The 144179-nt window shown below is 35.0% G+C and overlaps 1 protein-coding gene across 1 annotated transcript; it reads right to left on the reverse strand.

Annotated features, from left to right (window-relative positions):
• Positions 1-51385: 51385 nt before the first annotated feature.
• LOC149963447 (cerebellar degeneration-related protein 2-like) lies at positions 51386-112280 on the reverse strand. Its single transcript, XM_090180489.1, has 5 exons — positions 111919-112280; positions 73785-73897; positions 55179-55327; positions 54113-54508; positions 51386-52924 (listed from the first exon to the last, which is right to left on the reverse strand). The coding sequence occupies exons 1-5, from the start codon at positions 111983-111985 to the stop codon at positions 52057-52059; spliced, it is 1593 nt and encodes a 530-aa protein (XP_090036615.1). The 5' UTR covers positions 111986-112280; the 3' UTR covers positions 51386-52056.
• Between the last annotated feature and the right edge of the window lie 31899 nt (positions 112281-144179).

Below are 144179 nucleotides of genomic sequence, written 5' to 3' on the forward strand. Positions count from 1 at the left end.
TTAGTTTTGTATTTCAAAATTAGTTATAGATAATCCAAATTTTCGGGTTTAAAAGGAAGGTCTCGTGAGTTTTGCTTGTCTCAAATTGTGGGAAATTTCCCATATTGTGGGATTTTTTGGATCGATATCGGCTCTGTGGGAAACGTTGAATTTGTGGGAATTTTCATGTCTGCGGGTATTTATCATTTGTTTGTTTTTTTAAATTTGACTATCAATAGAAAGCTCAAAATTATCTACTAGAGCAGTGTATTTTCGTGAATCTTGGGATTTTAGAAATAATATAAACACAACAATCACACAATGTATAGGCGTAGCAACCAAAATGTTTAAAAATTTCAATAAATTTTAGTTTTAAGAAGTTCATTTTCCAAAATATTTTAAAATTATGGCATGTTTTCCGATGAGTTTTCGTTGGGGGCAAATTAGGGGTGTGGTAAACTGGTAATTCGTAAGATATTTAATATCCAGGTATCTGAGCTATGGGAATTTGGTCTCTCGAATTGTGGCAACACTGTGCTTGTAAGTTGTCAGATTCGAAGAAGTAATCGTTCTTTTAAAACGTTTTTTTTTCTCTCGTTCTTGTAACGCTCTTTTTGAGTAGTATTCTGTTTTAAACAATTTAAAGGAGATTTTCCGCAGGCGTACATGATCGAGTTTTCGGATATTTTCAAGCAACGCAATGGCTACGGTCAGGATGTTATTGCTGTAAAAGGTGATGCGGTTTTCGGCTTCTCTGAACTAAAGGATCTTGGAGCTATCCTACGCTGGTTTTTCAAAGTTCGATTCAATCGAGAAGTTTATCGCTCCGTACCTTTAAACTATGGCCGCCATTTTGTGTGCAGTTTTTTATTTATAGGAAAAAGTATGGTTGACGTGGACAAACGTCACGCCGATATTACTCTATTACCGAGCATATTTTCGTGCGAAATTTAAGCCACCGGATACCTCTCGTTTCGCATTCGATGCTTTTAAATTTGAGAGAATTTCACCTAATAGCACTTCAAAATACCGTGGTTCTGATCTGGCCAACTGGTCTAGGGAAAACGAGATATGCCCTAGCGCATTTCAGGTCCTCCAACCTGGTAACGACGCGGAATGATTTACACAAATACAGACCAGGTGTTACCGATGGTGTTCTCATTGACTATTACGATTTCGAAAACATGGAAATGGTGGGGTTTTTGAACCTCTTGAATATGGACCCACGTTATAATACGCTATAATTGTTTTGGCAAATGCTAAAAAGTTATTTTGGCAAAAAAGCATTAACAATTCAACGAAAACGGATATTAAAAAGCACCTCAAGATTGGGTTCGAGCCGGCGCTAATGTCGAAGATTGCAAGCAGATGTCGGAACTAAAGTTGGTACTTGAGCCAAAAACCCTTAATGAGTTTTTCTCCAACCGATGCGGCTTTGAAGAAAAAGAGAAAAATAATTGTTTAAATTTATAATAAGTTTCTTTGATTTCTTATGTACTTGCTTTGTGCATTTATGGTTAATTACACTTGAGCTGCTTTGATATGAGTTTTTTTGTTTTCAACTTTAAAAATAGCGTTTGCAAAGAGGTAGGTTTTGGGTTGACAAACCGGAAAAAGTGGGTACGATAAGTAATCGATTTTAAATATTTTTTATTTAAGCGAGTGACAACGGACGAAGAAAGGTTGTAGATGTTCGATTAAGTCGGGAAATTTGTAAAGGACACATTTTAACATAGAATTGGGCAAAAAAAACCATGTATAAAATCAACGCTCCCTGGCGGAGAAAAAGGGCCAATCCTTCCAAGCCACGTCACCCCCACCACCTATACTACCTCTTCCAATCTACCAAGCATGCATAGGATAATTTGTGCATATGGTTCAGTTTTTCACCAGTAGGTGTATTCATGTAGCCAGTTTGGCCAGTCATTAGTCCAACGTTAAAATCCCATTCGATTTAAACTTAGGGAGGCCATGATAGTCTTATGATTTTATGTATACAGGGTTTTTCAAAAGGTAATGCAAAAATTTGAAAAAGTTGTAGGGGGTGAGTTGAGAAGTATGCATATTTTTCCCCATTTTCCTAAGATGAGTTAAAAGAGCGCCAAAGAGCTTCAAAGTGTGGCCTACTAGTTACTGGAAGTAGGCTGCTACAAGCAGAAAACCAACTGAACATTGTGGGCAACCCGTGGTCGACCTTCTTCGTTCCTGTTCTGTAAAACGAACAATACGTTTGTAACGAACCAGTCGCAAATAAGTTCGAGTAAAAAATTAAGTTACGTACCCAGAATGTGCCTGTCTCACGTAATCGACGATGGACATTGGTTAAAGTCCGGGAGACGGGGCGGCGCCGGTTCGGGTACCTTTCCTGGTAGAGACGTTGAGCAGCCAAAGCATTGCTATCCGCTAGTCCATACACGAAATGAATATCCGCCAGCTCTTTCGAAGTGAACTCCATTGTTGCAGTTTGAAAGTGATGAGAAATCGTGATCCATCACGAATTTAAATACTGTTGAAGTTTACTTTTTTCCGCTGGTTACCTCGATTTGTTTACAAAGTACTTTTTTCGCTATCACACGAACCCAAACCTTAATGTTCGAATTTCCTTGCTGCTTGGTTTTGCGCTTGTTGCAGCCTACTTCCAGGGGCTATTAGGCCACATTTTGAAGCTATCTGGCGCTCTTTTCACTCATCTTAGGAAAATGGGGAAAAAACAGGCATACTTCTCAACTCACCCCCTACAACTCCTTAACATTTTTGCATAACCTTTTGAAACACCCTGTAAAATAATATTTAATATGACTACATGATATGAAAGACTTATTACAATCTTGTTGACTTTTTTATGCTAAAGGCTCATTATAACTCACCGAAAATAATCGAACTCAATCATTCAATAAGTGTACGACGTTCGAGAACTGTTCGCTTCTAGGATCGAAAGCTCAATGAAAATGGCAAATGGTGTGGTAGCCCAACGGTCGCCGGCCCCATACCTGCCAGCGGTGACCTATATAAGCTCTGTAAAAGAACCCTTTGGCCTGCTATAGTTAGCTGGTTTTTCGGCTGACCTCATGAGTTAAGTGAAAAATTGTTCCTTTGTGTTCGAACAAACGTTATTTGTAGGTTTTCAAGTATGATCTACAACTTTCTCGTTGAAAATCGTTCCCTAGCACCCATCGGCCAAAAAATTAAAAAAAACTTGAAAACGTATTCGAGTTTTCTGCAAATTACAATTTTAAGCGTTCCCTGAAAATTTCCAAATTATATCTGAAATAGGTTTTGTGAAAAAAACCTGGTCAGAAGAATCAAGCCACTTTTTATAGTTTCACGTGGATGGTCATTTTGTACTTTGTGTTATGCTTTTTCTGTCATATGCTGAGAATTATTTTCAATTATAGCTCAGCAAAGTTAGCTGTGGCAAGCCAAAAGATTGAAGACCACATCATATATCGGACACTTTGAGAGGGAACTTCAATTACCACCGTCCAGTTCGTTCGATTGATACTATTTAGGTCAGAGAATGTCGCCTAATGGACGCGACAATCTCCGCTGTTGAACCGACAAAACTTGGAACAAGCACATTCGATTTCTACCCGTGAATTTTGAAAACGGTTTTAGGATTATTTACGGTAAACGACATATTAAAAAAATTTTGGAAAGATTGAGAGAAAATATAAATTTTCGTTACCAAAAGTAAATGATTTTTTATAAGACGCCTGTTGATTAAAAGCTTCTAGTCCATTTCTTTAATTAATTAAGGTTTGCACTTCAATGTAACTTCATAGTGGAAAATAATGGTGCGTCAGTGCGGCACTAGCCCACGAACCTTGACACTAGTCCACCCAAACCGTATAATTTGGGTTTAATTAAACCTAATATGTAATAAAACTGAAATTGAACCGTAGGTCATGTGCATAAACAAAAAACATTGTTTATCCTTAGTTAGGGGCGCAAAATCCAACCCCACCCACTCGAGGCAGCAATCTTAAATACATTTTAAATATGTCATTCGGGATATCAAACAAAAGCGTATATTGCGTAGAGCATCGATATATCGATAAATATGCAAAATATTGTTGATGAGATATGAATCATATTAGAAGTGTATAATATATACTCTCATGAAGTATTAATCTACATATACTAGTGTTTTTTAAAAACGCATTTTAGAAGAAAGAATAGTGCTATAGATAGATATATATATATAGATAGATATATATATATATATATATATATATATATATATATATAGTAAATAAAAAAAATTGCATGCGAAGTATTAAATCAACGCGTATCTTTCATTAAATACGCAAAAACATTTTTGTGAGGTATGACCATGAATCTATTTAAAAAGATTTAAAGTATGACTTATATTAAAACAGAAGTAACAATAATATAAGTATTGACGTTCTGAAAATTCAGTTAAAGTACAGCATTCTCCCTTGGTCAAAAAGGGGGGAAATTGTAAATAAAATAGGTAGCTAATATTCTAGTCAGTTTACTTGATGCTGAAGAAAATAAACGTTATGATATTTTGGTCGACGAAAATTAATTTAAGAGAAAACCGAATGTTAAGTTAATTTCCGATTTAATATTTCCTTTTAAATTATAAATAAAATGTTTTCTTCTTAAATATATTGTCGTGAAATCGTGTTAAAAAATATTTATTGTCAAAGGCCTAATTTACAACGTTCGTGACATGCTCGAAAGACACCATCTTTAGAAAAATCTTTTTCCATTTGACGCTTTTTAGCGAGTTCTCACGGGAAGGAAATTATAACGAAGAACTCTTCCCATGAGAAAAGTTCCTACTTAGAATTTTGACGCACCCCGGGTGTAGTTTATCACGTCAACTACATTTTAAACCACGTCCGTCTATGAGAATCATCAAGGCCACCATAGTGCATCCGTATATTATTTCCTGGTTGCCTAGGGTCGTGCCTTGGGTATTATTATTAATACGTTTGGCGACGGAATCGATCGTCACAAGTATGTAACGTCTCTTGTAAGGATCGTCCCTTGTTTGGAACCTCCCCTGTAAGGAAAGTCCCTTGTAAAGAACGTCATTTGTAAGGAGCGTCCCTCGTAAGGGACATCCTTTGTAAAGAACATCCCTTGTAAGGAACGTCCCTTGTTTGGAACCTCCCTTGTAAGGAACGTCCCTTGTAAAGAACGTCCCTTGTTAGAAACATCACCTGTAAGGAACGTCCCTTGTAAAGAACGTCTCTTGTAAGGGACCTCCCTTGTAAGGAACGTCCCTTGTAAAGAACGTCTCTTGTAAGGGACCTCCCTTGTAAGGAACGACCCTTGTAAAGAACGTCCCTTGTAAAGAACGTCCCTTGAAAGGAACCTCCCTTGAAAGGAACGACCGTTGTAAAGAACGTCCCTTGTTAGGAACGTCCCTTGTAAGGAACGTCCCTTGTAAAGAACGTCCCTTGTAAGGAACGTCCCTTGTAAAGACCGTCCCTTATTAGGAACGTTCCTTGTAAAGAACGTCTCTTGTAAGGGACGTCCTTTGTAAAGAACGTCCCTTGTTAGGAACCTCCCTTGTTAGGAACCTCCCTTGTAAGGAACGTCCCTTGTTAGGAACATTACTTGTAAGGATCGTTCAAATTAATAGTATTACGTAATAAAAATGTAATCAAGCTTGAAAACAAAAGACAATTTTAACTTTAAGTCATTAACCTTATAATTTATATTGCTGTGGAACTCAAGCGCTGAAGAAATGCGCTCTAGACGTTTTAACGACCAGGTTGGGAAAACCTAAATGTTCACGGAAAATTATAATTTCATTTTAACCTTTTATTAAATAACTCGTGTTTATTTAACTATGAATAAACCAGAATTGTATCTGATGACAGTCAAGTGATCAGAAAACTATTGGGGAAAGAGTCCTTGACTCATAGCGGATGCTCATGAAGCAACGGCATTGCAAATAACTGTATTATCCATTTTGATCATCATTATCCATTAAGTGGACAATCTGCTTCTGAAATGGGAGCGGATGGCTGTGATACTTCTTGTACCACAGTCTTAACTCGTCTCACAATGACAGTCTTGAAAAAATAAAATATTAATGAAAGCAATACTGATGGCAAGTTAACGGAATTAAAATTCATTTTCGTTTGTGCTTTGTCATCCTGACGCTAATAGCTTTCATCAATGTCCCGTCAATTACACTGAACAACAAAGAAAATGTTTCGGGCTCAAAGTTAGCTGATATTAATGTATTTTTGTCTGCTGAACACGAATATGACAATAAAAAAGTTGGTTAGCTCTAGTGTTTGAGATACAGTCATAGTGACTGTTCAAGTCATTATTTCCCTTTGCGTGCGGCTGCTTCGTTTCATACCGATTATCATTTTACTTCGAAACATTAGAAACAGCCCGTAATATATTAATGTCTATGTATTATGTATCTTGGAAACGGTAGTTAATAAAAAATATTCATTGCCATAGTCGTTTTTCTTGATCCAAAAATAGTCAGAAATAGTTCAATTGGGTTAGGAAACATTCCAAAGCATTTTATTTGTTGTTCAGTGTTATTAATTTTATGTTGCCTGATTTTCAATTGAGTTTTTTATTATTAAAAAATATGTACATTTAGTTTTAGTGTGACCTAATAATCTGGTAAAATCGCTACCCTCACGGAAAACCAACGGGATTTCAATTCGAACTTAGAATATGTACTAAAGATTTATTAAGGTTTTAGTCCAATTGAAAACCAATTGGAATAAATTCGGTTGTCTAATTGGGAAGTTATACTAGCCTATTGAAAACCAATACATCTTCTATAAGAAACCATTAGGCAATACCGATAGGATATTAATGGGTATCGTTTACCAATAGAAAATTCATAGCTTCCATAGAAGACCAATTGAAAATCGAAATTATAAATGAATCGATACTTTTAACCAATTGATTACACAAAGACCCTATAAGAAATTCGAATAATATAACTAATTATATTATTTATATTTAATTTACATTTAAATATAAATATTTAACAGCAATTTTTGAGGCATAGACACGTACGAAAATCAATGCAATTCACAGCAGAATTGATCATCATGAGGTGTTCCAAGCCTTTCAAAGTGATATAAATTAGAAATCTTTTTATATAAGGCGCACATTTGAAATGAGGTAGATTTCACTTAAACACATAATAATTATATTCATTGTAAATAAATAATTTGTGTTGAAATTATTCCCCGGGTTGCACCACTGGTTTTTATTCCCTAATAAATTATTAACTTTACCAGGAATTCCTATAAGACTGTAGCACGGATTTAATTCTTTCTCCAGCTGCTGTTATCGGCAGAGTATCTGTTGATTTTACATGGCAGACATTCACGCTTCCTTTAAATAATAATAAAATACGGCGCAAATAATAATGATTTAATTTTATTTAATAAAATACAGAATTTTCAAACAATAATAATAATAATAATAATCAGCTAGGCTAATACCCAAGGTACCATTAAGCGACTTTTAATATAATTAAATTAAATACTTTAAGATTAAAAATACATTTCTTTTAAATGTCGACCACGTTTATGGGGCTTTAAATAAGATACGAGCTATTAGTAAGTTTTTAAATTTCTTCAAATTTGTTTAGGGTTTAGCTTTATTATCCCTTTTCATAACGGACTAATCCACTTATTCGCTAATTATATTATCCTTTACAATGCAGTCCATAGGTGGTTCCTTCTAACTTAACTTATCGTATATTCTAATCTCCATCACTCTCCCCCTATTCGGCGTTCCGTTGCTATGCAACTCGTTTTGAAGTTTTTAATATTTATTCTTAGTTTCTCTATTCGGTGTTACAGTCGCAAGCCAGATTTCCCGCACGGTACTGACGAGTCCCAAATAGGACGAAACCGGTCTACCGTTGGAATTTCTGGCTATTTAATTTCATTTAGTTTTCCACTCGAAGATCTATTTAGTCCGAGTTTCGGATAAGGAGTGAGGGCTGGAAAGTTCCGAGAATATAATTGGCGGGATCAGCTATCACGAGGTTCAATTTACACTCTTATTTCTTAAACGTTGTTAAATATAATGTTACTAGCTTAACTATGCGGAACTTTTTAAGTAATCCAGAAATTCCAATAATGGACCGGTTTCCCCAGTAGTGTCTAGGAATTCTGGATATCCTCGGAAACTGTCGATATAGCAGCAGTGCTCTGGTTCGTGAACGTTTTCCTCGTATCGTTCTGGTTCGTAAATTCGTTCAGATTATTTTTTATGGCACAGCTCCCGTTTTTCAGAATAATCCGAAGCGTTCAAAGGAAACACTTTCCGTATCGTGAATAGGTCCATTTCAAGCACTATATCTGAGCATTCCAATGCAATGTTTAGTGAAATTATTTACCACTATTACGTGGCTGTTTGTACCGCCATAACCGAGGGGTCGGACATTTACCAAAATCCCGTACACTTTGTCTAAAATCGCAAAATCTTTTAACTCTCTCTATGGTAAATTAACATTGAAATCCCAAAATCACTTCAAAAAGTAATGATAAAATCGCCAAAATCTCTACGAAATCCCAAAATCCCGTACAAAATATTGGCAAGTGTCCAACCCCTCGGCCATAACATAGTGGTAAAGAAGCCGCCTTGGAATTCACACATATTGTGCGATTCAGTTGTATATTTTGTCGATTCAATCGTATTTAATAAAAACATGATTTTTTTTATAAATATATATGGCGAAAAATACTACCTTCAAGAACAGAAAAAGGTTCGGTAACAAAATGAAGTCTATTCAAATATGGCAGAAGTTTTTAGGTAACTGAAATTCCTGAATCTATTATCTGTAGTTACGTTCATAGGTAGCTGAATGTATTATTTACAGTTAGATTCATATATAGTTACCCGAATCTATTATCTACAGTTAAATTCATAGGGATCTGAATTTATTTTCCGCAGTCATATTCATAGGTTTCAGAATGCATTCTTTATAGATGAAGTTATAATATTCATTGGTTTCTGAATGCATTGTTTATAAATGAAGTGATAATATTCATAGGTTTCCAAATGCATTCTATATAAATGAAGTTTTAATATTCATAGGTTGTCGAATGCATTTTATATAAATGAAGTGATAATATTCAAAGGTTGTCGAATGCATTTTATATAAATGAAGTGATAATATTCATAGGTTGTCGAATGCATTTTATATAAATAAAGTGATAATATTCATAGGTTTTCGAATGTATTCTTTATGCAATTTTTACTCAGTTCACTCCTCGGGGAATCTTCGGGGTCCCCTAACCAGGGAGTTTAGTTTGTTCCTGCAGAAATGTCTCTTCTTTCTGTTGGAATGCTGTCTGATTTCTTGGCCGATGGCCACGATGGAGAATGTCATCCCGAAGAACCACAGCCAAAAGATGGGCCCCAAAAACTCCATGTTCATTGATTTCGGCAGAATCCTCGACTCAGTCTTATTCATCCTAAAAAATTTAAATTCGAAGTAGATATCATATGGCCGTCCCTGTTGGGTGTCCACGAATCTCAAAACGCTGAAATCAAAATTAATCAAAACTTTAATTTGATTTCACAATCAAAATTACCTTCAATTGGCCTCTCTTTAAGTTTCATCGTAGTTCAACGATACAAGCGCGGTAATTTAAGGAGAAGTGCTATAGTATGCTTAAGTTTTTTAGTCCACTATCCTGAAGTGAATTCTCTAGTGATTGCCTAGAAAAAACGATGACACACGTTTTAAACATAGGTTCAAACAATAAAAGGTTAGTATTTGCATTTTGTCTAATTACACAACCGCAGGCGATAGATCATGGACGCTACCTTGGAATAGTGTGGCTCTCAGTGCCACCTAGACTCATTTCGGGGATGTCTACCTTCACCTTCAAAATGGGGATGTCTACCTTCACCTTCAAAATGGGGATGTCGACTTTCACCTTCGAAATGGGAATGTCGACCTTCGCATTCAAAATGGGGATGTCGACTTTCACCTTCGAAATGGGAATGTCGACCTTCACCTTCAAAATGGGGATGTCGACTTTCACCTTCAAAATGGGGATGTCGACTTTCACCTTCGAAATGGGAATGTCGACCTTCGCATTCAAAATGGGAATGTCAACCTTCGCATTCAAAATGGGAATGTCGACCTTCACCTTCAAAATGGGGATGTCGACTTTCACCTTCGAAATGGGAATGTCGACCTTCGCATTCAAAATGGGAATGTCGACCTTCGCATTCAAAATGGGAATGTCGACCTTCACCTTCAAAATGGGGATGTCGACTTTCACCTTCAAAATGGGGATGTCGACTTTCACCTTCGAAATGGGAATGTCGACCTTCGCATTCAAAATGGGAATGTCGACCTTCGCATTCAAAATGGGAATGCCGACCTTCACCTTCAAAATGGGGATGTCGACTTTCACCTTCAAAATGGGGATGTCGACCTTCACCTTCAAAATGGGGATGTCGACCTTCGCCTTCAAAATGGGGATGTCGACCTTCGCCTTCAAAATGGGGATGTCGACCTTCACCTTCAAAATGGGGATGTCGACCTTCGCCTTCAAATTGGGGATGTCGACTTTCACTTTAAAATTGAGATGTCGACTTTTACCTTCAAAATGGGAATGTCAACCTTCACCTTCAAAATGGGGATGTCGACTTTCACCTTCGAAATGGGAATGTCGACCTTCGCATTCAAAATGGGAATGTCGACCTTCGCATTCAAAATGGGAATGTCGACCTTCACCTTCAAAATGGGGATGTCGACTTTCACCTTCAAAATGGGGATGTCGACTTTCACCTTCGAAATGGGAATGTCGACCTTCGCATTCAAAATGGGAATGTCGACCTTCGCATTCAAAATGGGAATGCCGACCTTCACCTTCAAAATGGGGATGTCGACTTTCACCTTCAAAATGGGGATGTCGACCTTCACCTTCAAAATGGGGATGTCGACCTTCGCCTTCAAAATGGGGATGTCGACCTTCGCCTTCAAAATGGGGATGTCGACCTTCACCTTCAAAATGGGGATGTCGACCTTCGCCTTCAAATTGGGGATGTCGACTTTCACTTTAAAATTGAGATGTCGACTTTTACCTTCAAAATGGGAATGTCAACCTTCACCTTCAAAATGGGAATGTCGACCTCCACCTTCAAAATGGGAATGTCGACCTTCACCTTCAAAATGGGGATGTCGACCTTCGCCTTCAAAATGGGGATGTCGACCTCCACCTTCAAAATGGGAATGTCGACCTTCACCTTCAAAATGGGGATGTCGACTTCCGCCTTCAAAATGGGGATGTCGACCTTCACCTTCAAAATGGGGATGTCAACCTTCGCATTCAAAATGGGGATGTCGACCTTCGCCTTCAAATTGGGGATGTCAACCTTCGCATTCAAAATGGGGATGTCGACCTCCACCTTCAAAATGGGAATGTCGACCTTCACCTTCAAAATGGGGATGTCGACCTTCGCCTTCAAAATGGGGATGTCGACCTTCACCTTCAAAATGGGGATGTCGACCTTCGCCTTCAAATTGGGGATGTCGAATTTTACCTTCAAAATGGGGATGTCGACTTTCACCTTCGAAATGGGAATGTCGACCTTCGCATTCAAAATGGGGATGTCGACTTTCACCTTCGAAATGGGAATGTCGACCTTCACCTTCAAAATGGGGATGTCGACTTTCACCTTCAAAATGGGGATGTCGACTTTCACCTTCGAAATGGGAATGTCAACCTTCGCATTCAAAATGGGGATGTCGACCTTCGCCTTCAAAATGGGGATGTCGACCTTCGCTTTCAAAATGGGGATGTCGACCTTCACCTTCAAAATGGGGATGTCGACCTTCGCCTTCAAATTGGGGATGTCGACTTTCACTTTAAAATTGAGATGTCGACTTTTACCTTCAAAATGGGAATGTCAACCTTCACCTTCAAAATGGGGATGTCGACTTTCACCTTCAAAATGGGGATGTCGACCTTCGCATTCAAAATGGGAATGTCGACCTTCGCATTCAAAGTGGGAATGTCGACCTTCGCATTCAAAATGGGAATGTCGACCTTCACCTTCAAAATGGGGATGTCGACTTTCACCTTCAAAATGGGGATGTCGACCTTCACCTTCAAAATGGAGATGTCGACCTTCGCCTTCAAAATGGGGATGTCGACCTTCGCCTTCAAAATGGGGATGTTGACCTTCACCTTCAAAATGGGGATGTCGACTTTCACCTTCAAAATGGCGATGTCGACTTTCACCTTCGAAATGGGAATGTCGACCTTCGCATTCAAAATGGGGATGTCGACTTTCACCTTCGAAATGGGAATGTCGACCTTCACCTTCAAAATGGGGATGTCGACTTTCACCTTCAAAATGGGGATGTCGACTTTCACCTTCGAAATGGGAATGTCGACCTCCACCTTCAAAATGGGAATGTCGACCTTCACCTTCAAAATGGGGATGTCGACCTTCGCCTTCAAAATGGGGATGTCGACTTTCACCTTCAAAATGGGGATGTCGACTTTCACCTTCAAAATGGGGATGTCGACCTTCGCATTCAAAATGGGAATGTCGACCTTCACCTTCAAAATGTGGATGTCGACTTTCACCTTCAAAATGGGGATGTCGACTTTCACCTTCAAAATGGGGATGTCGACCTTCGCATTCAAAATGGGAATGTCGACCTTCGCATTCAAAATGGGAATGTCGACCTTCGCATTCAAAATGGGAATGTCGACCTTCACCTTCAAAATGGGGATGTCGACTTTCACCTTCAAAATGGGGATGTCGACCTTCACCTTCAAAATGGGGATGTCGACCTTCGCCTTCAAAATGGGGATGTCGACCTTCGCCTTCAAAATGGGGATGTTGACCTTCACCTTCAAAATGGGGATGTCGACTTTCACCTTCAAAATGGGGATGTCGACTTTCACCTTCGAAATGGGAATGTCGACCTTCGCATTCAAAATGGGAATGTCGACCTTCGCATTCAAAATGGGAATGTCGACCTTCACCTTCAAAATGGGGATGTCGACTTTCACCTTCAAAATGGGGATGTCGACCTTCACCTTCAAAATGGGGATGTCGACCTTCGCCTTCAAAATGGGGATGTCGACCTTCGCCTTCAAAATGGGGATGTCGACCTTCACCTTCAAAATGGGAATGTCGACTTTCACCTTCAAAATGGGGATTTCGACCTTCGCCTTCAAATTGGGGATGTCGACCTCCACCTTCAAAATGGGGATGTCGACTTTCACCTTCGAAATGGGAATGTCGACCTTCGCATTCAAAATGGGAATGTCGAACTTCTCCTTCAAAATGGGGATGTCGACTTTCACCTTCAAAATGGGGATTTCGACCTTCACCTTCAAAATGGGGATGTCATTCTTCACCTTCAAAATGGGAATGTCGACCTTCACCTTCAAATTGGGGATGTCGACCTCCACCTTCAAAATGGGGATGTCGACTTTCACCTTCGAAATGGGAATGTCGACCTTCGCATTCAAAATGGGAATGTCGACCTTCACCTTCAAAATGGGGATGTCGACTTTCACCTTCAAAATGGGGATGTCGACTTTCACCTTCGAAATGGGAATGTCGACCTTCGCATTCAAAATGGGAATGTCGACCTTCACCTTCAAAATGGGGATGTCGACTTTCACCTTCAAAATGGGGATGTCGACTTTCACCTTCGAAATGGGAATGTCGACCTTCGCATTCAAAATGGGAATGTCGACCTTCGCATTCAAAATGGGAATGTCGACCTTCACCTTCAAAATGGGGATGTCGACTTTCACCTTAAAATGGGGATGTCGACCTTCACCTTCAAAATGGGGATGTCGACCTTCGCCTTCAAAATGGGGATGTCGACTTTCACCTTAAAATGGGGATGTCGACCTTTACCTTCAAAATGGGGATGTCGACCTTCGCCTTCAAAATGGGGATGTCGACCTTCGCCTTCAAAATGGGGATGTTGACCTTCACCTTCAAAATGGGGATGTCGACTTTCACCTTCAAAATGGGGATTTCGACCTTCACCTTCAAAATAAGGATGTCATTCTTCACCTTCAAAATGGGAATGTCGACCTTCGCATTCAAAATGGGAATGTCGACCTTCACCTTCAAAATGGGGATGTCGACTTTCACCTTCAAAATGGGGATGTCGACTTTCACCTTCGAAATGGGAATGTCGACCTTCGCATTCAAAATGGGAATGTCGACCTTCACCTTCAAAATGGGGATGTCGACTTTCACCTTCAAAATGGGGATGTCGACTTTCACCTTCGAAATGGGAATGTCGACCTTCGCATTCAAAATGGGAATGTCGACCTTCGCATTCAAAATGGGAATGTCGACCTTCACCTTCAAAATGGGGATGTCGACTTTCACCTTAAAATGGGGATGTCGACTTTCACCTTCGAAATGGGAATGTCGACCTTCGCATTCAAAATGGGAATTTCGACCTTCACCTTCAAAATGGGGATGTCGACTTTCACCTTCAAAATGGGGATGTCGACCTTCACCTTCAAAATGGGGATGTCGACCTTCGCCTTCAAAATGGGGATGTCGACCTTCGCCTTCAAAATGGGGATGTTGACCTTCACCTTCAAAATGGGGATGTCGACTTTCACCTTCAAAATGGGGATGTCGACTTTCACCTTCGAAATGGGAATGTCGACCTTCGCATTCAAAATGGGGATGTCGACTTTCACCTTCGAAATGGGAATGTCGACCTTCACCTTCAAAATGGGGATGTCGACTTTCACCTTCAAAATGGGGATGTCGACTTTCACCTTCGAAATGGGAATGTCGACCTCCACCTTCAAAATGGGAATGTCGACCTTCACCTTCAAAATGGGGATGTCGACCTTCGCCTTCAAAATGGGGATGTCGACTTTCACCTTCAAAATGGGGATGTCGACTTTCACCTTCAAAATGGGGATGTCGACCTTCGCATTCAAAATGGGAATGTCGACCTTCACCTTCAAAATGGGGATGTCGACTTTCACCTTCAAAATGGGGATGTCGACTTTCACCTTCAAAATGGGGATGTCGACCTTCGCATTCAAAATGGGAATGTCGACCTTCGCATTCAAAATGGGAATGTCGACCTTCGCATTCAAAATGGGAATGTCGACCTTCACCTTCAAAATGGGGATGTCGACTTTCACCTTCAAAATGGGGATGTCGACCTTCACCTTCAAAATGGGGATGTCGACCTTCGCCTTCAAAATGGGGATGTCGACCTTCGCCTTCAAAATGGGGATGTTGACCTTCACCTTCAAAATGGGGATGTCGACTTTCACCTTCAAAATGGGGATGTCGACTTTCACCTTCGAAATGGGAATGTCGACCTTCGCATTCAAAATGGGAATGTCGACCTTCGCATTCAAAATGGGAATGTCGACCTTCACCTTCAAAATGGGGATGTCGACTTTCACCTTCAAAATGGGGATGTCGACCTTCACCTTCAAAATGGGGATGTCGACCTTCGCCTTCAAAATGGGGATGTCGACCTTCGCCTTCAAAATGGGGATGTCGACCTTCACCTTCAAAATGGGAATGTCGACTTTCACCTTTAAAATGGGGATTTCGACCTTCGCCTTCAAATTGGGGATGTCGACCTCCACCTTCAAAATGGGGATGTCGACTTTCACCTTCGAAATGGGAATGTCGACCTTCGCATTAAAAATGGGAATGTCGACCTTCTCCTTCAAAATGGGGATGTCGACTTTCACCTTCAAAATGGGGATTTCGACCTTCACCTTCAAAATGGGGATGTCATTCTTCACCTTCAAAATGGGAATGTCGACCTTCACCTTCAAATTGGGGATGTCGACCTCCACCTTCAAAATGGGGATGTCGACTTTCACCTTCGAAATGGGAATGTCGACCTTCACCTTCAAAATGGGAATGTCGACCTTCACCTTCAAATTGGGGATGTCGACCTCCACCTTCAAAATGGGGATGTCGACTTTCACCTTCGAAATGGGAATGTCGACCTTCGCATTCAAAATGGGAATGTCGACCTTCACCTTCAAAATGGGGATGTCGACTTTCACCTTCAAAATGGGGATGTCGACTTTCACCTTCGAAATGGGAATGTCGACCTTCGCATTCAAAATGGGAATGTCGACCTTCACCTTCAAAATGGGGATGTCGACCTTCGCCTTCAAAATGGGGATGTCGACTTTCACCTTAAAATGGGGATGTCGACCTTTACCTTCAAAATGGGGATGTCGACCTTCGCCTTCAAAATGGGGATGTCGACCTTCGCCTTCAAAATGGGGATGTTGACCTTCACCTTCAAAATGGGGATGTCGACTTTCACCTTCAAAATGGGGATTTCGACCTTCACCTTCAAAATAAGGATGTCATTCTTCACCTTCAAAATGGGAATGTCGACCTTCGCATTCAAAATGGGAATGTCGACCTTCACCTTCAAAATGGGGATGTCGACTTTCACCTTCAAAATGGGGATGTCGACTTTCACCTTCGAAATGGGAATGTCGACCTTCGCATTCAAAATGGGAATGTCGACCTTCACCTTCAAAATGGGGATGTCGACTTTCACCTTCAAAATGGGGATGTCGACTTTCACCTTCGAAATGGGAATGTCGACCTTCGCATTCAAAATGGGAATGTCGACCTTCGCATTCAAAATGGGAATGTCGACCTTCACCTTCAAAATGGGGATGTCGACTTTCACCTTAAAATGGGGATGTCGACTTTCACCTTCGAAATGGGAATGTCGACCTTCGCATTCAAAATGGGAATTTCGACCTTCACCTTCAAAATGGGGATGTCGACTTTCACCTTCAAAATGGGGATGTCGACCTTCACCTTCAAAATGGGGATGTCGACCTTCGCCTTCAAAATGGGGATGTCGACCTTCGCCTTCAAAATGGGGATGTTGACCTTCACCTTCAAAATGGGGATGTCGACTTTCACCTTCAAAATGGGGATGTCGACTTTCACCTTCGAAATGGGAATGTCGACCTTCGCATTCAAAATGGGGATGTCGACTTTCACCTTCGAAATGGGAATGTCGACCTTCACCTTCAAAATGGGGATGTCGACTTTCACCTTCAAAATGGGGATGTCGACTTTCACCTTCGAAATGGGAATGTCGACCTCCACCTTCAAAATGGGAATGTCGACCTTCACCTTCAAAATGGGGATGTCGACCTTCGCCTTCAAAATGGGGATGTCGACTTTCACCTTCAAAATGGGGATGTCGACTTTCACCTTCAAAATGGGGATGTCGACCTTCGCATTCAAAATGGGAATGTCGACCTTCACCTTCAAAATGGGGATGTCGACTTTCACCTTCAAAATGGGGATGTCGACTTTCACCTTCAAAATGGGGATGTCGACCTTCGCATTCAAAATGGGAATGTCGACCTTCGCATTCAAAATGGGAATGTCGACCTTCGCATTCAAAATGGGAATGTCGACCTTCACCTTCAAAATGGGGATGTCGACTTTCACCTTCAAAATGGGGATGTCGACCTTCACCTTCAAAATGGGGATGTCGACCTTCGCCTTCAAAATGGGGATGTCGACCTTCGCCTTCAAAATGGGGATGTTGACCTTCACCTTCAAAATGGGGATGTCGACTTTCACCTTCAAAATGGGGATGTCGACTTTCACCTTCGAAATGGGAATGTCGACCTTCGCATTCAAAATGGGAATGTCGACCTTCGCATTCAAAATGGGAATGTCGACCTTCACCTTCAAAATGGGGATGTCGACTTTCACCTTCAAAATGGGGATGTCGACCTTCACCTTCAAAATGGGGATGTCGACCTTCGCCTTCAAAATGGGGATGTCGACCTTCGCCTTCAAAATGGGGATGTCGACCTTCACCTTCAAAATGGGAATGTCGACTTTCACCTTCAAAATGGGGATTTCGACCTTCGCCTTCAAATTGGGGATGTCGACCTCCACCTTCAAAATGGGGATGTCGACTTTCACCTTCGAAATGGGAATGTCGACCTTCGCATTAAAAATGGGAATGTCGACCTTCTCCTTCAAAATGGGGATGTCGACTTTCACCTTCAAAATGGGGATTTCGACCTTCACCTTCAAAATGGGGATGTCATTCTTCACCTTCAAAATGGGAATGTCGACCTTCACCTTCAAATTGGGGATGTCGACCTCCACCTTCAAAATGGGGATGTCGACTTTAACCTTCGAAATGGGAATGTCGACCTTCGCATTCAAAATGGGAATGTCGACCTTCACCTTCAAAATGGGGATGTCGACTTTCACCTTCAAAATGGGGATGTCGACTTTCACCTTCGAAATGGGAATGTCGACCTTCGCATTCAAAATGGGAATGTCGACCTTCACCTTCAAAATGGGGATGTCGACTTTCACCTTCAAAATGGGGATGTCGACTTTCACCTTCGAAATGGGAATGTCGACCTTCGCATTCAAAATGGGAATGTCGACCTTCGCATTCAAAATGGGAATGTCGACCTTCACCTTCAAAATGGGGATGTCGACTTTCACCTTAAAATGGGGATGTCGACCTTCACCTTCAAAATGGGGATGTCGACCTTTGCCTTCAAAATGGGGATGTCGACCTTCGCCTTCAAATTGGGGATGTCGACCTCCACCTTCAAAATGGGGATGTCGACTTTCACCTTCGAAATGGGAATGTCGACCTTCGCATTCAAAATGGGAATTTCGACCTTCACCTTCAAAATGGGGATGTCGACTTTCACCTTCAAAATGGGGATGTCGACTTTCACCTTCGAAATGGGAATGTCGACCTTCGCATTCAAAATGGGAATGTCGACCTTCACCTTCAAAATGGGGATGTCGACTTTCACCTTCAAAATGGGGATGTCGACTTTCACCTTCGAAATGGGAATGTCGACCTTCGCATTCAAAATGGGAATGTCGACCTTCACCTTCAAAATGGGGATGTCGACTTTCACCTTCAAAATGGGGATTTCGACCTTCACCTTCAAAATGGGGATGTCATTCTTCACCTTCAAAATGGGAATGTCGACCTTCGCCTTCAAATTGGGGATGTCGACCTCCACCTTCAAAATGGGGATGTCGACCTTCGCCTTCAAAATGGGGATGTCGACCTTCGCCTTCAAAATGGGGATGTCGACTTTCACCTTCGAAATGGGAATGTCGACCTTCGCATTAAAAATGGGAATGTCGACCTTCGCATTCAAAATGGGAATGTCGACCTTCACCTTCAAAATGGGGATGTCGACTTTCACCTTCAAAATGGGGATGTCGACTTTCACCTTCGAAATGGGAATGTCGACCTTCGCATTCAAAATGGGAATGTCGACCTTCACCTTCAAAATGGGGATGTCGACTTTCACCTTCAAAATGGGGATGTCGACCTTCACCTTCAAAATGGGAATGTCGACCTTCGCATTCAAAATGGGAATGTAGACCTTCACCTTCAAAATGGGGATGTCGACTTTCACCTTCAAAATGGGGATTTCGACCTTCACCTTCAAAATGGGGATGTCATTCTTCACCTTCAAAATGGGAATGTCGACCTTCGCCTTCAAATTGGGGATGTCGACCTCCACCTTCAAAATGGGGATGTCGACCTTCGCCTTCAAAATGGGGATGTCGACCTTCGCCTTCAAAATGGGGATGTTGACCTTCACCTTCAAAATGGGGATGTCGACTTTCACCTTCAAAATGGGGATGTCGACTTTCACCTTCGAAATGGGAATGTCGACCTTCGCATTCAAAATGGGGATGTCGACCTTCACCTTCAAAATGGGGATGTCGACCTTCGCCTTCAAAATGGGGATGTCGACCTTCACCTTCAAAATGGGGATGTCGACCTTCGCATTCAAAATGGGAATGTCGACCTTCGCATTCAAAATGGGAATGTCGACCTTCACCTTCAAAATGGGGATGTCGACTTTCACCTTCAAAATGTGGATGTCGACCTTCACCTTCAAAATGGGGATGTCGACCTTCGCCTTCAAAATGGGGATGTCGACCTTCGCCTTCAAAATGGGGATGTCGACCTTCACCTTCAAAATGGGAATGTCGACTTTCACCTTCAAAATGGGGATTTCGACCTTCGCCTTCAAATTGGGGATGTCGACCTCCACCTTCAAAATGGGGATGTCGACTTTCACCTTCGAAATGGGAATGTCGACCTTCGCATTCAAAATGGGAATGTCGACCTTCTCCTTCAAAATGGGGATGTCGACTTTCACCTTCAAAATGGGGATTTCGACCTTCACCTTCAAAATGGGGATGTCATTCTTCACCTTCAAAATGGGAATGTCGACCTTCACCTTCAAATTGGGGATGTCGACCTCCACCTTCAAAATGGGGATGTCGACTTTCACCTTCGAAATGGGAATGTCGACCTTCGCATTCAAAATGGGAATGTCGACCTTCGCATTCAAAATGGGAATGTCGACCTTCACCTTCAAAATGGGGATGTCGACTTTCACCTTCAAAATGGGGATGTCGACTTTCACCTTCGAAATGGGAATGTCGACCTTCGCATTCAAAATGGGAATGTCGACCTTCACCTTCAAAATGGGGATGTCGACTTTCACCTTCAAAATGGGGATGTCGACTTTCACCTTCGAAATGGGAATGTCGACCTTCGCATTCAAAATGGGAATGTCGACCTTCGCATTCAAAATGGGAATGTCGACCTTCACCTTCAAAATGGGGTTGTCGACTTTCACCTTAAAATGGGGATGTCGACCTTCACCTTCAAAATGGGGATGTCGACCTTCGCCTTCAAAATGGGGATGTCGACTTTCACCTTAAAATGGGGATGTCGACCTTTACCTTCAAAATGGGGATGTCGACCTTCGCCTTCAAAATGGGGATGTCGACCTTCGCCTTCAAAATGGGGATGTTGACCTTCACCTTCAAAATGGGGATTTCGACTTTCACCTTCAAAATGGGGATTTCGACCTTCACCTTCAAAATGGGGATGTCATTCTTCACCTTCAAAATGGGAATGTCGACCTTCGCCTTCAAATTGGGGATGTCGACCTCCACCTTCAAAATGGGGATGTCGACTTTCACCTTCGAAATGGGAATGTCGACCTTCGCATTCAAAATGGGAATTTCGACCTTCACCTTCAAAATGGGGATGTCGACTTTCACCTTCAAAATGGGGATGTCGACTTTCACCTTCGAAATGGGAATGTCGACCTTCGCATTCAAAATGGGAATGTCGACCTTCGCATTCAAAATGGGAATGTCGACCTTCACCTTCAAAATGGGGATGTCGACTTTCACCTTCAAAATGGGGATGTCGACTTTCACCTTCGAAATGGGAATGTCGACCTTCGCATTCAAAATGGGAATGTCGACCTTCACCTTCAAAATGGGGATGTCGACTTTCACCTTCAAAATGGGGATTTCGACCTTCACCTTCAAAATGGGGATGTCATTCTTCACCTTCAAAATGGGAATGTCGACCTTCGCCTTCAAATTGGGGATGTCGACCTCCACCTTCAAAATGGGGATGTCGACCTTCGCCTTCAAAATGGGGATGTCGACCTTCGCCTTCAAAATGGGGATGTCGACTTTCACCTTCGAAATGGGAATGTCGACCTTCGCATTAAAAATGGGAATGTCGACCTTCGCATTCAAAATGGGAATGTCGACCTTCACCTTCAAAATGGGGATGTCGACTTTCACCTTCAAAATGGGGATGTCGACTTTCACCTTCGAAATGGGAATGTCGACCTTCGCATTCAAAATGGGAATGTCGACCTTCGCATTCAAAATGGGAATGTCGACCTTCACCTTCAAAATGGGGATGTCGACTTTCACCTTCAAAATGGGGATGTCGACCTTCACCTTCAAAATGGGAATGTCGACCTTCGCATTCAAAATGGGAATGTAGACCTTCACCTTCAAAATGGGGATGTCGACTTTCACCTTCAAAATGGGGATTTCGACCTTCACCTTCAAAATGGGGATGTCATTCTTCACCTTCAAAATGGGAATGTCGACCTTCGCCTTCAAATTGGGGATGTCGACCTCCACCTTCAAAATGGGGATGTCGACCTTCGCCTTCAAAATGGGGATGTCGACCTTCGCCTTCAAAATGGGGATGTTGACCTTCACCTTCAAAATGGGGATGTCGACTTTCACCTTCAAAATGGGGATGTCGACTTTCACCTTCGAAATGGGAATGTCGACCTTCGCATTCAAAATGGGGATGTCGACCTTCACCTTCAAAATGGGGATGTCGACCTTCGCCTTCAAAATGGGGATGTCGACCTTCACCTTCAAAATGGGGATGTCGACCTTCGCCTTCAAATTGGGGATGTCGACTTTCACTTTAAAATTGAGATGTCGACTTTTACCTTCAAAATGGGAATGTCAACCTTCACCTTCAAAATGGGAATGTCGACCTCCACCTTCAAAATGGGAATGTCGACCTTCACCTTCAAAATGGGGATGTCGGCCTTCGCCTTCAAAATGGGGATGTCGACCTCCACCTTCAAAATGGGAATGTCGACCTTCACCTTCAAAATGGGGATGTCGACTTTCGCCTTCAAAATGGGGATGTCGACCTTCACCTTCAAAATGGGGATGTCAACCTTCGCATTCAAAATGGGGATGTCGACCTTCACCTTCAAAATGGGGATGTCGACTTTCGCCTTCAAAATGGGGATGTCGACCTTCACCTTCAAAATGGGGATGTCGACCTCCACCTTCAAAATGGGAATGTCGACCTCCACCTTCAAAATGGGAATGTCGACCTTCACCTTCAATATGGGGATGTCGACTTTCACCTTCAAAATGGGGATTTCGACCTTCACCTTCAAAATGGGGATGTCAACCTTCACCTTCAAAATGGGAATGTCGACCTTCACCTTCAAAATGGGGATGTCAACCTTCACCTTCAAAATGGGAATGTCGACCTTCGCCTTCAAATTGGGGATGTCGACCTCCACCTTCAAAATGGGGATGTCGACTTTCACCTTCGAAATGGGAATGTCGACCTTCGCATTCAAAATGGGAATGTCGACCTTCACCTTCAAAATGGGGATGTCGACTTTCACCTTCAAAATGGGGATGTCGACTTTCACCTTCAAAATGGGGATTTCGACCTTCACCTTCAAAATGGGGATGTCATTCTTCACCTTCAAAATGGGAATGTCGACTTTTACCTTCGAAATGGGAATGTCGACTTTCACCTTCAAAATGGGGATGTCGACTTTCACCTTCGAAATGGGAATGTCGACCTTCGCATTCAAAATGGGAATGTCGACCTTCGCATTCAAAATGGGAATGTCGACCTTCACCTTCAAAATGGGGATGTCGACTTTCACCTTCAAAATGGGGATGTCGACCTTCACCTTCAAAATGGGGATGTCGACTTTCACTTTAAAATTGAGATGTCGACTTTTACCTTCAAAATGGGAATGTCAACCTTCACCTTCAAAATGGGAATGTCGACCTCCACCTTCAAAATGGGAATGTCGACCTTCACCTTCAAAATGGGGATGTCGACCTTCGCCTTCAAAATGGGGATGTCGACCTCCACCTTCAAAATGGGAATGTCGACCTTCACCTTCAAAATGGGGATGTCGACTTTCGCCTTCAAAATGGGGATGTCGACCTTCACCTTCAAAATGGGGATGTCAAACTTCGCATTCAAAATGGGGATGTCGACCTTCGCCTTCAAATTGGGGATGTCAACCTTCGCATTCAAAATGGGGATGTCGACCTCCACCTTCAAAATGGGAATGTCGACCTTCACCTTCAAAATGGGGATGTCGACCTTCGCCTTCAAAATGGGGATGTCGACCTTCACCTTCAAAATGGGGATGTCGACCTTCGCCTTCAAATTGGGGATGTCGACTTTCACTTTAAAATTGAGATGTCGAATTTTACCTTCAAAATGGGAATGTCAACCTTCACCTTCAAAATGGGAATGTAGATGTCCATTGCTCAAGCCGTTCGCGAAGAAATATCACAGAGTGACGCAAACGGTATTTGTATCCAAACCGACTCTCGTCACGCGCAGAGGAAGAACTCATTTTTCGCCGACATTGTCGCCCTAGGACTTCACACCCATAAAGTACTAAATTTACAAATAGTGACGAAAGACGACGAAAACTGTAGTCAAAAACATGAAGTTCTAGGGACCAATCGTTTATACGAACATTTTTCTAAAAATAATGTAAAAATATCCGAGCACGTTCACGACAGAAACTTATCAGTAAACAAATTAGTACGTGAAAAGGGAAACATAAAAAATTCAAATGACAGATGGCACGTTGCTAAAGCGGTAATGAGAGATATAAAAAAACTAACAAAAGGCTATAAAAAAAAATATAGGAGTGTCATGGCACCCTCAGTTACGAGATAAGGGTGCCCCAACACGAAATCATTTTTACTGGGCCATGGACAATTGCGAGGGCGACCCCGAAAAATTAAAAATTTATTTATTGAACATAGTTTACCATTTTCAAAACGATCATGCCAAGTGTCACGAAAAATCTAAATGTCGAGAAGAAGGCTATGCCTTACAAGTAGATATAATTACCGACTCATCCGCAGCAAAATTATTGGAAAATTTCACAAAACACACTGTAGTGTACAAATGTCCCCTAGATTATGTATTTTCAAGAGATACGTTTTACGTGGAATCCTTCAATAATACAAGCCTCATATATTTAGATAAAAGAATAAGGTATCGAACAGAAACGTACAAATTGAGAAGCGGGCTCGCGCTTCTTGATTGGAACCACAATGTGGGTCGCCTTCGCAAAAATATTCAGTTGGAAGAAAATAATACTTCATATGCAAATAAGTCCTTCGACCACATTGAAAGAATGTTCCATAATATCGTCAGCTCAGCTTCAAGCGAATAATATAAAAATTTAATTTTGTTATAAGCTAAACATATAAATATAATGTAATCCAAATAAATAAATAAATAAGAGAAATATAATAATATTTATATTATTTATTTATTTATTCGGTTTATATTAGATTTATTTATTCGGTTTATATTATTCTTATTTATTATTATTATAATGATATCCACCGCCACTCTTATAAAATAACAACATCCTAGCGCCCACTTGTATATAACGACGTTTCAATATAAATAACAACATTCTAGTGTCCAATTGTATATAACGACGTTTCAATGTAAATAACAACATCCTAGTGTCCAATTGTATATAACGACGTTTCAATGTAAATAACAACATCCTAGTGTCCAATTGTATATAACGAAGTTTCAATGTAAATAACAACATCCTAGTGTCCAATTGTATATAACGACGTTTCAATGTAACTAACCATGTTGTGTTTATTGACTCTATATAATTATCATTAATAAAAAATTGTCAGCCCATACATAATGCGAAACTGTGAATAAAGCATAAATATGATTTTCGTGGTTTTATTTTCTGGAATAGTTCAGGCATTTTGTTATATTTCATAACAATATTATATTGACAATCGAAATTAGCTGAGGTTGATATATACTTCGGGTACAAACTAAGATAATACTCTGACTTACTCATAAATATATAGGGTCATTCCATGACAAAACGACCTAGTTTTTTTTAATTTTAACACCCGACCCCTTTCGATTTTGCCCAAATTTTGTATACAAGGTTTTTTGGGCCTAGGAAAACGATTTTGACAGTTTCATAACGATCGGTTCAGCCGTTTACGAGATACAGCATACGCGGTTTTTCAAAAGTTCGCCTTGACCCCCTAAATGTTTTCTAGTATATCTGATGACATAATTATCGCAAAATCACATGTAATACCTCATTTTAAAGACAATGCGCACCCTAATATGAATATTTAATCAGAGTTGTCATTTGACGTAAATGTCATTAAAATCTGGGCCTTTAAATAATTTGACCTTTGACCTTGCCCAGACACCTCAGTCGTAGGTCAACGATTTTAGCATTTTTAAAATTCCCACTATCGAATACATAATAATCACTCAAAATCTCAAAGTAATATATGTAGTTTTCGAGATATTAATTTTTGAAATTTACCCCACCACACACAAAATGAAATACCAAAACCATTTATTTTTATAGTTTACACACCAATTAATTTTTTATTTACACAAAACAGCTTAAACTTCTTTATACATGGAAAAGGCTTTGGTAATTTTATTTTTATCGTGTTCTTTGATTTGATAGCCTTTCGAATTTGGTAAACCTACAAGAATTTCAATTGCACATAGAACATTTTCACTTGACACCCAACTGCTATCGATCCTTCTGGGCCATGTGTATTTGTCCGAAATACCAGGGGGACGCAAAAAGTTTACAAAGAAGTCTCCAAACTCTTCTGATACTTCCTCAATTAATCCAACGTAAAGTTGGCCTTTGTAGACGCTGGCTACCAAATTTCCCACTTTAAAGTTTTCAGCCTCTTGATTTCGAGTATCTGACAATTCTAAAGTCGAAACCTTAACTGTGGTTAGCGAATCGTCATTAGATAACGGAGAAACCATGATTTCATTTAACGATTTCGGAACGAATTTATGAAACCCTCGAGTTCCTTTTACTGTTATGGCTTTAGAAAACCTTTCTTTTAAAAGTTCCTTTTGTCGCTCAATTTCTTCGTTTTTAACATAGATGAACTTGATATTTTCGAAGTTTGATAGGCAGAAATTAAACATATCTGTTGGAGTCAAAATCTGTCCAGTCACTGGTCGCTGAAGACTGACTATTGCTGTTTTACGCTTCACTGTTCCGCCAATTCCGTCACAAGGTCCCTTGCCATGAGATGTGGCAAAAAAATGCCATTCAGCGTCCAAACCAAAATCTTGTTTGTGGCAACAGAGATTAGAAAAGTTGTATTTGTTTTTATACTGTCCAGCACATCCATCCGTAAAATAAATTAGCTTTCTAACATTAGGAACATGTGTTTTTATATTTGGAATTAGATAAGTTAAAAAACTGTGAACAGTATTGGTTGTATGTGTTCTGGTATCACTGATAATACAAAAATTTAAGTGGTTAAGTTCTCCGTTTTCGACTACCCTGAAGTAGATTACGAAGGGATGCACTGTCGCTTGAGAATTGTCCCAATGGAACCCTTGTGCTTCGTCTTGAATTACGAAGGAATAGTTATCCGCAAAATCACCGAGAACAATTACGTCACCAGGTTTTAGAGTTTTTTTGAGGTTTTTAAGATAATTAGATTGCGACTTAGATGTGTAATGATGACGCGTTAGTTCAAGTAGTTTAATGGCCAAAGAGTCGAAAAAGTTTTCAACACTCTCGCTCAAGGTCATGAGCTTTGTGCTGTCAGTTGTCACCCATTGCATGAACTTTATATTTTCAAAATCTTCTAAAAGGTTCGTTAAATATTCATTTTCAAGTAGACCATTTTTCCCAGGACAGTCCTTGCACACCCTCATCATACAATTCATGTTTTGAGTGTCACACACGGTGAGCGCCATGAAATCGATATCACATTTTAAAGGACAAGGAGACGGTAGAGCTGATATCATTAGCTTGACATTTTGGTGATAGGTGCAGACACACACTGAATGTGTACCTGACGAACCTGCTAATACACACCAAGGTGGTCGTTGATAACAAAATGACGAAAATCCTAACGTCAAATCATGCTCTTCCTTGAATTTGTTATAGAGCTCTCTCAGGTTCAGCAGTACAAGCCTCTTTTGATGATGTTCTTTTTGACCTGTCTCGTGGTTTCTAACTGACACAAACTCCTTTTGTCCAGGTGTCATACGACTGTTATCGTCATTTTCGTAAAATTCAACGACCTTTGATTTAACGTCTTCGGTCAATATTAATCCCTTCGATTGTTTCTCTGGTAGCGAAAGAATTCCTTGACTAGATTTAAGATTCCTGCTTCGTTTGACCATGTATTCTGGTGCTCCAAATTCCTCCATTGTGCGTTGTATTCCAAATGGTGACAAGGTCAGGATCTGAAGCTTTTCGCCGTATGATGTCTTGGAGTTATTGAATTTCTCTCTCAGTTCGTTCAAAATATTCTCATATAATCGATGTTCTTCGAGCTTTCTAAAAACATCGTCCGTAACCATATTATCGTCTGTTTCATCAAGAGAAATTTCCATTGACTCTTCTAATTTGCGTTTCAATGAATTGTTCACAGCGTTTAACTTAGTCCTGCTTAGAATTGTTTTTTGGCGAGATGACAAACCTTCTGTACAAAAGTTAAAAAATATATGTATTTATATATGTATACATATATAAATTCTTTCAAATTGAATATATTTCTTACTTCTTTTAACAGGAGATTCTCCCAAGTTTATTAGAGTTTCGTTAACTGCCACTAAAGCTATAGCTTTGTCGTCTTGCGTCGCATCTCCCGATGAACAAGGTTGACTAAATGAAAAAGAATCGCTTTCTTGTGATTCTTGTGCAGTGTGAACTTCTGAAACGTCCAACTGTATTTGGAGTTCATCCTTTACTTTTTTTCCAGCAGACATAAAACACTGGATGCACAACTTATTTCCAGCGATAACTTCAATTCCTCGTAACTTTAATTTTTTGAACAAATCCAATGAAATAGTTTTTAGTCCACTCTTTCTTTCAGCGTCGTGAGTCCCAAAAGGATTCATACACTTCTTTTGTCTCGTTGAATACCTTTTCATAAAAAGTTCTTCATGGTGACGACATATGTTTCTTATTTTGGACATAGGTATAGCTGTTCGGCTGCTAAGAACTAATTTGTCATCCTCGGACAGATGGTTGTTGATACCAACTGTTTTCGAAAGTGTTTGCAAATGACATTTACTACTGTCTCTCCAAAACGAACAATTTCGATCCATTTCAGGGCTTTGTTCGAGAATATGCAGTTAAATAAATTCTATTTCGCTACTCAATTATCGCTGTTAATATATTTAACTACTCAATTATAACTATTATATATTAAAAAGATATTAAAACATTTTTACGTTATTAAAAACGTAATCGATATGACTAAGAGCAATATTGGGTTTTCTTGAGATATCTAGCACATTTCCATTTTAGGGTGCAGTAAGATACGCTACAATAATATTGAACGCCAGACTATACTAAGGACAAGCAATTTAGTGATGTCTTCTGTCTACAGATAACATGCAAAACTAAAAATAATATGTAAATAACTCAACTTAATTTAAGAATTAGTGTATTTGATATTCTAAACTCAAAATTACCAAAATAATAATATTTTTAATTTATTTAGTAGGTCAACTAGTTTCGTGTATAAAATAGCATTTTCATTAATTTGAGGGGTAAATTTCAAAAATTAATATCTCGAAAACTACAAATATTACTTTGCGATTTTGAGTGATTATTATAAATTCGATAGTGGGAATTTTAAAAATGCTAAAATCGTTGACCTACGACTGAGGTGTCTGGGCAAGGTCAAAGGTCAAATTATTTAAAGGCCCAGATTTTAATGACATTTACGTCAAATGACAACTCTGATTAAATATTCATATTAGGGTGCGCATTGTCTTTAAAATGAGGTATTACATGTGATTTTGCGATAATTATGTCATAAGATATAGTAGAAAACATTTAGGGGGTCAAGGCGTACTTTTGAAAAAACGCGTATGCTGTATCTCGTAAACGGCTGAACCGATCGTTATGAAACTGTCAAAATCGTTTTCCTAGGCCCAAAAACCCCTGTATACAAAATTTGGGCAAAATCGAAAGGGGTCGGGTGTTCTGTGGCAGGCGTTTTGTCATGGAATGACCCTATAGGATTATGATTAATTTATGAAACCCGAAAATACTTTTCATACAAATACACCCGAGAGAGCGTATAAACAGAACTCGTCTGATGGCCCAAATAGAGACAACTCCGACGTGAAGTAACAATGCATCTATGAGCAATATGTTCGGGACCAGACAATTTATAAATTTTGTTTCCACTGTAAGCCTTTCAATACTAGTCACTCGCAACCATATCTAATCACCATAAAAAAATAATACATAGCTGTATAAAAAATATACAACAAATGTTTGTTATTAAATTATCTTCTGGGTTGCTTCTAAATAACACAAATGGCCAACCCTTTCGCTGGCGACAATGGGACACCGGCCGAAATTGGGAGGTTTCGAGACGGTACCGAGAACGCCATAGAGAGCGCTGAAAAGATAAGCTGAAACGGGTGGCTTGTTCACGTATTAAACAGTATAAAAGCGAGTCAGCGACGAAATGTTAAACGCGGAGGCGAGGAGTTTTGATTGACAAGCGAGTCTAATCGCGGTCCGGCGAAGAAGGGGTTTCAGAGGGGAAAGGAAAAAAAGCGGTGTGAAGATCCTACACTGCTCACGGGCCTTTAATGACGACGGTATCATTTGGCTATTGTAAACTTTAGCTTCCTTTGCCATAATTAGATTCATGGCTATCTCTAATAATAGGGGCATTTTCATAATATAGAGCCGACAGTTGCTTTAAAGAAACTGAATTGGTACTTGTGCAATTGTTAAGCAGTAAATGAGAGTAAAAGAAGAAGCAGCTCTTGGCGAAGGAAGTGATCCTGCTGCCTGTCCGACTCCTCTGAGAGATTCTTCTGAAGAGGAAGGTTGTGATTGTGGAAATTGAGAAGAAGCAGAGTAGCAATAAATTCCAATTGGCCCGATCCAAGGCTTGATGGGGCAGTAGAACCTTTTCGAATCCTCGTATTACATCCAAGCAAGTGAATATGTGACAGGAGACCGAACTGAATGCGGCACTGGCACGAATTCCGGGCTCTTTTAAATAGTGCTCCAAGTAATCGCTCGTTGCAATACTGTTTTGGACATCTGTAATCTGCAATATTTGTAGTTGGTAAGAAATACGATAAATAATAATAAACTTAATAGCCTTAAGTATGTCAAACAAAATGGGAGCATAATAGCATTAGCGAAAACTATCACCGAACTGATTTTCAGTATTACTACGCAATCTTAGCACAGAGCCCTCTAGTGTTTAAATATGCACAGGCTAAATATACGACTACCAAGGACCGTAAAGTGCTACTCAGTTCGAGTGCGAGTCCAAGTCAGAGCTTGGCTAGGGTATCAGTGTAGAAAAAAAGTTCCGTCAGTAAATTGGCATTAAAACAATTGGAAGTTTCAGACTTATTGACATTATGTCACTTATGATGGTAGTAATTGTAAAGTTGTTTGGACAAGGATCGGATATTAGTTTCAAAATGTTGGCTATTATGTTGCTAATAGATAAATTATTTCAATTAATTTCAATTTTGGTCAGAGGTGCGGAATGTGTTGGAAGTTTGTTTCCGAACCAAAATTGCATCTGTACAAGAGCTACAAATATTAAAATCCCAACGCCATATACTTTTGTCCGAAACAATTAGTTGACGGTTATTAAACCAGATAAGTTCAAAGCCTATTAGGATTAACATTTTTTAAAACACTGTATGCACCAGTACTTACACCTTCGATGAGGTTGTCGGGAAATGAATCTTTCTTCCTTATGTAGACTAATCTGAAATGCACATGGAAATATTGTGTTTAATAGACCGATTGATAAAATTTGTACTAGGAAACCAGCTTTAAGGGGTTCGAACTTATTGTTTGCGGCGATTTCATCTTTTTAACGAGAAAATATTTAAAGAAAGTGTCCGCTCGACATGAAATAACTCTTATTTCAACAGATGTCGCTAGCGTCGAAATGAATCAAAATAGTATATCCTTAGTTGATTTAATCGTAAGAAATGTTTACAAAAATTTAAATACAGAAGAAAAAATAAAAACACTTAAAGTTTGTATAAATTATCCTCGAGAGAGGAGCTAGGCGGGAAAGTGTTCATTACCGCGGCCACGTTACCCCGTTGCAATTTTGACATTTTGTGTTGTATTGTATTTTGAAATAATTGGTTGTATTTTTGGGGGTTTTCTAGTGTGCACGAGGAAATTCTTAGTTAGGATAGTTAAGAAGATGCCGCAGAGATTTGAGATGCCAGTGCCATCCTGCCTAAATGCCATCGAAGATGTCTGTCAATAGCAAAGTTTTGTGTTGTGCGCGTTTACCGGTGGTTTTAAATTTCATACCCCTTTTGACCAATAGGTCACGTGGTCTATTGGTACAAAACCATGGAGCGCGCCCCGAGATATCATCTTTTTCAAAAACTTCGTCTCTGAGGTTTGTCAGAACAACCTTTCGGTTGTCTACTGAACCACCGAGCTCGAATATGCTCTAAGGCATTTCATCGGTCGGAAAATCTTTATTCGGGTATTAACTTAGTCGTTTTCGTCGACAAGAATAACCGTCACATAGTCATAAACATCCAGATGGCTTCGCTCCACGAATCTTCGACGTTTCTCGCTGGACGAAAAACCAGGCCCGTAGCCAGCGAGGGGGCCTGAGGGGGCCTGGCCCCCTCAAAAATATCTGTGAGTGCCCCATCGTGCCCCCTCAAAATGTTTCTGTGCCCCCTTACAATATCGTTGTGCCCCGATTAATATCGGAAAAGATTAGGAGAAGCCGATGTAAATGCTTCTAAATCCACTAAATTGATCATGTTTAAATCCTTTCTATTTCAATATAATTAAAGAAGTGTTACGGTGCCTAGTGGATATTTGTTCCTAATTTACTTTAGTTATGACATATAACCGGCCGCCACAAACTCTCTGTAAGGCACTGAACGTGCCCCCTTAGGAATTTGCTGGGCCCCCTCAACTGAAAAATCCTGGCTACGGGCCTGCGAAAAACTCACAACTCTCCGAGCGTCGCCTAAGAGGTCTACATTCCGAACCCAACGTAGTCCCTTCACCGTAATGGGTTTGGCTACCCCTTCGATGGACTTCGTATCATAGTGAAAAGATAAGTAATAAGTTTAAACCGAAGATCTAATATCAAGGCAGAAGGCACACAATTAGGTCAGGTGAAAATGGCATCTAAATGGGGTTTAGCTTAGGAGGTTTATTAGTAGTTTTTAGTTCATTTTTCATTTAAGAGTGTGCATGTTTTAAACCATTTTTATGTCGTGGAAGTGTTTCAAGTTATTTGTCAAGTAGTAATTAAATTTGGTCTTTTGGTATGGCAAAATATATTTCCTTATTTCATCCCTACCCACAAATTCGAATAGTAGCGTAATCCGAGTGGTCAGTTATAGAAGATTCGCAGTAGTAGTAAAATAATAGTAACAATTGGCAACTGGTAGGCCTACCCAGATCTAATAGAACGGTCAAGGGATAAAAATTGTTATATTGCAGTTAGTTACATTTTGACCCAAAAAGGCGGGACATAAAAGTACCCCTCGTTTGTAAATTTGCAACAACAACAATATATTTTATATCGGATATATAATTAAAGTTCAAGTCCACTAAGTAGGGTATAAGTTGTCTAATTATAATAATTATAAATCGTTATCTGACGACGTTATTGTTTCGCTATTTTGAATTTTAGTTTCCTTTGCCATTAAAAGATGGCACCACGCTCTGCGGTAAAGACCTTTTTCCGAAGAATCGGAGCGCTTGGTAGGCTGGTCGTTCGCAAGGTTGGTAAAATACTGCGGTTTCATCTTCCTAGATCAGACCAGGATTTCCACGTATCGTCTAAACGCAGCCTATGTAAGCAATGTAGCGTTAATTTAACGTGCAAAGTGATTTCTGAGATCACTCGATAGATGGCGGTAGTGTTATGAGAACTGGATTAGTATTGACCCATTTTAGAACTTCGCGCATTCGCTTCAAACGAACAATGCCTGAGAAAAGTTGTCTTCGCCTTTGATTATAAGCATTACAATATTGATTGAAGACTTCTTCCTTCATAGTTCAACCTCTACGAAAATTAAATCTTTCGAAAAATAAAAATTTATCTCTACATAAAATTGACTATTATAAATACGCGTTTCGATTCTAAATGTGCTGATCGACCTAACTTAATTGTAAATCTGGTAAAAACATTATAGTTTGTTCTTAGTAGCTGATGTGTAGATTTTTGAATACAAGGTTTGAAGGTAGTATCAATTGTCTGGATTTAGACCTAAGGTGGTGCCTTGGGTATTAGCAAAGTTGATTAATATTATTGTAGCGCGTGAGTATGGGACTTAATATATCACGTCGTAAGCTATGTCAATTAGATATAGCTGACGTTTGTCTAATCTTGAATATCCGACTACACGCTACAACTACAATAAACTCCGGGTTTCGCCAGGCTTTCACTATTGGGGCCTGCGATAGTATAATTATTAAAGTAAATATAAAATGGTGTCTAGGGGTATAAAATAAAAAAAGGAGTACGAAGGTTGCCATGAAATATTTAATTTTAAAGATAATTCTTAAAATATTTCAACGGTCTAATGAAATAAAATCCTACTCTATGGTGCACCAATTTCCCTATCATCTAACTTAAAAACTAAAACTACACATATTAAACAATATCCATACGTTAACTATAACTGGAAACTATTAACAATTTGTGAACGAACCGATGGTGATACGTTTATAAACTTCGAAGATCTAGCGTCTTTCCTTGACCGGAGTACGATGTCTCTCCATTTAAAGGGCAACGCAAGTTCTGTGTCAAAATATAGAAAAAACAACGTGCTTTTTAACCCCCTACACCCCCACTCGGTACTGGCCACACCACGCAGAGTTTACCGTAAGTGTTTGACTGGATTCAACGCGATCGATTCAAGCGCAGAAGTTGAAGATATCGAAGGTAACGTCCGTAAGGTTTCCGCAGAGTTGACGATGAAGGTTTATCACTGGGATTGTTGGTGAAAGCAACATGTAACATAATTACTCCTAAGTATGCCACTGTACCTTTATTAAATTCAAAAATCTTCACTAACGGTTTGTTTCACCACGAACCAGTAAAAAGGTGGATTACGTTAGATTTTAACCTTTTTATTCATCCTAGTAATTTTGGGAGTCACACTATTGGCTACTTATTTGTTTGACATCTACAAAGACCACGAAGCCACAACAGGCTTATGTGCGGTCTGAAAATGGTTAAATACAAAATTAAAAAAAGAAGATAAAAGTGAATATACATTGATAAATTGAGCTTAAAGATTGAATATGAATAATAATAATAAACTAAGAATTTTGAGAATAAATGGGGGTAAATTGGGGTTGGAGAGCCACATTGTGATTGGCTTTCTGAAAGTAATTTTGGAAGAAGAGCGCAGAAAGTACGACGGCATTGCATTCCACTCATTTATGACACGGCTTGACAAATGACGATAGCGCGCAGAACGTTTAATTAAAGGTTTGACTAATTTGGCCTGATGACCCCTTGTACTAGAAGATAAAACAAATAGGTCGAGGAAGGTAGTGCTATCCGGAGTCTTTAAGTAACGCTGGTAGAGATCAAACACGTAAACAAGGTCGTTAACACGCGTTGTCGCATTATTGGGTCCACAAGTCCTAACGCGCAGTTTCGACGAATCGGTGGAATGTTGTTCAGGCCGCGCGTGAGTTTCGTAAATCGATTCTGGGATTTGGTCAATACTGTTTTGTCAGCCACTAGAGTGGGAGTCTAAACCACAGATTCAAGTTAATATTTGGTACGATTAAAGAATTATAAATAGTTCTTATAAATGTTTTTGAACGAAAGTAGAAATTTCGACGAGTCAAACCAGTAATTGAATTAATGAGTTTGCTAATAGTATGTCACACGAAGAATACTATCTTAGTCGTAGAACTACTGACGGGAGATCATTTATGAATACCGAAAACAAAAGTGGTCCAAGTACTGTTCCCTGTGGTACTAACATATGTATTTAAGCCAAAGGAAAACCTCTTACTTGAGAAGGAATTTTTACTGTCGAAATTTTAGTCAGCCTAATGTAGCTTTATTTGAAATTTATAAACTCGCTCGGTTTTTGCGGATGAAATTAAATAATGAGTAGTTTAGAAAAAGAAAAGTTTGGGGAAATTGACCAATACGGTTCGGTTCAGAGATCACTTTCCGAAAATAGAACAAGTCGTCTAAGTGGGATATTCCACCAGCGTTATTATTATTCCAAGCCTAGAAGAATCTGTAGATGCCCCAGAAAAGCTCACCCTGAATTTCAACTATTTTTCCCTGTAAACCTGCTTCTTTTATTTCACAATGCAAATTTATATTAGAACCTGAGACTCCAAAAACTTCATTAATTTGCATATTAATTGCATTAACAGCACTTGACAGTATATTGTAGTTCATTTTAGCTCCTAAGCCTTGGTTGTTCAAACCGGTTTGTCTACTAAAATAATGGCCGTCGTTTTATCAGACGGCATAATCGGGATTTGAGATTCGATGACGTAAAATATTAGGTATGGTACGGATAACGCAATATCTGTGAAACAAACCGTTAGTGAAGAAATAGAGCTAGTGGCATACTTATGAGTAATTATGTTACAACTTACATATGGCTATAGGAATAGTTGGTCATACAGTTCTTATCAGGGTTTTTCAAAATATTTTTTTTTTCAAAATGCAAAATACAAAATACATTTTGAAAATTGGTTTTTGTAAAATGCCAAACGTTAAATGGTTTTTGCAATACGAAATGCATTTTGAAAATTAGTTACCACAGTTAGTTTTTAATTATTAATTAATTATTAAAATTATTTAGTAATGAATAATAATTACATTTCAAAAACATCCTCGCAGCCAGCGTGGGAAGTAAAGCAGTGGCATTGTACGAATGGTCGTCTGCTTCTGAGTAAATGAGTATCGCCATCTATGATTACTTGGGAGTAAATAGCAGACGAACATTATCTAGCTGCTATCAGGGTTGGACATACGGATATTATTTTTAGTAGTCAGCCTGACTAGTGGACTAGTGAGCCTCCTATCTTAATTTAATTTAGTATTCACTGATTAGGGGAAGGGGGATAAAAAGGGGGTATAAAAACCAGAAGGACTGGCAACATTATGTTTTACCCGTCAGAATTAAAATAGGAGTTTCTTATCACTTGAGTTACATGATGTGATTTTATTTTTATAAAATGGATTGATGAATGATAAATTTATGATAAACCATATTCGCCATTATTTATAAATATTTAGGTGAATATTTCATTAGTCAATTTGACTAGTGAGCCCCCAGATTTCGATTAATTTTAGTAGTCAAATGCCGTGACTAGTGCCTTAAGTCCAACCCTGGCTGCTATGATGGTAGCAGAGTAAAAAAAAATTAAGAAGCATTATGAAAATGTTTTTCCACATATCAAACCCAAAAAATGCAAAATGTTAAACGCAAAATACTTTTTCTAACTAAAATGCATTTTGAACAACCCTGGTTTTTATCGCCCTTAGAAAAACAACCAACAGCGCTTCTAGTAGTAAAAACATTTAATTAATTGATCAGTCATCGAACTACCTTTAAATCTCTTTTAAAGGCATAAGTAACAATTAAGCTTTCATAGGAACTGGAGCTGTTATTGATTAGGTATTTTTATATTTATTAAAGATCATATTACGTAACGTTGGTTAAATGTAGAAAAACGAAAGGCATGATGGTGATTTCCGGGCGCCCTTTCATTTCGACACCGTGAACTCCTTTCTTCATTTCAATTGAGACATATGCAAATAACAATATCGGAAACAATGATTATGTGTTCTTACAATTTTACCAAAACGGATTGATGCAACAATCTGAGAACAAAAATGGCTACTGGCTAGTGTCATAGCTATGGACAGAGTATATATCCCCGAGAGGAATAGGTTGCTTTTCGGGTCCGTGTTAAAAAAATATACACTCCAGAACATTGTTTGTTCCTAGTCTCGAAAGACTTATTTCCTGTTCATCTGGAAGTTCTTCAATGAGCTAATTGCCAAAGTCAGTAAGACCCTACTTTCTATACCTGGAGGGCATTCATTGACGGGCTACATCAGTTATTGAAATATGAATGAAATATTCCAGAATATCATTATTAAGATCTTCTATCACGAGTCAGTATGTGTTTTTTCGACCCCCACCACATGCAGTAGCTTTGTGGATATCTCCCTAGTAGGGGCGTAGGAACCGGGAGGGGCAGGGGGGGCAATGCCCCTCCCTAGAATTTTGCTGGGAGGGGCAACTAATGCTATTGCCCCCTCCAACCTTTGGTCAGTTGAAATCTTTAAAAGGCTCAATTTATCATTTTAAAAGCATATACAGTTTAAAGAACCTCAACTGTGTTTAAATTTCAGTCTTTTCCCGCCAATTTAAATAGTAGTAACAAGGACACATGCATTCGGAGAAGCTACACTCCATTAAAAATTAAAAACCATTCTCCAGACCCCTTTTCGTTTATCTTTGCCCCCTCCAACTTCTAGAACGTTCCTACGCCCCTGCTCCCTACAGTTATATGGACGGCTGTACTTAAAAAACGCCAGATCTGAAGGTGATTCGAAGTACTTGGATGATCACAACCGTTTCATTGCTTATCAATCAATTCAGAGATACAGAAATGTAATGGAAGTGGGGCAATTGCTCTTCTATACACTGCCTATGCTTTCACAATTTGAAAGTAGGTCCGTTTATATTGTGTGGCCATTAACGCTACCGACCACAAGCCTACTGATTTTTATTAAAATAATATTGAATGCTACGAAAATTTATTGCGCTTCAATAAAATCATCCCCGACATGCTACCAGAACTTTCAAAAGAAAAACGTACAACTTTGCCAGTATGGTCTGCGTTCAACAACAAAAATCGTAAAATAAGTTTGCTTATCGTGACGTAAAATTGTCGCTGAACATGAAAACGATCAACAGCTGATTAAAAATAATCAATCAAAATGGCGACTTAACTCTTTCGTGCACGTTCAGCAACCATACGTTTATTAAACCTATCAGGTTAATTTTCTAGATTGTGATGACACAAGCGAGAAATGTAAATATTGTTCAACATCATTCTGTTATTGTTGTTTTAATACATAATTGGGTATGAATTCACAAGTTGTTGAACAAACCAAATTTGTTCAACAACTGGTTGTGTGTCCATTCACAAACGCTATTATTGACTTTGAACTAAATTTATCGTGCTTAGAATAAAATAGCCTTACCTTATAAATTTTATATAACCATTTGTAATTGTGTCTAATTTTAATATTTTTCGTCACATTCATATCTCGAAGGCGTCAGTCAGAGCTTGTAGTTCGCCGAAACACTAGAAGCCAATAACGGCACTCTAAATCATTTTTAGAACCTCAACAATACGTATTTATTTAGAAGTGAAACTCCATAACATTAATGGACTTAAAAAAACATTTTTAAAGTACATTTTGATGGGTTTCGTTCTAAGTTTACAGTCCGGCAAAAATGTACTGGAATAATAATGGTTACAAAATATATGTACCTATAGCTTAATAAACATTTACTGTTGATTTTGATATGAGAAATAAGTACAACGACCATATGCGAAACACTTGTTTTAAGGAAGATATAATCGATTCCGACATTAAAAAATAAAACCACATACACAACAGTTTTATGATTTAAATAACATATATATTTAATGTTTAATGAACTGGAGTTTTGGTCCCATTTTCCTACGACGAGTTAAAAGAGCGCCAGAGAGCTTCAAAGTGTGGCCTACTAGCCCCTGGAAGTAGGCTGCAACTAGCGCAAAACCAAGCAACAGGGAAATGCGAACATTAAGGTTTGGGTTCGTGTGATTGGTAAAAAAATACTTTGTAAACAAATCGAGGTAAAAGTAAAATTAAACAGCATTTAAAATCCCTGCTGCTTGGTTTTGCACTTGTTGCAGCCTACTTCCAGGGGCTAGTAGGCCACACTTTGAAGCTCTCTGGCGATAACTCATCGTAGTAAAATGGGGAAAAACAGGCATACTTCTCAACTCACCCCCTACAACTCCTTAAATTTTTTGCATAACCTTTTGAAACAGCCTGTACAGTTTAAAAAAAACATTAGACTCCGGATTATCTATTGACTGGGATTGTTCTAGTTTTATTTCATCAAATGGCATGGCTCATTCCACTTGCATTTAATTTATTGACTTGTCTCTTGCCGGTTTCTTTATATCCTCTAACTTGGAATCTTTTGGTTTAGGCTCTTGATTTCACGGGATCCTTTCATTTCAATCGCAATTTAAAGTTAAATATTCGTTGGGCGTTCTCTATTTCATTTGTCCCTTTGATTTGGTTACATACGATTTCGTTATCTCTTTGAACTTAGTTTCGTTTGTTTCATTTCATCTATTGATTATCGTTTTTTTTTGCCTTTTAATTAACACTTTTTAGTTTAAATTAAAAATTGTTTCTTGCCCTTCCGATTTCTTTACAACCTTTGCCTTGTTTTCATTCGATTTAATTTCATTACTTGACTTGGTTTCATTCCGTTTCATTTCATGCTTTGTTTTGGTTTCATTCCGTTTTATTTCATGGTTTGTTTTGGTTTCATTCCGTTTTATTTCATGCTTTGTTTTGGTTCGTTCCATTTCATTTCATGCTTTGGTTTGGTTCGTTCCATTTAATTTCATCCTTTGTTTTGGTTTCATTCCGTTATATTTAATGCTTTGGTTTGGTATGTTCCATTTGATTTCATGCTTTGGTTTGGTTCGTTCCATTTAATTTCATGCTTTGGTTTGGTTCGTTCCATTTAATTTCATGCTTTGTTTTGGTTCGTTCCATTTAATTTCATCCCTTGGTTGGCTTCCATTCTAATTACTTTCATCCTTTGATTTGCTTTAATTCTAATTACTTTTATCCTTTGATTTGCTTTCATTCAAAATTCCTTTCTTTCCTTATTTGCTCCCATTTTGATTCTTTCATTAATTGATTTGTTTCATTCGATTTAATTTCATTACTCGATTTGGTTTTATTCGAAAAATCGTTTATCAAGACATATAGAGGCGTAAAATGTAACAAAGAACGCATTTTCCTCTGCTCGCTCTATTCACTTTCGAAACCTTCATAAGCGAACCACTCTAGCAATTTTTGAAACCAATACGCAGAGTCAAGCAGCCGAATTCAAGAGTTCAAACTTCGATTTTGTAATTGTAAATAGTACTATGTTGTGTACTATTAAGTAATTAAAAAATTTCTTGATCATTTTAATTCAGATAATTAACGTCTTAAAATAAAAATATCGGAATTTTCCTATTTTACATTTTTAATTTTACTATTTCCTTAAAATACATGTACATGCAAGTTTTATTTGAAAATATCGCTTTTTATCATGTTACCAACATGGATCTCCGTGGTTACCAATTTCACGTGTTTACTTTATTTTCTGTTGTCTATATTCACAATCGAAACGAGTTTAGATGGCACTACGGTGCACGATCTAGCGTCTGCTATTGTAAAATTTGAAATAAATGCCTAAATCTGGGAGTAGTTATTGCTCTGTATTACCATGGAGGAAACACAAAATAGTCTTAAAATGATATTAAATTTTAAATATGAACCATTTTTAGTTTCTATTTCATCCATCATAACCCTCTAAGACGCTCATAGCGTTTGATAATTTGCTAGTTTTCTACGGCCATCAAAAGAGGGCGTAACGATAGCTTTCAGTCGCAGATTCGCGAAAAAGTATGAATATAAATGAAAGGCTTGATGATTTAGGCCTAAGGTGGTGCCTTTGGTATTAGCCTAGCTGATTATTATTATTATTATTTTTATAGCATAGAGGTTCCAGTAACAAAAGCAAAGGGACCCGAGGACCTCAGGTTGGGCTAGTGGACCTACTAATTCGTGTACATTGAGAACAATAATTGTTATCAATGTACACGAATTAGTACGTACAGTATCTAAGATAAAGGTGGGTTTACCTATAACGAAACAGACAAACAAAGCCATTCCACCATAACTTTTGCATAAACCTACATCGTAAGATAATTACACACCTATATACACACCTCCTATATTTTATTAATTTTTCGTGCTTTACCTGCTGCAATTATGTCTTGTGATATCAAAATTTACAAATTTAGAGATAATTTCGGACCAAATTATGTCAGTTATAGCCAAAGTTCAATCCAAAGAATTTTCCATCGTCAACCAATTATTAAAAAAAAAGTTCTTTAAAAGCAAGGATTTGCACTTAATAAGTATTTGAAATCTATATTTTCCTTTAATTTTAATGCAGTTTCATAAAAGCATAATCAGCTTAAATTTTCCGTTCATTTCTTTTACATCCATATCCGAAAATTATCCAAATAAAAACCTTTTTGTTGCATATAAAATCGTATAATAGTCGCGAATAATATCCATCAATAAACAGATAATCGAATTTTTTATGATGAATTGAAATTTTGGCGGTTAATTTATCTGTTTCCCCGAACTCTAGTTCAACTTTTGATTTATGACAATTAAAAACTCGAGTCATTTTGTTGGGTAGTTGAGTTCCAATAGATATTTCACTTCTAATTTAAATTTGGTCCCTTATTTTCAAAACATTTCTTTAAATTCTATAAATCGACTACAAATTTACTATTTTTCCTAAAAGATATATTGTTAATTTTCTGTGGTCACCCGTTATTATTTACTTCTGGTAACATTAAAATCTGAAAATCAATTTCGTAAATATAAACTGAATAGAACACGTAAATACTCGTTACAATGACTTCCTGAAATCGTCTGTTCAGAAAATGATCGCTACTTAAAATACAACTAAATTGTTGATAAAGAAATTAGAGTGTATAGGTAAACCACGTTTGTCGTGACCGCATCCACCTACAGCGCAGAAACCGGCCGCCTCCTAAACGATTTCTCTGGGAAATTACCAATTTTAATGGCCCAAAAATACACTGATATACAAACATATAAATAGAAATGTTCCAGTGGATACATACGCTATTATCGTTGACATCCTCCTTAAAAAAATTTAACGGAGGGAAAAGATTCATAAATTTAAAAAAGTCCTAAAAACGCTAAATAATTCTCAAACATTAGGCTTAATATACAGTCCACTATTTCCACTTCAAAGGTCAGAATTTTAAAGGTCGGAATCACAGAGTAACCCACTCACACAGAGTGGAATACCTAATGGAAGCGCTTGAAACATTAATCCTAACGAGGCAACTTGTTTTCGAGGCGTGAATAAATTTCGAAGAGCGATGGTTTTGTTTTAAAAAAAAATTGAGAATAAACTTACTTTTTTATCCAGATATTGTACATTAACTTTAGGCCAACTTGTTTATTTCACGCTAGGAAATCAAGACGTTGCGTACGAAAAGTATTCTAAAGTTTGCTGATAGCCTTCCACTCTATCTGAGTGGGTTAATCTTTGATCGGAATAAACCTAATAGTTTGGAAAGGAAATGGAATTTTGGGCGATACAAGTCGGGTAAATCAAGAATCTAATTTTTAAAATAGGAATTACCAACTAGGGAACAATTTTAAACGAAGTTAAATCTCTATTTGAATTCAACTACCCAAAACTGATTCTAGTTTTGAAGTGTCGAAAATCAAAAGTTGATTTAATTTTTATGCTATCTTAAAAACTGACTTGCGCACTTAGTTGAAACTACCATGTCTGAACGCCGTAGCTTCGATGACTTTGTCCACTACCTTTGAACAGAAAGTTATAAGCTGATGATGCTTTTAGTGAAGCTACTTATTTAATCGTTGTTAAAACTATAAGAAACTTTAGTAAAAATCTTGAATTTGGGATGTTTAGGAACCTTTGAAGTATTCTAATTAACGGTAATGGTGAGTGTAGAGACCTATTGGCTCACGACGCATGAAGGGCTTGCCACCACCCTCTTACTTACGCGTTGTAACCAGCCCTCATGATATAAGGCATTAAAAGTCTCTCGATGACTTGAGTATTTTCCAAGCTCATTATTATTAAAAAAGAACGGATTCTTGTAAATTATTCTCTAGGTTTTTCAAAAACTCTTTACAAAGGCCAAAGAGTTAGTTTGTTGTGATGAGAGATTACACTGTGTATTTTTCCGCCAAGGCAAAGTGCAACTGGAAGGAACGAAGAATGTTTGTTAGGGGAAATTACTAACAATTGTAAGCTGCTCCCAATCCCCTGATGCTCGAAGAGTAAGCTCCGCCCCTAAACAAAATCAAATCTGCTCGGTATCTCATTGGTTGAATTCAACTGACTTCGTCTGACGCGATGGTTCCATATTATCAAAAACCTTACTTGATAAATGGCGTTTCTTTAAAACCATGTGGTCTTCTTGTTTTAACGTAGCTCTGACGTAACTACCTCTTACTTTTACGAGCGCGAGCTATGTTCCCAACTAGGAGCAACAAACACAGCACCCCACACAAGGAGAACGCAACCCGTCAAAAGTCGTGCATTTTCTTGCGTTCATTTTTCATTGGTTAGACTCTTTAGCGCCTGTTGCCGTCGGAATGTTTTTCAGGACCAACTTGTTTTACGTTATCTTCATCTCTGCTTATCTCGAATATTTAAAAAGTACACTTATATGGTACTTGAACTTTCGCCTTGTTTCTCTTTATCTCGCGTATTAAATATCGTATGGAATAAGTTGAAATTATGTAAGTTGTATGATACTTGATAACCTAGGTGGGATATGGTGTTCGCGCGCGTGCGTGGATTACCTGGGGCGCGGTTAATTTTAATTTAAATGAAAATATGGATTGAAGTGATTTAAAAGTGGATAAATCAACATACACGTATTCGCGCCTATCGCGGTAGCGAGGGTTCCCTCTCCGAAATACTTCATGTACCCAAAATTGGACCGCAAGTTTTTTTTCTTTTAGGTGAATCTCTATGGGAGTTTAACATTACAATAAAGCTAATAGGCCTAGTTTAGGGTATTTATGGTCCGAAATAGAGTACATAGGGCCGGTAATGGTGACTTTGGTCGCTTTTACGGTACTTTTGGGCCATTTTAGTTACTCAGGACCGGATTGTTTTGCGTTATCTTTACATCTGCGTATCTTTTTCTCAAGTGTTTCAAAACTTTAAAGATATAAACTGTTATACAGGGTGTCCACTAAAAAATGAACCAGGGCGAATATCTCAAAATCTGTTTTAGGTACGAATTTGAAATTTCCAAGTCGTATACAAGATGTAGGGAGAAACGTACTGCGAAAATGTCGATGACCTTGAACCATGTCTTCAAGGTCATCCAAAAACTAACCCGAGAACCGTAAGTGTTACAAAGTTGGTTCCAATTAGAAAAGTGTTTCACGTGACTTTCTAAGTACCAATAGCTTAGGAAATTTGCTAATCATCACTTTCTCGTCAAAGTAGTTTTGAACCATGTTTTCAAAGACATTCAAAAATGACCCTGAGAAATAACTTCACGTCTTCAAGGTCATCCAATTTTACAAACTTGAAAAACTCTCACCATAATGAGTTTGTCTAGCAAATTTCGATGTAACACGAATTGGTTTCGAGTTATGTGCGTTTTCTTTCAATTTTCATTTTAACGACCTTTGTGATTTTGAAAAACAGTTCATCGACTTCCTATTGGTCAAATTCGATCGAATCAAAGCTACTTAGACCTACAATGTGACGTGGAACACTTTTCTAATTGGAACCAACTTTCTAACACTTACAGTTATCGCGTTAGTTTTTGGATGACCGTGAATACATGATTCAAGGTCATTGAAATTTTTAAACTAAAGAATCTTAATCTTGATGAGGATGTGTAGCAAATTTCAGTACTCTAACACGAGTATTGTTAGAGTTATCAGCTCCCGAACCTCGCTTTCGACACGTTATCAACTTAACTACCTTCTACTACTTTGACGAGAAAGTGGTGAATAGAAAATTTCCTATTGAAACCTAGTTTCTAAACCCAATGGTTCGCGATATAATATTTTCACACCTTAAACCACGTCTTCAAGGTCATCCAATTTTACAAATTTGAAAAACTCCCACCATAATGAGTTTGTTTAGCAAATTTCCATGTAACACGAATTGTTTCGAGTTATGTGCGTTTTCTTTCAATTTTCATTTTAACGACCTTTGTGATTTTGAAAAACAGTTTCTCGACTTCCTATTGGTCAAATTATATCGAATAAAAGCTAATTAGGCCTACAATGTGACATGTAACACTTTTTTAATTGAAACCAACTTTGTAACACTTACGGTTCTCACGTTAGTTTTTGGATGACCGCGAAGACATGATTCAAGGTCATTGAAATTTTTAAACTAAAGACCCTCAATCTTGATGAGGATGTGTAGCAAATTTCAGTACTCTACCACGAGTATCTTTAGAGTTATCAGCTCCCGAACCTAGCTTTCGACACGTTATCAACTTAACGACCTTCTTGTTTTTCATCTAGCATTTCTCGGCTTCCTATTGGTCAAATCCGATCAGGTCAAACCTACTTGTACTTAAAAAGTCACGTGTAACACTTTTCTACTTGGAACCAACTTTCTAACACTTACGGTTCTCGAGTTAGTTTTTGGATGACCTTGAAGACATAGTTCAAGGTCATCGACATTTTCGTATTAGGTTTCCCCCTACATCTTGTATACGACTTGAAAATTTCAAAATCGTACCTAAAACAGATTTTGAGATATTCGCCCTGGTTCATTTTTAGTGGACACCCTGTATAAGACGTGTGAGGGGTTAATTAAAATAAAAAAGCTCTCGACTAGCTCATTTCAAATGGGTATACGAATACGTTAAATTACATTCCGATATAAAAATATATATATACTTGACGTTCAATACGTTTAAATAGCTTTCCAAAATGCAAATATAGGTAGTAAAATACTACCAAAACCTTCAATACGTTAAAATACTTTTCCGATGCGCAAATATAGGTAGAAAGATACTATTTAAAAATCTTAACTCTACTTTAAATCGGATAAAATATATTTCAGATATGCAAATACATAGAAAAATACGACAAAAACATCTAAACTCTACTTTTAATGCAACAAAATCCAATTCCGATATTCAAATATTTAAAAATACTTAATTAATGTACTAACAAGGAGACATCCCGAAGTATAACCCACCGATTTTGTTCAAACTCGGGGGATTGGTATACTTTCATGTAACTTGAAAAATTATAAAGGGAATTTATTCAATGGGCAACCGTTTTCACTGCAAATAAATCATTCACCTTAAGATCGCTATTGTACACATTGGTAGCACATACATGTGATCTGTATATGTTCTACAAAGTGATCCCATGTGTGCTTTTACGATCTCTGAGTGTTCACTCTTTTGAAAATATCGCTTATAAGTGATCTCGTTTCACCTATCAGTGATCTTAAAGTGATCAGGGTGCCCTTAAAGAACGCATAACACATTTAGAACACTAGTATCAATGGTTTGCTACACTAAATTATCACTTTGAGGACACCACGTTGTAAAATTTGGTACACCACATAATCTCTTTTCGAACACTTTAAATTTATAGTGCCAATTGGTACACTAAGCGTAACATCTCATTGTTTATATATATCCTCTTAGCAGACGCTAAAGCTTGAGCGTCGCTGCGCCACCTAGTCTAATTTCGGTAGCGAATTGAAATTTCATACTTTTGTTTTATCCCCATTAGCTACTGAAAACTTTCGTTATGCCCCCTTTCGGCGGCCATCCACGACATGTAGAGGATACAAATACGTAATGAAGTCAAAGCTACGAGAACAGGGGGCTTAACAGACGTTTGATACACGGTGATCCCACTTAGCAGAAGCTAAGCAAAAGCTTCTGCGTCGCTGGGGCCACCTAGATTCTTTTCAGTATGGCTAACACACTTGTTTTCAAACACGGACAGTAGGCGCCGTCTCTTATTCCTGTTTTTCTACGCACGGCGTCAATAGGCCCCGTGCATGAAAAGAGAAGATACAAGTAAATTCAAAATCGTCTGCTTAACTTTTAATTTATCCAAGGACTATAGTGTAAACTTAATAAAGCAGACGATAATGGGAGCCACATGTGGTATTTTTCCTCATTGCGGATAGCTTTAATGCTGCCAGATATCTAATCTACGCCAGGGGCCTATTGCCTTACATATTTATTTCCTACCCATATCGGTAAAACCAAGATTTTTAACGCACGGGGTCTAAACTATTTTTTTAGATATATCTGTAGTAGCAGAAAAAGATACTTATATCATTCACGTTAATAAATTGCAAACAAAAATAATGCCGTTCAATATTAGATCACTAAATGATCACCTGTGCAACAAAATTGGCTCACCTGTTCACTTAAAGAAATAAGGGAACACTACTGTTTAAGTTTTCTACTGTGTTTCCGGTGTGTTCTTTTATTGAACAAGTGAGCCAATTTTGTTGCGCAGGTGATCTTTTAGTGCTCTATTTTGAACTGTTTTTGAAACACTTTCAGAATGCCAAAAAAACACTACAAGATCACTCAGGAACACTAAAAACACACCAAAAAACACTTAAACAGTATAGTGTTCTCTTATGTGTTTCCTAAGTGTGCTTTAAGTGAGCAAGTGAGCCAATTTTGTTGCGCTGGTGATCTTTGAGTGATCCACCTGTACACACTTTTGAATTGCTTAAACAACGTATTATTCACGCTTGTAGATAACTATAGTACACTAGTTACACACACACGAAGTACTATGTTCCAAATGTGATCTCTTGGTGTATAGTGATCCGATTTTGTTGCGCACTTTTAGCGTGCTTTTAGTGATTTACTAGTGAACCTTTTTTTGCAGTGTTGCCATGGCAACGAAAAATGTTTGTGCAAATATAGGTAGAAAAATACTAATTAAATCCTTTTTTAAATTTGATAAAATACATTTCCGATATGTAAATAGGTAGAATAACACTATAAAAATTCCCTTTTCTACTTTTTATATGGCAAAACACAACTCTGATACACAGAAAATCCAAAAAACTCTTGGAAATGTATTTTAACGAATTAAAAGCAGAATTCATCTTTCTGACAAGAGTCTTAACCATCATACATACATCGGAATGTAATTTAACGTATTCGTATACCCATTTGAAATGAGCTAGTTGAGACCTTTTTTATTTTAATTAACCCCTCACACGTCTTATATAACAGTTTATATCTTTAAAGTATTGAAACACTTGAGAAAAAGATACGCAGAGGTAAAGATATTGTAAAACAAGCCGGTCCTGAGTAGCCAAAAATGGACCAAAATATGGACCAAAAGTACCATAAACTGGACCTATTAGCTTTATTGTAATGTTAAACTCCCATAGAGATTCATCTAAAAGAAAAAAAACTTGCGGTCCAATTTTGGGTATGAAGTATTTCGGAGAGGGAACCCTCGCTACCGCGATGGGCGCGAATACGTGTATGTTGATTTAGCCACTTTTAAAACACTTAAATCCATATTTTTATTTAAATTCCAATTAACCGCGCCCCGGGTAATCCACGCACGCGAAAACCGCGCCCCAGGTAATCCGCGCACGCGCGCGAACACTATATCCCACCTAGGTTATCAAGTATCATACAACTTACATAATTCCAACTTATTCCATACGATATTTAATACGCGAGATAAAGAGAAACAAGGCGAAAGTTCAAGTACCATATAAGTGTACTCTTTAAATATTCGAGATAAGCAGAGATAAAGATAACGTAAAACAAGTTGCTCCTGAAAAACATATGTTGATATGAGAAAAAAACATATCGTCGCGAGAAATATCATAAATACATTAACTTTTCAGCGATTTTACCCATATTTCACCCCTTAAATCCCGATCTCGAACCTGAACCTGAACCTGGGACTGATGCCTCGACCTTACTTTTCTTCTACTTTTTATATTTTTAATCATGTTATTTTATAGAATATTATATAGATTTGGTCACAGAGAAACATGGGGTTAATCAGTTCAGCATTACCTGTAACATCGATTGCCGACAGAAATCTAAAATAACTGACTTTGCCCTGAATTTTTTAGCTTGTTCTTAAAATTCCGTGACATTGTAACTTGTTCTGAAAATACCATGACATTGTAACTTCTTCTGAAAATACCGTGACTTTTTTAATTGTTCTTAAAATTCCGTGACCTTTTACTTGTTCTTAATATTCCGTGATTTTTACTTGTTCTTAATATTCCGTGATTTTTACTTGTTATTAATATTCCGTGATTTTTACTTGTTCTTAATATTGCGTGATTTTTACTTGTTCTTAATATTCCGTGATTTTTACTTGTTCTTAATATTCCGTGATTTTTACTTGTTCTTAATATTCCGTGATTTTTACTTGTTCTTAATATTCCGTGATTTTTACTTGTTCTTAATATCCCGTGATTTTTACTTGTTCTAAATATTCCGTGATTTTTACTTGTTCTTAATATTCCGTGATTTTTACTTGTTCTTAATATTCCGTGATTTTTACTTGTTCTTAATATTCCGTGATTTTTACTTGTTCTTAATATCCCGTGATTTTTACTTGTTCTTAATATCCCGTGATTTTTACTTGTTCTTAATATTCCGTGATTTTTACTTGTTCTTAATATTCCGTGATTTTTACTTGTTCTTAATATTCCGTGATTTTTACTTGTTCTTAATATTCCGGGATTTTTACTTTTTCTAAACATTCCGTGGATTTTTTATTTTTTCTTAAAATTCTTGAATACAGCCTAAATAATACAGAGTTACTTAAGACTGATTACATAATGATTATGAAAGGAGTGATAACAGAGGGTTTATTGTAATCATTTTAGGCAAAGTGTACACCGATTACGCCAGTGGTCAGTCGCAACACCCGCCTTAAGTAAATAAATCTCAAAGAATTAACTACAGTAAACTTTATTCATCAAAGAAATCTATGTACAAAACTATTATCCGAGCAATTAGAAAACCCCAACCTGTACAAATTTAATAATAATCAAGAAATATGTATTCAAAACCTTGAATTAGGAAATTTGGCATGAAAGGAACGTAATGTATTTTTTCCCTACGCAACCTATGCTCTTTGCATAATTCACCTACTTTGAGAGTAAATTTCGAGAACTTTTATATTAAAAAAAGTAAAAAAATTAAACTTCAAAAGTCATCCTGTCATTTTCAATGCTTTCAGGTTCAAAAAATAGTAACATTGTTATTGCAAAATTAAAGTTATGGCTATTTTTCGGTTCGTGAAATTAGTGGTTTGTAGAGTTTAAGGAATTAATTTATAGATATTTTCAAACAAGTTTCGTTTAACTTGTGTATAATGCTATAGTTAAATTTATATTCCATCGTGAATTTGAATTATTCCAAGCGTTTAAAAAGAAGTCTATTTAGTGCTGGTTTGAAGGGAAATTTTACCAGATTCAGCAAATAACAGAGGTTTAGCTAACACAAGAAAGCGTGTAGGAAGACCGTGTTGCTTCACTGGTTGGAGATGGCAGTTGCTTTATACAAGAAAGGTTATCGTAGACATCTGGAAGGGTTTAATAGAGTGGTAACGTTGTAAGGGGCAAGAAGGTAGTGGTGTTCAGCTGCGTAAACCACTCTAATAAGTTTTAAGTAGCCCGAAGTGGAAAATTTTAATTTGGCTCTTTCACGATAAATTGTCTTGGTAAGACGTCAATTTAAAATTCAGTAGAAACCTGGCACGAGTAAATCAGAAGTAGAGAGCCACCTTTGATATGATCGAGGAAGATCGTTGCACCTATCTCTCACTATTTCGCTCAAATCCTACTGCTCAAAAAGGCAATAGTCGCCACAGTACCACTACTATTGTTCTGTTCGTCTTTTTGAATACTTCGCGTTAAGAGTCAGCGATAAAATGGTCCTCGTAAGGTCATTTGACTCCGATGGTAACCCAGCTCTTCAAGCGGCGGGTTGCGGGTATTTTCTAACGTCAGGATCAGTTGTTTGCCAAATGTAAACTGGGCGTATGGATCAGGTTATCGGGATGGTGGCGGATTCCATCTTTGATGTCCGTGTGGTTAAATCCCCGACTATCTATCAATGGCAATAGCTTTAAAACATTTCTGCTCTCCCTGGTGACGCTCTGCTTCCGAGGACAATTCAGAGTACTTGTAATCTGTTGGTCTCAGGACAAATTTTCGTAATTTTGGCCTTGAAGGAACCAACTACCATTGGTCTTTGTTTTATTCTAACGATTCCACCTCTAAATTCGAATTGTGACAGGCTTGGCCTCGATGATTTTGTTAGAAATAAAAAACCAACTTAATAACGCTAAGCGGTCAACGAAATTTTTTAAAAATTGTAATAATTTGACGTAAAGTTTGATTGAACCCAGTCGCTCAATGGCGATAGTTACTCGAGTAAGTTTAGAGCTTAAATGCTTCGATCGTAGATTTGGGAAACAATTGAAAAATCATGGCTTGCGTTTGTACATCAGAGGTTTCCCATATTTGGATCCTTTCTCCAAGACCTCGGCGTAAGTCATGGCACCTGGAAGTTTGAAAACGGGATAGCCAATCACAGATTGCGGAGAGACGATGAAGAACGGCTTGGAAGACTGTCGCGCGAATAGCGAAGAATCGTCGTGTTTGGTGGGCGAATATTTCGGGTGCCTGTGTTTCTTGGCTGGTTTGCTCTTCGGCTCTTTAGGCTCGGGTGCATTTGGCGTCATTTGGGCCGGCCTCTTCAGGATGTCGAAGATTTCCTGGAAGAGCTTCTTGTACTCCGGGGACCCTTTGAAATGCGTGGACACGGGGTTTTCGTCCTGGTCCGCTGCCGGGGACGATTGGTCATCGTTGGAGTCCGTTTGGACTTCTTGGTCTACGTAGCTCTTCTCCGAGGAATCAGAGAAACCGGAAGAAAGGTCGCTCGCTTCGGAGAACTCTTCGGACAGTGACCTGGCCACCGCGCTGGATTGGGTGGACGTTTCCGAGTTGATGGAGGTCATCGAGAGGTCTTCGTAGTATTCTCCGACTTGTTGTCGTCGCGTGTGCAGCAGATCTTCGTATTTCTCGATGACGGCTCTGTACTGGGCGTCCAACTCACTGAGGAGAGAGATGCAGTTGCGCTGACTCATTTTGGATTGCAAACTGTCCTTGTCCTCGACGACGACGCCGACCGAAGCCAGAGATTCTTGGCTGCCGTAAGCCACGGCGCCGTTCTTCAGTTGCACGAGCGTGCACGGTCCCACTTTGGGCTCTTCCCCGGATTCCACTTCCGTTACGATTGGAGACTCACCGTCCGTCTGAGAACCTTTGCATTTGTGGCACGCTAGATACAGCCTGAAAGTAGAAATTATACACATTAAAGAATGTATCTATTTATACTTGGGGTACGATTATTAACATTGGTCCAAATACCCTCATTCCTCCTTGAAACAATTTATTCTACTGGGTATCTCATTCGTTCCCTAAAGCATGGATTAAACCAGTAGATGATGTTCCACGAGCGAAAAAACGCAAAAATACCCTCTAACGTAGCCACCTGGCGGTGCCTGATTGCTAAAGTTAATTATTGGAAGTTAATATTTTTATAGTTCTGTTCGGGGGCAAACAAACCGACGTGCTTGTGATATTGCCAAAAATAGCAGACGAATACGACCAATAAAAATAGGTGTCGCTACAAACAAATATCCGGTTGCCCCTGGCTAGAGAAGGGGTCGAGGCAGTGGGGGAATGAAAAATAAATTACATCAACCCAACGCGAGCTTTGCACTGGGATGTTAGCTTGTGGAACATCCTTTAGCGAAGCTATACCGGTGACGTATTTTAACCCCTCACGTGTCAGGGGAAAATTCGACCGCCATGACCACGGACCGTCTCCACAGTGTCATTCTCCCTAAAGCCTTGGTTGTACGTGAACAATTAATTCGCGATTAGATAAGTATTAGATTATTATAAGTACAGTTTTTGAATTTTAATAATTTTTATTTAAAAGATATCTTTAACATTACTCGTTTTGCAAATGAAGGCGCTATTTCGGATGTTTTTAGGCCCCTTTATAATCTGTAGTAACACCAGAGGGTTTTAACTTATTATCCGCTACTAGTTAGCATTTAAATTGAGTTAAAACGTAAAAATTGGTCGTATAATAATAATAAGCTATGTGTAAAACCTGCATTGCAACACGCCTGAGGCCTTTTTAACGGGGTTACAGAATAATTTACACCGCGTGGGAGGATTGTGGCTAGCCTTGCAACAGATAACCACTAACTATTGCTATTTAACCCCCTGCAAGTTTTTATGGAAAGACCGAAAGAGTACTCGGAGGAAAACCACCTTTAACAGAGAACTTGCCAACTCAACGCCGAAGGAGTTGTTCCGCGTTTTCACCCAGTGCCACAAGCTGGGATCGAACCCGGGCTCCTCTTGCTGCGAGGGGAAAGTGCTCACCACTTCGCTACCCTGCCTTTTTCAATATTTGCTAGACTTCAAGAGAAAAATCGGTCTATGGTACGTAAAGAATATTACCTTTCGGCTTGATGAAAGAAAACCAGTCTTTCCTGTTGTTCTTGTAAAAGGGACACTTGTTCTCGCAGATTGGTATTCTCTTCGGCCATCAGGGTAACTTGAGCCTGCAGCTCCTCGGACTTCCTTTGTTCCTTCGACAGTTGGCTGGTCAGTTTGGAGACGGAAGAGCGTATCTTGGCCACTTCCAATTCGTCGGAGCAGGCGTCGGAAGAGATGGAGCCGTTCTCGATGCTGAACCTCCTCCTCAACTCGGCAGAGGGCTTGATCTCGTCGCACACGGGCACCACGGTCCTGTTGCGTTCTCGCTTCCTCAATCGGTCGTTCGTTTTCAACTCGTCGACGATTTTCTGCAACTCTTCGCATTTCGTTTCCAAGATGTCCACGCTGTCGCATAATCTGAGAGTTAAACCAAACAATATTAAACGGAAGTTTCAACCACGTTGAGGACAAGTTGAGCTTCCCTAAGCAATCTGGTTGACTGAGGTCTATCATTTTTATTGGGTGCCATCATAAGTCTATAATAATGTCCCATGCAGGCATGTCAGTTTGTCCAAATTTCAACTCTAAATCGCTAGCTGGCTAAGAGCTCTTGGTGGTGCCTGGGGTATTAGTCCAGCTGATCGTTATTATTGTCTATAATTATATTCCATAAATCTAAATAATGACGCGAGAAATGACGTAGAATAGACGTTATACTAGGACTCTGCGGTCTGCACGACTCCATGCACGCTCACTTTGACGGCGAGGCAAAGAGCGCGTATTAAGCCTAATTAATTAGTCTGAAATCCATCAAAAAATGAGCGGTTGTTGTAGAAATGGCTCTCATTAAAATTTTACATGTGGAATAATTATAAACTTATGGGGTCAGCTGAATTAATGTTTCTTGATGACTTGGGCCTATATGGTGGTGCCTTGGGTATAAGCTTTGCTGATTACTGTTATTTATTATTTGCTCATCAAAGTAGTTTACTGATATTGAATGACAATATAAATTTAACTGTGGGACTTGGACTAAAACGTCGGGGGTTCGTCTACGACCCTTTCAACCATCGTCATGACAACGTACCGGCGTATTCTCTTTTTATCCGAGCTCGATTCGCACTGCAGTTTCTGATTGGTCTTTTCCAGCTCAGTGACGCTGACTTCCAGCTGTTCGTAAATCCGGAGGCGAGAGTCGTTGACTTCTTTCAGAGCCGCCGATTGACGAGACAGAAACTGAAATCACCAAAACGAACAAATCATTAATTTCAGCGGGAGGTTATGGTGGATCCACGAATTTCATAATTCCGCCACCAGGTTTAACAGAAGCTAGGGATGATTGGCGCTAGTTACGTGAAAGTGTCAGAAATTTCACGCAGCAGGCTGGTATAGAGAAGTATCCATATTTACTGTAATTAGTAACATAACGAAATTGTTTTAATTCTAATTTGTTGACTGAACCTTTTTTTGACACTAGCTCTTGTTCATCTCTAACTTGAACTTGCAATTAAAATGAATAATATATTATCGGCTTTGGTAGTAGTATATTGGGCATATTTAGAAACTAAGGGGCGCTGTGCTAAATTAAACTTTGATTACGCAAAAAAAATTTAAAGGGGAACGGTCAAGCTTTAACCAGTTAGATAGCCCTATAGCCCATTAAAAACTAAAATTTATGTCGAAAACGGCATAAAAAAATATTGAGTGGTTAATTTTTAATAAAATAAAGAAATTTCGGGAAGACTCAAAAAATTTGTTTTGCACGCGCGGCGCGTTCCAGTTATAAGAGACCTAAGCCTAAATTGCGCGATTTTAAAAGTTAGGATAGTTCGCAAATCGCTCATACGGGGTTAGGGGCGCTGGCGGCAGCCTATAAGGTGGCGGCGAAAATTCAAACCCAAACACCTGGCGTTATTTTTCGTTTCCACTTTTTGAGCCAAAAGCTATTTTTTCAAGACAAAAAAGGTACGTGTTAGTATATTGAACGTCTTGTTAATCTTTTGATACGGAAATAAGGCCATATTTGGAAAAGCTTGGCCGTTCCCCTTTAAGTGACTATTTTTGGTAAATGTCATGCATATCCTTATTAGTTACTTTTGATATAACTGATGTTATTTGCTTGAAACAAGTACCTTTCAAAATAAATACGAACATTAATGAGTGGCGAAATACGTCATATTGGATCTTACTGAAATTATGATTATTATAATATCTCTACGCAGTGTAATTTTAACTTCTTCAAGCAGGCAGTAAATTTTGAGCCATGATACGTATCTACATTTTAGGGCAAGTATTTTCGGTGACGGGCCAAAAACATTTTTGGAGCTGGAGTAGGACTCGAGGAAAACGAACCGTAAAACAATGAAATCAATAAATTTTTGTTCAGCCAAGGACAATTACTACCGTTAAATAACTATCTCAACGCGGTCAAATAAAATTATCAGAAACTGACCATCATATATAGTGTTGTTAATTTTCCGGAAAAATAAAATGCCGTAAAATTTCCAGAAAATAATTCGCAAATCGGAAAAATAACAAGTTGGCAAGCCAAAATATACCTCTCCTCGGAAGAGTTTTTAATTTTCAGTGTAGTGTAATTGTATCCGTGGTTTTGTGGTAGAACGCTCACCTGTCGTGCAAGAGGGTTCGTGTTCGAATGCCGGCCGATTAAAGAATTATATTACACCCAATGACAAAAAGAGGGCGCTTTTGGAAAAACCTTTTCCCTGATTCTAAGAAACTGGGTACGCAGTAATTACCCTTTGCCCCGAAAATGCGAACGCGTTCGCAAGCCTGACAGACAGACAGACCCACCCACAGACAGACAGACACGGTGGTTGTATAACCCCTCCTAGGGTACAAAGTCCCCTCGGAGAGGTAAAAATATGAAACATAAATTACTTTTTAAGGGTTTTGAAAGTTTTTAACTTTTTAACGATATAAAATGTCTAATATCAGTAAACATACTACCAAACATGAATAGTGTTACATTGTTAATCAGTTTAAACTAGTCTAGATGTGTAGTTTTACTTTCCGATTCGAAAAAAAATGAGGCGAAAACGCCGCTTTATTTAAATTTGCAAACAATATATTAGACTAATCGTGGAATGAAAACTTTTTATAATTTTTTTCGGAAAAATACGGAATATTTTCCGACTTACAACACTAAAGAACTATATTATAAACTTCTGATACAAACAATACCAGTACAAATTTAAGAACGTACAAAAAAAATTTAAAGATAAATGACAAGATAATCATATTTGGCGTTTAAAATAAATCTTCGTTAGGCGAAAGAGAACGAAAACTTCCATCTGTCAAGTTCTGGAATATCATACCAGTTTGAGTAGAATTTCTATTTCAGTGAAGGTCCGTTTAAGAATAAACGAACGTTATAAGATTTCCTCTTGTTTTAATCGTGGAAATTGAATCTATTTTTAGGGTTTCTCACGAAATAAAGAGAAGAGTTGGCAGGTGCAATCACGACGCCGGACTCCACCTTGATTCGCTTTCCCTAACCTCTTTTTCAAGGGCTTCCTAAACTCGTCCAGCTGATGGCTTCCATCGCTCATTATAGCCTCGAGAAGGCTCCGTTATCGGCCGTCTGCATCGCTCGATGGGCCGATACTCTTTATTGAGGAGCCGACGGATTCCGCGATCTGGTTGCCTTGAATGGGGACGCGTGCTACAAATAACGGTTTTAATCGTTCGGCCGCTCCTGTCTTTCTCTCTCATTCCCCTTTTCATTATTTTCCATTTAAAGCGAAAATGGCATAAGTCCAATGAAAGCCTTTCGTTGACATTAATTTAAATATAATTTTTTTATTGATTTAAATTGATTTTTTTATTGAAATCGATTTTTTAATTAATCGATTTTTGTATTGAAATCAATTTTTGAGTGCAGAGGTAAACAAAAATTTAAATTTATTTATGAATTAAAAATTATATTAAACTGAGTTTGCTCTGAAGACTGAATTGACATTGTCAGAGAGGTACATGTAACGTGTGTGTCAGACGTAAATCAACATACGAGTATTTAAAATCCGCTAGTCGAAGCAAGAAGGAGAGGCGACTCTGTCTTTTGAGGTATGAAAGGCGGTTTTAGAAGCATGATTCTATCGCCACCTGGCATTCAGCGCGGGAAATTTGAAATTTCATATTTAATTTAGGTATATTTATATATTTACTGACTCTGGTTATCTTAAGGGCAGTTGAAAAAAAGATATCCCTTCATTTAATTTCCCTTGAGCATTACAACAATTTAAAAAGGAACAGCTCGAACCACCGAAGAAACGACGATTTTATTTATTTTGGTCTTCGGCCATACTTCAGTCATCACGCGGTAACAGCCTACACCTATTTCACGAAAAAAACATGCGCGCTGCCATATTTGTTACCGTACGACAGCTAGGGCTACCAGGCACTTATCAATAAACAGGCCGGAATCGACTCTCCTTATCTTTAATTCATAGTCGAAGTACAAATCGTCCTCTTTCTCGTGAAGAAAAACCGCCATTTTGGAAAATGGCAGCCAAATTCAAAATTTCTCCGAAGAAACGTTTAAGATAGTAACGAAAATTTTCAGCTGTAAGACGTATTTGGACTACCGGTTTACGAGCTGTATCTCAAAGTATTTCTTACTTAAACGACTGATTAAAAAAAAACTACAGGTATAAAACCAAAAATTATTTATTTATACTTAAAAATTACTATATTGAGAAAACGTCAACGGCGTGCGCTATTTTCGGGTCGAAAGACGTTAGTTTTGGGTAACCAATGAGATGAATTTTATTTGGGGGAAGGATCTCATTGTTGAAGCGTGAGAGGGAATTGGAGAAACGCTAAAAATTATCTCAACATAATATTTATTTATACCCAGAGAAAATTAAACCTATCTAGAACAAAAAACGTTTAAGTTGGCAGTTTCGTGAAAACGTGGTTTTTGTACTTGAACAGTTTTCGCTTTAGAGCCGCGGCGTATTTACAATATAGGTTCACTTTTACCCACGTTTTGGAACATTTATCCAAACCGGTTATCCCCGCTGCGTGATTTGCATAAGGCACATTATCGCCAAAATATGTAAATGTTCACTTTAGAGGAAAAATTAGATTTTTTTTTGGCAGTTTTTCACTACTTTCCTTGATATCTTTATTTATCACTCGCAATAATCTGCCACTATTCTCATAAATTAATACGTTTTAGTTTAAAACCCGATTGCGCAAATACATATTTTTAATTATACGTCGAGTAGGAAATTGCCAGGTTTTTGTAATTAAAATGTAATCAACCGTTGTCGGATTTTTAAAGTTTCCTTCATTTGTTCACGTTTCTTAAATTTATATTTAATGAAAAAATTTACGAAATGTCCGTTTTGAAAAAAGGATGACTTATATTTGGGCTAATGATTGTTATTAGTATTGAGGGAGAGCTTTGCTTTGCCTTCTGGGAAACAGTTCACCGTCAATGAGTTTCGTGTTTACTATTAACATATTTTAATTAGTTTAGAAAATTATAAATACTCTATTATGGTAATTAAATCCGGTTTAGTTCGTCGTGTTGTTTAATTAAGAAAAACACCCAAAAAGAAACTGAAATTTTATTTTTTATAAAGTAAATCATCTTTGTGTGTTTTGTCGCGATAACTAAGGATAGATTTCTTCAAAAAGGCTGAAATATTTTGCGAAGGATTTACCGATATACCTTTTGTTGTCGTAAACTTTTTGGTGTAATTCTGTATTAGAAAAATTAAATAAGACGTTTCAGTGAAGATACGCAATTCTAAAACATATTTTTGGACCAAATTGAAATTTTATAAGCTTCTTTGAAGTTTTGCTAAGTCTATCGAAATACCCTTATAACGTAATAATCCACATTAATTTTTTAATTATTCTAATAATAATTATTATAACAATCATTAACTAATAATTATAATAATAATAATAAACAGTTAGGCTATTACCTAATTGATGCTTTTAGGTGGCCGAGTTACAATGCGTTGGAGAGTATTATTATTATTATTATTATTATTTTATTTCGAAATTCTTATGAAAGTTGTACATTGTAATTAAGGGCTGAGTCAGCTTGCGACTTGTAAGCCCTATCCTATTCAAAAATTTCTACTTTATATAAATATAGCAAATACATAAACAAACAAAAAACAAAATTAAAAATACATTTGAGAACAATTAAAAATAATACTGTTTTTTTTTGTTTTTTTTTGGGAAATTCAAGGGAGATAATAGTTTTTACATTAGCATCCTTCTTCAAAATTAGAAAACAAAATATCTTTTTAACTAGTGCTTTAAATTTTTGTAAAGTTGGAGCAGTTTGAATATTTCTATTTAAGTTATTAAAACATTTAACACCTCTGTAAAAAAGATAGTTACTTTTTTTGCTAGTTTTGCAAAGTGGTTCTTTTAGAAGTTTATTATTTCTAGTTATCTTTATTTTGGTAGCTTTTTCAGTTACTCTACACTCCGATTTTATATCACCGTATAAAAAGGTTAGAGTGGCAAAATTAATGAGTTGAAATACATTTAGTGGTGGAAAACTCTTCATTCCAAGTGAACCAACAGCTCCCTACACTCACTATTACCGCTAACCTCAACAATTGTTACTTAAACTTCGTAAAAGGTAAAAGTAATCTTTAATAGAAAAAGGTACTTATAAAAAGTCACTAAACCCCACAAATATTATTTAATATGATTAAAAATTCCTATACTTGAAAATAGGTGTTTCTATGAAATAAAACCAAAAAATGAGAACCATAAAATGTTTTTATACGTGTCACGAGCGCCTGTTATTTAAGTGCATTACTTGCACGCGGGTTTCAGATTCCGAAGGGTCTCGCGACTGCAGCGCGTGCTCGCTACCTTCAAGAGCTACAGCTATGTGACGTAGACAAAACATTATCACATGACCTACCGTATTTTATAGAAACACCTATAAACATTGTTTGAATTAATTCTGAAATGACCAAAGTATTTTGATTCTATGACCTAGATGTGTTTCTTTACATTACCAAAACATAATCAACTCGAAAAAATTCAAGTTAAATAAATAAATAATGTTTCATTTACGATACAAGTATCCCAATTAAAACGGAAATCGAGTACAAGGAATATTTGTCTACAATAACCCCAAAATAAAATATTACATTTTTAAAAATCATCAAGAAACCACCAAAACCGGATTCGATTGAAGAAAAAGTCGTTTTGTTTTGGCAATTAATTTAGCGATAGAGGCGCAAATCACGACAGCAACGCTATTATAGGAAAAAAGAACGGCGCGCTAAATTGCTCCATAAAAGACGGTGAAAGATTAGAAGTCGTAAATCAAGTTTTCGATGTGTTGGTACTCCGTCAGTCTACCCACAATTATAGCCTGACACGTTCGCGAAGAAAATAGGTTCCAATCTCAGCATCACTTTCTTTATTATCACTCTATCTCTCCGCGAAAGGTGGCGTTGCCGCCGTTGATAATGATGATGATGTGAGTGGCCGTTAACAAAAGAAATAAATGGTATAGCACGATTTAGGAGTTTGTTTTAGAACTTCCATTTTAAATCACTCTTTTAACTCGGCATTCTTTGACCCAAAAAGTGAAATTGAGTGAAAGCCCGTCTGGACAATAAAACGCGCGACAAAGAAGGTCAGCGGCACGAGCTTATCGGGCAGCTGATCAGATGGAGACAATGAAGCTTTTAGTTCGCGCCCCTGAGAGTTCGCAACAACCACTGTTTACCGCTTTAACGACACCTAACAAGAAAGGACTTAGGGGAAAGTATCGTTTCGGACAATATCGGGTGAAGAAACTTTCCGCCGCCAGTGGTGTGACCGTGTTAGAGCTCATCTAAGCAGACGATGTTGGTTTTTAGTTTCAAAAATTCGTCGTCAAGACTACCTATTGGGACGAATACCTCTTCTCAAGATTATTTAAAGAAACAGATTTTTGTTGTCCAGATTATTTAAAGAAACAAATTTTTGTTGTCCAGATAATTTAAATAAACACATTTTTGTTGTCAAGATTATTTAAAGAAACAGATTTTTGTTGTCAAGATTATTTAAAGAAACAGATTTTTGTTGTCAAGATTATTTAAAGAAACAGATTTTTTTTGTCAAGACACTTTGAGGGAATAAATACTTGTTATTTTTTATTATTATGGTAATTAAATTTAAAAAAGAAACACAGAATTACCAAATATAAATTTTTATTTTAAATAAATTATTCTTCGAATATTCAGTATATTTACTTCTGGTTCCAATTCTAGGTAAATTTCAAAACTGAACTGAAATCGCAGCTGAAATGCATTTAGAAATAGATACTTTTTTATTGAAGTTAAGTAGCTGACGTTATAATAGTAATAATAATTATAATCAGCTAGGATAATATCCAAGGCACCACCTTAGGCCTAAGTCATCGAGCGACTTTTAACTTAATCCCCTTGATTAATGTGACCGGTTGCAATGCGTAGGAGGGTGGTGGCAAGCCCTTCATGCCACGCGAGCCATCAGCTCCCTACACTCACTATCACATCAACGCCACTTTACAGACGATTCGTCAAGCTAACATGACAATAATATACAACTCACGTTAAAAATGTAACGACTTCGCTTAAGTTCAATATTATCGTTATTTCAGTCAAATCTAACGCAGTCTTACTAAGCACACCTTAATAATAACCTTTAAGCCAACTCATTTGCATAACATTTTCGTTTAGCGGTATGGTAGTCGTCTAGACCAAAATAAATACAGCTTGTCATAAATAATATTTCATCTTAATACCACGCAATGCCCTCCTCATAAATTCCTACCGTGAAAAGCAAAAATTCCACTTAGAGTCGCTTGGGTTGCCAGTTATCCGGTTTTCCCCCCTATTTGGGCTACTTTTTAAATATTATTGGAAATTAACAATCATAATAACATCGTTATATTATTATATTTTTATTCCACGGTAACACATTATTGTAACTATTTTTATTAGTATAAATGTTTTAATCTTCAACAATATTTGTTATTATTAATAATAATTGTAAAATTATTTAGGCGATTATTAATCTTTTCAGTTTTCATATGGCCATAGCTGCTGGATTTCCAACTGCTAATTTATTTCAAAGCGTCTTCTTAGCAGACGAAAATCATGCAGTGTATGAACTTCTAGTGTTGGCCGCTACGTGGCTCTATGAAAACTGAAAAGGTCAATTGGTTATAAATTTTCTACTCCATTTATGAACTATTGGAAATTAACACCCAAAATGGTAGCCTTTTTTTAAAAAAAGGCGGTAACGGATTCTGTGACATCACATAAAGCTTTAGTAGGTTAGTTTTCACACGCGCGTCATTTGCACGAGCGCTTAAAAAAACGAAATTTCTTAAACACGTTTAAACCTAGGAGAACGCAGCTAGCCTTTAAACACGCTAACGAAGGGTTGTGTACGAATTTCATTGGACGAGCGTCACGAGCCTTTACGATGCACGTTTTACGGGCGGGGGTGGGGGGGGGGAGACAATTTCGGAATTTACCCTTTCCGACGGCAGCAGGCGCTAAAGCGTCTAGCCAATTAAAAACGTGCACAAGAAAATGCACGACTTTTGACGGGTTGCGTTCTCCTTGTGTGGGGTGTTGTGTTTGTTGCTCCTAGTTTAAACTGAGCAGTTTTAGTATAGTATATACTTTAACACGCGCTAAGTGCACGCGCGTAGGCTATATTATACTATTCCGCATAACAACCAGTATTTGCACTCGCGCTGAAATATCCTAAATTCTTGTGGAAACTCCATTAAAAAAATATGTCCGAGACAGTAGCGTAAAAACCAGAACGTTGCTTAAAAGAACGATCTAATTATGACTATTTTTGAAAATACAATTTTAAAAGGTGTGATACATTTTGGGCTAGTTTTATTTGACTTTCGGGACCGGGATCTCACTGACACCAGGCAGCCCTGCTCGGTCGGGCCAAGTCGTCTGCGAATTAGGATTCCGGTCACGATTGGTCGCTTCACGTCAGTTAGCGAGAAGCTGATCGAATCAGAAATGATATTCGGAAAATTTAATATAAGATTGTCTGCGAGAAAAAGTTAAGACGCCACACACTACGAATGATTCATTAAAATTTTACTTTCAAAAAGCACTTAGAAGTATTTATTTATATTTGGGGAGAATTGCGACTTTGATAGAACACACGGGCACCATAGTGTCCCCCCCCCCCCCCTCCGTCACGTGAGCTGGGGAAAACATCACCCGCGCGCGTTTCAGTCGCGTCCGAAGCTTTAGGGAACCAATCAGATACCGGGACGAATTGATTGATATATAATGGGAGAGGATAAACGCTAAAAAACGTCTCGACTTACAAGGAGAGTGCCCGAGGTGTTTATTGCCGATTATATTCAAAGTCGGGCGTAATGTGGAACCTATATGAAATATCCCAAAAGGATACGTTGCACTACCCATTCAATTTGCCATGGCAACCGAAAATGTTTGTGACCACTTAAAACCAAAAAATCCCCATTTAAAAAAAACATGGGATTTTCTCGGTTTCACAGGGTACTTGAATACTAAATTTTTTTAAATTTGAAAATCACGAAATGGGTAATTTGGACCACATTTAGATAACTTTCATCAAGTTTGGGTAAATGGGAACATTTTTGGGGTAAAATTGCAACAGTTTTTGGGTAAAATAAGTAAAAAATCTAATTATTGTTTTAAGTGGTCAAAAACATTTTCGGTTGCCATGGCAAATCGAATGGGTAGTGCAACGTCTCGTTTTGGGAAATTGATAACTCATATAGGTCTACATTACGCCCGACTTTGAACAAAATCGGCAATAAACACCTCGGGTTGTCTTATTGTGAGTGAGCCACACTCTTGAAAACTTGTAGGAGTTTTTTACAATCTACAAGTAATAATCAGCTATAGAAAAATTCGTCCAATGAAGTTTGTACACAATTCTGCGTTAAATAGCGTGTTTAAAGGCTATCCGCGTTCTCCTTGTGCTTGTTGCTCCTAGGGGCAACAAGGATGGATCTAATCATTTAGTTCAGAATAATGTAGAGCCCCAGAGCGGACATTAATGCTCTGTCAAAGGCTGTTTAATATTGTCAACAGAAGGCGCCAGGCGTACTTTGATAAAGTTCCTTGATTTTCATTCCCGTTACCACTAATGGTAAGCTTAAAGCCTGTGGAGAAAATCCGGTCTGGGGCTCTATATTATTCTCAACTCAATAGATCTAACCCGGCTCTTCGTGCTGCGAGGCGAAACTGCTAATAATAATAATAATAATCAGCTAGGCTAATACCCAATTCACCACCTTAATCCCAAGTCATCAAGCGACTTTTGAAGCCATTAATTCAGGTGGCCGGGTTACAATGCGTAGGAGGGTGGTGGAAAGCCCGTCATGCCACGCGAGCTCCCCACCCTAACTATTAACGTTAACCTCTTTAAGTTTTTGTGGAAAGAGAAACCGAAAAACTTTGGGGAAAACACCTTTAACCAGTGGGGAGAGATCTTGCCAACTCAACGCGGAAGAAGTAGTTCCGAGCTGGGATCGAACCCGGCTCCTCTTGCTGCGAGGCGAAAGTGCTAACCACTCCGCCACCTATAGATTAGCTTCGTCTGTCCATTCTCCCTGAATATGAATATATTCTTGTTCTCAATTACGTAACTGTGACTAAAATGTCGCGTGGTCTGCCTTCCTCGTTCGGTTTCCCTTTTTCATCTCACTTTCAATCGGCACTTCATCCACGCTACATTGATTGCTAAGTTTTTGTTCAAACAGAAAGCGAACGCTCACCTCGAATATTAATGATCCCACAAATGAGAGAAGGTTTATTCGACGTATTGGAACGTAAGGCATGACGAATTAACGTTTCATAATTTGACTTATTCGTTACCGGTTGGTGAATTAGTTTTACGCATGACGGATTTCCGAAATTTTAAACTATTATAGGAACTATTTTACACACGGAATTTATTAACGTACGGAAGGAACGGAGTGACATCACGGGCAAATATTACCCGTTGGTATTACCATAAGTCTATAATTTTGTTCCATAAGTTTGTCACTTTCGCGAATATTTTACTGAGAGCTAGTAAATTTCCCCCTGGCGAAGCGCTGTCAAAGGCTACGTGGGACGCGTTAGCAAGCGGACGCAAAACGGCGACGAAGCCCGTAATGCGGTTTGTCTTGTGAATAGCTCTCAGTAAAACTTTTGCGTGTGAAGAATTGGAAGTGTCACACTTATGGTATTACCATAAGTAAAATAACTATAAGTATGGCACTTCCAATTGTTTTAATGCTAACTTCTTGACCGAGCCTTTTTTCGACACTGACATTCTCACCAAGCTCCGACTTGGACTTACATTCGAATTGAGTAGCGTGTTATCGTCCTTGGTTATAATATATTTCGCCTTGTTAATACACTAGGGGCTAAACCTTAATTGCCCAAAAGCTCTAAAAATCAGTTCGGTGATAAATTTTCCTTACTGACATCCTTATTGTTGTTATTTTACTTATGGTATTTCATGGATATGAAACAATAACTCATAACTATGCTTTAGAGCCATTTTCTTTAATGAAACCTTGTTCACGGTATATGACGTAAATTATGTCACAAAAAATGCGTCCAAGTTTTGAAACGTTTATGGTTTTGACAATCTGTAGTTGAGCTCGTAGCTGGCGATCACGAGATTCTGTATCCATGGTAACCTTTCAATTTCAATTTGTTGGTCCACTTATGGTAAGTTCCATCTTAAACACGGTCACATTTAAGTTTTTCTACAGAAATGGTATACAGGCAATACCAATGTCTTTACTTGGGTAATCAGCTGCTATGTGGGGTGGCGTTGGGTTTGCAAGTTCTCACCCCACTGGTTTAAGGCGTTTTTCCCCGAGCTCTTCGGTTTCCCCTTCCACAAAAATTTGTTGGGGTTAATGGTAATAGTTAGTGTAGAGATCTGTTAGCTCGCGTGGCATGCAGGGCTTGCCACCACCATCCTACGCATTGTAACCCGACCACCTGAATTAATGTCTTTAAAAGTCGCTTGATGACTTAGGCCTAAGGTTGTGCCTTGGGTATAAGCCTAGCTGATTATTACTATTATTAAATCAAAGGTAATCAGGACAAAATGTTTGAAGGTGACTACCACCTTAGTGTGAAAAGATTCTGCCCAACACAGTAGCGTAGCCAGGTTTTTGGTTACGGGGGGGAACCACAATTGAAAAAATACAAATCATTGTATACAGTGAAACATCGGCATGCCACTAATTATATAAATCTACCAAATTATAATATCACTATAATTTGGATAACAGTATTTTGGATACCACCAAACAGAAAGACACTATATACAAAAGTGGAATTTTTAAAAACAAATAATTATCACAGGTACAAATCCTATCGAAGTAGAGCTATTTAGTCTTTGTTAAAAGCTTAGTTAGGAATGAGGAGAAGAGTTAAAAGGAACCACCTACGGACTGCATTGTAAAGGATGATAAAATTAGCGAATAAGTAGATTAATCATTATGAAAAGGGATAATAAAGCTAAACCATAAACAAATTTGAAGAAATTTAAAAACTTACTAATAGCTTGTACCGATAGGTCTTCGATCAAACAAAAAGACGCGAAACTCAAAACGAGTTGCATAGCAACGGAAAGCCGCATTATGCAACTCGTTTTGAAATTTTTAATATTTAGGCTTAGTTTCTTTATTCGGTGTTATAGTCGCGAGCCAGATTTCCCGCACGGTACTGACGAGTCTCAAATAGGACGAAACCGGTCTACCGTTGGAATTTCTGGCTATTTAATTTAATTTAATTTTTCACTCGAAGATCTATTTGGTCCGAGTTTCGCGTCTTTTTGTTCGCTCGAAGACCTATCGGTACGAGCTATTAGTAAGTTTTTAAATTTCTTCAAATTTGTTTAGGGTTTAGCTTTATTATCCCTTTTTATAATGGACTTATTCGCTAATTTTATCATCCTTTATGAAGAGAAGAACCTATTGAAGTTCGGGCAGATTGTAAATCTTATACAAATGCTGGTGATTATTTATAGTATTTTTAATATTTTTAATATAATTATAAATTAACTTAATTGTTAAGGAAAATAGTGTGTGTGTGTAAACTGGCTTGGCAAGTTGAAATAGCAAAAACGATAATTGTAATCGCAAGTTTACTTCGATTTTATTTCAATCTTTCCTGGTTCAGAAAGAGTATGGTACGTATTTTAAAAATACCAGCCACTTCTATTTTCTCACCAAATACCTTTTAGATTTCATAATACGTGACCAAGATAAAGGTTCTTTGTAAATTTCGCCCCTATAGTTTACCCCGAAATTCCTTAAAAAATGGAACACTGCATTCCTTCGCTGAACATATAAATTCATTTTCGCCAGATAAACACCTTTTTTTTACATTCGAAAAATAAGGATAAATTATTCCAATTCGCTGATTATTTGTCGAATACCAATTTTCAAATGAAATAAAAATTAGCGTATAATTGTGGGATAAAAAACAATGGAAAGAGTTTGAAGTTCGGACTTTTAACGGAGGCAAAACATTGCAACGAAATGGTCATGGAAGAACGACCGCGACGTATTCAGATCAGAGGCAATGAAGCGGCGACGGTTCACAAATTAAAAGCGAGAAGGATTGATAATGCTAATGAACTCTTAAAAGCGCGATTCGCGACCAGGAAACGATCGATGAAAAAGAGCCGCTCACACCACCAAACAATATTTACGCTTAAAGCTCAGCATTTAAAATTTATTCCCAACAAATGTTAAAATTATTATATGCTAAATGTGAATAAAAAAATTATTCCTACAAAAAACCTTTTTTTTTTCATTCTCATATTTGAAGAACGATTTTTTGCTGGGAATAATTTTTACATGATGAACTTTAAGCGTTACATTTTTTACTACTACTAAACTGCTTCTAAAAATATTTTTAGTTTTGTTCATTTAAACCCTGAGAAATCCTTAACTATTCCATATTTCCACTAGTACATTATTTCGAAGATTCTCACAAAACTTGGTTTTGGTAGAATAAATTGTTTTCGGAATATTTTGCTACGTAAAAAGTGTAACTTTGGTTACGCTAAATGCTTCCCTTTTAAAGTTTATTTCCAGCAAATGTTAAAATTCATACATGCTAAATGGGAATGAAAAAAATTAAAAAGGTTTTAGAAGTAGTTCTGTTAAACTGAACCCTGAGAAACTTCAAACTATTGAGAAGATGCTATTAAAACTGGATTTAGTAGAATAAATGGTTTTCGGTAAATAGTTCGGTGTAAGAAGAGTTATTTTGGTTACGCTTAAAGTCCACCATTTACAATTTCAGATCAGCAAAATTCGTTGTTAAAGTCGTTATTGCAGAATTTAAATGATTTTGTTTAATACATTCCCCTCCTACGCATTGTAACCCGGCCACCTGAAATAATGGCTTCAAAAGTCACTTGATGACTTAGGCCTAAGGTGGTGCCTTGGGTATTAGCCTAGCTGATTATTATTATTATTAAATTAAACCCCGATAAACCTTTGAATTTCCCTTTTCGGCCTTGTAAAAAAGTGGTTTAGTAAAATAAAAATTATTCAGTAGAGAAAGTTTAACGGGTTTATAAGTATCGCCTGAAAAGGATATTACTTTGTATATTTGGAATAATTCTGAAAAAATTTATTATTTCGCAATTTTTATACGATCATGCAATCTTATTTTTATTAGATTGGCTAGAGGTCGGTGACGGTTAATTATTATCCATAATTAAATTGATTTTTTCTGGGGGGAAAATGTAAACAAAGAAATTTACAGGTTAATATTTCGGAATATTATTAAAAAACATGTATTATTCGTAAAATTTGAGCTTTTTATCGAAAAAAACGTCGTTTTTCCGATTAATTTTACAAATTTATCAAAAAATTATTCGGATAATACAGAAATATAAATTACTTGATCAAAACGTTTTACGAATAATTTTGAGAGCTTTATCTATTGAATAAAAGTTAACCATCCCCGATCTCTAAGATTGGCTTTGAATTGAAAGTTTTATCTAATTTCATAACCACTCCAATCCATTAAAGTACCATTATATGATTTAAGTTACATTTTAACCCAATCAGACCACTTGATACGCTAAATTTTAAATTAAGTTTTAATATAACGTTCAAAGATTTATTAAAATAATGAGAAATAACATTGTTTTTTTTTACAAAAGTTCAAGTCCTAAATACTTCATCATATTCTTGTAGTCAAACATTGCCTTTTATTAAAATTGAAATAAGTGAAATAATTAATCATGGTATCCTTTAAAATAATATAAAGGTTAATACACCTCGAAAACGTGTACGGCTAACTTCTAAGAGTACACATTGTAAAGAATAAATCAACGTCTACACTCGTACAAATTTCTCCCTACACGTTTTGGATGGTTGGCTCTAATGTAGGTTCTCAAATGCTTCTTCGCCGACAAACCGACCGTAGTTATCCGTTCAAATAATGCAGGTTCTCAAATAGTTATCTTACAAGCTGTTATCAATGGGTAGATTGAGAGAGTCATTAAACGATTCTCACGTTGGGCCACGATATCATTTTTGGATGCTTCTTTCTGTTTCCCAAAAATTGGGTCGAATTCGACAAACGTTTTCAAAAAGGTTGTCCTCGATCAGGTACGTTTTTTTTTAAATAAAGTTCCTTCGATTTGTTTTTTGTCCTTTGTTACCGAGAGCGAAAGAATCGCAGATTGTGATCTTTTGTTTGAACTAAGACACTTCGCCAGAAGACGCTCGTTTTGGTTTCAATCGGGGAGAATGGGTTCACTGAATACGGGACGATTCTTCTATTGATACTCTCCCGACGAAATTTCATTTCAATCGCAATTTTTGGTTTTGTTTCATTTATAATTAAAGAACTATTTCTAGAGGAGCGTGCGTTTCACGCTCCGAGAACTATCTCTTTTTGAATCGCGTATTTGCATTTTTTAGTTCCTATATCGTCTATGCAAAACGAAAATATTTCCACCCCTTTAAGGACAAAACGCATTCGTGGTGAAACCGAGGTTTACTCATTGTTCGAACGAAATTAGATGACATTTATTACGTATACCCAAGAGGGCATCATGGTGTGCGTTGGAAGATTGTTATGGAATTATTCCCCCTAAGGATAAATAAATACATACTGGATGCGCTTTTTTTTCGTAAAGCTCTGTAAGCAATAATATGGTGTTCCTCTACTTATCCATCTGTTTGTTTGTCATCTGCCAGAAACAAAAATTTAAGCCTTGACATTTTGTCATTTGACAGCACAATGGAATTACGTTCCACTTTGTTTTGGGTACATCGTTATACCTCATATTTATATTTATTTTGTATTTATACACAGCTGTTTATATTTAGAACGACTTTGCATCTGAATTGGAATATCCAAAATAAAAGATTGAATCGTTTCAAAAGGCTAAAGAACTTTATTTCCAAAGCGGGGGTTGATTCAATTTGCAGACTTATGAAGTGAAAGGGTCTAATCAAGGTTTCTTAAATAATGAGCGGTGGACTTTATTTACCCTCATCGAGATCACTGGAGCGAGTACAATGACAATTTTCAACGCGTCAAATTTAAAATTCAGTAAATATCCATGGATGTTTTGGTACAAATCGTAGCCCTTCTCGCAATTGAGTATACAAATTCTGACCAATCTTACAAGAAACCCCAAGACATTTCTACCTCATAAGTTCGTACTGATCATAATTGAAAAACTGTTCGGTGAAACTTCGCCGCCTCCTCGTAAATGTTTGGCCTCCCACCAGAGATAGAGAAAATCATGATATATTGATCAATATTATGATAATTTTGATATTTTTATAATGGCCTAAATCATGATTTTTTTTATATTTTTATATAAATCATGACATTTTTGATATTTTGATATACATCATGACATTTTTGATATTTTGATATTAATCATGATATTTTTAATATTTTTTATCACTCGATATATATCGAATATATATCAAGTGCCATCTCTGCTTTATATTTTTCTATAATTCTGAAATGGTCCTATATGTATAATATAATTTCATTTTAAATCCTATATTGCCATAAATATTTCTTTAAATCTTGGAAACTCCAATAAAGAAAGTTCTAACACACTAAAAGTAAAATATTGAATTTCGTGTTTTTCTCAAAAGGCCTTCTTTGAGAATTGAGTCCATGGCTAAGCAGGATCAAATTAATCCTTCTATAAAACATTTTATAGAACTAGTATTTCTCAATATTTCCACTCTATAAAATTCCAATAACTAGGCAGTTTAAGATCGATAAATTTCTTATAATTTTGATATTTTAATCCTACAATTTATATTAGTGAATAATCAGATGTTATTGTACCCTCTATCTTGAGCAAAAATAAATTAAAATTAAGACATTTGTATGAAAATTCTTAAAAGAACTCCCCTCAACATTTAAGAAAAGCAATCAACTTTGAAAGAAGCGCATTTAAATTTTATTGTTCATCGAAAACGTAAGAAATGACGTTTAAATTTTAGAATAATTACATTTAAATTGCGATTCTCTGAAACTTGACTTCTTGCTATGTCTAACGATATTTCCAAACTCACTTTAAACTTCTCAATTAAAATTAGTATTAAGTATTATTTGTAGCTACTTGCATCTATAATAATTAAATAATTTAAAAACAACAGATTCAATTTTTGGCCCAATATTAAAATAAGTCGAAATTAATATCTGCATTTTTTTAATTTATTTAAACTATTTAAATAATTTCAATTATTATTTACAATAACCAAGTAATTTGTGTGCATATAATAAAATAATTTAAAAACCATGGTATTTATTTTTATACAATATTATTTATTTTTATACAATATTATTTATTTTATACAATATTATTTATTTTATACAATATTATTTATTTTTAAATTAATCAAAATTATAGTCGGTTATTTTTAATATTTTAAAAATTATGCGAAATTAATTCCGTTGATTTTAGCAACATTTAGTTTTTACACAACATTAAAAAATATTTAAAAAAAAGCCCAAATTCTATTTTATTTTTAACTGTGCGAATTAAATACATTTCTTTATAAATTGTTTAAAAAAACGGTATTTATATTCGCCCAAAAATATTTTTCATTTAATTATAGTCGGTAATTTTAAATATTTCAAAAATCCTTTGAAAACCAATACCGTTATTTTTTGTTTTTAAATTATTTGAATAATTTTAATTAGTATTTTAAATGAAGGTAAGCGGCACTAAACGGCCGAAACTGTGAAAAAATCAATCCGTTAAATTAAAAATTAAAAAAACGCGGTTAAATAACAAACATCGCTAAAATCAAAAGGGGTTGGAAATAAGACAAAAAAATTGTGTCGGAGATATCGTCTGCTAGCAACAACGTCGTTTCGTGTCCTTGAACGACAACGCGCTGCCACGGGACGAATAAAGGAAATATTTCTCTCCAATCGATTGTTGATAAACATTACCCGTTTGAAAAATTATTCACGCGTGGTGGAGCGAAAAACGGAAATTTCAACGTAACACTTTTGTGTGAGAATGACAAACGGGGACCAATTTCGGAGATTTGACTTAAGCGCGTAAACAATTCCTGGCAAATTATCTCGACCCCACTATGTATGGTTCACGACGCCGCGGAATTGTAATAATTTCTTAATTTAATTGGGCATACCTGAATCTCTTGGGCTTGCTCTTCAATGACGGCTTGCTGCTGTTTCAGGTTAATCTCCAGGTCTTGGTTCCTTTCCAATAACGTTTTCCCCAATTCCGCGGCCAGTTGCAAATCTATTTCAAAAAGATATACGCCATTAATAAAAAGGTAAATGGAAATGTATGCTAATTCTGAAACGATATGCTTGAGGAAAAACGGAAAAGTAGTTTCTAATGCGCATATTTTTTTAAATTTTAAACAGTTTTATTCTAAAAGTAAATGTCAGTTATTGGATCAAAATATATTATTATTTAGTTATATGTCAATGCAAGGGTGATAATTTGCCAAATAAATTAATATTTAGTTATATGTCAATGCAAGGGTGATAATTTGCCAAATAAATTAATATTTAGTTATATGTCAATGCAAGGGTGATAATTGTAAAAATATATTATTATTTAGTTATATGTGAATGAAAGGGTGATAATTGGAAAAATATATTATTATTTAGTTATATGTCAATGACAATTTTATAAATAGATAATTAAAGCACTAAAAATCAGCTACGGTCACACCTAAGCGGTAAAAAACTCCATCGAAACGATTTTAATCGATTTGCATCGATATCATGACAAAGTGTGAATTTGGAACTTGAACTAATTGAAATCGTTAAAACGGTTATAAAAATACCAAGTCTTTTAAAATGGTGAAAAACAATTTAATAGCAAAATAAACGAAATGATTGAAAACAAGATTTTAAACTCTTCAGAAATTCGGGAAAGTTTGACTAATTTCAGGGTTATATCTTTTAACGGTATATTTTATCTGAAAAATTAAACTCATACTATGGTTATTTTTTTAAAAGAGAAATTTAGTTCTCAGTTCAGGTAATATATTTTGTCAGGAAATTAAAAAGTTTCAAAAATTTTTAAATTGAAATCAACGAAAAGCTTTGCTTTGATGCGAAATTTGTTAATTTACACCAATTTACGACTACGAATACAGTCGTTGCTATCTATCATTTTAATGAAGGTTAATTAGTGATCACGTCATTAGGCAATACCAAAATTAAATGAACCGAAGTTATGAGACTGCTATACTCCCCATGTTGGAGGCGTTTTCCTTAGGAAGTTACATTTTGACCTCGAATTTAAAATTTTGCAAGCTCCTAGGCCGAAAAAAAAACCTTTTTTGATTTTATGAAACCGTTTTTTATGCATAGAAATAGCTATACTAACAATTCCCAAGTGCAATTTATCGCGTCAAAAGATGGGACGAAAATTAGCTTTTATTTGATTCGATTTTCTCATCATTTTCATAAGGAAAACGCCCTCCGATTCTGATCGCTTTTTCGATAACTTCGGTTCATTTACTTCTGGCAATACTAGAAGTGTATATTATGCGAGACAATGATTCATCTATGCCTTTCCAGTCTTTCCGCAGATTTCGTTGGGCTCAAAATGTACCGAGTCTATTACTTCTCTTAAAGGTGTAAAATTGCATTTCGTAGGGATATTAACTTATTGATAAACCATATTTAAGGGATGAAATAGTATTAGAGAGTACCTATTTTTGCTTCCAAAACGGGTTTTTCGAACAATCAATCGAAACCTTTTATTAATATAATAAATTATTATAATAATCAGCTATCCAACCTTAGGTCCAAGTCATCTATAGCGATTTTTAATGCCATTAATTCAGGTGGCCGGGTTACAAGGCGTAGGAGGGTAATCATAATAATAGTTAGCTAGGCTATTACCCAAGGCACCACCTTAGGCCTAAGTCATCAAGCGACTTGTAATGCCTTTAATCAGGTGGCCGGGTTACAATGCGTAGGAGGGTGGTGGCAAGCCCTTCATGCCACGCGAGCCAACAGCTCCCTACACTCACTATTACCGTTAACCCCAAGAATCATCCTAGTTCAAACAAGAACTTTAAACAAAAATTTCAACAAAACTTATTTAAACCGAGTTAGCTTTTTTAAATAACCGGTCAGACATACCAAGTCGAATTTTAATGACTTTAGAAAAAACTTTTAAACTAAACGTTTAAGTTTTCAAGACAAGATAAAAGTTCACCGAGTTAATTCGCAAATCACAACAACTTAATCCCTGGGAATATATAACAGGCCATTAACGTTTTGTAATTTTGATCTGATAAATACCGATTAAAAAGAAGTATGATATATGAAACAACTTCAAAGATATAAAAGGTCATCTGAACGACATAAACCTTTAAATACAACCGTAAACCGAAACGAAAACACGCAGAAATAATTTACTGTGTTTGATACGAGTACGAAATAATTTCGGAACCAGTCAGACCACAAATTAAAAAAAAAAAGTGTTATTTTTTTTCAAAAAGGAAAAAGTCTCGCTACTGAACGAGTTTCGACTGTTTTGAATCTTTTCTTTAAAAAAGCTCGCTCCATTGAGAGGCCATTAACTCGAATAGGAAATCACCGAAAAAAACAGAGACCGAGAGAAAGGTTTTTAGGAAGGGGAAATATTGTGTGGCAGTCAGGTGTTTTACCACATTACGCCGAGCGTCAAGGACATTGTTTTCTCAGACATTATTCCCCGCGATGGCCTCAAAGCGAAACCGTATTAACTCACAATTTCGAACAAATATATCATTCTTTCAGGTTTTTATTAGCAGAAACTGAGTGCTTCAACGCGGGGTTTCAGTAATTTAGTCTATTTTAATCATTTAAAATTATAATTTACTTATTTTAATCATTTCAAATAATCATTTACTTATTTTCATTATTTAAAATAATCATTTACTTATTTTAATCATTTAAAATAATCATTTACTTATTTTCATGATTTAAAATAATCATTTACTTATTTTAATCATTTAATATAATAATTTACTTATTTTAATCATTTAAAATAATAATTTACTTATTTTAATCATTTAAAATAATCATTTACTTATTTTAATCATTTGAAATCATAATTTACTTATTTTAATCATTTGAAATCAAAGTTTACTTATTTTAATCATTTGAAATCATAATTTACTTATTTTAATCATTTGAAATCATAATTTACTTCTTTTAATCATTTGAAATCATAATTTACTTCTTTTAATCATTTGAAATCATAATTTACTTATATTAATCATTTTACTTATATTAATCATTTTAAATCATAATTTACTTCTTTAAATCATTTGAAATCATAATTTACTTATTTTAATCATTTGAAATCATAATTTACTTTTTTTAATCATTTGAAATCATAATTTACTTTTTTAATCATTTGAAATCATAATTTACTTTTTTTAATCATTTGAAAAAATTAATATCTTTTAACTTTCATTCAATTGAAATAACAATTTAATCATCCATGATTTTTAATTGAGATTTTTATCATTTTTAATCAACTTAAAAGTTAAACTCAAAAGTTAAAAAATTTATTAAATGAATAATATAAATTAATAATTATATTTGAACGTAAAACTGATCTGATTATATTTGAACGTAAAACTGATCTGATTATATTTGAACGTAAAACTGATCTGATTATATTTGAACGTAAAACTGATCTGATTATATTTGAACGTAAAACTGATCTGATTATATTTGAACGTAAAACTGATCTGATTATATTTGAACGTAAAACTGATCTGATTATATTTGAACGTAAAACTGATCTGATTATATTTGAACGTAAAACTGATCTGATTATATTTGAACGTAAAACTGATCTGATTATATTTGAACGTAAAACTGATCTGATTATATTTGAACGTAAAACTGATCTATTATATTTGAACGTAAAACTGATCTGATTATATTTGAACGTAAAACTGATCTGATTATATTTGAACGTAAAACTGATCTGATTATATTTGAACGTAAAACTGATCTGATTATATTTGAACGTAAAACTGATCTGATTATATTTGAACGTAAAACTGATCTATTATATTTGAACGTAAAACTGATCTGATTATATTTGAACGTAAAACTGATCTGATTATATTTGAACGTAAAACTGATCTGATTATATTTGAACGTAAAACTGATCTGATTATATTTGAACGTAAAACTGATCTGATTATATCTGAACGTAAAACTGATCTATTATATTTGAACGTAAAACTGATCTGATTATATTTGAACGTAAAACTGATCTGATTATATTTGAACGGAAAACTGATCTGATTATACCTGAACGTAAAACTGATCCAATTATATCTGAACGTAAAACTGATCCGATTATATTTGAACGTAAAACTGATCTGATTATATCTGAACGTAAAACTGATCTGATTATATCTGAACGTAAAACTGATCCGATTATATTTGAACGTAAAACTGATCTGATAATATTTGAACGTAAATGCAAATAATCTGATAACTAATCTGTCGTTATTAATTACTCGGTACAGATAACGCAATTGACTGCTATCTGAGAATCGGTTTAGAAGCGCTAGTTTCAGATTCAAAAATGCGATTTAAGAGGTTGTAGTTTTCAGATTGTTATTTACGAGAATTTTCCACAAACGTGGTTACGCGTACTTAGTTCGTTCTGTAGTTCTTAGCGGCGTCCGCTTTTGGAAGAAGCGGTATTTCCGAATTCTGTTTTCGATACGGGTAATTTAATAGTTCGTAGACTAACCCCAGAGTGCCTTCAACGGAGGGGGTCAAATCGTTTCGCTTTCGTCTGCTGCCATTGGCCACACACCCGCGGAATGATGCTTTGGCGGTTCAACGTTGCGGAATGAGTGATTTTCACTTATTTCCCCTCGTCCCACTCGATTCTTATTTTCACGGAATCATTTAGGCCAAATTGATTATTTTTCGCGTACCAAATTCAGCGGTGTTATGCCCTCCGATGCTCGAAGTATTAGGAACTTACAAGGCAAAACGTTTTGAGAGTACTATTCTTTAACACGGTTCACAGCCAATAATGCTGAAAAATTTACAGGAATTAAAGGATAATTAAACGATGAAATCTTCAAAAGTATAAGATAATTATAGGATAAAAAAATTTAAGTTATAGGATAAAAATTTCAAAGTTATAAGATAAAAATTTCAAAGTTATAGGATAAAAATTTCAAAGTTATAGGATAAAAATTTCAAAGTTATAAGATAAAAATTTCAAAGTTATAGGATAAAAATTTCAAAGTTATAAGATAAAAATTTCAAAGTTATAGGATAAAAATTTGAAAGTTATAGGATAAAAATTTTAAAGTTATTGGATTAAAATTTGAAAGTTATTGGATTAAAATTTCAAAGTTATAAGATAAAAATTTCAAAGTTATAGGATAAAAATTTTAAAGTTATTGGATTAAAATTTGAAAGTTATAGGATAAAAATTTCAAAGTTATAGGATAATTACAGCATAAAATTTACAAAATTATAGGATAATTACAGAATACAATTTACAAATTATAGGATAATTACAGAATATAATTTACAAATTATAGGATAATTACAGAATACAATTTACAAATTATAGGATCATTAAATCATAATTTTTCCAAAATTCCACGGCGTTTATATGAAATTTCGTAGGAAATAAACTCTTTTATTTGCACTAGCAAAGCTGCAAAGATATCAACGGAAAATCTGGCAGCCCTGTTTAAAAATATTAAAAAAAAACCCTGGCGGCGCGTCGAGAAAACATCAGCGCCGTCGGGGCCTAGTTGCTGGGTCGTTTTGGTTATTAGGTTACCTCACCCGCAGACTGACTATTTTGCTACTCTGACGGTTGTCAATACTTGCTAATTTACTATGATTCGCAAACGATTTAAATCAATTCACTTGCCTTTTGGAAAAATTCCAAAGTTTTTTTGAAGGATTTTGACATTTGAGACGGAAAGTCAGCCAATTTGGATTACTTTTTACGTAAATTTTGTGAAAAATTACTCTATCGTTTTGAGTAAACAAGCAGATAATACGAAATTAGAGATAATATCGAAAAATGAAGTTGTAAATATTTTATTCAACATTTGAAATATATGGAACAAGAAATTGTATTTTGGATAAACTGAGGTTCACGAATTGGAGAAATCTTTTAAATCAATTTAAGAAACCGGCAAAATTCTAAATATAATCAACTACAAGACGGTACTTTGAAAGCCTGTTTTAAAAATCAGATATTGAATTAGAACTCGAGTTATCCTTTACCATCTGAAAAGGCATTTTATAAAATCACGAAATGCAGTCCCAGATATCTGAAATCTGTTTGGAATCCAAATCGAATACATAATTAGGCTCCATCTAGATGTTCTGGTTATTATTATTGAGGCACAATTTTGTGATTTTATGGGAAAAAAAAACAAAATAAGGACTAGAAAAATATTTACGTGAAATACGCTAAACTGGATATCACAATTTTAAATTTTAAAAACCGAGGGGAAAGAGCAAATCAGTTGAATTTAGAAGATAAAGTTCACGGTGAAGCTAATAAAACTGTTTTCATTTCAAAAGTGTACGTCAAAAATTCTGGGTCACCTTGAGTAAAACATGTCCAATGAACATGGTCCTATACTAAAAACCGGTACACAGCCTAAAAACTGAACCAAATTGTTTGTATAAAATCCGTTGTTTTATCGCTGAAGCGAGAAAATTAATAACAAGTGACAAAAGTTCATTATCGTGGTGGAAAATTCATTTTGCTGCCAGATTTAGTATGTCGTCAGGGGCTAGACGGCAGTCCGTCAGAGAACGTTTTTGGTTCATAGGGGTGGACGCATTTACTAAAATTACTCCGGAAAATATTTGGTGAAAAGCAAATGATTAATCTTTTGTACGTTTATTTTTTTCGAACCCTCTTGGTGCCCCTTGTAGGCTTGGTGCCCTAGGCCCAGGCCAATTCGGCGTATTGGTTAATCCGGCCCTGATGTAGATCCAAATAAAGTTAAACAAGATTTTGGTCGGATATTCGTCACCAATGTTTTGGATTATTAAATTATACCATTTTCTACTCATTAGGACCCATTAAACGCCCCTGAATGTCTGACATACTTATCCGTAACACCCTGTCTGGTAAAGAGATAACACGTATTGATTAAAATAATATAATACATATTTCTTTACCGCTTCAAAAATATCACAGGGCTTGGAATCGAATGGATATTTTAGAAGCGTCTTATACGGGTTACATTTTGTCGAAGCTCCCCCATTTGTGAATATTAATGAATCAAAACAAAAGTAGGGGGCAGGTGTGTGCCAAATAAATAAAAAAACAAAACAGCTGCTTTGACGAAACCATTTTCCGCTTTTTAACGATCACGTACAGGTGCGGTACTAAAACTACTAAATTTACGATTTATTCTTTTTAATTTAGTGTATATTTAACCCACAAACTTAAAAAAAAAACCTGAATTTCCGTGATCTACCATCACTTTATACTCCCTTTAAGCTAGGAGCAACAAACACAACACCCCACACAAGGAGAACGCAACCCGTCAAAAGTCGTTCATTTTCTTGTGTACGTTTTTCATTGGCTAGACGCTTTAGCGCCTGCTGCCGTCGGAAGGGGAAAATTCGGAAATTGTCTTCCCCCCGCCCGTAAAACGTGCATCGTAAAGGCTCGTGACGCTCGTCCAATGAAATTCGTACACAACCCTTCGTTAGCGTGTTTAAAGGCTAGCTGCCTTCTCCTTGTGTTTGTTGCTCCTAGCTTTAAGAGTCAACAATGTTTCGAGAATCTCAAATGTTCAAAAAGAACTAACTCTTGAGCAACATATTAATTTATATTAAAAACTTTGTAAAGGTTAACGGTAATAGTGAGTGTGGTTGACTCGCGTGGCATGAAGGGCTTGCCACCACCCTCATACGCGATATAACCAGGACACCTGAATTAAAAGGCATTAAAAATCGATATATAACTTGAGACTAGGGTGGTATCTTGGGTATTAGCTAAAATATCAAGACGCTCGTGGAACTTTTTAACAATTTGAATAAGAAATATAGGCAATTAATTTCATCAAGATTAAATATAGATTAAATGATGTAAGTATCAAAGTATAAATTAATCATGCATTGGTTGAAAATTTAAAAAAATAGATAATTTAAACCAAATTAATTTAAATTCAGATTAAAGAAATTACTACCATGTTAATAAATATCTTTAGGGCAACGTCACGTCAAAGTAAAATAATTACAGTAGTACGTCAAGTCAGAAATTTAATAATTCGCATTAGAACGTCTTCTTAAAAGTTGATAAATTACAGTAGTACGTCTTGTTAGAAGTTGATAAATTACAGTAGTACGTCACGTCACGTCAGAAGTTAAATAATTACAGAAGTACTTCACGTCAGAAGTACGTCATGCCAGGAACTAAATAATTATCAGAAGTACGTCACGTTACAAATTAAATAATTATCAGAAGTACGTCACGTCAGAAACTAAACAATTATCAGAAGTACGTCACGTCAGAAACTAAACAATTATCAGAAGTACGTCACGTCAGAAACTAAACAATGATCAGAAGTACGTCACGTCAGAATATAAACAATTATCAGAAGTACGTCATAATATAAATAATTATCAGATGTACGTCACGTCAGAAACTAAATAATTATCAGAAGTACGTCACGTCAGAAACTAAATAATTATCAGAAGTACATCACGTCCGAAATTAAATAAATACAAGAAATTAGATTTTACTGAAAATATTGAATTATATTAGGAAGTGTCTCACTTATATATTATTATATCACTTCCGAAACATGAACTGCAAAATTACGAACCACATGTTTGAGTGCCTTCCCACCACACAAAACGGGCCGTCTTCGCGAGTTGGATGACCCCCAGTTATTGAAAATGTGGCGAAATTGGACGAGGTCGCGGCACTTTTCATTTCCATGACCGGTTACGGATGTTTCACCTTCAAAAGTCGCGCCGACCAAAACTTGATCAAGTTGAGAGGCCAGTCCCAGTTGATGTAGTTTGGAAATCGAAAACCGGAATGCACGGCGCCAATGCGTTCGCAAAATAAGCTACAGCAAATTGAGTTCCTTCACAGAATATTTATAGATATTTCAATTATATATATTACACCGTAAAAACAATAGAACAAGAATAACACGAATTGGTCCTTTTGGTACGCGCAACTTAAATTAGGTGCCACTATCAAATATCAAGATAATTATGATTTGTTTTAAGATAAAGATTTTGAGCTTCAGAATTGAAATCGGGCTCGGTGGTCCAAAAGCCGGATCTTTTCTAGCTTATTTGAGACACGAAATCTGAGCTCCTTTCGAGCTTCTCTCTTTCAGAGAAAATATGAGAAAAGAAATCCGAGCTCCTCTCTTTTAAGGCATATTTGAGAAACTAAATCGAAGTTCCTGTCTTTTATGGCTTATTTGAGAAACTAAATCGAAGTTCCTGTCTTTTATGGCTTATTTGAGAAACTAAATCGAAGTTCCTGTCTTTTATGGCTTATTTGCGAAACTAAATCGAAGTTCCTGTCTTTTATGGCTTATTTGAGAAACTAAATCGAAGTTCCTGTCTTTTATGGCTTATTTGAGAAATCAAATAAATCAAAGTTCCTGTCTTTTATGGCTTATTTGAGAAACTAAATCGAAGTTCCTGTCTTTTATGGCTTATTTGAGAAACTAAATCGAAGTTCCTGTCTTTTATGGCTTATTTGCGAAACTAAATCGAAGTTCCTGTCTTTTATGGCTTATTTGCGAAACTAAATCGAAGTTCCTGTCTTTTATGGCTTATTTGCGAAACTAAATCGAAGTTCCTGTCTTTTATGGCTTATTTGAGAAATCAAATAAATCAAAGTTCCTGTCTTTTATGGCTTATTTGAGAAACTAAATCGAAGTTCCTGTCTTTTATGGCTTATTTGAGAAACTAAATCGAAGTTCCTGTCTTTTATGGCTTATTTGCGAAACTAAATCGAAGTTCCTGTCTTTTATGGCTTATTTGCGAAACTAAATCGAAGTTCCTGTCTTTTATGGCTTATTTGAGAAACTAAATCGAAGTTCCTGTCTTTTATGGCTTATTTGAGAAATCAAATAAATCAAAGTTCCTGTCTTTTATGGCTTATTTGAGAAACTAAATCAGAGTTCCTGTTTTTTATGGCTTATTTGAGAAACTAAATCAGAGTTCCTGTTTTTTATGGCTTATTTGAGAAACTAAATCGAAATTCCTGTCTTGTATAGCTTATTTGAGACACGAAGTTTGAGCTCCTTTCGAGCTCCTCTCTTTCAGAGAAAATTTGAGAAACGAAATCTGAGCTCCTCTCTTTTAAGGAATATTTGAGAAACACAATAGGAGTTCCTCTCTTTTATGGCATATTTGAGAAACGAAATCTGAGTTCCTCTCTTTAATTGCATATTTGAGAAACGAAATAAGAACCTCACAATTTTTCATATATTTTGAAAAACGAAATCCAAGCTCGTCTCTTTCCGTGCTCAATTATGAAACAAAATCGTTGATGTCTTTTCAGGTTGATTATTAATTTACCAAAAATTGCGTAAAATCAGCCTATAGTTACTTATTTCGTGTTTTTAAAATAATATTTTTACGTTCACATCAGTCGATACTAAACATACGAATTTGCTTCGAAAATTATAGAAATACTTGAGCAGCTCGTCACTAAATTTATGACGGATGAAATATTAAAATCCAGGTACAAGAACAATGAATCAAAAAAGTTTAATATTTTTTTGGTCGTTTTGAATACGAGAAAGCATTGTATTTGCAAAACTGTGGAATACAATAGGCACCGGAAACTGTCACTCGCGGACATGGAGAGGCGGTTCAGGAAACAAACTTTTTCAGACTGACACACTTTCGCGATGGAGACTTGAAGAGATATAAAAAATATATACTTTTATTTTAATGATTATTTACCCTGTAAGTTCGTTCAAAATATTACTTACCTCGTTAAACGTAAACTCTTTAAGCAGATACGCATTTAATAACAATGATATCGGGCCACATAATTTATATTTAAATCATTATTTAAAATAAAAATTACCGGCCATTATACCCTATCGTAACCGGAATCTAGTTAATTATTCAAAAGTTTAATCAAATAAAATATGAAAAAAATAACGGCAGCCCGTCAACTTTCGTAACCCGCACTTGCCAGTCTATGTTAATTTCTTCGAATTTTTATAATTTAACAACCTGAAAAATTCGGTTAATCTAGATATAGCCCTAACCGTAACCCCTAAAACTTTAGAAGTGAACGCCCTTTCGTTTTGCTAAATAGTTCCCGTACTAAATAAGATTAATTTACAAGTTGACGTGAATAATGTTGGAATGATACGAAATTCCAGTCTAATAAATTGAGCGCGGGCTATCGCGCCGTTGAAGGAACTGACCCCAATCTATCAACTCACTGACCCATTGTATTCCAAAAATTAAACAGTCGTCTCGAGTTAAATAATTTATGCAAACAAAGGTGGCGTCCATTTTTGTAAACGCTTTTCTCTTCAGCGTATCATATTTTTCTTTTGGTATTATGTTGTCAAAATTAACGGTAGCGAAACGGGAAGTATTCTGTTACGAAAAATCTGGAAACTTTCTTACTTTGTCAAAAAAAAAGTCTTATAAGGGCTTGGAATTTTAAATACGTGACTAATACACTTTTCAGACGAGGTTTATAAAATTAGGTTAAGTAAACCAAACTTTATTTTTCAGTACATTTCGTTATGAAAATAATTTTGGTTTACAAACGAGGTCTAAGTCTGAAAAGGGTAATACTGTTTAACTTATTATTTTTATATTAATGGTTCAATAAGTTTTAATCATTTATAATTCCAATTTAAAATATTTTAATGAATTTTAACTGCGATTAAATATTTTTTGGTCAATTATAATTCCGATTTAATAAAATTTTATCACTTTTAACCACTATTTCAAAATTTTAATCCCTTTTAACCACTATTTCATAAATTTTAATCCCTTTTTAAGTACGATTTTATAACTTTTAATTATTTTAGATTATAGTTTGATAACTTTTAGCCTGGTTTGATTATAATTATTTAATAATAATCAAATAATTTTTAAACGTTTAAAACAATTTAAGTGATTGTATTATTTAAATATATTGAAAAAGTCTTAACTCTTTTTTCTTATAAAATTTTATTGTTACGTAAAAACGACCTCTCAAAATATGCACTGTACAATGTAGCTCACAAGGAGGATAATTGCACGTTCATTTGCATGGAAATATCAAACGTTTTTGTTGAAATTCACCAGTCAATATGGTAGTTTATAGAATTATTTAGTTTTGGCTTTTTCAGTAATAAATACCAGAATGAAATTTTCCTCTGTAAATATTACTTTTTTTAAAAATCTTCTCACAGGTTACAGTATTGTCTACCTTTACTGAAACCTTGTTCACGGGATATGAAGTAAATTACGTCACTTCCTACTCCGTGACGAAAAATACGTCATCAACTTAATGATGTGAAAATGGAAGTGAAAAGGATTTTAAAAATGCGCAGAATAGTTGTTTGTTTAAAATAAAATGAATAAAAAGTAAAAAAAAAGAATATGTTGCTCTTACGTCACAAGACCCAGTTTTATTAGTATATTCTTAACACGCGCGCTTGAAAAAGCTATATTCTGCGCGACTGTAGACTTGCAAAAGTAAAAGACTGTGACGTTAAAGCCACCTTATTAAACGAACTATTCCACGCCCGTTTTTTAGCTTTCAAAATTCTATGGTTTAGCTCGTGCCTCGCGATCACGTGATTTGGTTTCCATGGTAACATTTTCAATATTACAAAGGAAAACAATAATTTGTACATTTACTGTCCACTAATTGGTAGATCTTAAAATTCATTTTGCGCAACATTTGTTAGGATATAAAAGCACGTAAATACGCCTGCTATACCTCGTTATATAAAGGTAGGGTCTCGCGGAAAATCTTATTTTTGAAATCGTGAAACAAGTATTTTACATATGGTAATATGTTTTAAAATCGTTCCGAAGTAGAAATGTTAAGTTTGACGATCCGCCATAAATAGGGAACTGTTTTTTAAACGTGATGAGAATTTCGTGAACCGTTTGTGACAAAGACAGTTCATTAGAATACGTAATACCGTTGAAATGGAGCTCTTATCAGCATGAACGTCCCAGAGATTATGTAAATAGAGTTCGACGATCTGTTGTTGGAAATTCTAGAACTGGCGAAACGGGAAAATCATCAACAGACAGTGAGCCGTCTTCGAAATCCCACTTAGTCACTCGCGATGTATAATTAGTCAATCGGGATTTGGCAACAAGATTGAAATGAAATGGCTAACGCAGGAGTGCCACAATGAAGAATATTTGAGTTCTTTTAATTCAGTCACCGAACTAAGACGCAAATTTCACAGTTATCGGATTATTAAAGGACTAAAAGACCGATTTATAGAAGTTTTACAGGATTAAAACTACGAATTTACCATTATAGAAGTTTCTTTTTAATCAAGGAAATACTTCTGCGCATATTTCCATACCAGAGTTTTCTGTGAAAAATCATATCACCTCATAATTTACCAAATTCGTCTGGTTTAAATATCGAAATATAATTCTGTAGGATATTTTTCCGATGGGTACTAATTATATACAGGCCAAAATAAAATACCAAAATAATAATATTTACCGCGAGTTGGGTAACCTCTTTGAAGGACCGTTTCAAAATTATGGGAAATAATGGGAACTATAGGGTCACTGTGAGCCCTTCTTGACGCCATCGGGAGGAAAGGGCTGACCAAAAAGAGGTCGACACCGGATCAGTTTCGGATGTAAAGGTACGTGATGACGTCAAAGCCCCGAATTACCCGGCTGGATCTCTGTTTGGGTTCTACGCGGGTCAACACCAATAAGTCTTTTCAATTTACATAGAGCCACATATCGGATAGCGCGAAAAGCTAAATAACTTCTGGATTTCCGTCTGCTAGGTTTGAGCTTCTGGCCTCGGCTGCTACGGAGCTCTATGTATATTGACAAAACTAATTGGGGATGGCCCTCGTTGAAGGCTAAGAGAGCTACAGCAGGCTAATTTGGAGCTGATTATCCATGGTGAAGTGTTAAAATAAGCATATCCCACCATGTCCCGAAATAAATTAAAATAGGAGGCTCACTAGTCAGGCTGACTAGTGGGGGTAAAAATGGGGGTATTAAAACAAGAAGGACAGCCAACTTTTTGCTTAATTAAAATAGGACTTTATAATCAATTGAGTTACATGATGTGATTTTTTTTTAAAACATGGGATTGCTGAATGATTATTTTATGATACGCCATTATTTACGAATATTTAGGTAACTTTTTCACTAGTCAAATTGACTAATGAGCCCCTAGATTTCGATTAATTATAGTAGTCAGAACATTTATTTTAGTAGTTTAATGCCGTGACTAGTGCCTTATGTCCAACCCTGGTCATGGCGACTAGCTCAAAACATACGAAAATGCTAAAAACTATCGTATGCTAAATTATAGTTTATAAATTAACCTAGAGTGTAAGTACGAAATTCAGTCCGCTATGATAGCAATATTTTAAAATATCTGGTACGTTTGAAAATATCTGGTACGTTTGAAAATATCTGGTACGTTTGAAAATATCTGGTACGTTTGAAAATATCTGGTACGTTTGAAAATATCTGGTACGTTTGAAAATATCTCGTCCGTTTGAAAATATCTCGTACGTTTGAAAATATCTCGTACGTTTGAAAATATCTCGTACGTTTGAAAATATCTGGTACGTTTGAAAATATCTGGTACGTTTGAAAATATCTGGTACGTTTGAAAATATCTCGTACGTTTGAAAATATCTCGTACGTTTGAAAATATCTCGTACGTTTGAAAATATTTCGTACGTTTGAAAATATCTCGTACGTTTGAAAATATCTGGTACGTTTGAAAATATCTGGTACGTTTGAAAATATCTGGTACGTTTGAAAATATCTGGTACGTTTTAAAATATCTGGTACGTTTTAAAATATCTGGTACGTTTTAAAATATCTGGTACGTTTTAAAATATCTCGTACGTTTTAAAATGTCTGGTACATTTTATCCCATTTAGGATGTGGGATCAACTTACTGTGTTACAATTCGTAGCTTGCTCGTGGCTGTGGCTTGTCTCCGTTGCCATGGTAAAGAGTTTAGGTCGGCCATGACATTAAAACGCCCATGGCAGTCACGTGATTATTTCGCAGGATCATGTGGCGTTTGGTGACGTAGAATAATGTCATGGCGGCCGTATCAAGGCGGGGCTTAGCTACAACGTTTGCCAAGGACGCTACGAGCAATCACCCGATACGTCTCCTTACGTTTTCCTCCGTGGTTCCGCGAGTTGCTTATTTATTTGGAGGTTTTTATGTCGAGATGAAATTTCGAAAAAAAAAAGATATTTAGTAAAAGCGGAAAGTTGTATAAAATGAAAATCATTTCCAGAATCAGGAAGTACTTGCGATGAAAAAAAAACCGACTAAAAACTAATCCTTGTGGTTTCCGTCGTAAGCCACTTTCGGATAAAATATTTAGCTTTATAAACAGATAACGGCCGTGTTTTTCCCCCTTAATATGAAAATGTAGACGTATCTTCGTTCTAAAACAACAACCACTTTCGTTGTGGTGATATTTGGAATGGGCTTTGACCTCCCCTGGCACCGTACGGGCTGTGGCGCCGCGCTGTGACGCGCATAATCCTCAAAACGTTTTATTTGGACAGATGATAATTTGCAATACTACATATTTACATAAAATATCGGTCACCTTTAACGAATCAAAGAGCTAATTTCGAATATTCACGAAATGACAACGGTATTATTACGAGGGTTAAAACAAACATTGTGCATTTCTGTTGTTTTATAAAGTTTATTTTATCGATTTTTTTTCATATTCATTTCATTTCGCGGAAATTACTCTTTAAATGTGCATTTCATTTCATGGAAATTACACTTGAAATATGCATTTCATTTCATGGAAATTACTCTTAATATTCATTTCATTTTATGGAAATTACTCTTAATATTCATTTCATTTCATGGAAATTACTCTTAATATTCATTTCATGGAAATTACTCTTAATATTAATTTAATTTCATGGAAATTACTCTTAATATTCCATTTCATTTCGTGGCAACTACTCTTAATATTCATTTCATTTCGTGGCAATTACTCTTAATATTCATTTAATTCATTTCGTGGCAATTACTCTCAATATTCATTTCATTTCGTGGCAATTACTCTTAATATTCCTTTCATTTCGTGGCAATTACTCTTAATATTCATTTCGTTTCATGGCAATTACTCTTAATATTCATTTCATTTCATGGCAATTACTCTTAATATTGATTTCATTTCATGGCAACTACTCTTAATATTCATTTCATTTCATGGCAATTACTCTTAATATTCATTTCATTTCATGGCAATTACTCTTAATATTCATTTCATTTCACGGAAATTAATCTTTAAATGTGCATTGCATTTCATTTCATGGAAATTACTCTTAATATTCATTTCATTTCTTGGCAATTACTCTTAATATTCATTTAATTTCATGGAAATTACTCTTAATATTAATTTCATTTCATGGCAATTACTCTTAATATTCATTTAATTTCACGGAAATTACTCTTAATATTCATTTCATTTAAAGAAAATTACTAATATTTATTTAAATTATTTTAAATTACCCTTTAGTATTTCGTTTAATGGAATTTACCCTTTAGTTTAATGGAAATTACCCTTTAGTATTTCGTTTAATGGAAATTACCCTTTAGTATTTCGTTTAATGGAAATTACCCTTTAGTTTAATGGAAATTACCCTTTAGGATTTCGTTTAATGGAAATTACTCTTTAGGATTTCGTTTAATGGAAATTATTCTTTAGTATTTCATTTAATGGAAATTACTCTTTAGTATTTCATTTAAAAGAAATTACTCTTTAGTATTTCATTTAAAGGAAATTACTCTTTAGTATTTCATTTAAAGGAAATTACTATTTAGTATTTAATTTAATGGAAATTACTATTTAGTATTTAATTTAATGGAAATTACTATTTAGTATTCAATTTAATGATAATTACTATTTAGTATTTAATTTAATGGAATTTACTATTTAGTATTTAATTTAATGGAAATTACTATTTATGATTTAAATTAATGGAAATTACTATTTAGTATTTAATTTAATGGAAATTACTATTTAGTATTTCATTAAATAGAAATAACTCTTTAGTAATTCATTTAAAGGAAATTAACTTCATTTCTTAGAAACCACTCTTAATATTAACTTAATTTCATGGAAATAACTTTCAATATTTATAACCAGGATTTAGATGAATATACAACCAAAACATTGGAGCATGCTATTTTGTGTAGACCTACAACACAACTCGAGAAAAAACGGAAAGATAATAACGGAAAGTATTTCTAAATCGCGAACATCCTCAAAGTTTCGAAACTTCACGACAGAGAACCGTAAGGCGATATGAAAAAACTTTGGACGAGAATTAACTAAACTTTATAAGACATTTTACTCGGACTTTAGCTGATGAAATGAAAGATTTCATTCAGTTTTCACTATTATTTGGGGTGGATTTCTGTACATTGACGAACTATAAAACCCTAAATTAGGCCTTCGAATATTTTCCTAACAAACAAGGAGACTGTATACCCGTGGTGGTCATCACCGATTTGTTAAAACTCGGGAGGTTAGGTAGACCTTATGATAGTATGAAAATTTCCAAAGGAAAAAGTTGCAATGGGCTTTTGTTGTCCTATGGCAACCGAAAATGTTTTGACCTCTCCATTTAAAAAAGCATGGGATTTTCTCGGTTACCCAAATTTTGTTAAAATTTAACCAAAATTTATCAATTTTACAAAAAATAGGTCAAATTCATCTTTGGGAGATTTTTGTTTTGAGAGGTCAAAAACATTTTCGGAAAACTTAAGCCCATTGCAACTTTTCCCTTTGGAAATTTTCATACTAATGTAAGGTCTACCTAACCTCTGAGTTTCAACAAAATCAGTGATAACCACCACGGGTACATGTAGTCTCCTTATCAGTCGAACTCGTGGGCAAAAGCTCACATCAACCAGAAGTATATCACCCAAAACACTTTTATGGCCTAGATGAACTTATATCAATATTCAACGAGTGGATTCAGGATTTTTACAAAACATTTATAATTCCCTTCTTTAGAAAAAATTTACACTTTATATTTAATTTTTATGAATAGTTGATAAATTTCCTTTATTATGATGCTTTAACGAAAAAGCATTTTATTGCGATGTTTACAAAATTACCACAATGTTTAAGGAACTAATAATAATGACAGAATTTAGCGCAGAGCTATAATAAAATTAGAATTAAAAATTTCAAAATAAAATATGATTCCCTAACTTTTCCCTACCTTTTATGGCCTATTTTTTTAATTCCGCGAATCCCCTTATTTCCCGGTTTCTCTTGACCTTTAACTACCCTGTTCGAATTATTTAGTTTTATATTTTCAATGACAAAAATTCGTCAAACCATTTAAACAAAATTAAAATTTTGTTAACAGTTAACCTCGAAGAAATTTGAACCGCAATGAAGGCTAAAAAATGTCGACATACAATAATTTCCGTCGATAGGAAGCTGCGAAAGACGGCGAGAGTAATTATCATTTCAAGAAACTAACGATGTTCCATCAATTTTCAGCTGCGAGGAACGCCTCTCCGTTGTTTTTACTCTACAATTGAAGTCACGATCTTAAAAGTTATTAGCAGATAGTCGTTGGTCGGGCGGACGCGCACTTCTGCCACTTTCATTAAAACACGATAAGTTATTTTAGATTTGTTGCGTCAGTAGCTACGAATATAGTAATATATGATTCAGTCAACAGTCCGGATATATTTGATAAATTATAGGATAAAAACCTATAGTTATAAGAAATGTATAGGAGATTTTACAGGTTTAAAATATCGAAAAATACTATTTATTTATTTATTTATTTGATCATATATTTGCTGACAGTGTGTAGTGTTTTTAAAACTTATGTAGTTTTTTTACGATCTATAAAAATATGAAATTATAAGATTCTCTAGAACCATTTCATATTTTGTAGGACAATATAGGAAATATAGTAATTGAAATGAAATATGGAAATTACTCTTAATATTCCATTTAATTTCATGGAAATTACTCTTAATATTCCATTTCATTTCGTGGAAATTACTCTTAATATTCCATTTCGTTTCATGGAAATTACTCTTAATATTCCATTTCGTTTCATGGAAATTACTCTTAATATTCCATTTCGTTTCATGGAAATTACTCTTAATATTCCATTTCATTTCATGGAAATTTCTCTTAATATTCCATTTCATTTCATGGAAATTACTCTTAATATTCCATTTCATTTCATGGAAATTACTCTTAATATTCCATTTCATTTCATGGAAATTACTAATATTTATTTAATTTCTTGTAAATTACTGAGTTAAGATAATCATGAGAGGGCAAACTCCCACACCAATTCAAAACACACATTGGTAATTAAAAGGTAAACTTAACCTAATGTCTTAAAACCGATACACCCATTAAGTTGTTGTACAGTTATTTTATGAAAGACCTAAATTAATGTTATATCAATAAAAGTGGCGTGTACGTATGCAATAGAGTTAAATCTCGCATTCAAAACTGTGATTGTGTCTTTGGCGTCTTGTTGAGCTTCTTGGCATTCCGCGAATTTATCAGGCAACGCCGGAAGCAAAGAATGTACAGATGGAATTCGGCGTCTGTTCCTCTCTGACTCATCAAGACAGTCTGTCTGCTGGCCTTCTCCACTTTAATACCAAAGATATTTAGATCGGGAAAGAATTGACGATTCTGCCCAGCATCGATCCGAATTGTAGAGTCAATGTTAAGCCGCTATTTTCGGACGAACTTGGACATTGTTTTACCGTAACCAGGGTTACCCCAAAAAAAGCTCCCAAGAGTGGGCAAAAAATAGTCGATTTCTATGATTTTCAATGAGATATTTTTTGGGAAATGAAGTAAAATATACTCTTTGTCCTCATAAACTAATGTTTATCTAAAAATTAAAGTTTAGATTTTAATTATACATAATTCTTTAACAATTTTTTTAAACTTAACATTTATGTGCAGATAGGCACTTTTAAAATATTTCGTTTTGAATAAAATACCTGACTCTGAAAAAAACTATTTTCTTTAAGGGGGAAGAATACAGTAAAAGCCTCTTTTTCGTTCAAGCTGAAGTTTCTGTTTTAACAATAACATAATTGAATTATATTTTTCTTATTAGGCTGAACCTTCCTCTAGTGCTTAAAATAAGTTTGATAATTATTATATTAATAGTTAACGAGATATAATGACCTAACTAAAGAGTAGTTTGGGCCCTTGCCCAACTTGTTTAGCTCCGGGAGTCCGAATTAAAACGTAATAACTTAATTACTTTTAAATTTAAAATTGTCGATATTATTTTAAGCACTAAACAAGAGGCTGTTCTACACTTAAATATTAATTTTATAAGTTAAAATACAAAATTAAAAGAGTTCAGCTTGAAATGGCGCGAAAGTAGACAATGGCCACTGTAGTCTTCCCCCTTAAAATAAATGGATTTTCAAATTTAATAAACTTCTTCGTTGGTGGACTATAAGAGTAAATGTGTGTATACCACAACTATCGTAGATTCCAATAAATTCCCGATATAGATTATATTATGTCAATTTTTTAATATAGTAATTATAGTTTACATCATTTAACTAGATTAACTAATTAAAGATAATTATAGATTGAACAATTTTTGGAAATGATTTCTCAAGAAGCCGATCCCAGGTATTCTAGACACCTGTGTTTACGAGAAACCAAACCTTAAAACGCTATTTCCCACAAACTAATATGAATGGAACAGTGTTCCTGGAACACGAAACCGGGACACAGAACGAACAGAGCATAAATTTCCAAGTATACTTTTGAAAATGTCTATCTTGAGAAAAGTGTACCCATCTCCCTATTAAGTACCTTCGCACGATCCGAACCAATTATCAAAAAAAGCACTGGGTTAGATACGTCATATATGGATATATAAATATATTGTTGTAGAAATATTGTATATAACTAGAAACGTAATATTTAATCCAATTACACCCCAAGATACGTAATATTTAAGCCAATTACAATCCAAAATATGTTATATTTAATCCAATTACAATCCAAAATATATTATATTAAAGCTAATTACAACACAAAATATTTTAAGTTGGATTAATTAATATATTTTGGAATGTAATTGGATTAAATATATCATATTTAGAATTGTAATTGGATTAAATGTATCATATTTTGGGTTGTAATTGGATTAAATGTATCATATTTTGGGTTGTAATTGGATTAAATATATCATATTTTGGGTTGTAATTGGATTAAATATATCATACTTTGGGTTGTAATTGTATTATATGTATCATATTTTGGGTTATAATTGGATTAAATGTATCATATTTTGGGTTGTAATTGGATTAAATATATCATATTTAGGATATTAATTGGATGAAATATATCATATTTAGGATTGTAATTGGATTAAATATATCATATTTAGGATATTAATTGGATTAAATATAACAAATTTCGGTTTGTAAAATTTGGATTAAATATAACACATTTCGGGTTGTAATTGGATAAATATAACACATTTCAGGTTATAATTGTATTAAATATATCATATTTAGGATTGTAATTGTATTAAATATATCATATTTAGGATTGTAATTGTATTAAATATATCATATTTAGGATTGTTATTGGATTAAATATAACATTTTATATTTAATCCAATTACAATCCAAAATGTTATATTAAATCCAATTACAATCCAAAATGTTATATTTAATCCAATTACAATCCAAAATGTTATATTAAATCCAATTACAATGTATAAAATTTAACTATATTTCGCTTGGAGTCAAAATTGCCTTCAAACTGAGTTGTTTACAGCTGGATCCAAATATATGGACTTCGATAAAATCAATTTCTTAAGGTTGGTTACTTCTTAAAGAAAGATATATAAAATAAACTTCTGAAAATATTAAATCTACTGGAAAAATTCGACCCAAATTTCAAGCATAGGGCATCCGACCACTCAAATTCTGGAGAATAGTACGGGCAATTACTAAAATCAAAAGACACTTTACAGCTTAAAATGCCCGAATCTTTCATTAACACAACAATCAGTGTCGAAATCTAAGTCCGCTCAATCAAAGAGTTCCGGCCTCTGATTGGCCATTTCCCGCCCGGAAACTACATTGTTAGTGGCGAACAGATCGAGATCGGAATCGTGCCGAGCTGTTGATGGGAAGTGTCAAACATCGTTCGAACTAGCTTTAATTAACGAACGGGCTACCGTACCAACGATTCTCTTTCACTTTCAACGATAATCGATCAACTTTCGTTAATAAATTCTGATAGAAATTGGAACGTGTGTAAAAATAATGAAACCCCAACGAAACTTCTCATTTTTATAATTAATGTTAAAGCAGGGTTGACCGATTTCTTCATTTAACCAATTCCGATACCAATATTAAAGTTTAATTGGTAGTGCTTTTTTACCGGTATGCCAAATCGATACCGATTTATTCTTTAATATAAGTACGTCGAACCAATATTTTTATCGATAAGATTTTATCAATATGCCAAATCGATACTATTATCCATTAGATTTTATCAATATGGCAAATCGATACTATTATCGATTAGATTTTATCAATATGCCAAATCTATACTATTATAGATTAGATTTTATCAATATGCCAAATCGATACCGATCTACCGATTGGTAATTTCTTATAAGTATGCCAAATTGATGCTTTTCCCAATGTTTTTTATGAGTATTCCATATCGATACTATCAGAAATCCATACCTCTACTTGGAATGCGTATCGCGGCAGATTTTCGTCTCGATGTGAACTTAACAAACAACAACGTGAGAGGGGAGCGCGCGCAGAGTGATATTTTTATCTCGTATAGCGGGGCCAAAGCCGTCAGAGTGATCTTTCATACGCGATACGCCTGGATAAGCATTCCTAGTAGAGCTATGGATTCCTGATACTATATATTACCGATTGGTTTTAACCAGCATGCCATATCGATACTTTGACCAATGTTTTTTAACAGTATGCCAGGATACTTTTAACGATTATGAACAGATTTTTAAGAAACAAATTATCACACGCAAGTCAAAATTGCTTCGTCGCGGTTCAACGCAAAGAGCGCTTAGTAAAGTCTAATGTCCAACCAAAACGTCAGCTCATTTTGGAAATGGCTCTCAGTAAACGTTTGACACGTAGAAGAGAGAGAACTGGCACACTGACTGCGAAACATAATTACAAACTTGTCTTTAGTATATAGGTGAAATTGACTAGTACCTCTTTTAATGAAAGGTAAATGTATCTCAAAATATGGCCTCTTAAAATAAAACTCTTCGTCGACTATAATGGGCACCATAGAAAAAAATAGGTGTAAAGGCCATTAGCCAACAGGTACACGCAGACAAAGAGTGAAAAAATAAGGAAAACGTTGCTACATTAACGAAATTAATTTGCGCGTTACGCCTATGCCGTACATGAGTTTGTAGGTAATGGTTACAGGCTCATTATATTAATACGAAACCATATAATAAAGATAGCTCGAAGGTATGCAGGCGATGTGTTTCATTATTTAAATAATTAATTATTTTTAATTATTATTATACCCTGCAGGGTTGAAAAAATATGTCTTCAGGACTCAATAAAGGAATCATTTTTTTAATACTAAAATATCATTCACGTCGTTAATTTATTCGATGTGATAAAAACAAAACCCTTTTTAAGTCTATTTTTATTTATGATATACGGTATCATGGATAATAAAAATTCAAAAATGGTAGTTCCTAAAAGTTACAGACATGATTTCTAAAAGGTAAAATAATTAGCTAAATATTTTATGTCATTCTGTGTAAATATTTCATTTATTATATTACTATATTTTGACAAATACTTTATTCGCGTAGAATATAATTTATATTCGGACTGCCCATTTAGAACATAGTTTTTAAATTGTACTTTACTTGTTGTAAGTAAATTATGCAAATAAAACAAACTGCTATTTAGATATATATTTAAATTATTTGTTAAGTCGTTGCTTAATTTAATTTAACTTTTTTTGTAACAATACTAATCCACACAAACTAAATTACAAGTACTGAATAAAATAACATTTAATCGTTAATTCAAGATGGTAGTTCAACTTTTCTATTAAAACGTATTTTATATTGCAGCTGCAATCAAAATATTAATCAATTTAAAATGTATAGAATATTTAAAAATCAATATAATAATAAATCATATTTAAATATCAATAAAATAATAAATCATATTTAAAAATCAATAAAATAATAAATCATATTTAAAAATCAATAAAATAATAAATCATATTTAAAAATCAATAAAATATTAAATCATATTTAAAATCCAATAAAATATTAAATCATATTTAAAATCAATAAAATAATAAATCATATTTAAAAATCAATATAATAATAAATCATATTTAAATATCAATAAAATATTAAATCATATTTAAAATCCAATAAAATATTAAATCATATTTAAAATCAATAAAATAATAAATCATATTTAAAAATCAATAAAATATTAAATCATATTTAAATTAAATAAAAAAAATTTAATATTTATTTCAAATCAGTAAAATCAAACACTAATGCGAATTCCGGCACTTCTAGGTTGGGCTGAATGTAATTGCAACAGCCACAATTTCTCGTTCCTTCAGATAGAAACCTTTCACTATTTGTGGAATTTCAGTGTTGGTTTTCCCATTGGAATGAGCCGCTAACCGCGCTTTTAAGTTGAGCCACGCCCGTCAACGAGGAGGAAATCTCAGTTTGCCAAAGAAATAACGAACGTTTTTGGAGGTGCGAGGTATCGGTGATCGAACGTAGCTATTTTTAGGAAAACCAACATCGGTGCCAAGTCTCATTTTCTTACACTTTCGGTTATTTTAAAACCAGATTTACAACCTTCCGATAAATTTAAAATTTGACGAGATGGCGTGATCTGAAATAATGGTCAAATATTTTCACCCTTTCCCTATAAGACCGAACCGGGTTTTTAAATAATTTTTTTAAGTAATTTTTTTAAATAATCGAAAGTCTTTTATTGATTTTTTTAAATAATTCTTTTTAAATAAACTAAAAATTTTATTTTATGTTTTTTTATATTAATCGAACAATTAACGATTTATTTTTTAACACTTGAAAAATTCATCATTATTCAGTTTTTAAAATAGAATTTATATTATTTTTTAAATAGTCAAAAAATTTATTTATTTAAAAGGTGCCTATTTTTATTTTACGTGATTTTCTGATTTCAAATATTATTACCCTTTTAGTACAGCCTGGAGCGCATCATTTTGATATTTTAGATTTTTTCAAAAGAAATCGAAAAATAAAAAACGTTTGAATCGGAATAATCATGTTTAAACATTTTCTTAACAAATTGAGTAATAATTTCCGTGAAGCGGTAATGTAAATCAAATTTATATTAATCTTCATTAAATTTATTACTAGTAATTTTGTTTGCTCTGAATTGGCGTTGCTATAGAAACTTCTTTTGTACATTTTAATAAATATACAAGTACATCACTAATGGCAGCACGATTTCCCTGATATTTCCAGCTTTCCCCGCGTATATTTCCCTGATTTTTCCAGTTTTCCCACGAATATTTCCCTGATTTTTCCAGCTTTTCTAACGGATATTTCCCTGATTTTTCCATCTTTTCCCACAAACATTTCCCTGATTTTCCAGCTTTTCCCACGAATATTTCTCTTATTTTAAAGATTTTCCCACGAATATTTCTCTGATTTTAAAGATTTTCCCACGAATATTTCCCTGATATTTCCAGCGTTTCCCACGGATATTTCCCTGATTTTCCAGCTTTTCCCACGAATATTTCCCTGATATTTACAGCTTTTACCACGGATATTTCCAGGTGCAAGATAACCATAATTAAAACTAAGATTTACAGAGTAACTCATTGCGTGATTGTCATTTACGCTAAATTGATTCCATGTTATCATATAAAAGATCTATTATAAGTCTTATTATTTATTTAAGACGGTAAATACATTTTTACAAGAAATCTTATTGATGTAAATTGATATTCATTAGGGAAAACTATGTGAACTCCTATAAAACAACGACTTCTCTGATTATTACAAACAAAAATGGGAAAATCCCTGATATTTCCGGCTTTTCTGTTGAAAATCGAATTCCCTGATATTTCCAGGTTTTCCAGGTCAGTATGAACCCTGCTATATTTTAATCAATATTTTTGTACAGAAATATATTTGATTTCCCAAAATTTATAGTCGAGTCTGAAATATAAAATTGTAGCAAGCAAGAACACCGGTTACCAAAGCGATACCTACCGCCTAAAACCGACATTAAATGTGCCAATAAAATTAAGTAAAAATATAAAACAAAAAAGATTTACTATTCTCTTAACGTTTCTTTACTGATCTTTAAATTTAAAATTTTATATTAATATCTTTAAATTTGCTATTTTTTTGGGATTTCCGTGTTGTGCTAGATTTTTCCCGTTAAAAGTTGAATAATCTTAATTTGAGAAACTCCTGAAAGACGTATTTACACTTCCCGAATTCCTGGAATTATATTTTAATATTATTATACGTTATATATTATTATATGTGATTATAAGTTATTATTATATGTTATTATATTAGGCCGGTAGCTATAAAAACGGGAGATGCATGCGTGATAATTTATCAAAATTAGTATAATGGAAGCTCGCTTTGTTTAAATAATAAAAGAATTAATAATATGGGTGATCAAAGATGAGGTTTTTCAGACGCGTTCTCGTAATTGAGGCCTGCAGCTCCAGACAGAATAAGGGGCTTTCCTTTTGCCAAAACTCACCGCTAGAAGTTCGGGTACAGAGGTATCATCGTACATATTTATTGGATGGCTAAAGGCTTCAAGTGAAGTGTGCAGTTGCATATTAATGGAGGATTCCAAATTTAAACTGAGTATAAAGTTACATTTTTACTATGGATTGAAGTTTTAAAGTTACATGTTTATGACATATTACGTTTTTAGAGGGTGTATAAAGTTCAAAATGTTTTATTGGGTTAAAGATTTAAAGGGAGTATAAAGTTACACATACCGTATTAAAGATTTAAAAGGAGTATAAAGCTACAAATACCGTATTAAAGATTTAAAGGGAATATCAAATTACATATTTTAGAAGGATTAGAGATTTTAAGGGATTATAAAGTTAACATTTATGGTGGATTTAAGATTTAAAGGGATTATAAACTTACTCATTTATACCGTATTAAAGAATTAAATGGATTATAAATATATTAAAACAATAATAATAATCAGCTAACCCAATACCCAAGGCACCACCTTAGGCCTAAGTCATCAAACGACTTTTAAAGTCATTAAAAATTTAAAGGAAGTATAAAGTTATTCATTTATGGCGTGTAAAACGTTATACATTTATACCATATTAAAGATTTAAAGGGAGTATAAAGTTATATATTTAAACCGTATTAAAGATTTAAAGGGAGTATAAAGTTATATATTTAAACCGTATTAAATATTTAAAGGGAGTATAAAGTTATATATTTAAACCGTATTAAATATTTAAAGGGAGTATAAAGTTATATATTTAAACCGTATTAAAGATTTAAAGGGGTATAAAGCTATAAATTTAAGCCGTACTAAAGATTTAAAGGGAGTATAAAGTTATACATTTATACCGTATTAAAGATTTAAAGGGAGTATAAAGTTATATATTTAAACCGTATTAAGATTTAAAGGGAGTATAAAGTTTTACATTTATACCGTACTAAAGATTTAAAGGGAGTATAAAGTTATATATTTAAACCGTATTAAAGATTTAAAGGGAGTATAAAGTTTTACATTTATACCGTACTAAAGATTTAAAGGGAGTATAAAGTTATACATTTATACGGTATTAAAGATTTAAAGGGAGTATAAAGGTAACATCTCTGGCGGATATAATATTAAAGATACTTTATGGTGGGTTAAAGATTTAAATTGAGTGTAAAATTACATAAGTAATGGTGGGTTATAGAATTAAAAGGTATATTAAGTGAAATATTTACGGTGGGTCACCTAAATTCGAAAGTGTTTGAAAATGAGTCAAAAGACGTTTTCCGTGAGTAACGCGCGAACGAATCTTTCTTGGTAACTTCAGGCAATTATCCGATTGACCCAACGACTTAATCATTCTTATTTCCTAACATCTTAAAAGAACACAGTCCTCAAAGACTCTTCAATATAAGAACACGTAACCAGGACAGTCTGAATTAAATCAATTTGATTTAAATATGTGACATAATTAGCGATTTAAATCTAATATTTTCAATTTATTTGTGAAAATGAACAAAAATAGTAAATTACAAGTAGCAATTAAATAATATAATTAATATTTAAATTTTAGTTTACTTTACCTCTGCATGTAGATCATTAGTCACTTAATCTAAAACAAATTAAAAAAATATAACCAAAAATATTAAAAAATTTATGACCCCAAGACATAACAACAAAGATTTCACGGACATTTGAGTTCACACAATCCCCTCGAATATGCTAAGTACATCTTGCGAAATAATGTTAAAGTTGGAACAATCTTTAAATGTTTAATTATTTCACTAAGTTTTAAACCGAGCAATCGAACTATAACAAAATTTTAAACCGAGTAATCGAACTATAACAAAATTTTAAACCGAGTAATCGAACTATAACAAAATTTTAAACCGAGTAATCGAACTATAACAAAATTTTAAACCGAGTAATCGAACTATAACAAAATTTTAAACCGAGTAATCGAACTATAACAAAATTTTAAACCGAGTAATCGAACTATAACAAAATTTTAAACCGAGTAATCGAACTATAACAAAATTTTAAACCGAGTAATCGAACTATAACAAAATTTTAAACCGAGTAATCGAACTATAACAAAATTTTAAACCGAGTAATCGAACTATAACAAAATTTTAAACCGAGTAATCGAACTATAACAAAATTTTAAACCGAGTAATCGAACTATAACAAAATTTTAAACCGAGTAATCGAACTATAACAAAATTTTAAACCGAGTAATCGAACAATAACAAAATTTTAAACCGAGTAATCGAACTATAACAAAATTTTAAACCGAGTAATCGAACTATAACAAAATTTTAAACCGAGTAATCGAACTATAACAAAATTTTAAACCGAGTAATCGAACAATAACAAAATTTTAAACCGAGTAATCGAACTATAACAAAATTTTAAACCGAGTAATCGAACTATAACAAAATTTTAAACCGAGTAATCGAACTATAACAAAATTTTAAACCGAGTAATCGAACTATAACAAAATTTTAAACCGAGTAATCGAACTATAACAAAATTTTAAACCGAGTAATCGAACAATAACAAAATTTTAAACCGAGTAATCGAACTATAACAAAATTTTTAACCGAGTAATCGAACTATAACAAAATTTTAAACCGAGTAATCGAACTATAACAAAATTTTAAACCGAGTAATCGAACAATAACAAAATTTTAAACCGAGTAATCGAACTATAACAAAATTTTAAACCGAGTAATCGAACTATAACAAAATTTTAAACCGAGTAATCGAACTATAACAAAATTTTAAACCGAGTAATCGAACTATAACAAAATTTTAAACCGAGTAATCGAACTATAACAAAATTTTAAACCGAGTAATCGAACTATAACAAAATTTTAAACCGAGTAATCGAACTATAACAAAATTTTAAACCGAGTAATCGAACTATAACAAAATTTTAAACCGAGTAATCGAACTATAACGAAAATTAATGAATATCTGCAGTCATAAACGTACTCTATCAATGCCCCTAAAAACGTAACTTACAATTTAAATTAATAAATAAAAATCAAACATAGCTCAAGATTGTCAATGCCTATCCAAAAATATAATTTTAACGAAACGTATGCAGATTTAAAATCGATAAAAATCACCGAAATTATGAGTGCCCAAGTTTTACGGACTAACACAAATCTCGAAATGGGATTGTGATTTAAATTCGCAATATTTATTGTAAATTCAGTGTTTTTGGGGAGGTCTTATTTTCCGGGATATTTACCAAATATTTCTCGAGTACTTTGGAAATTGAATTATTGCGAATATATCATTGATATTTTAAGCCATTAAATTTGAAATTGCTCAACGTGTTTTTAAAAAGTAGATTAACGTTATTTATTAGACAGGTTAAGCTTCTCCTGTAAGAGTGTAGGTAGATCTTGTAAGTGTGTAGATTGTACTTACAATTACGTCTACACTTTTACAAGTTTCCCGATTTCCAGAAGTATAGCTTAACCTGTTTAACATATCACGTTTAATTTCCAAGTTGTTTATTGTTATTCCAGTTTTTCTAGCGTAGTTAGTGGCTTCGTAATACGAAATCAAATTTACATAAAAACATTTCACCCTGAAGACACACATTGCAATAAATATTTTCGCGTGTCATTTGATCGACCGAGAGACCTTGACTATTTTATCAGGGTAAAAATAGTGACTTTAAACAGTCGTAAAATTTCCTTTTCAAGTATATAAGGCTGTTGTTTAGATTCAAATCGCCCGAGTAATAATTCTTCCTCGTTGTTAGAGGGGGGGTTACATCAACAATGAGATCCGGACCGATAGCGGAGAAAAACAGGGAAAAAGGTGGCTAAATTTCATCAAAGGGCTCCGAAACGAAGGGCATTAAAGGGCCATCAGATATTTTGGGAGTTTGGAGCGATAACAATCTAGCTGTACAAAATGTATTTAAATTTCACCTTCTGAGCGTTGAAAATTTGTACTGAAATTTCGCAAAGAAATACTTTAGTCGTTACCGCAACAGCAAATACCAAAAGTATATAAGATATATCTTCGGTAAGTATCCATTTTCTTCTACTGCTAAAGACGTTTAGCGGCAAAACGCGTAATATAATGATTCTAAAACCGTGTTGAAACAAACCCGTTTTCTTTAAATAAAAATCTAAAAACAGATTTGTTTTGCTTTAAATCAGTTTTTTTGAAACACTGCTTTTTTTACTTTTAATCTATTTTTCGGTTTTTGTTTAACAGTGCATACATATTACAAATCAACTAAAAATTAATATGAGTAATAAAAAATGTGCCTATATCACAATCTCTCTGAAAATGTTATAGAAAAAATGGTAAATTTTCAAGCGAATTAAAGGAATATATAGGAAAAACCATGAGCAAAAATAAGGATTCTTGTCGAAAAACAGTACTAAACTAATAAAAGGACAGTTCTTGTACATAATTTAGATATTAAAATAATTAAAAACCACAGTTGTACAATTAAAAGGTTTTATTACAAAAAACACAGCTACAGCCGTTTCGACGCCAACACCAGCGTCGTCGTCAGGCTAATATACAAAGCCTGGTGTTGGCGTCGAAACGGCCGTAGCTGTGTTTTTTGTAATAAAACCTTTTAATTGTACAACTGTGGTTTTTAATTATTTTAATCTCGAAAAACAGTAGATAAAATAAAGTGAAATATAGGATGAAGATAACTACACGATGACGGAATGTTTTCGGGTTATACTACATGAGAAAACCTAAGGAACTTATAGGAAGGTATTAAAAATATAGGAAATGTGGTCAGCTTGTAAATGTTTTAGAAATGTAATCATTTCGGTAAGAAAATGTACAAACATTTTGGAATAATTTTTAATTAAAAAACAAATTATTAAAAAAAATCACTGGTTTTAAATTATAATTTAAACCCTGTTCTAAAATTTAAATTTAAAATTCTCTGCTAGGTTCTAAAACTTTTACAGTACAGCCTTTGATAATGCTAAATCGGTAATGAGTTACATAATCACTTTACACCTATTACAGTGAGTGATCAACCCCTCGGCATAAATGGATACTTCTATGGTGACATATAAATTATATTCTTTTGCAAATAAACTGTCGATTGTTTAATTCCAAGCAACCTTTCCAAATTCTGTCCACTGATCCAAAAATGTAAATTTTACAATTATATTAAAAATTATAGAATTTGGTGCATCGGAGAGAGACGAAATGTAACACTGCAAAAAATGAACAGTCGAAATTAAACTTTTTCAAAAGATTATTTTAATCCCTTTTATCACAAGCAATTAAGCATAAAGATGACAATATTTCGAACAAACAAAACATTATAACTTGCTAAGAGCTGTCAAAAGTGATGTCACTTTTGGAGCTGTTAGTAGCAAGAGGTTCGACACTTGCAAATTTTGCGCACTTAATTTTGAATCCCAAAGTTATTTTAGAAATCAGAATAAAACTGATTTCGAGATTTACGAGTACGATCTTTCTGGCTTTTTAGATTGATTTAAAAAATATTACCTCCATCCAAACCATTAAAAAAGTAATTAAAAATTGCGTGCTAGAACATTATTGATTATTAGCTATTAATGTTTATTTATTTTAATTTTTTTATATTTGTTAAATTTTTATTAAGAAAATTGTTGTTACCAATGTAAATTTTAAATTAATTTTGGAATTTTATAATGTTTGCCATTCTTTGTATATACTAAATTACGAGGGCTATAAGTCGCATGATGACTTGGCCCTCGAACACCATGGTAATAAAAGGGTATGGAAATAAATCAAATTGAAATTGAATTTTGATATTTACTGATTTTCGTCCAGACTTCGGGATTTTCAAATTGATTTAAAGATTTGTAAAATCGTTTTTCTCTCGGTTAAAAATACATTGGTTTAAATCACATTTTATACTGCCATTTATTTATGGAAATGCTGTCTAGAGCAAACTACATTAAGTTTGATGAGATTTTCCGAATATCCGAACATCAACCAAATATTGTTTTTTTTTTTGTCATGGTTTTGGAAAACCATATTTTTCACCGGTAGGTTGCAATGACAAAGTGAAAAAGCAAAATTATAATGAACTTGGTTTGGATATAATCGGCCTATTTTTCACTGACATATGATATATTTTAATCGAAAATTGGCCAAAATGTTTCTATGTTGGTATTAACCACTAAAACGACTACTAGTCATCGAATACTCCCTGAAAATTTCGTACTTCTACAATACATAGTTTTTGCGAAAAACGCTTGTATCGATAGATTTCAAACACCCTGTAAGGGTTTTAATAAAAATAACGACTCTTAGATTTTTACACCCCAACAAATCTTTATTTTTTCTTGCAGCAATGCGTGTTAAAAAGAGTAAATTCTACTTTAAATTTAAACGCGCTTAAAGGGAGTATGAACATATTTCAAGTGGATCAACGAATTTTAAATTTATGCCACCAGGATTAATAGAAGCTAAGGATGATTGGCCCTAATTTCTTTAAAGACAAGTAGTGTTAGCAGACGATTTTTTAATTCATACTCTTTTTAATAATAACAATAATTTTAATAATGTATTTATTTTTACTATGGGTATTTCCAAATTTTTCCTTTGATATTTCCCTGATTTTTCCAGGTGCAAGGGCACCCAACGGTTTAGGATAACCTCAATAAAAACTGTTGTAAACACACCTAGCGTAACTTAACCAATATTTTCCTAGGTCACTTATTTCATAATTGGCATTTAATCTAAATAAAATAATAATTTGCCTGATATTTCTAAATAATGCTAATTTCCATGATTTTTCTAAATTATGTAAATTTCTCTGATATTTCTATATAATGAAAATTTCTCCAATATTTATAATTAATGAAAATTTCCCTTATTTTTCTAAATAATGAAAATTTTGCCGATATTTCTATATAATGCAAATTTCCATGATTTTTATAAATAATGATAATTTCCATGATTTTCCTAAATAATGAAAATTTCTCTCATATTTATAATTAATGAAAATTTTCCTTATTTTTCTAAATAATGAAAATTTCGCCGATATTTATAATTAATGAAAATTTCCCTTATTTTTCTAAATAATGAAAATTTCGCCGATATTTCTAAATAATGAAAATTTCCATGATTTTTATAAATAATGATAATTTCCATGATTTTTATAAATAATGAAAATTTCTCTAATATTTATAATTAATGAAAATTTCCCTTATTTTTCTAAATAATGAAAATTTCTCTGATATTTCCAAATAATGAAAATTTCCCTGATATTTATAATTAATGAAAATTTCCCTTATTTTTCTAAATAATGAAAATTTCGCCGATATTTCTAAATAATGAAAATTTCCATGATTTTTATAAATAATGATAATTTCCATGATTTTTATAAATAATGAAAATTTCTCTAATATTTATAATTAATGAAAATTTCCCTTATTTTTCTAAATAATGAAAACTTCTCTGATATTTCCAAATAATGAAAATTTCCCTGATATTTACAAACTAGTGGTTTTAGGCAATCGAGTCGGTTATCGAGTATCAATTTTTTTCAATAAAGTATTCGAGTTGAGTAATCAAGTACTTGATTTAGGGGAAACTTTCTCTTATTCGAGTCGAGTAACTAAAACCAAAACCTCGAGTAATATTTTTGACGAGTCGTGTTATCGAGTACTTGATTATGAACTGGTTTTATTCAAGAATTTATTAATTTAAATTTAAAAAGGAGTATAAAGTAACTTTCAATGCTGAAAAATATTCCTTTAATTTAAATGAACCACAGTTTCCACAACTTTGTAGGTACCGTTTATTGTCCCTCTAAAAGTTGTAAAAACCCTTTTTAGAACTTTGAAGCAACTAGGATAAAACAAAACAAATACTCTACGAGTTTAGAGAGCAGCTTATTAGAGTAATCGGGTACCCGAATGTGCAATTGTTTGGTACTCGGTAATCGACAAATATTCTCCAATTACTTATTAGAGGTTGAGTTCGAGTAATCAACCTCAAAAAAGGCCAAGTACTCGATGATGTTCGAGTACTCGCACAGCCCTAATGTATGCCCAGTAACTATTTTAATTAAGCAGTAAAAAACAGTCGAAAACCCGTGAAAAATGGCGTTTAGGAAGACATTTTAAATGGTTGGATCTCACGGCCCAATCGCAACTAACCCTGGAGTGGAATAGCGAGGACCTTCCTGCTTCAGCTCAAGGCCCTTCGACAATTTTCGAGGTAACTAGATGCCTGTCGTCGGAGTGCACCGGTGTAAACACTCTTGGTTAATATTGACTGAACACGCAACTGCGACATTTAAAGTCCGCTGCTTCAACGGTAGGTCATTTCAAGATTATCAGGGTTAGCGGATTTTAATTAGATTTATATCATGATTTATGTCCAGTGGTTTCCTTTCAAATTGTTTAAAATCATGATCTCGCCCTTGTCGTACGTTAGAGTTTAACCACATCATTTATACCATGATTGTTTTTAATCATTGGTTGAATCACATTAATTTATATCAAGGGATTTCTTTAAACTATTGGTTTAATCACATTAATTTATATCAAGGGATTTCTTTAAACTATGGGTTTAATCACATGTTTAACATAAAGTTATTTTTAAAATCATTGGTTTATTTTCATGATTTATATCAAGTGATTTCTTTAAATCATTAGTTTAATCACATGATTTATATCAACTTATTTTTAAATCATTGGTTTATTTTCATGATTTATATCAAGTGATTTTTTAAATTATTGGTTTAATCACATGATTTATATCAAGTTATTTTTAAATCATTGGTTTATTTGCATGATATACATCAAGTGATTTATTTAAATCATTGGTTCGATCAAATGATTTATATCAAGTTATTTTTAAATCATTGGTTTATTTCCATGATTTATATCAAGTGATTTTTTAAATTATTGGTATAATCACATGATTTATATCAAGTGATTTCTTTAAATTATCGGTTTAATCAAATGATTTATATCAAGTGATTTCTTTAAATTATTGATTCAATCACATGATTTATATCAAGGGATTTCTTTAAATCATTGGTTTAATCACATGATTTATATCAAGTTATTTTTAAATCATTGGTTTATTTGCATGATATACATCAAGTGATTTATTTAAATCATTGGTTCGATCAAATGATTTATATCAAGTTATTTTTAAATCATTGGTTTATTTCCATGATTTATATCAAGTGATTTTTTAAATTATTGGTATAATCACATGATTTATATCAAGTTATTTTTTAAATTATTGGTATAATCACATTATTTATATCAAGTGAATTCTTTAAATTATCGGTTTAATCAAATGATTTATATCAAGTGATTTCTTTAAATTATTGATTCAATCACATGATTTATATCAAGGGATTTCTTTAAATTATTGATTCAATCACATGATTTATATCAAGGGATTTCTTTAAATTATTGATTCAATCACATGATTTATATCAAGGGATTTCTTTAAATTATTGATTCAATCACATGATTTATATCAAGGGATTTCTTTAAATCATTGGTTCAATCACATGATTTATATCAAGTTATTTTTAAATCATTGGTTTATTTGCATGATTTATATCAAGTGATTTTTTAAATTATTGGTTTAATCACATGATTTATATCAAGTGATTTCTTTAAATTATTGGTTTAATCAAATGATTTATATCAAGTGATTTCTTTAAATTATTGGTTTATTTGCATGATTTATTTCAAGTGACGTTTAAGAAAATGATTAAAATTAAATTGATTAAAATCAGTGAAACCGGATAATGTTACAATAGCCCTCCGTTAAAGTTGTAATTATATTTCCATTTTACCGATTTGATTGAAATCCTGATTTACATCGTTATTTTTTTTTAAATCGTGATTTGTCAATTGCCGTAAGATAAAGTTTAACATTTTCTGGATGGGCTGATTTTCATTAATTTAAATCACGATTTATATCAAGCAATTTGGTTTTAAAAATTCAATTTAAATCATGATAAAAAATAGACAAAACAAAAGTATCAAATAGTCAAATCTGTTCAAGCTAAATTATTATATAGCAATTAAATTTAATTTAGATTTTATTTAATTTTAGATTATAAAACCGATAAAAGAAACGTAACCATCAATTAGGTTCGAAATAAAGCTCTTAAATGTTTAAAACTTGCTTGGATTTTCATTTAAATATTGTACTGAATACATTCCCATATATTGTGTTTTTTGGAATAAAATTTAATTTCATGAAAAGTTCTAAAAACTTAAAAATTGATAAAACCAACTCCTAAATATAATTTGAGACTTTTAGGCGATTTTAACCGTAAATTCTCATTAGAATACATTATGTCATATATTTCTTTAAACTTATTCTTTGTCGATAGCAAATAAATTGAGATAATTAAAACCCTCAGTTACCTTGTTTAAAATAGTCAAGATACCGTTATCCCTAACAAGAGATTAACATATAGCAAAGACCTTCTTTGATAAAGATTATATCTTTAAATAAAACTGACAATTTGAAAATTAAACTTGTTGTTTTAAAAACTTAATAAACATAATATTTTAATATTAATTCATGAATTAGCAAAGTTAACTAAATGTTAATACGAATTTTCACATTTTTTATGATTTATTAAATTGCCAAGTTAACTTCGATTACTTTTCTTAAAACTTAAGAAAATTAATTAAAACTAAGCTCCAACTATTGGCGTTTTGTAGCCCATAAAAATTTTATCTAAACAAAGCTTACAAAATTTAAAACTTATGCATAAATTATTAATTAATTGTGATTTGAAATAAACAGCATTTATAAATAATTACGTTATATACTTTCATATATTTTTAAATGTTCCAAATAATGTTTGTGGTAAATAAATCTAATAAGCATTAACTTAAATTTGAGTTTCCGTTACTACAAGTATCGATAAATGCAAAAGGCAAATAATCTTATGTTTGGAAATTAAAAAAATATCGAAGAATTTCAAACTATTTGAAATATATATTAAATATTAATAAAAAATAAGGTGAATAATATGTATTTCTGAGCGGCTAAAAGTATGAACTGATCCTCAACAAATAATCACAAAGAAACTCGTGCCTAGCAATTTCAATCACTTGAAAAAATATACGCGTTGATAAAAGTCATCACCCCATCTGCTTTCGTATTCAAAAATCGCAACGTAGAAAAGAATCAGGAATCAACCCTTACCCTTAAACTCGATAAGATACTGAGGGCAAAAAGAGCGTTATTACTCACCACTGACGTACCACTCCTCTTCAGCGGTGTCATTTTGATTATCCCCAGATGTTTCAAAACAATCCATGTTGCCCGTTATTCAATGTCACTCTGCTCCCAATTGGCGCGAGCAACGGACAACGACCACAGCTACGCCGCTAACCAGTACGATCAACCGTCATTGGGTCAATTATCGGACGATGTCTTGGCGCAATAACGACACACGCGTGTGGCTTCTTCGCGAGCGGAGGAAAACACGCAATTGGGAAGACTTCGAAGGCACGCGACCCCAGATTCTGTCAGTCAGTTGAAGTTCGCGGTAAACGTAATGAACTCGGCACACCGACGGAGCGACGTTACAGGCACGACGAACGCTCGGGTTTTGCGTCTCTGTGAATGGAACGAAAGGGACTCTCTTCGACGGCGCTTGCGACACCCCTCCACTTCCCTCTCCCAACAAATCCCCCCCCTCCCTTTGCCGGTACGCGTATCTCTACGTATACAACGATACGGGAGGGGAAGGAAATTCATCCCTGAAAGCAAAAACACCACAAGTTCATTTATGGTGTTTTCGAGATAGATGGTTTTTCATATTTTCCAAATCCAGTGGTTTTTGATCTGTGATATTCAGGGCTGGCCATAAGGATATTTTTTTAAGTAGTCAGCCTGACTAGTGAGACTCCTATCTTAATTTATTTTAGTAGTCACTGACTAGTGGGGGTTAAAATGGGGGTATATAAACAAGAAGGACAGCCAACATTTTGCTTATCCCGTCAGAATTAAAATATGAGTTTCATATCACTTAAGTTGCATGACTTTGGCCGATCACAATTTTTTTTAATAAAAGGGATTGATGAATTTATGATACGCCATATTCCATTATTTATGAATATTCAGCCCCCCGATTTCGATTAATTTTACAAGTCAGAGCATTTATTTTAGTAGTCAAATGCCGTGACTAGTACCTTATGTCCAACCCTGGTGATATTACAATATTGGTCACCTTTTCGAAATTCTAAAAAGGCTTAGTTAGTTGAAGGGCCTAGAAGTATATTCTAAATCTAATAATCGTCTAACTAATAATAATAATAATAATCAGCTATGCTATTATCCAAGGCCTAAGTCATTGACCGACGTTTATTGTAATTCATTCAGGTGGCCGAGTTAGTTGCTCAAAGTTTCCGATAGAGGGAGTATATTCAAAATAAGAAACTCGTCCACTAATACGCGCTACGAATTGTTTTTAACGTAACAAGATAGTGTTAAGCCTGGTGGCAGAAACTTGAAACTAGCCAGGTGATCCAACTTCAATATGAAACTCTATGCTCCCTTTAAGAAATAGATTGTGTTTACTTCAATATTGAAAGTTTACTCGGCATAGTTTTACCATAATTTACATGGTTTAAATAACAGTTGATAGAAATTATATTGTTTTATAATTGAAGCCATTTGTTCTATTTTTTAAATGATAAAATAAACGAAAATAATGTAGGTTATCTAATCCTTAAAAAAACATTCTAGTTTTATCATTATTTTTAAATGAGTCAAATCAAAACATTGAAATTTTGGTCATTAATTAATTAACTAAAGTACGCCTCGATATGTTATCCCGTAAAACAGCCTTTAGTTAATTAATCGATCGTCTTGGTGACTAATTTACCATCAACAGAGTTCCGTATAATCTTAGACGTGCCCGTTCATAGCCTGATTTGCTTAACCTCTGACGTAAATGGCGTTTCGTGTAAAACGTGTTTTTACACTTAACACGTTATCCCTTTCAAATTGTCGAGTAAAGAAATGTGGGGGAAGAAATATTACGAGTGGAGGAGAATAATAATACAGGAGAGGGGGAATTAATACGAGGATGAAAGGGGGTCAATATGGAGTAGTCTGCAGCCGCCGACGGCGGGCAGAGTGCGAATCGAAACCCGCTATTGCCCCAAATTGCAATCAAGATAGAGGAACACGTTCGTTTCGTTCTAGTCGCTAGGCCTTTGCACGCCAAAAACGCGTAAAGAAGAACGCGTCTCTGTTTAATGCCGGTCTCGAACGGAGGCCGCAAATCGAAACAAATCTCGACTCTGTTTATATCACGATCATTTGCTTTAAAATAAACGTGTTTTTTATTACTTTTATCGTTCGTACAAAGAGGGCGCTTTTGTAGTTTTTTTTTATACTTGCCGTTGATGACCTCTTCCTCATCGGACATCTCGGACACGAAGATGCGCGGTTTAAGGGAAACATAATATCCAGCGCGTTACTTCAACGGAATCATATTTGTAACAAAGATTCTGTTCTCAACCGAGTCACGGACGAGGATGACGCCGTTGTTGTTGTTGTTGTTATTATGGCGGTATTAGTACGTATCTTTATCCCAGGCACTTGACATTGTAGAGCGCATATTAGTGGTTAGGCCTTTGTCCGTGATTGGCAGATTGTAGTTAAAAACTATAGAAGTTTCGCCCCTAGCGGGCGAGTTTCAAAACATGAAAGCTGACCAAGAATTATAATCGAACAATGGAAAGCCACCAACGGTCAAAATATTACAGTTAATCATTTTAATTTGAAAAAAACGGGTCGGGTTTAATTTCATAACTTATTTTTCGGGGCGGGCCGGCCCGGGCCGTTTTTTAAATGGGTCTGGTCGGATCGGTCGGGCTTTTTACTTAAAACTGACCAGGTCGGATCGGCCTATTTATATATTAGTGATCGGCCCTTCAAGTTTCTATTTTATTCGCAACAGCAAATCTCTACATACAGAAAGCGTATCATTATCATAATCTTGGCACGTTCACTAATTTTTAATCGTTTCTCAAGCGCTATCTACTGACAAATTTGAATCTGGATTTAGTACAAGCGTATACTATAAACATAAAGAGTGCAAGTTTTTCGGGTCGGACTGGGTTTCAGTTTTATGAAGCTGTTCGGGCCGTGTTTCAATTTTATCGGGCCTGTTCGGGTCTGGTTTCAATTTTATCGGGCCTGTTCGGGTCTGGTTTCAATTTTATCGGGCCTGTTCGGGTCGTGTTTCAATTTTATCGGGCCTGTTCGGGTCGGGTTTCAATTTTATCGGGCCTGTTCGGGTCGGGTTTCAATTTTATCGGGCCTGTTCGGGTTGGGTTTAAAATTTAAATAATTTTCTCGGACTGGGTCGGGTTTCAATTTTGTATTTTTGAATCGGGTCGGGTTGAGTCAGGCTTTAAAACTAACCGGCCTGACTCATCTCTATGGCACTGTGACGTCCTAGTATTAGTCCAAGAGCGCATGACAAAATAAGCAAGTGATAAGGTACACGATGGGTCAAGGTATTTTTTAATTATAAGACTAAAAAAGTAATTTTGTCTTATACATGTAAATTTGGGAGGGGCTCGAAATTAGTTTTATAATCTTATACGTTATACGCCTCTTGGTTCAGATTTGAAGGTTAATTTAGCGAAATTTGGTAAGAGCACGTTGAGACCAATCGAATAATACCAATATCAGGTTATATCAATTTTCAAGGTCACCGGAAGTGGTTCGTATTTCAGGAAAGCCCCCATCTTGAGCTGTAAGACTACCCTAATTAAAAAAATACTTTGACCCATCGTGTACCTCATCACATGCTTATTTTGTCATGGGCTCTTGGACTGTATGTCACCCATGTTTTTTCCTATAGATAAAAATTTGCGACCAAAATGGCGGCCATGGTCCAAGCTACGGAGTGCTACTACTCTATAGTATCTAGGAGCAACAAACACAGCACCCCACACAAGGAGACGCAACCCGTCAAAAGTCGTGGATTTTCTTGCGTACAATTTTCATTGGTTAAGGGGAAAATTCGGAAATTTTCTTCCCCTTAAAGGTTTGTCCAATGAAATTTGTACACAACACTGCGTTAGCGTGTTTAAAGGCTAGCTGCATTCTCCTTGTGTTTGTTGCTCCTAGATGGTCTTCACCTCGATAATTCTTACGATTCAAATAAAATCAAAGGTCTATAGATGTCTAAAGACAATGCCGCCGTTGATTTGGTACAAACCTGTTTCTACATGCATTTTTTTAAATTAATAATTATTAGGGCAGTTTGTAAATTCCTCATAAATTTCACTCGGAGGTTTTCAAGGGCATAGTCACTAATTTTCACCATCGCTGGCAATGGAATCTACAAGATGTTCCAACTCTTTTAACAGAAACAGGTTTCATTCTAGGCGTTTCAACCCTTTAAATTAAAACTAACGCGGTGATATTTTGAAATGTTTGTTTTTTTCTGTTCCCTTATTTTATAGCTAGAATATATTTGAAGGACATAACTGGAGTTGATTGTATCCACGATATACAGGGTGTTAACTGAAAAACGATACAGGTCCAATATCCCAAAATGTGTTTTAGCTAGGAATGGGATGCGTTTTCGCTAGGGATGTTACGTGTTTTAGCTAGGAATATGAAATTTTCAGAACACATAGAACGTGCACGGGGTCTTCAAGGTCATTAAAACGTTTTCTCGAGAACCATTAGAGATACAAAATTGGTTTCAATTAGAAACGTGTTCCCCGTCATATTTTAGGACTACATAGCTTCAGGCCCACCTAATTTGACCAATGACAAGTCGAGGAATTTTAGACGAAAATCGGTAGGTCGTGATGAAAATATTGTACCAGAAACCAGGTAGAAAGGCTAATCACTCAAAAAGTACTGATACTAGAGTATCAAAATTTGCTAGACATACTTATCTGGTATGGGGTGGTCTTTAGAATTTTCCAAGTCGGATGACCTTTAACTCATGGTTCAAGGTCATTCAAAGTTTATCTCGTAAACCAATGGATTTAGAAAAATGGTTCCAATTTGATAGGTTTTCATCGTGGTATTTTGCATCGGGGTAAATAAACACGTCACTTGTGACTTGGGTCGTATAGACAGTCCTCTAAGTAGACATATGCAATCTTGGTTATTCCTAATATCTTTAGCTCAACATCTGACACATTTACGCTCGTGCTAATATTCGAGTGTAAATGTTACCTAATTTTCTCGGTAGGAGCGCTGTTGGGCAATGAAATTTGAAGAATAGGGTTTTCGGTTTCATCTAGCAAAAATGAGCCCAATGTGTCAGTGTCGGGAAAGGGTTCTGTAAAAACCACTAGCATTAAAACAATAGGGATTAAGTGTTATACTTATTCTTATTATGTTACTTATGGCAAAGACAAATCTGTTTTCCGTTCCCTAATACATTGCAAAGGTTAACCGTAATAGTAGTGAGTGTAAGGAGCTGTTCCACCACCCTCCTAGGTATTGTAAACCGACCACCTGAATTAATGGCAATAAAAGTCGCTAGATGACTTGGGCCTATGGTGGTGCCTCGGGTATTAGCCTAGCTGATTATTATTATTAATTTAACTATCATTATTCTGTAGAATGATAAGTCATGTTGACACAGTCTTGGAACCTGGCTGGGACGAATGTGAATGAACTGGGGAACTTCTGTATCTCGATCCAAATCTGTTGTCGATAAAACGTATAAAAGTTGGAATTTGGAATGCCCGTGGTGTACCGCGCAATTAGGAGCAGGAAATTGTATCGCACTCTGGTTCTCTAGTGACCTTAAATAAAACCTTATCTGTTTTTAAATGTATTTAGAACCACTATACCTTCGGCCAATATACCGTGAAGACTTGTTTTCATAAATCGTTTCTATTTACAAAAATCCGAAAATTTCCTTCAAATCAAAATTGAAAAAGATCAATCATTTTAAGAAATAATGATTTATCCTATATTTTAAAATTTTCCGAAACGGAATAAAATAATTAACATAATAAATAACGCCAAAAAAGTATGTAAAGTACTGTAATCATATAGCACCATCTTTACGAAATTAATACAATTAAAAAATACTATTTTCATTTGCAAATTGGTTTTTTTGAATTTTAAAAATGTCGAAAAAATTTATGCTTTTCGAATATTTTAATTTGATAGCTTGCTTTGACTGCTATGTTCCACCAATTAGTGAATACTTTCGAACTCCAATAGATAAAATATTTTCGTTTTATTCTTGATCGAAACGAACAAGCTTATTTTAATCATCCTAAAATCTATCCAACTAACAATATAACTTCTAAATAGGAATTATTTAATCTTAATTAAGCTTTACTTGGTCTGGGTATTACGGGTGGCTTGAAGGGTTTGCCACCACCCTCCTACCAGGGATCTTGAAGCGCCCTGCTCCAACGCATTGTAACCCGGCCACCTGAATAAATGGCTTTAAAAGTCGCTAGATGACTTGGGCCTAAGGTGATGCCAAGGGTATTAGCTTAGCTGATTATTATTATTATTATTATTATTATTATTATTATTAATTTTAATTCAAACATATTTAATTTACAGATAATTAAAAGCGTATTTAAATCCCATTGTTATTAAATAAATCTTGGTCAATTAACAAAAGTTTTAAAATTCCCAGCATTAGAAAACGAATTTGAAAATAAATTTAGTTTTGTCCATATTCCAAAAACACCCTTGTATATGAATTTTTTAAATGAATTATATATGCGGTCTTTATCCTTTTAAGTATTTGTTCTTAAATGCCGTGAAAGCATGAATTTATTTATTACAAAACCTTTCAAATCCCATTTTCCAAAACAATAAATTGCTTTTAAAAGTTTATTCCGCGGTTGTTGTACATCATATTTTTTAAATATTAATAAAGAAATATTTGTCTAGGTTTAATTGTGGTATTTATTGAAAGGAGGAACACATGAAAACTGAATTTAGTTAGAAGTATTTTACTAAACTATGCTTCCATGTGTATATTTGACAAGTGTGAAGAGCCTTTTCATCCGGTAACGCCATTAGAGGTCAATTTTTAAACACCTGAAGTCTAACCAGATGCCGCCAGCAGTTGAATCGAAAACAAAATTATTTATCTAAAAAACCATGAAAAATAATAATTTTTAGTAATTGATGAATGATTATAATGCATATTAATAATAATAAATAAATAAATACATGAATAATATTAATAATAAATAAATGAATAATAATAATAATTAAATAAATGAATAATAATAATAATAATAAATAAATAAATGAATAATAATAATAAATATGTGAATAATAATAAATAAATAAATGAATATTAATAATAAATATGTGAATAATAATAAATAAATAAATAAATAAAAATAAAACAATAAATAAATGAATAATAATAAATAAATAAATAAATAAATGAATAATAATAAATAAATAAATAAAAAAATTAATAATAATAATAATTCAAATCAATTCAATTGCAAGATAACATGTTTTACAACACTTTTCTTAAATTTACAGGGTTTATAATACTTAAGACAGTATATTTAAAAACCAATAAAAAATACACACATTTCACAGTGTCCCGTCATATATGTACCAAATCAGAGAACAATAAAAAACCAAAGAAACAAAACATTTTAAGTTTAAATCCGGTAATGTTATATACTATTACATAACTAACACTTTGACTAACCTTTAAAATTGAAAAGTTAAATTAAAATTTCCATAACGGAGACCGTACAATATACCCTTTTTACGTTCAAGGACAACGACTGACACTTTCTACACATTTGAAATAATTTTGATTAAATAAAATATAAAAAGTTTTAAACAAAAGACACTCAATCAATTGGTTACATTTTGATAAAAATGGAAAATCATTCCAAAATTATAATATTTGCCGTGAAATAGATTGTTCCCAATAGGCCAGCGAAACTGTTTTGAGAAGTACTTAAAAATGGGCCATTATTGTGTTATCCCTCAAAAGAGAAATTGGTTTAAAATCGTGACCGTCTATTTGTAAAGTCAGATTTGAGAAGCAAACCTCAATTTCCAAATTACAATACCGTTCAATAATTTCATCACACAAAGATATTTTCAGGCGATAGAGAAGATTTTAATATCGTGGGACTCACGAAATTTTATTATTTAAAATACACAGGTTGCTGATTGTGCGATTATAAGAATAGTTGGAATTGAGTAAACACAGAGCGTTGTTAGAAAACCTGCTTTCTAACCGTTATTGGAGCAGCAAATACGACTTTTTTCTTAAAGTGTTTCTAAATCTACAGGTTATTAAAAGGCCGGCATTAGTTACGTTAAGCTATCTGTCGAAAACGTGTAGGGGAAACGTGTAGACGTAGCTTTATTCTGTACTAGTGTTGTTAATTTTCCGGAAAAATAAAATGCGGAAAAATTTCCAGAAAATTTTCCTGTCAGAAAAATAAAAAATTGAAACATAAATTATTTTTTTTACGGTTTTTAATGTTTTTAACTTTTTATCGATATAAAATGTCTAATATCAGTAAACATACTACAAAACATTAAAAGTGTTACATTGTTAATCAGTTTAAGCTAGTCTAGAAGTTTAGTTTTACTTTTAGATTCGAAGAAATGATTAGGGCTCGGATAAGACATTTTCCGTTCATCTCTTTCATATCCATATCCGAAAATTATCCAAATAAAAACTTATTTGTTGCATATAAAATCGTAATATAGACGTGAATAATATCCATAAATAAACAGTTAATCGAATTTTTTATGATTAATTAAAATTTTGGCGGTTAATTTATCCGTTTCCCGAGCTCTATACACCATTTCGAAGGGGTGGATCAATGATTTTAAGCGTTGCACCCCGTCTCCCACTGTAAACTTCTTCCCTCTAAAAATAATAAATCTGCCGGGTGTCCCATTGGTTCCTTAAAGCAACTGGCAGCTCTATCATTGCCACCAGCAATCCTTACCTCTACTTGGAATGCTTATCCTGCCATATCGCGTATGCTAAGATCACTCTGACGGCTTTGGCCCCTCCTACGAGAGGAAAAATGCCCTCTGCGCGCGCTCCCCTCTCACGTTGTTGTTTGTTAAGTTAACATAGTGACGTCAAAAAATCCGTCAGCCACATCGAGATGAAAATATTCGGCGTTATGCATTCCAAGTAGAGCTATGGATTCCTGTTGCCACCTGTACTATGATAAGACCCTGGTTATTAGAGATGGCAATGAATATTCGATTCTTCGAAAAAACGGCTTTACTGGAGAGCGTGGTGCCATCTTTTTATGGCAAAGGAAGCTAAAATTCAAAATACCGAAACAATAACTTCGTCAGAGAATTATTTATAATTATTGTAATTAGACAATGTATACTCTACTTAGTGGACCAGAGGCTTCAATGTTTCGTCGGCGGGGTGGCCTCCTCGCCCACCCCTGCTTAGCTATGGCCCGCCACCCTACCCAACTTTTTGACAGGCAAATGGCACCCCTAGCTACCCTGGCACCCGGGGCGGACTGCCCCCCTCGCCCCTTACGCCGCCACTGTAGTGGACTTTAACCTTAATTAAATATTCCATACAAAATAAATTGTTAAAAATTATTATAATTTCAATTGTTTTACAAAAGAGACAATCAACGCGAGGGATACTTTTATGTCCCGCCTTTTGGGTCAAAATGTAGCTTAACTATCTTCTTTTTATTTCCACGCTAGTGACATCTGTTGTTCAGGTTGAGCCGCCACTTGCTTTAAAACTGATGCCTTCTGACGATTTTCCTTCCCCCCTTTGGTGCCCTGGGGAACACTCAACCACGATGCAGGGCCGTCACCAGGGGGGAGGCCGGTAGAGCCCTTGGCCCTACCTAAAATTTACGTTTTCCTACAAGGCTCCATGTAGGTATTATAAGTTTATAACGAATCTTACCCGGGTAAGCTGTACTGAGAGCTAGTCCGACTATAGTGTAGTAGACTACAATACAAGAAAAGTTAGCCTATATTTGGTCTATCGCCTGGCGCAATTTTCTCTCTTTGACTTACTCGCTCGTAGACATACGTTCTAAACGCCTCACTTGGCGGCGCGCTGGAGAAAATTTCGAATTTTGATGACGCATCAGTGTTCAGCGATTTGGTATCTAGGTAAAAGATAAAAGATACTAGGTAATAGATATTTGTACCTAAGGTTAAAGTATCTAGCGTATCTGTTGATTGTTAGTGGAAAGATACTTTTATCTAGTTCAGCTATAATTATCTAAACGTGCTATACTGTTTATCTTCTCATACGTATTCGAGAGTTATATTCGCGTATCGGATATTTCCTCGAACACCTATTAACTTAAAATATAGTACCCAGTAAAAAATAATTTTATCTAAAGGTAAAAATATCTGTATCTAGATAATAGGTAAAGTTTAGATATTCAAAACGATTCCTACGTACTGTGAGTAGGCTGAGTAGCGACACGAAATTTAACAGAACATTTCAAAGAAGAGCAGGCATAGACCGAATATCAACAAAGCTAACTCAAGACGTTAAATTGACCGATAGGTAGATTCAGAAAGCCAGTGGGTGAGAATTTGCGTGAAGTGAAGTCCAACTTCGCCCCTCAGGCCCGGAATTAGAGAGTGCGGGGCCCTTAGTAGTGAGAAGGGGCCCTTCTCTCAACGCGATTGAAGGAAAAAAGAGGGGGCACACCAATAAGTGCCGCTAAGTACGGGGGGAACCTAAAACATGTCGCTAAGTGCGGGCAAGTGGCGTAGACCAGGGGTGTTCCGGGTCCAGACTTCGGCCACCCTCCTTGACGGATTTATGATGGCCCCCAAAAAGTGCCGCTGAGTGCGGGGCTCTAGGCGGTCGCGTTTGTCACCATGCCCTAGCGCCGACCTTACTTCCCCTACGTCATATCGTCGACTGCTTCGTCGTCTTCCTTTATGATAGGATAGTAGCGGAAAGATGGAGAAACACTGAACTTTCCGTATTAATAGTACCGACACATTTATGCAAAATACTAATTAAATTACATTCATGACGGCAAACGACGATGTACGTCGTGTTAAGAGTAGGTATTTCTTTTAAAGTCTGACCAGGGGCGGATTGGGCAGGTGGGCTGGTGAGCGCTATCTCACGGGGCCTCGACAAAATTACCCTTTAGTTCGACTGGGGACCGCTTGAAAAGTGACTTTTGGGGGGCCGCAAGCCTACAGTACCCACTTCACGAAAAAGGCGCCAGTCCACCCCTGAGTCTGACTCTGGCGCTACAAACGTTAAAAATGCTCAGTGTTTCTCTCAGAAACGTTTCCTCGGGGGAAGGTAACTAGGCTCAGCGTGGTTTTTACCAGACAAACGTGTGTGTGATGTCCATTGGCAAGCTCTTAACTACCGGGAGGTAGACATTCCCCCCGAAGAGATGCCTGATAGAAACCCAGATAATGCTTATTCAAACTAAAAACATATATATAATTACGTTCGTTTTCACTCTTTGTACCTGGTATACTATTTTTATCGATGTATTAAAATAAAACTACCAAAACAAGAAAGATACAGATAAGTAACGTCGCAGATATAGCCCCTCAAAAAAAAGGTAGATACCAAAGGGCAATAATTCAGATACATAAGATACATTCTTTGCAAACAGATACGGAAAAAAAGGTATGTGTAAGAGATTTTTATATATCTGTGTTCGCCTGAAAAAAGTTAGTATCTTTTACCCACAATAGTATCTTGTACCTAAAAAAGTACCTAAAAACCTAGCTAGATCCGTATCTAAATATCGTGTACCGAGATCAGCGCTGTTAGACGTACCATAATTATGGTACAAATCAATAATTTTAGGTAGAAATTTGGCTTGTACCATAAATTTGGCTATGTACCATATGGTACGCTTATTTACAATAATTTTGATAGACTGTACTATAATTTCAATATTTTTTTTATATAGTATCATATTCTCAAAAAATTTCGATTTCAATAACAAAGTCATTGCACGCTTTTACTTTCTGGTGTTCTGAACACCGTGTTCAGCCCCGCTTTCTCGTAACGGCTGCGGTAGCACTGCGCCAGGCAGGTTTGCAACTTAGTCCTCTCTTGAGTTTTCTCTTTCAACCTACGGCAGTCTCAGACTTGGCAGAGGTGGGCAAAACTTGTGAGCGAATTCTGAAATGAACGCTCAGACATTTTTAATTTGAGTGATCAAGTAAGCTAGTGCTCAATACTGGTGATGCTATTTACTCTCTCTTAAACTGAACCAGCTCAGGCCGAGCGCCGTGAAATTCTCTCAGTCACTGATCGTTCACGGTGCGTTGAGCGAAATCAGCTGATCGACACGCTAGCCTGCTCAATTTGAAGCGCCACGTCCTCCAGCGGCGGGATAATTCGTTCACTAGAAAGCGCTAACGGCAGGCTTAGTGAGATCGCGCCGAGAGAAGCGCTAGTTTTTTATCATAGGAATTTCTCAACCCACTGAGCAACGGGATAGTCTTTTTTCCGGAATTCGCTCACAGCGCGGTGAGAAAAAATTATACAAATAATATTTTTTTGTCGATTTTTTTTATTCAATGCACTTTTTTATGAAATGATTTATAAGAAATGAAACTTTTTTATCACAGCGCTTTGAGCGAATTCCGGGAAACAGTCTACCCCGTCGTTCAGTGGGATGAGAAATTCCAATGTTAAAAAACTAGTGCTTCTCTCGGCGCGATCTCTCTGAGCCCCCCGTAAGCGCTTTTTAGTGAACGATTTATCCCGCCGCTGGAGGACGTGGCGCTTCAAATTGAGCAGGCTAGGGCGTCCATCGGCTGATCTCGCTCACCGCGCCGTGAAAAATCACTGACTGAGCGAACTAATCGGCGATCACCCTGAGCTGGCTCAATTTCTCATTCTCGCTTAACAAGACCAACCGACCTTCGTATTTGAAGTGCTCACTCGTTTCGAGAGGATTTTCAAAAATGAACGCTCACAATGTTTGCCCACCTCTGAGACTTGGTCGTAGAATAAAACATTGATCTGGCAGCCAGCACAGAGGAGAGCTAGTTCAAGCCAATTATATGAACCTTGCGTTCAGTGTTGCCAGACGTACGATAATTATCGCACAGTGCGATAATTTAATCAAAATTTTTAGGGCGTACTATAATTTTCATCGCGTACGATATCGTACCATTATTTCGATAATTCTGCCTCAACGTACTATAATGTACGATAATCTTTAGATTTTTTTAAAAACCTACGAACGATTTATATTTTATTATTAATTTATATAACTTTTCTACTTAAAAATGAATGATATACATTTTCTGTACGCGTAGTCCAGAGTGTGAGTTTATTACTCCTAGCTATTACCGAATTTTTTAAAACATTTTTAAACATATTAAGTTCAGTTAATAATGATAATAGACATTTTGTTTATTTCCCTGAAATAAAACTCCTGTAGTGCTTTAAAAAATCATCTAAATTCAACGCATTTATGTATGAATTAAAATTTATCGCCAAAAAGAAATGTACGATAATTTTCCAGGAAAATCGATAATTTTTTGGCCTAGATACGATAATTTCAGATTTTCGATCTGGCAACGCTGCTTGCGTTCAAGCTTCCGTAGTTTCGCGTGGTCTGTCACTGTTGCCGGCAGTTATTTATAAAAGTTATTTACTTTGGTCGAATGACAGGTCAAGTATTTCAAGAACATGTAAATCTTTGAGGAAAACACTTAAAACGACTACAGCATTACTTTTAGATTTTAAATTCCCGCCAAACTAGCTAAAAACGTCATAAATAGGAGGTGCAATAATTTTGCGAAGAATTCAATAATTTTTTATCGTCGATACCATAATTTCCGTTTAAAAATCTGACAGCGCTGATCTAGATATCGCTGAACACTGTGACGCATATAACCAACATTCCCTCTTCCAGAGTTGCCAGATGTACAATCTGGATCGTATTGGTACGATATACGATCGGAAGGTGGGATCGTACGTCTATAATACGATCCCGACATAAAATACGATCTAAAGTACGATTCGAGAATCAGGCCCGTATATCCGCCTAGGCATATTTAGTAATATATCGGCAGATCTCCGACTTCTACTGGAGAATTAGAGAAATTCAGGCATAGCCTAGTTCCAGGGATCGGAGTAAGTGCAGCTCGTGAAAGGTAGCCCGGTAGTCGTTGGTTAATAATTAAACTAATAAAACGATTGATCTATCTTGAAAACTGATTGTATAATTATTGTACATATAGGAAAATTAAAATATTGTAATTTAAAGTGTCCTTGCTAATTTGCGTTTTTTTATAGAGGAAATACACGACGTATGAATTCAGATATTGTGAATACTAATAAAAGTCGTCTTTACTCTGGGTAAGGATGATAAAATACGCGAAAAAGTAGATTAGTCCATAATTAAAAGGGATAATATAGCTAAATCCTAAACAAATTTGAAGAAATTAAAAAAACTTACTAATAACTCGTACCAATAGGTCTTCGAGCAAAAAACGCGAAACTCGGATCAAATAGATCTTCGAGTAATAAACTAAATTAAAATTAAATAAAATAGCCAGAAATTCCAACGGTAGACCGGTTTCGTTCTATTTGGAACTCATCAGTACCGTGCGGGAAATCTGGCTGGCGACTGTCAAATCTAAAGGAGAAACTAAGCCTAAACGTTAAAAATTTCAAAACGCGTTGCATATTGCAACGGATCCGAGTTTCGCGTTTTTTGCTCGAAGACCTATTGGTACGAGTTATTAGTAAGTTTTTTTAATTTCTTCAAATTTGTTTAGGATTTAGCTATATTATCCCTTTTAATTATGGACTTATCTACTTTTTCGCGTATTTTATCATCCTTCTCACAGTCCATAGGTGGTTTCTTCTAACTTTACTCTGTGTAGCCGCGGAGCGAGCGAAGCGAGCTCGGTTACTATAGGCCTCAAAATGTGCCCTACCATGGCCCTACCTAATTTTTTGGGCTGGTGACGGCCCTGCCACGATGGCCTCGGATCATCTCAACATAAATTTTCATTAAATTATGTGGATTTGCTCAATTCATGAAATTCCACATTCCTATCATTTTGTACAATTTTTAATGGATTTTTAATGCTCATGTGCTAAAATTAACAACCAAAAAAGTAACCTATTTCGAAATAGGTGAAAGTATAAAGTCCAGGGGGGGTTGAGAAGATGGCAGTCACGTGACTTTGGGGAGAACTACAGCGCCATCTGTCCTAAGAAATACGAACTATTATTAATTTAACTTTTCTAAAGGCAGTTTAAATTTTGATCGATTCATCTAAATTATCTAATTATTATTATTTAAAACATTTTTTAATAGAAAAATTTAAGTTAATTAGCTGTCTGCAGTATATGGAAGGGATAATTTTTTCTTTACCGTCGCATGGCCAACTATGAACACGAGTTACCGAATCGAAGTTGGCTGTGACATGCTAATCACGTGTTTTTGTTTTCCCATTTTAACAAGTTGGTTAAGAACAAATTTACTTTATAGTTTCGCCTATTGCTAAAAATTAGAAAATTAATGAATGGTCGTTATTCCTATTTCCCCCAAGCGGCGGTTTTCGGAAGCTTTCGTGTGGAACATGGTGAAGCAGAAGCTATTTTAACAGGGTTGACATGCATTTATTCGTTTAAGTTATTTATTTTACTTCAAAAATGTATGGCAACCCTGTTTATCCCTCGCTTAAAAACATTTTCGATGTGAAATGAATAATTTAGAACGGAAAAATGCATGGTATAGCCCTTTTAAAATTAAAATAAAAACAAAAACCGGCCTTTTTTCAATACTTGTCCAACAAAAGCGTTTGTGTTAAAATATTTTCCCCATTCACGCCGAACAGCTTGATTTGCGACTTGTGTTGGCCATTAATATTTGGCAAAAATATTGACTGGTGTCATAAACGGTCGTAAAGGTCGTTGAACCGCACGGAAAATTCTTAGATTGATCATCTAATTTTAAAATATACCAAAAGCAAAAAGCAACGGAAAATAAGCTTCAGATGTAATCTCAAACGTTATAAATACAATTTTCAACTAAACCAATAGGCGCTTAAATAAACCCCTCTCTGACTATCTTGCCCCCCTGTTGAAACATGCTGCCAGATCTATGCATAGAAAATTATCAGCTTTAGCAGTATAAAGAGAAACCATAGACACATCAGTTGTTTGTCCAGTCGCAGCAGCACAAACTCTATAATCGGCTATGAATGATCTTTTATTTAAAGAACTATTCTTAAATTAAACCACGCATAACATTTTGGCAAACTTCTACGTCAACAAAGCGTTAATACTCTTTTCAGACTAGGCATATCGAACTGAATTAGGCAGTGTTTTGTGAACTGGATTAAGCAGTGTTTAGTCTCAAAAAGTGAATTTTTAATTTACGGATTTTGTCACTTAAGCTGTGGCTTAAACTGAAATCAACTCAAAATCTTCTGAAAATGAAATAACGAAGTATCCTTAATCCGTTTTAGTTGTAAGTATGAGCATCAGTATATAATATATCTCATACATAATAAGTATCCATTTTTCTACATTGTTAATATTATTTGCTTGAAACGTTAATCTTTCAGTGGCGTCACTACGGCGTTTTAAGGGGCATTAATTAATAATTATGAATTATAATTAATTTCATCATAAGTAAGCAAATAACGATAAGTATGTCAATTAGGGAAAATTATCACTAAACTAATTTTTGCAGAGCTATTTCGCAATCAAGGTTTAGTTATCAGCAGAGAGCCCCCTAGTGTATATACAAGGCGAAATATATTATTACCAAGTCGGAGCTGAGTGACTGACAGTGTCTAAAAGAGGTTCGCTCAGAAATTTAGTGTTAAAACAATGGAAAGTGTCATACTTAGTAAATTATGTTATTAAAACTTGTAGAGGTTAACGGTAATAGTTAGTGTAGGGAGCTGTTGGCTCGCGTGGCATGTAGGGCTTGTCACCACCCTCCTACGCTTTGTAACCCGGCCACCTGTTTAAGGCATTATAAGTCGCTAGATGACTTGGGCCTAAGGTGGTGCCTTGGGTATTAGCCTAGCTGATTATAATTTATTATTTATTTATTTATTTATTTAGGATTATATGCATTTAATTTTCAGTTGCCTGGAACCTCCCCTTCTAAGCCTAATTAAATAATTCCTTTTTTTATATCGCCATAAAAATATTTCGGGGCGAAATACATTAGAAAGTGATTTTCAAAAAGTATTTCACCGATAAAATATGGTTAAATGATAAAAATAAATATCCTTAGGCAGCGTAATTTTCGCATTTTCACCTTTAGGCGGTGTAATACAGGTTACTTCCGCGGCTTAGCGGGAAATTAACTACCATTAAAATTGCCATAGCCTGCGTAGAGAACTGTTTCATTGTTATGGCTTCGATAAATAGTTATCTCTTAAGTTACCCTTACGAGCACGACTTGATCCAATATCCAAAGTTCTTAAAGGATCAAAATAGAATCGAGACACACTTACAGGAGACTACCCGAGGTGTTTATCTCAGATTTCTTTCAAACTCGAGTGGTAAGTAGACCTTCGTTTAACTTGAAAATATCTAAAAGCGTGGACAAGAATGGGCTTTCGTTTTGCCATGGCAACCGAAAACGTTTTTGACAACTTAAAACCTGATTTTCTCTACGGAAATTAACACGGGGAAATCGAATATTTTTTAATATTTCTCCAAAATTTAAAAGTTTAGTTAATTAGAAACCGAATTCAGAACATGGGTAAATTGGGTAAACTTGGGCAAATACATGTCAATGTAAATTACGTAATTTGGGTAAGGTTGGGTAATTATAGGTAAATTAGGTAAGTTTCGGTTATTTTAAATAAATTGGGTAAGTTTCGGTTATTTTAAATAAGTGGGTAAGTTTCGGTAAATTTGTTTAATATTGGTAAACTTATTTAAATATGGGTAAACTTGTTTAAATATAAATAAATACACGTTAATATGGGTAAATGCAAGTTAACTTTTATACATATAAAATGAGGGAAGTACAAAATTGATAAAGTAAATTTTCTAAATTTAAGTTAAGATAAACAAATATCAGTGACATTAAATGGGTAAATTCTATTAAAATGCAATTTCACTAACTTCCTTAAAATCTTCGATTTTCCCATGTTAATTTCCGTAGAGAAAATCAGGTTTTAAGTTGTCAAATTCATTTTCGGTTGCCATGTCAAAACGAAAGCACATTCTTGTCCACGCTTTTAAAGATTTTCAAGTTAAACCACCCGAGGTTGAACCATAGAGGAATGTTGAACGAAAGCGAAGGCAATCACCTCGGGTAGTCTCCTTTGTAGGGATGCACCGATATGAGTACAGCCGATATATCGGACGATATATCGGCCGATATGAACAAAGTTATATATCATAACAGTATATGATACAATCATTGTAAAAGACGGTTCAGTACACTGCCGTACCATTTTATTCTAATTTTTCATGAAAACCTTTTGCAAGAGCATATCTGAATATATTTATTGTCATATTACGTGATACATATTTTATATTACAAATCGAATATCGTTCTTTTTTATTTGTTTACACTCGAAACCCCCGACTAAAAAAAAAGGTATGATCAAGCTTCTGAAGTCTGGAGTCCGTGACGCGGCCAATCAAATCAAATATTATCATTAGTTAGTCGACAATTTTCTTATTTTTAAATGTTTATCTCAAAATATTTTTCTAATATCGGTATCAGCCAATATCGGCTTCACTTAAGCCTATTTTGGCGGATATCGATATTAGAAAAATAGGCATCCCTACTCCTTTGTTAGTTTGAATCCACTTCTGTTTGGATCAAATAGTTTTTATTAAATCGGAATAAAATTAATTTTAACGCATTCTAATTGGATAAAATATTTCGCATATTGGATTGTAAATTAAATAATGATTTTGGATTATATAAATACTAATTTTTAATTATATAAATACTAATTTTTAACTATATAAATACAAATTTTTAATTTTATAAATACTAATTTTTAATTATATAAATACAAATTTTTAATTATATAAATACTAATTTTTAATTATAGAAAAACAAATTTTTAATTATATAAATACAAATTTTTAATTATATAAATACTAATTTTTAATTATATAAATACAAATTTTTAATTATATAAATACAAATTTTTAATTATATAAATACTAATTTTTAATTATATAAAAAAAAAATTTTAATTATATAAATACTAATTTTTAATTATAGAAATACAAATTTTTAATTATATAAATACTAATTTTTAATTATATAAATACTAATTTTTAATTATATAAATACTAATTTTTAATTATATAAATACTAATTTTTAATTATATAAATACTAATTTTTAATTACATCAATACTAATTTTTAATTATATCAATACTAATTTTTAATTATATAAATACTAATTTTTAATTATATAAATACTAATTTTTAATTATATAAATACTAATTTTTAACTATATAAATACAAATTTTTAATTATATAAATACTATTTTTTAACTATATAAATACAAATTTTTAATTATATAAATACTAATTTTTATATAATTAAAAATTAGTATTTATATATGCTAATTTTTAAGTAAATTTGATCCCCCATTTTCATAAGAGTATTTTAAACTTCTGGTATGAAGTATTTGAGTGTATTTTGACGGACGTCATGCTTCATACCCTGTCCTCACTTTATACATAAATAACAATTTTAATTGAATGATCGATAAAGTGTCTAGAAAACAGAAAGAAAATCTATTTGGAGCAATTAAAGGCGTTGAAAATCGTGACAAAAGCCGACTAAATCTGGAACTGTCATTTTCCTTCGAGGGCGTTTTAAAGCCATCTTTCCTCGCTGTTTCCAAAACCTTTTCTATCAAAATAGCTAAATAATATCGAAACCGGTTTAAGGCTTAAATAACAAATGCATATAAATATAATACAGGAAATTGCGAAAGTAAACATGGATAACAATCGAAGTATACAGGAAAGAAATCAATTCGAATTAACACCGTTATTAACTATAGGATTTTTACAATTGGGGTTATCCAAATGTACACTCCGTTTTAGTAGGCGTTTCCCCCGAGTTTAAGCATTAGACAGTTTCAGCAACCCATTTCTAGGCGTAAACGCGAACGTGTGGGTCAAAATTTCGTTCCGCAAAAATTGTTTAAAAATACGGTGCCATCTATGTTTCATATAGGATAATGATAAGGCCACATGCACCAACAACATCTTTCTAACTTTGAAAAAAATGGTGTGCCGTTTGCACCCAATAAAACTTCATTTAAAAAAGTGACACCAAATATTTGTTAGCTGTACGACCTAACTAGTTAAAAAAAGGACCATTGCTGTTAGATTTACCATATGTAACATAATTACTCATAAGTGTGCCAGAAAAAACTTTTTCTCAATGAGACCTTGTTGCAAGGATATGACGTAATTGACGTCACTTCCCAGTCGATGACGGTTTTATCGTCATCAAAACTAGTTCTGGCGGGGAGGGAAGGAAGTTAAAACCAGTTTTACGCGACGTTAGTCCGTATTTTCTTTGGTGGCTGTGAAACACGGTCTCATTTCAATTTTTTATACAGAGACGTTAAACATAGTAATTATGTTAAATATGGTTTTACTCGTCGTCTACTTTTTCAAATTCCGGATTCCTGGGTTCCCAACGTCAGATACATTTATCGGATCTGGCGTAGACGTTCGCGTTTACGGCTAGAAATGGGTTGCTGAAACTCTATTGAGTTTGTTTAGCAGAATCTTCTTTGCATGCAGTGGCGTATTAACCAGAATTGTAATTGCACTTTGTAGCTTTAGCCCTGGCTGCTATGTTGGTATACAATGTCTTATCAATAGGAAAAAACCATTTTATGACGTCATAGTGCCAAGCCCCTGAGCAGGCTTAAGTCTAAGGACCCGTAACTGTCCAAGGGGAAAGAGGGCCCGAGACGAGGCCCAGGGACTGAGATTATGGGGCCCTAATAAAGTTGGCTCCCGGGGGGGGGGGGGTTATCCGCCCCTGCTTCAAGGAAACATCTTGGACACTATGCCGGGTGGAATCAGTGTTGGAACATCGACAAACTACTACAGTACTAGTATTGCTATAAGCCTCGATAGAGGATCTATGTTCTAACTGTCGCGCTATTCGACTGCAACTCCCCGGTGCGTCATTCTCGAGAGTTAATAATCTAGTATAGATGGCGAATAATGCTGTGGTTGTATTTTACGAGTTGGTAATTCATTTTTGGTGGTGGCACCGAAGAAGTGCTATTACTGTTTATTGAGATTCTTTGAATCATCATTTTTCGGACTGAAACCTTTTTTGAAGAATACCTAACTGGGCTATTTTCCGCTTTTGAAAATTGAAACTCTTGTACCGATTTTTTAAATTCCAAATACTACACCAGATTGAGCTGCGCGTTGTCACAAATTTTTGTCACGACAGTATTAGGACCAAAATTTAAAGGCTTACATTACAAGTCCTGTAGTAGTTGGTCGATGATTGGAACTAGGTGGTTGACAGGTATGCTATGGCCTCCAATGATAATAATTATTAATTATTATTAATAATAATAATATTAATAAAAATATTAATACCGAAGGCACCACCCAAGCTAGTGACTTTTAATGCCATTATTAATATGCCATTCCATAAATTCGCTACGACTGCCCGACTTGTTCTTGAAATTGTGCTGTCAAAGCTATGAACGAATTCATTAGCTCTCATTAGTAGGAGAGCTGGGGAAGCATTGTAAGAGTAAGAAAAAAACAGTTAACAAGAAGGCCACGTTAATTTATAGAAAGGGTGACTGGGTCGCAACGCGTAGGAGGGTGGTGACAAGCCCTTCATGCCACGCGATTCACCAGATCTCTACACTCACTTACACCGTTAACCTCAACAAGTTTAAAGCAAAGGAAAAACTAAGAACTCGAGGAAAAAACACTTTAACCAAAGTGAAATAAAACTCTACAGAAAAATATTACAGCAGATAAATTGAAATTTTGAGTATGAGCCCCAAAACCCGTACTTGACCTACCAATAACCTTAAAATCCTGATCTAGAATTCTGCTCCTAGTGGTTAAAACATGAAATACATAAATCTTATTTTATACTCCCTTTAAGTTATTAGTATTTCAATAAAACATATTTTATACTCCCTTTAAGTTATTAGTATTTCAATAAAACATATTTGATACTCCCTTGAAGTTATTAGTATTTCAATAAAACATATTTTATACTCCCTTTAAGTTATTTGTATTTCAATAAAACATATTTTATACTCCCTTTAAGTTATTTGTATTTCAATAAAACATATTTTATACTCCCTTTAAGTTATTAGTATTTCAATAAAACATATTTTATACTCCCTTTAAGTTATTAGTATTTCAATAAAACATATTTGATACTCCCTTGAAGTTATTAGTATTTCAATAAAACATATTTTATACTCCCTTTAAGTTATTTGTATTTCAATAAAACATATTTTATACTCCCTTTAAGTTATTTGTATTTCAATAAAACATATTTTATACTCCCTTTAAGTTATTAGTATTTCAATAAAACATATTTTATACTCCCTTTAAGTTATTAGTATTTCAATAAAACATATTTGATACTCCCTTTAAGTTATTAGTATTTCAATAAAACATATTTTATACTCCCTTTAAGTTATTTGTATTTCAATAAAACATATTTTATACTCCCTTTAAGTTATTAGTATTTCAATAAAACATATTTTATACTCCCTTTAAGTTATTAGTATTTCAATAAAACATATTTGATACTCCCTTTAAGTTATTAGTATTTCAATAAAACATATTTTATACTCCCTTTAAGTTATTAGTATTTCAATAAAACATATTTTATACTCCCTTTAAGTTATTAGTATTTCAATAAAACATATTTGATACTCCCTTTAAGTTATTAGTATTTCAATAAAACATATTTTATACTCCCTTTAAGTAATTTGTATTTCAATATAACATATTTTATACTCCCGTTAAGTTATTTGTATTTCAATAAAACAACTCGATAATTTGCTGTTGATAAGAACGTTTCAGAAATAGGTTGTTGATATACAACGAAGAAAATTAATAATACATCTTTCAAATAAAATATATACTAATTAAGAACAATTTTTAATCGTCGTATAAATAAACTATATCACGAAATAGATTTTTTAACGATGATATCGATAAGACAAAGGCTTGAAAATGGAACAATCTTAGAATTGAAAGGAGCCATTTTCTCACAAATTAGAAGATCGAAATAAAAATCCCATTAGGAAGAATTGATCGAATTGAAAAATATGGCACGTGCTTTATTGTTAGCCTCATTGTGGACACACGGACATTTCGCCCAAAATATCTCTTTAGAAAGTGCGTATCTCGGTTGGAGGACCTTCAGGAGGGACATTCGGAGGAGAGGCCAACGCACCGACCGCGCCTACAACATTTTCAGAAAATTATATCTCTATATATAGCGTGATCGTGACTGTTGTATCCAAGGAAATATTGTGTTAGTCCGAAAACATATTTAGGAAATTTTAAATTTTCAACAACGCATTTGTTTTGCGCAATATTGAAAATATTTTATGTCACCGACTATGAAAACATTTGAAATCAGTGAGTATAAGAATATTTAAAATCACCGACCATAAGAACATTTGAAATCAATGAGTTTGAGAACATTTAACATCAGTGAGTTTGACAACATTTAAAATCACCGACCATAAGAAAATTGGAAATCCCTGACTTCAAGAACATTTGAAATCAGTGAGTATAAGTACATTTGAAATCACCGACCATAAGAACATTTGAAATCACCGACCATTTGAAATCGGTGAGTATAAGAACATTTGAAATCAGTGAGTATAAGAACATTTGAAATCACCGACCATAAGAACATTTGAAATCAGTGAGTCTAAGAACATTTGAAATCAGTGAGTTTGAGAACATTTAAAATCACCGACCATAAGAACATTGGAAATCCCTTACTTAAAAACATTTGAAATCAGTGAGTATAAATACATTTAAAATCACCGACAATAATAACCTTTAAAATCCCTGACCTAAAGAACATTTGAAATCCCTGACTTAAAGAACATTTGAAATCCCCGACCATAAGAACATTTAAAATCCCCGACCATAAGAACATTTAAAATCACCGACCATAAGAACATTTAAAATCACTGACTTAAAAAACATTGGAAATCACCGACTACAAAACATTTGAAATCAGTGAGTTCAAGAACATTTTAAATAACTGACTTTAAAAACATTTAAAATCACGAACCACAGAAGCATTTTAAATAGTCCACTATAAAACACCGTCTATAAATGCAATTCAAATCACCGACCATAAAAACAATTCAAATAACTACAAAAGCATTGAAAATTTAAAATAATTAACTATAGTTTAATCTTAATTAATACTATTTTTGTTAATAAATAGCAAATGATTTAGTTATTTAAAGATCAAATTGAAAATTAAACAATTTAAATGAAGTCGTTAATTTGTTATTTTCAATTGAATTAATACCTTTTTGACAAAAATTATTAAAATGGTTTATGGGAATACTGAACAGAATACTGCACAGAATATAATATTTTATTTGATTTAGAGTGATTGATTATTTTTATTCTTCAAATTAAATGTTTTGTTTTCAAAATTCCTAAGTTTTAAATGTTAAAAATAACACTTTATAATAAATGTATTTATTTATTTATAAAAATTGTTTGTGATAATGCTGTAATAAATTTAACTACACTTCAAATATGAGTAGTAAAACTAATTAAAATTTGAGTACTGGTTTTCATTAGAAAATTTGCTTCAAAAACCATTTATTAACTGAAAAATTTGGTATTTCGTTTAGAAAATATGCAATTCTAGTTTCTATTTTTATTCTACCAATTAAGGTAAATATTTATGTAAATATATTACACTTCAAATTACAGTTTCCAATTTATTCATTAAATATATAATACACGTTTATGCTGTAATTTTATCAAAGGCCAATTACTACGAAAAATTAGTGTAAAAAAGTAGGCAAAATTATTTTAAACAAATTGTGCATTACAAATCAGATTGTTATAGAGCTCGGGGAAACGGATAAATTAACCGCTAAAATTCCAATTAATCATAGAAAATTCGATTAACTGTTTATTTATGGATATTATTAGCGACGATTAATCGATTTTATGTGCAACAAATAACTTTTTATTTGGATAATTTTCGGATATGGATATAAAAGAAATGAACGGAAAATTTCTTATTCGAACGCCGAGTCACTAACTAAACTGTTTATTTTTTAGAGTGAAAATCTCTATTACTACCACCAAAAGTAGCATAAGACCCAAAAGTGTGTCAGCTGTACCTTCGCGCCTATTAAAATTTCTAGTGAGACCTAGTCACACTATAGACTACATAACCTACTAGTTGGAATAGTACTAGCAATATTATATTTAGTCTATAGTCTGTCGCAATTTTCTCTCTTCAATTTACTCGCCCGTAGATATACGTTCTAAAAAGCCTCACTCGGCGGCGCTGGAGTACTTCGTTTCCCTTTTTTACTTTGCGACAAACTCTCATTAACTACTATACCGTGCTGACACACTTTTGGGTCTTACGCTACTTTTGCTACCACCTAACGCAAAATTTCGTTCCTCTTTATAATAATAAATAATAATAATCAGCTAGGCTAATACCCAAGGCACCACCTTAGGCCTAAGTCATGAAGCGACTTTTGAAGCCTTTAATTCAGGTGGCCGGGTTATAATGCGTAGGAGGGTGGTGACAAGCCCTGCATGCCACGCGTTCGAGCCAACAGCTCCCTACACTAACTATTACCATTAACCTCAACAAATTTTTAGTGGTATTCCTCCTAGTTTAGTGGAAGATGATTGATTCGAGGAAAATTCTACTAATTAAACTACCATGTAAGTTCGATATCATCCCTCTGCGGGGTGAAAGTGCTAACCACTCCGCCACGCCACGGTACATTCCCTTTAAAGCCATCAGGTAGAAGGATATCGTGCGAATGACTGGGCGTATTGACAAACAGCGAATGACGATTGAAGTGATAATCACGCGAGCGTCCGTTAAAAGCGAAAACCCTCTCGGCCGCGTCGCACCTAGCAATTATTTAGTCATCTCGTTGAACCCCGGAGGCGCTCTCAGCGCCCAGATCAAAAGAGATTCTACCCGCGACCAGAATGAGAGAGAGTGCCGACGAATTAGGACACGCCAAATCTTAATCGCTCCCAATAGCCGCAGTTTCGAGAAGCGCTCGCTTTCCTCGTTCGTTTGGCCCGAGCGCCTGACAATTGAGAATTTCGCCTGCACTCGATGCAATTCTCTTCTAAGTCCAAAAACGAGCGTTTTTGAAGAAAACACTTTTGGCGTTGCAACTTCGTTAACAAATGTTTGACATCTTTTACGCTTACAGATGTAGCAACTTTGTTACTTACAGATGTAGCAACTTTGTTACTTACAGATGTAGCAACTTTGTTACTTACATATGTAGCAACTTTGTTACTTACAGATATAGCAACTTTGTTACTTACAGATGTAGCAACTTTGTTACTTACAGATGTAGCAACTTTGTTACATACAGATGTAGCAACTTTGTTACTTACAGATATAGCAACTTTGTTACTTACAGATGTAGCAACTTTGTTACTTACAGATATTGCAACCTTGTTACTTACAGATGTAGCAACTTTGTTACTTACAGATGTAGCAACTTTGTTACTTACAGATGTAGTAACTTTGTTACTTACAGATGTAGCAACTTTGTTACTTACAGATGTAGCAACTTTGTTACTTACAGATATAGCAACTTTGTTACTTACAGATATAGCAACTTTGTTACTTACAGATGTAGCAACTTTGTTACTTACAGATATAGCAACTTTGTTACTTTCAGATGTAGCAACTTTGTTACTTACAGATGTAGCAACTTTGTTACTTACAGATGTAGCAACTTTGTTACTTATAGATGTAGCAGCTTCGTTACTTACAGATGTAGCAACTTTGTTACTTACAGATGTATCAACTTCGTTACTTACAGATGTAACTACTTTGTTACTTAAAGATGTAGCAAATTTGTTACTTACAGATGTAGCAACTTTGTTACTTACAGATGTAGCAACTTTGTTACTTACAGATGTAGCAACTTTGTTACTTACAGATATAGCAACTTTGTTACTTACAGATGTAGCAGCTTCGTTACTTACAGATGTAACTACTTTGTTACTTACAGATGTAACAACTTCGATACTTACAGATGTAACAACTTCGATACTTATAGATTTACCAACTTCTTTACTTACAAATACAAAACCGATAACCATATTATTCGGGGAATTCGTATTTGCTATTAGGAATACGTATACTTTATCTATAGAATGATTGAGGGACCTCTTAGTTTTAAAGGTAATTCTATTTGTGATTGAATTGGAGAGCTTGGAAATTAAAGCTTTCTCATCCTTTGTTATTACTTTCTAGTAGATATAAATTTACTTTAAATTGGTTCATTAATAATAATTCCTGGTTGTAAATATTAATTCTTCGTCTTGAACCGGAAAATAAGTATTTCAAAAAGCGATGAATATATTAATGGTTTTGTTACCTAGTATATAAAGTCAACTTGATAGTGTTTCTGTCAATTGGTTCATTAATACTAATAACTCCTAGTAGTAGATATGAATTCATGTTCTTGCAGCGTAAACTAATGATCTCAAATACTAGAAATAAAGATATTATTTTGTGTTGCGTAAAATCTGCAGATCTGCGCACGATAAAGATATAAATTAATTAGTGCATTTGCAAAATAATAACTTAATAATAAGTCATTTCTTTTAAAATTGCAGTTAGCACGTTTTGAATTTAAGCGTCCGGTTTACTTCTTTATCGGGCATCGCGGAGGATCTGGGAACGAGGGAAACCGGTAGCTATAATAAGGTTTTTCCTTTTGTGTCCAAAATGACCTCTTTCCAACTTATTTACTCTTAAAACGTTAAAAAGGGAAACGCAATTAACTAGAACTTGAAATTTGTTACTCTTAAGCACGAACAGCTATTTGCACTTAAAAATAATTACCATTATGACGAAGAAGAGCCGTTCTGGTTTCGGACAATAGGTAAGGAGGGATAAATTCAGGTGCGCTGAAGGAAAAGAGAGATTAGGAATGAATTTTCAAGCGGTGCGTCGTCCGAGAAACAATACCAATATTCCCGACGATTGTCCAAAACCGTTATTTGCCATTAATTTAATATATTCGAGACCTAAAGAAGTTAACGGCGAAATTATACGAATGAATCGAGGATTATCAAAATAGTTTAAAGGATTAAAAGATATTATTCAACTTCCCTTATTGTTAGAGCTCACGTAACTGAATTCAAAGCAAACGTTATACGCGGTTTAAAATTGTGTTTTTTTCCTTAAAAGGGTTAGTTTTTCTCGACCAATTCCTTATAGTTTTATTTAGGTCCATATTCGAGAAGCTGTATTTCTGTATTTTTGGATTTCGAGATATTTCCGATACATCCAATATTTTCATATACGCCTACATTTTTTATATTTGCTTATATTTATGATATTTGTCAAATGTTCTTGATGCTTCTCAATTATTTTCCATATTGCTAAAATATTTCAATATTTCTAAAATATGTCACATATTCCAGAAATATTCCACATATTTCTAAAATATTTCACATATTTCTAAAATATTTCACATATTTCTAAAATATCTCACATATTTCTAAAATATTTCACATATTTCTCAAATATGTCACATGGCATGCACTATTTTTCTACCCATTACGTAATTTCGGGAACCTGCGAAGGTACATGTTTCAAGCGAAGGTACATGTTTCAAGCGAAGGTACATGTTTCATGCGAAGGTACATGTTTCATGCGAAGGTACATGTTTCATGCGAAGGTACATGTTTCAAGCGAAGGTACATGTTTCGTGCGAAGGTAAATGTTTCATGCGAAGGTACATGTTTCGTGCGAAGGTACATGTTTCGTGCGAAGGTAAATGTTTCATGCGAAGGTACATGTTTCATGCGAAGGTACATGTTTCGTGCGAAGGTACATGTTTCGTGCGAAGGTAAATGTTTCATGCGAAGGTACATGTTTCATGCGAAGGTACATGTTTCATGCGAAGGTAAATGTTTCATGCGAAGGTACATGTTTCATGCGAAGGTACATGTTTCGTGCGAAGGTACATGTTTCGTGCGAAGGTAAATGTTTCATGCGAAGGTACATGTTTCATGCGAAGGTACATGTTTCATGCGAAGGTACATGTTTCGTGCGAAGGTACATGTTTCGTGCGAAGGTAAATGTTTCGTGCGAAGGTAAATGTTTCATGCGAAGGTACATGTTTCATGCGAAGGTAAATGTTTCGTGCGAAGGTAAATGTTTCATGCGAAGGTACATGTTTCATGCGAAGGTACATGTTTCATGCGAAGGTACATGTTTCGTGCGAAGGTACATGTTTCATGCGAAGGTACATGTTTCGTGCGAAGGTAAATGTTTCATGCGAAGGTACATGTTTCGTGCGAAGGTACATGTTTCATGCGAAGGTACATGTTTCGTGCGAAGGTACATGTTTCGTGCGAAGGTACATGTTTCATGCGAAGGTACATGTTTCATGCGAAGGTACATGTTTCATGCGAAGGTACATGTTTCATGCGAAGGTACATGTTTCGTGCGAAGGTACATGTTTCGTGCGAAGGTAAATGTTTCATGCGAAGGTACATGTTTCATGCGAAGGTACATGTTTCATGCGAAGGTACATGTTTCGTGCGAAGGTACATGTTTCATGCGAAGGTACATGTTTCGTGCGAAGGTAAATGTTTCATGCGAAGGTACATGTTTCATGCGAAGGTACATGTTTCATGCGAAGGTACATGTTTCATGCGAAGGTACATGTTTCATGCGAAGGTAAATGTTTCATGCGAAGGTACATGTTTCAAGCGAAGGTACATGTTTCATGCGAAGGTACATGTTTCATGCGAAGGTACATGTTTCATGCGAAGGTACATGTTTCAAGCGAAGGTACATGTTTCGTGCGAAGGTAAATGTTTCATGCGAAGGTACATGTTTCATGCGAAGGTAAATGTTTCATGCGAAGGTACATGTTTCATGCGAAGGTACATGTTTCGTGCGAAGGTACATGTTTCGTGCGAAGGTAAATGTTTCATGCGAAGGTACATGTTTCATGCGAAGGTACATGTTTCATGCGAAGGTAAATGTTTCATGCGAAGGTACATGTTTCATGCGAAGGTACATGTTTCGTGCGAAGGTACATGTTTCGTGCGAAGGTAAATGTTTCATGCGAAGGTACATGTTTCATGCGAAGGTACATGTTTCATGCGAAGGTACATGTTTCGTGCGAAGGTACATGTTTCGTGCGAAGGTAAATGTTTCGTGCGAAGGTAAATGTTTCATGCGAAGGTACATGTTTCATGCGAGGTACATGTTTCATGCGAAGGTACATGTTTCGTGCGAAGGTACATGTTTCATGCGAAGGTACATGTTTCGTGCGAAGGTACATGTTTCAAGCGAAGGTACATGTTTCATGCGAAGGTACATGTTTCATGCGAAGGTACATGTTTCATGCGAAGGTACATGTTTCATGCGAAGGTACATGTTTCGTGCGAAGGTACATGTTTCGTGCGAAGGTAAATGTTTCATGCGAAGGTACATGTTTCATGCGAAGGTACATGTTTCGTGCGAAGGTACATGTTTCGTGCGAAGGTAAATGTTTCATGCGAAGGTACATGTTTCGTGCGAAGGTACATGTTTCATGCGAAGGTACATGTTTCGTGCGAAGGTACATGTTTCGTGCGAAGGTACATGTTTCATGCGAAGGTACATGTTTCATGCGAAGGTACATGTTTCATGCGAAGGTACATGTTTCATGCGAAGGTACATGTTTCGTGCGAAGGTACATGTTTCGTGCGAAGGTAAATGTTTCATGCGAAGGTACATGTTTCATGCGAAGGTACATGTTTCATGCGAAGGTACATGTTTCGTGCGAAGGTACATGTTTCATGCGAAGGTACATGTTTCGTGCGAAGGTAAATGTTTCATGCGAAGGTACATGTTTCATGCGAAGGTACATGTTTCATGCGAAGGTACATGTTTCATGCGAAGGTACATGTTTCATGCGAAGGTAAATGTTTCATGCGAAGGTACATGTTTCAAGCGAAGGTACATGTTTCATGCGAAGGTACATGTTTCATGCGAAGGTACATGTTTCATGCGAAGGTACATGTTTCAAGCGAAGGTACATGTTTCGTGCGAAGGTAAATGTTTCATGCGAAGGTACATGTTTCATGCGAAGGTACATGTTTCATGCGAAGGTACATGTTTCATGCGAAGGTACATGTTTCATGCGAAGGTAAATGTTTCATGCGAAGGTACATGTTTCATGCGAAGGTACATGTTTCATGCGAAGGTACATGTTTCGTGCGAAGGTACATGTTTCGTGCGAAGGTAAATGTTTCGTGCGAAGGTAAATGTTTCATGCGAAGGTACATGTTTCATGCGAAGGTACATGTTTCATGCGAAGGTACATGTTTCGTGCGAAGGTACATGTTTCATGCGAAGGTACATGTTTCGTGCGAAGGTACATGTTTCAAGCGAAGGTACATGTTTCATGCGAAGGTACATGTTTCATGCGAAGGTACATGTTTCATGCGAAGGTACATGTTTCATGCGAAGGTACATGTTTCGTGCGAAGGTACATGTTTCGTGCGAAGGTAAATGTTTCATGCGAAGGTACATGTTTCATGCGAAGGTACATGTTTCGTGCGAAGGTACATGTTTCGTGCGAAGGTAAATGTTTCATGCGAAGGTACATGTTTCGTGCGAAGGTACATGTTTCATGCGAAGGTACATGTTTCGTGCGAAGGTACATGTTTCGTGCGAAGGTACATGTTTCATGCGAAGGTACATGTTTCATGCGAAGGTACATGTTTCATGCGAAGGTACATGTTTCATGCGAAGGTACATGTTTCGTGCGAAGGTACATGTTTCGTGCGAAGGTAAATGTTTCATGCGAAGGTACATGTTTCATGCGAAGGTACATGTTTCATGCGAAGGTACATGTTTCGTGCGAAGGTACATGTTTCATGCGAAGGTACATGTTTCGTGCGAAGGTACATGTTTCAAGCGAAGGTACATGTTTCATGCGAAGGTACATGTTTCATGCGAAGGTACATGTTTCGTGCGAAGGTACATGTTTCATGCGAAGGTACATGTTTCATGCGAAGGTACATGTTTCAAGCGAAGGTACATGTTTCGTGCGAAGGTACATGTTTCATGCGAAGGTACATGTTTCATGCGAAGGTACATGTTTCGTGCGAAGGTACATGTTTCATGCGAAGGTACATGTTTCATGCGAAGGTACATGTTTCAAGCGACTAACATTAGCAGTACCGAAAGTTGAATACTTATATCATAAAATACATGATAGATACTTCTGTTATTATTTATTATCTATTTT

The sequence above is a fragment of the Leiobunum rupestre genome, chromosome 1 (genome assembly GCF_980474605.1).
Source record: "Leiobunum rupestre chromosome 1, qqLeiRupe1.1.hap1, whole genome shotgun sequence".
In the NCBI taxonomy this organism is placed as follows: domain Eukaryota; kingdom Metazoa; phylum Arthropoda; class Arachnida; order Opiliones; family Sclerosomatidae; genus Leiobunum; species Leiobunum rupestre.

Excerpts from the sequence above, each read along its gene's own strand:
- LOC149963447 (XM_090180489.1), bottom strand. The coding sequence starts at position 111,985 with ATGGATTGTTTTGAAACATCTGGGGATAATCAAAATGACACCGCTGAA. Across the intron at positions 73,898-111,918 it reads AGAGGAGTGGTACGTCAGTG|ATTTGCAACTGGCCGCGGAA; the intron begins GTGAGTAATAAC and ends TTTTTGAAATAG. Across the intron at positions 54,509-55,178 it reads GATAAAAAGAGAATACGCCG|ATTATGCGACAGCGTGGACA; the intron begins GTACGTTGTCAT and ends TTTAACTCTCAG.